The following is a 113,407-nucleotide window of genomic DNA, read 5'->3' as shown; positions in this document are numbered from 1 at the left end:
TGATTAACTGTTCTGTGTTTATATTGTCCACCATGCTCCCAAAAGTCCTTCTGCTCAAAACCTCTGCAGCAATGACTGGTGTCCTGATTTGGCTGCTGGTGAGATGGGGAAAATTTTCCCCAGGAAGAGGAATGACCTGCAGGAACATAAGAAATGCTAAAATCAGTCATTCACCTAAGCTAGTACTCAGTCTTTGAAAGTGGAAATGGGCAAAGCTATTTAGGAATAGCAATATTTATATCCTTTTGCCCCCAGTCACCAGCATCTCTGATTCCTTGGATTCGGGATGTTGTGGACACATCCCAGGCTGTAGTATCCATTTATGACCCTCCTGTTTCTGGCATTGCCCAATCCCTTCACTTCACATTGTCAGCTTCCATAACATCCTGTGATGATGAATTCCAAAATTTCCTGACTCACCACATAAAAACGTTCTCTCTCTTTTCTCTTTCAAGCCGATCTGTTAATTTCATTGTGTCTGCTAATTTTCATTATGGTGTTGCAGGATTTTCTGACTCACTGTTCTGCATTCATCTTTATGATTTTTTGTATCTTCCTTGGCTTCCTCTCCAAATTGAAAAGTCTTGTCAGCCTCCTCATGGAGCAGCTGTTCCATCCTCTCCAGCTGCCGTTCTCTGTGTATTTCTCACATCCCCAGGTCTTCCCTGAGACCAGACTGCACAACCTGTTCAAGATGTCAACACAGCCAGGTTTGTATGGCTGCAAAGCCCTGCCATCCTGCTGACAGTGCATTTCCCTGGGTCTTGGCCTCTGCTGCACCTCAGGCTGATGATTTTGGAAGGACATGGAGCTGCTGGAGAGAGCCCAGGAGAGGCTCCAGGATGAGCAGAGGGATGGAGTAGCTCTGCTGGCAGGAAAGGCTGGCACAGCTGGCATTGTTCACCTGCACAGGAGAAGCTTTGGGCTGAGCTCAGTGTGGCCTTGCAGGGCCTGGAGGAGCCCCAGGAAAGCTGGAGAGAGACAATTTCCAGGGAGTGCAGGGACAGGACCCAGGGAGTGGCTTCCAACTGACAGAGAGTAGGGTTAGATGGGATATTGAGAAGAAATTCTTTATTGTGAGAGGCCCTGGCACAGGTTGTCCAGAGAAGTTGTGGCTGCCCCATCCCTGGAACTGTCCAAGGCCAGGTTGGATGGAGCTCTGAGCAACCTCAGATAGTGGAAACTGGATGATCTTTAAGGTCCCTTCCAACCCAAACCATTCCATGATTCTGTGATTCCATGACTTTGTAGAGCCCACAACCCTAAGGATGGAGAAAACATCTGCACACAGAGTTAAGTTAATGCTTTTGCAGACAAAGAGCAGATACGACAGAAAACACATTTATTTAAACTGCTGCACAATGGGAACCTCAATCATTTTCAAATGCCAGCTGAGGGAGAAGTGACTCACATGGCTTGTGTACAGGAAGCCTCTTTGCAGTTTTCAGTGCTGAATTTCTTTTCCTCTGTCAGTGGTGTGAGTGCAGTCAGCTGCTGAGTGGCAGCAGCGTGCTTGGCAGTGTTTGGACATGGAGAGAGACATGGTTCCTGCCCTGGAGAGCTCACAATCTAAATGTGACATGGACAAAACTATCCCAACACATAACAATTGACTGAAATACCATCTATCAGACATGAGATCCATTTTAACAAGCAACTGGAATACGAAATATATATATAAAGGTTACAGGTGGGACAGAGTGGTGTCTGTGTTCTGTCTGTGTTTTTATGTTCATACAGGCACAAAAGGTAGTGGTGCTTTGCTTGAGAAAGGGATTTTCTTTTCTTTGGTGGGGTGGCTCCAGCTGGTGCTTCCTGAACAAAAACAAAGAAAATTCAATTAGAACTCAGCACTTCTTTGATGTTACAGATCTGAACTCTGGACAATGCTGTGATGAATTAATTCCCATGCAACAGATGAACCCAGATTTGGGAGAGGCAGCATGAAAGAAGTGATGGATTTCCTGCCCTGTCGAGGTGCTGGGAAATCCCACCTGCACCTGGTTGGTGAAACTTTTGCCAGCTACCTCAGAGTCTGAGTCAGCTGGGAATCCAGGCCAGGACAGGTTGGATGGGGCTTGGAGAAACCTGGGATAGTGGAACTCATGGCAGGGGCTTGGAACTGGATCATCTTCAGGGTCCTTTCCAACCCAAACCATTCCATGAGTCTATGGCTCCCAGAAACAGCACTTTGTATCTGTGATCAGGAGGAAGTCCCATCACCCAAAGGAAAATCTGCTGGAAATTCCAACTCTCTTGTAATTTTGAGCTTCTCCCCAGTAAATGATTGTCTGATCTGTATTTCAGTGCAGGGGAGAAGGAACAGAGGAAGGAGAAAAACTGAACATTAAAATTTGAAATACAAGCTGACAGAACTTGAGCAGTGCTGGTGTGCTCACACACCTGTACAGGACAAACTCTGCCTTCCGGGTGCTTCCTCTTTTATGGTGTTAAATTTGGCCTATTTTCAGTAATTTTATACTGAGTCATATTTCTCATCAGGCTCCTCTTTCATACCAGTATTTTAAATTTTCAACTATATTTGAGAGCAGAATTCATGTAAGATATGGAGCTCCTAAAAGCTGCAGTGGAATCAGTAGCTGAGTAAGAGTGGAGAGGGAATAATTCTTATTCCATGTGAAAGACAAGCTACAACAGTTAAATTTACTTTTGAGTCATCAGCTGGGTACCTTGTGCATGGACACTTCATCCATCCACAACAGTAGTTACAAAAATTGCAAGTTTATGTTACTTTAAGGGTATTTAGAAACTGTGCTTGATGTCTCAATATTTACCTGAAAACCTGTTCAAGAAATATTGTGTCATAGGGAACTGTACTAAGACTCTTCCTGCTCCTCCACCTCTTCCTTTTCTTCTCCCTCTCCCTGCTTTTCTTCTTCTTCCTTCTTTTTTAAAAAAGAAAATATTTGTAGTTACCATACAGGAATTGAAAGAAAAAATAAACCATCTTGAAATGCAAAGCTCTGCTTTTACAACTGTTCTAGTTCTAGTAAATGCAATATTCTTTGGGATTCAAAAACAGAATTAATGTATAGAGATTTTAATCTCAACATTGCAGGGCTTTATTTTGTGGAGTTTATAGGCACGTGCTGGAATATAAGAACCCTCTTCTTGGGGAGGTTAGAATATGTGGTTAAGCTGCAAATAGGTGCTCAAAATCAAAATGAGAATATGAAATATGTGTGAATATGACAAAAAGTTTAGTATTTTTAATTATACACTTTCCTGAAGCAGTAAACAACTAAAGATTCATGGCACAGGAACTAGACTCCTGAATGATCTAAAAATCACCTGGAATCAGATAATAGAGCCTTGTTTCTATCTCTGAAGTTCTTATTTCTCTCTTTTATGCAGGAGAAATGCCACAATTGAAAGACAACAGTGCTTTGCTTCAATCAACAGTTATCTGAAAGCTTGAATTTGTGTGACACAGACAACAATCTCTGCTTATTCTCTTTCTAAAGTAAATGAAGCTCTACTCTGAAAAACAGCTGGAAATTGCTTTGTGGGCTCCTCTGCTGCTCTTCCAGCCATCTCTTGTCCAAAGGCACTCCCATGTGTATAAATCAGCTTTATCTCAATCTGCCACCCCTTCACAAACTGCTTGGACTTGCTAAAGTGACGTGAATTTCTTCCTGGCATAATCAAATAACCAATCAAAGAATCAATAATGAGCCTTCAGTCAGGATGCAGGTCATGCATGAGCAGCACAGATCTTTTTTTTTTTTCCCCAGGCACCTCCTGTCTGTGCAGGAGTCACACCTGAGTTGCTGAAGTGAAATCCTGCTTAAATATCTGCTCGGGAATGGAGCTGTTGGAATCAGATTCCTGGTTTCAAGAGTTTTTCAGGGAAAAACATTGCACTAAAGAATCATTCTGCAAAGTCAGAAATGTAATACAAACATCTGTGGATTAGAAGTTCTTATGCCAAAGGAATATTGCCTCTCTGGGTATTTTCCCCCAGGAAAGATGCCTTTTTTATTCCATGAGAGCTCTGACACAGGACCAGGAGAGCACTCGGACAAGCCACATCTTTCATGTATTACCAACTTCCATCCAAAATTCAAGTCAATTAACTTTTACGGGAAGGAAAAAATATTCTTTCTCTTGCTTGAAGCATTAGTTGGTAGTGCCAGGGTAAAACTAACCAGGCTTGGTGGCCCTCACCAACCTCTCCAGGAACCTCTGCACTTTGTTCATGGGTCCAGGAGCTTTTGGGTCAGGCAAACACATCCTGGGAGAAGCAGCTGAGGGAGCTGGGGAGGTTCAGGCTGGACAAGAGGAGGCTTAGGGGGGACCTCATTGCTCTGCACAACTCCTGACAGGAGGGGCAGTGAGGGGGGCATTGGGTTCTGCTGCCAATGCAAGGACAAAGGAAATGGCCTTAAATTGCATCAGAAGAGGTTCAGATTGGAGATGAGAAAATTTCCCTGGCAGAGTGGTCAGGCTTTGGGATGAGCTGCCCAGGGAGGTTTGGAGTCACTGGAATTGTCCCAGAGGAGTCTGGATGTGGCCCTCGGGGACAGGGTTTGGGGTGATGCTGGTGGGGCTGGGGTGGCACTGGATCATCCTGAAGGTTTGGGCAAAGCAGAAAAGTCTTTGAGGATTTGCACCTGGGTGTTACAAATTCTCATGAGGGAAATATCTCCTTTATGGGCAGAACTGCCTAAATTGTCAGAAGGAGTCTTTCACACTGAAAATGCAATCACAGCATGGTGTCAGTCAGTGATTATCAAAGATGGACTTGGCATGGGAGCCCTTGGCAAATTTTACTGAAGACTCTGTGACAGACAATTTCCCTTCCATTTACAGCTTTTAATTATTAAAGGCCCATCTTTGTTCCCAGTCAATAACACTGATAGGACCAATCATTATCTCTAGCAGAATACAACTGTGGTGTGTTTACTTTCATGAATAAGAATTTACCAGCTTTTGAGTGAAGCAAAAGGACTGAAAAGGAATTAAACACACACAAACAAAAGATGATAATAAAATATCCAGGTGTACTATACCCCTGTTGCTGCATGTTCTTCCTCGCCTTCCTACCAAAGAGATACGAAAGAAAAGGTTACAAAGATAAATTAAAGAAAGAGTAACAGAAATGAGACAGGGTAAACACAGCAGAAGTTGAACACTGAATTTAGGAAAATTCTGTGGAATTCACTGGATTCATTTGGAGAGAATGTCCTCCAAATTAACTCACAAAGCACATTCAAGCTTAACTTTTATGTTGGAAAAGGAATATAAAATCATTAAGTTGAGCTCCCTTTTCCTCAGTTACTTCCAATCAAAACTGCTTCATTGGCAAGCAAAGATTTGGAGCTGGGTTTTGTTTCCTTGTTCAGGTGGAATTTTTGAGGGTTTTTTTTGTAAATAGCTGGTCTACAAAATGAAAGTATAATCAGAATTATAGAGAGTCTTATCTATGCTATATATCATCATTCAGAATCTGGCTTGTGATTCTGTTAAGTGTTGTAGGCTGCAACAGATGCCTTGGCTCAACAGGGAATAAAAAATAATACAAGCTGGTTTTAGACTGTAGATTGAGCAAAAGTGATGAGAGAGATAAAAAAGAAAAAAAAATGTACAAAGTGAATCGAATTTAATGTTAGAATTTAATGTTAGATCCTAATCTGACTACTGGGGGAAAGAGCTGATCCTACACAAAATCCCAGAGACAAGAGGCAAATGTCACAGTGCCACACAGAAGGCAGAGGGGTTGATTTGAGTTCTCATGGAATGACTTAAGGTGGTGAGTTGCAGTGCCAGGGTTTAAATATGGCTTGGGGAATTGCTGAGACAGGATACAGACTTACATTATAATATGATTTTTGAACATGTTTCTAAAATAATTTTGCCCTGAAGGGAGCCTAATCTGTACTGAAAACTGATTTAACTGGGGCAACACTTAAAAAATACTTGAACCTCCAAGCTTAAATCTGAAGTTAAAATCAAGACAGTGAAACTACAGAAAATGTATTACCAGCACATGGAGTGACCAGCAGGGCCCATGTGAGCTGGAGCTCAGTCTTCTCTTCAATAAACTCAAAACCAAAGCGACAGACAAAGCAGGGAGGGGAGGCACTGCACGATGCAGACAAAAACTTGGAGCTTCTGGATTTCTGCATCTCCCAGCAAGAGCAGAAGTTGGAGAGAGCTGCAACCTGCACACTGAACATCCTGAAACCTGGACCCTCCCTGCAGCCCCGGGGCTGAGACAGCCCCAGTTTGTTCTGGTTTCTGTCCTGTGCTCACTGGCAAAGGCTGAGGCATCTTTCAGAATTTTCCACAGTGCTGACGTTTCTCCTGCAAAGTCACTGGGGAAAAAGCTGGCTTGGTTACACCCCACAAATGGGAGTCATTTTGGAGGTGGTTTGGAGCAGTGCTAAATAAGGCCAAAATTCCAGTACTAAATTCCCACTGGCATATTAATTCAGCCATGGAACATAAAACTGCCATCTTTCAAATGTTTGTGTTGAAAATACCTCTATCCTTTAGGGCTTAACATCCAGTGGAGATACTCTGATGGCAACCTGGCAGTCTTTGAGTGTATTTACTTTCATCAAACCCTGCTCAGGTAAGGAAATGGTATTTTTACTTTCTTTTATAAGCAAAAAATGAGATACAGACACAAAAGGTGGAATTCATCTCGCTGTAGCTGCCTCAGAGTTGCTCTTCTCATCTACCCTGTCCTCTGTGTGCTGTCTGTAGTGAGTGAGAATAGCAGAATTCCTACAGATTGATTGATGCCATGCCAACAGAAGTGATAATTGGGATGAACTATAGCAAGGCAGGCAGATGCCACAGCACTGAAGAGACTTGTCCTGGGGGACATGGGAAGTGGGTGGTGGAACAGGGCAAAAAGTGTTTTCTGTGCTCTCTCCTCTGCCTCTCCCCTCCGCGAAAAACTGCAAAGAAATCTCTTTTCCACTTTTAACTCCAATCCTTTCTGTGAGAAGTGGAGCAAGGTGCTGGCTGTATAGGAGTGGTGCTGCATGATGTCAGTGCAAAACCTCTCCTACACAGCTGCCCGACACATTTGCAGACAAATTCCAGCATTCTGCACTCATCTGAAAAACATTAAAGCAGAATGCCAGCCAGAAGGGCAAGGCACCCAAGCCAGGCAGCAGTTTTGGCTCCTCTTATGAGCCAAAGAAAAAGGAGTTTAATGGCACTCACCTGCCAGCTGAAATTCATAGCAACATGAAAAGTGCTTGGATATAATTTTCCTTAAGGAGGAATTCAGTTCCCACTGAGGACTGTCTCTCCTCATCACTGTTTTGAAATTATGAGTGGGACTTCCCAGTGGCTGAGATGTGCCTGAGGGTGTGTAAAAGGGGCTTTTCCAGCCCAACAGTGACCAGATCAGTCACTATTAAAAGGGCAGTGGGGAAAGGCCTACAGAGAGGTGTTTCCTCTGGAGAAATATTGCAGCTAGATGAAAAAAAAAAAAAAAAAAAAAAAAAAAAAAAAAAAAAAAAAAGAAGAAGAAACTCCATTTGTTCTGATCTTTGATGGAAGAGATGATGCATTTGGGCTGGATATTCCCCAGAGACCATCTGATCTCCAAAACCAGAAGAACCTGACAAGCAGGCCTGACTCCCTGGGAAGAGTCAGCATCCAAATAAACCCATCCTTAAAGGACAACCTGACCTGCATCTTGAGATCTGTAGTACCAGAGCAGGAGCAGACAGGAAGGAAAACACTGACCTCCCTTTCTGCACTGCCCAGGAGATTCTGCAAGGCCTGGAGAAGTCCAATCTGTCAGATCTGCAGCAAACATTTACAGGCAGATTTATGAGCACTGCACATGCTGGCAATTGAGAGCAGCAATTTGTTTCTTCACCCAGGCAGGACTCAGATGTCTAGTCCTAAATTACCCTCCATAACTAGACTCTGGTTCCCAATGAGCATCAAGATAAAATAAAAAGCTTGGGTAACAAGGGGCAAAAGGCAGCTGCTGTTATTCAAGAATCAGAACAAAGTTCCCTGGAGTTTTATCCAGGTTTGATACCATCCTGATATCAAAAAAACCACATCCAAAAGACACTCTGCAATCAGTCACCCTGGGGCACACCAGGAGGGCTTGTGGGTTTATGTTCCATGTGCTTAGCACAGGTAAAACCCTCAGATCACAAAGAGAAAGGAAAAATTACCTGTTGACCTTCTGGTGGTGTCTGGCCAGACTGAGCCTCTTCAGGAGCCCCTTCATCTGCCTTGTCTTCTGTGTGTGCCTCAGTTTCATTCGTGGCATCAGATTTTTCATCCTTGGAATCAGATTTATCTTCTGCAGCTTCTGGTTTCTCCTCTGTGGCATCAGACTTCTCCCCTGTGGCGTCAGACTTTTCAGTCTCCTGGCAGCACAGGGGAAGTCATGGTAAGCTTCAGGACACATAATCAACAACTCATTTCTATCAAGTTCTCGAGTTTCTTATTTTGGGAAAGTGATTTTCTATTTTTGCTTCAGCTCTCAGATGAAAATACCCCCTTTTAGGGTGTATTTCCCCTGTGAAAAGAACACTTGCTGGCACGCTGACCAGGTGGGATTTGTGTGGGGAAAACATGAATTCAAGCACTTCTCAGCATAGCAGATTCCCTAACCTTCCTCTGAAAGTTCAATAGAAACCAAAGTTCACCCTGATGGCACATTTGAGTTTCAGGGAAAAAAAAACAAAAAAACCTTATTCTACCAGGTTCCAATTAAACATCATCCAGAATTCCAATTAAACATCATCCAGAAGCTCCAGGAAAACAGAAGCAATAAAGGATTTCACATTTAGTCTCTTAACTTTCTTGCTTAAAACCATCAGCAAACTCTCCCCACATCAGTCACTCAAGTCCATTTATTCCAGCACCATAACCAAGCACCTCCTGGGAAGTTCTTTATTTGACAAATATCCTGGTGTCCTTTCAGCCAGGCGGCTCTGAAAGCTCACAGTGGCTCCCACACTGTGTCAGATAAAAGGAGGCCTCGAGTGGCACAGCAGAAATATGATGGAATGCAAGAGCATGAAATGCAAAGTCACCTTATTTGGGACAAGCAGTTCTGGGTCAGACATTAGAAAGTGACTTTTCTATTGCACATTAGGAGCTTGTTAGCTAATGATCATCAAGGAAGAAAAAGATGGATGTATTTAAATTAGCATGGGGTAACTGAGCCGTGAGAGTGAAAGAGGTAAAAAATGTGATCCTCGGATGCATGAGGTGAGGCAAAGGCTCCTGTTGGATTGCTCTGTGCCATCCCAGTCACTCGGGCTCAAGAAGGAGAAACTCAGAGTGGAGCAGGTGCAGAGAGGGCTCCAGGAACATCTGAGGGAGTGGAGAGCCTGTCTTATGAAAGGGGGACAAAAAAAGCTTCATTGCTTTAATCGACTGAAAGTGATGCTGAGAGGGGATATGATGGCACTCCCAACATAGATCAGAGTAAACATCAGACAGGGATAGGACAAGGAGGAGTGCTGAGGGAGATGCAAGATGAGTACAAATTGGCTGTGAAAAAAAATTCTAATCACCATCAGTGGGAGATTTCGGAAGTGATCTGTAGTAGAGAAGCTGAGGTAAAGGACCCTACTCATTAAAAGGAAATTTGACCCCCTCTGAGAGGTGTTATGTGGGGTGGGTTCCTCTGGCACTCAGGGGAGGTCCTGTCCTGTGTCATCCTGAGTCCCACACGCTTTGGGAACAGCAGCACATCCCTGAGAGGAGACAAACTGCTTCCTCATCCCTGGGACCAAGCCCTTACAACTCAGCCACCTGGTTGCTTTGGGGTTTGCTGCTTTTCCATCATTTCATTTGTCTCTACAGTTAAACAGAAGCCCTCAGTCATGTTCCCCTGTCCTTTAAACTTGACAAGTCCTCCTCCAGTGTCCCCATGATGATTTCCTCAGCCAGTGCTCTTATTCTGCAGAACAGGGCATGTCTGGCTGGCTTTTATCCCCAGAGCTGACTGGCTGAGTGCTGGCTTAGGGATCTTTGTCCCAGGATGTGCTGTGGGACATAAGAGATGTCCTCCTGCTGACAAGCTCTGCTGGATGGGGACAGAAATGACAGAAAGGAGCTTAGAAATGTTAGGAAGCAGCTATCACAGCAGTTTGATGTTTTTGTTGAAACTTGACTGCATTGGTGCTCTTTTGGCAATTTTCTCCTGAGTTGTGGAAAGTCAGTTTTACATCCAAGTTACTTGCAGTGAAAAGAGAGTGGGCACAAAGGTCCCTAAGTTCTCCTTTCTCTGGAAGTGAAGCAGGAGCTGATCAAGATGAAAAGCTTTAAAAAGCAAAATGTTCCTACCTCACAGCACTTTCACACTCTGTCACACAGCTGCACAAGTGTTTGTGCCAGCACGTGGGGGATGCTCAGGGAGAGGAATGAGCAGCTGGGAGGGAGCAGAAGGAGCCAGAGGAAGGAGGAGGGAGAAAAGACAATTTCTTTTTCTGGTAATATCTTCTCATTTCAAGTGCACATAAAATTGTGGGTTCACTGCACTCTGATGCTGGTGGCATTGTTATTAAAAACAGGTCTACAGAGACATTTGTTTGGCTTGGTTTATTGTTTACTTTTCTCCCAGAAGCCAAAAAATATTTGAAGATTGAAATATGTAGTAACACAAACATACATTGAAATTCTCTTGTGCAACATTGTGTTAATACATTATTTTCTCAAGGAAATGGAAACTTCTTACAGATACTTTCTTTGCAGAAGTTCCTCAAATGAAAAGGACAGTGTTAATGAAAATTAAATTAACAGAATCACTGACCATGATTTGGGTTGGAAGGGACATTAAAGATCATCTCATTCCAACCTCCTTGCCATGGGCAGGGACACCCTCCAATAGACCTGGTTGCTCAGAGCCCCATCCAGCCTGGTCTTGAAATTGGTTAAATATTTACTTTCAGCACTAATATTAACATTTCATTAAAATCCATACACTCAGTATTTTTAACTGGGACATAAAATGCATAAGAACCACAGAAAGCATCCTAATTAAAATGACCCAACTGTGTGAATCCCTCTCAGATGAATCACATACTTAGATCATAAGGCACAAAAAAGAGTTTTGGTGAAAGAACTAAACTCTAGAAGCAGCATATCAGCCAGAACACACACACACACACACACACACACACACACACACACACATACACAGAGTTCTTGTTAATTATATGGAGAACTCTGACATTCAGAATATCATTGCCACACTGGCTCTCCATAGAAACACAGAATTCAATTTTCAACAAATTCAAAATGAAGTACCATTTCTAAAGATTGGCTGACAGGTCATTTTCTCTTTAAATAAAGTGCACATAGCACAAATTTGTAATTCAAAGCAGATACAGGAGAAGCCTTCTTCCACTAACTTAAGCTTGAGTATCTCCAGGTTTGGGGATATCAAGATTCTGGATATTAGGATCAAAAATAGTGGGATTAAGGCTTCAAGTATGCACAATATTTGAAAACAGACCCCCAAATCACATAAATCACTGAGTTCACTGAGTCAGACTAAGCATAAAAGTGGTGCCAGCTTTAAAAAAATGTACCCAACTTTTGGGGCAGCTGAGACTGACACACCTGACCCCAAACATATTATACACCAATTATAGCTCCGATCCACACGTGTATCCTATTGGGACATCACCACTCAGGCCACTAATCCAAGATTAAACAGGACCTCTCAGAAACCTGTCACAAATGTGAGTGTTCTTTGGGTCAGGCACAGCTGTCCTTAAATCCCAGCCCGCCCTGAACTGTGTTTGGGACTAATCTAGACCAGGTATTCCTTCAGGTGAGGAGGAATTTGGTATTAATACATTAAATTCCTTATTAACACAAGGACTACTGCTTCCCTCAGGCACAGAAAACTGCTCTGCTCAGCCCTGCTAAATGATGCTTTAGAAAACACAAAAACCATTGAGCTCAGGAGGGAACAGGAGAGAGCATGATGGGAGCTAACAGACCCTAGCTGAAGCACCACAAATATGGATTTGTTTCCTGTAAAGTCACTGAATTTTATGGGTACATTGCATTCTTTAAGGCGATAGATGTACTTGGCATGATAAAATCAGAGAATCACTGAATTATTTGGGTTGAAAGGGACCATAAAGATCATCCAGTTCCAGCCTGGGCAGGGACACCTTCCACTGTCCCAGGTTGCCCAGAGCTCCATCCAACCTGGCCTTGGACATTTCCAGGGATCCAGGGGCAGCCACAGCTTCTCTGGGAGACCTTTTCTAGCACATCACTACCCATCACTTCCACTATTAGGAAGGAATTCCTTCCTGATATCTAATCTAATCTTCTTCTCTTCAGTTGGAAGCCATTCCCTGTGTCCTGTCCCTCCATGCCCTGGAAATTGGCTCTCTCCAGCTTTCCTGGGGCTCCTCCAGGCCCTGCAAGGCCACACTGAGCTCAGCCCAAAGCTTCTCCTGTGCAGGTGAACAATGCCAGCTGTGCCAGCCTTTCCTGCCAGCAGAGCTGCTCCATCCCTCTGCTCATCCTGGAGCCTCCTCTGGGCTCTCTGCAGCAGCTCCAGCTCCTCCCTGGGCTGGCGAAGCACTCTGATATTCAGAATATACTGATATATAGAAACAAGAGAATCTGCAGAATTGAACATGCATTTTGCACTCAGCAATGGCAATGAATTGGCAATAAATTTAACTACAAGTATTTTGTTGTGAAGTTGTAATTTGTTGAGGGAGCCCCAAAAGATTCATCTGCTTCCTCAGATGGAAGGAAATAAGCTCAAAACAGTCCTGGTCAGGATGCTGTAGGATTGTGCTGTGAAACAGGCTCATGGCCAGTAAAGAACTTCTCTAGTCTTGGTGCAGTATGAGACAAAAGATGGATGGATGGAAAAAGAAATAGAATATTTTAAGACAAGAGTATCAAACAGGTATCAGCTTCATATCAATCTTTGTCATGTCTCAGCATGGTAAAAATCTCTAGAAAGAAAACACTTGCTGCCTTGTGGTGATTCCATGCTTTATCATTTGCTTCTTCATTCCAGAAAAGAAAAAACTCAAAAGCCACACAATTTTCTTAAGAAGGGATTAATAGGAAACCTTGTCATATGTGCCACCATCACCATCTCTTCCACACCTGACTTATAATTCCAGATTTACGATGCTGGGAATCAGCATCACGAGCATCCATTGTGCTTATCTAAGGTGGAGTTGGCAGAGAATGAGGGGGAAGCAGAAGCAGAGGCAGAGCAGGAGAGTTCTTTGCTTGATAAAGCACAGGCAGTGAAGATGCTGAGAAACACCTCTGCAAGAAGCGTGTCTGTCTCTCACAAACAGGAATAGACTCTGAAAGGGAGACTGACAGAATTCCACATTTAACAGGGACTTTACAAACACTCTCACTTATTTGCACTCTCTGGCCTGAAGCCACCACCAAGGCAGCAGTTAATCACTGTAAACAAGATTTGCCTGCTACCAATGGCACTGACAAACAAATCTGCCTAGCAGAATGTACCAAACGTATTATTTTCAACATTTCCAAGGCTGTCACAAAGCAGAGACTGTAATAGCCTCTGCTGACAGCCGGGAACGAATGAATTCTAAAAAATCGTTACTTTGCTTCACAGATATGGAATCCACCAGGACCATGCATGAAGAAGCAGATAATCTGTGGAGTGGGAAGGTGGAAAAATGCAATTTTCTTTATCTCACTGATTCTCCACATATCTTTTATAATGACTATAATATGTAATACCTGCAGTCCTTTAAGCCTTTCATGGCTTTGTGGATGTTAATTAAATGAATTCTCACAAGACCCTTGTGAGGCAGGCAAGTCATTTTTATTTCCCTGGGTGGGAGATGGCACAGCTAAAGCAGAAAGTTTAAATCACTCTCCTTATCATGCAGGGACTCAGTGGCAAAGACATTTATAACAACTGGGACATTTAAAACACACCCCTGAGTGTGTTGAGTGTGTTTTCAGCTGTGGCTCTCAAAGCACTTAGCAAAGGCTCCTTTATTTTCCCCCTCTCCTTTTACAGAAGAGGATAAAGAAATATTTCCAATAATGTTTCACTCAAAGCTGCTGTAGAGCTGGACAAAAGGCAGATCTCCTGCTCCAAGGCACTTCCTCAGCCAGGTCACCACAATGCAGCTGAGTTCTCCTGTCACTCTGGCTCATCACTCTCTTGATTAATTTCTTTTGTTGGCTCACCCACATTAAAGATGGCAACATTTTATGAGCACAGGATAGCAGAGCTGTAACAGTCTCAGTTAGAAAACTTCTAATTAGAAGAAGATTCTAATAAAGAAAAAACACACTGGTTTCTGTAAAAACAACACGAGGTAAAAACGGGGGGAAAAACCAGAAATAAAATGTTTTTCTTTTGCCAGAAATGTATTAGAGCATTGTCAAAATGCGACAGAGAACCACAGGCAGACTTGCCAAAGGGACTTGGTGAAGGGCTGGGTGAGCCTTTTTCTCCTCCAGGCAGAGGGAGAGTGTTCCATGGTGCCAGTGAAGGATGGGATGGGTCTGATCCCAGCCCCGTGTTGGGGGCCAGGACTAGCCCTGTCCATTGTGGTCGGGAGCAAGGGAAGGCTTCTTGTAACCAACACCACCTAGAAATTGTGTGAGGGAGTCTGCATGGTTTAAAAGCTGAACATAATAAAACACTGCTTTGTGTCAACAACAACAAACCCATCAGCTGGAGCCATGGTAACAGGCCTGCAGTAAAAGAAGGCAAGAAAGAAGTGTTTTCTAGTATTTACTGAACCAGCCACTTTTCTTCTCCCTAAGACCACTTTGCTGCTCCAACATCTAACAATTTGCTTGCCTCTGCCTCTTATGTGACATGCTGAGTCACTGCCTATGTTCATCTTTTATTAAAATCAAATAAATGATCCCCATGGAAGGACAGAAGTGCATACCTTTGTGCCTGGAGGAGGAGCAAGGCCCAGGAACGAATAAATAATATTTTCTTCCTTAGCAGAGAAAAAGGATTCAAAATCCTAAGAAAGGAACAAACAAACAACAGAGAATTGGTATCAAAAATCAAACAAAAAGCACAGAAGGAAGAAATCAGCCCCAGCAAATCCTACATAGGTGAGAATGACCACGCATTTGTACAATTGTCTGCATTATCTGAGTCCCAGGAAGAAAACACAGATAAAGGGAGCTTCACACAGGGCAGCAAAATGAATAAATGAACAAATCTCTCCAGAGACTTACACTTAATTATATCCCATCCATGGCAGAATCAGATAAAATTGTCTCATTTTAACGTGCCTTAGCTATACACTCTGAGGCAAAGCTATTCCCTTTAAATGTTAAAATAAAACTTGCTGTGAGTAAGGGCACAAAATAGGCCCTCAAAACCCTGGAACTTCTTTATGGTAAATAAAAGACAACAGTCAACATGACAGCTTGAGTGAAATGGTAACAAGGAAACTTCATTTCAGAGAAAGGCAGTCTGGTTAGAAAATGATGTTATTTTCAGACTAACTTAGGAAAGGGTTGTGCTGCTGTCTGATATCCATGTACCAGCTGAAGTGTCTTGTGCACTGGTGAAATGAAATTATAAATCATTCCACTAAATGCCTGTTTTCAGTGGAAATGGAACTGAGAAGACCAGGGATGCCTCCCATCCTGCCAGCTACAGTTTACGTGCCCTTTACTGCTTTCACCTGTACAACATTCCTACCAATTAAGGAAGTTTTGCAATCACTATTGTTGTCACTGGGAACTTCACAGCTCACATCTTACACTGGTAAAAAGCAACAAATATTTAAGTTCCAGCAGAATCTCCAGTCAGAAGTGACTGGCCCAGAATCACAGCCAGCTCTGACACAGAGACTGAGCATGTCCTGCTGAGTCCTACACTACTGCCTTGATCATGTTATCATCCTTCCTCTAATCCCAAATAACTCCAAGAATAGAAGCCTGTAAATAATAAGGTGCTGAATCATCCCTGAGGCTTGTTTGTAAAGCTGGGTTAGGACCTGAGTTGTTTTATTGACCTGTTTTAGTATTTCCAGAGCACAAATTATCAGAAAGGCTGGAGTGGATGGTTTTGAAGTCACCTTAATGCCAACAAGAGTGGAATTGATGACATTTCAGTGCAGTTTGGAAGAACTTTAGAGACGGGACAAATGACAGCCCATTTCTCTGATTTATCTGAGGGACAGATTGGCTTTCACACAGTCACACCCTGTGGGAACTGCTCCGTCTAAGAGAAGCCCTGGAGCACATTTTGCTGCTGCTCCAGGCCATTTCTCAGACCATCTTCTCATCCAAGCCAGGCGACGTCTGCATCTGGCTCATGGATTTAGGATTTTAGGATCACGGATTTTTTTTCAGCAAACAAGAAAATGAGGATTTTATGCAGTTGGAAGGGCTGGAATTTGACATGGCCATGCAAACACAGGAAACTTGTGCCCTCCTGCAGACCACATAGTCAGAGCAGCCTGAGCAAACCATGGCAATGACATGGCAAGAGCTGGGGAACAAAGAGGAGACAACAGCAAGGAAAGGCCATGAGGTGGACTTGATATTTGATGTCTTTTTGAGGAAAAGTAGCCCATGGCAAGTGCACTAAAATTCTCCAGAAATGCAAAGCCTTCTAGGTAACCAGACCTGAGGACAAAATAAAACATGTGAATGACCAGACAACTCCTTATCAGAAGTGGGTATGATCTTCTACAATAGCAGGGACTCCTTGGCAACAGGGAGTGTGCAATCCTACAGGAAATGGAAGGTCACTTATTTCCTCACGCCGAGGAGGAAGCTATCGTGTATTAAATAAGAGATAAAGGAATGCCTACAGTGATCATGGAATAGTTTTTTAAGGTGTATTTGCACCCATGCTTTACTAACAGTGACTTGTTCACATCTCCATTTGCTGAATGACTAAAGATAACTGCTCCCAAGGCAGGCAGTAAGAAAAATAAGCAGGACCAATTTACTTCAGGTAAGCAATTATATTTTATCTGTAAGAAAAGACATAAATGGTCTAAGTGGTGCAATTTGTCAACTGGACATCAGCAGAAAATTCTTCCCCGAGTGCTAGGTACAGCACCAGGTCAGAGCACACAAAGAGGGCATGGAAACACTATCCTTGGGGTCTTTTGGAATTCAGATGATCAAAGCCCCAGGCAGCATAAGCTAACTTTAAAGCTACCCTGCTCTGAGCAGCAGGCTGGACTACAAACCTCCAGAAGTCCCTATATTTCCACAAATTTGACTTTAGCTGTTACATAAATGACAGAATCCTAAAATGGCCCGAGTTGGAACAGGACCATAAAGATCATCTCATTCCACCTGGGCAGGGACACCTTCCATTGTCCCAGGTTTCTCCAAGCCCTAATGACCAACCTGGCCTTAGACATTTCCAGGGATGGGGCAGCCAAAACTTCTCTGGACAACCTCTGCCAGGGCCTCAGCATCCTCACAGGGAAGAATTTCTTCTTAATATCTAATCTAACCCTGCCCTCTGGCAGTGGGAGCCATTCCCTGGGTCCTGTCCTTGCATCCCCTGGAAATTGTCTCTCTCCAGGTTTCCTGGGGCTCCTCCAGGCCCTGCAAGGCCACACTGAGCTCAGCCCAAAGCTTCTCCTGTGCAGGTGAACAATGCCAGCTGTGCCAGCCTTTCCTGCCAGCAGAGCTGCTCCATCCCTCTGCTCATCCTGGAGCCTCCTCTGGGCTCTCTGCAGCAGCTCCAGCTCCTCCCTGGGCTGGGACAGGGCTGGGGCAGCTCTGCAGGTGGGCTCTCACCTGAGCACAGGGACAAAATCCCTCTCTCACCTCTGCCCACGCAGCTTTGGATGCAGATCAGGACACAGTTGGTTTCTGGGCTGCAAATGCACATTCCAACATCAAACAAAAGTATTACCTAATAATTCAGAGATGTTTTTTAAAGTACATACAAGGGTACTTTATTTTACGGATTTCAGTTTACAGAAGAAAGCAGAGGTTTCTGCTTACAAAGAAAAATAGAAGTTTACATTTCCTTTCTTTCCAAGTTTTCTAAGGGGTTTTGTCAAGCAAAAGAAAAGAGCAACAGAGTGCTCAATATATTTAGCAAGTGACAGAGATGCAGACATCTGTCTAGACATGAGCAAAGAAGCAGCTTAAGAAAAAGATCAAATAAGGACGTAATTGCCAGCACTGATGGATTAGAATGGATACTTGAAATTGGTGCTGTAGTCAGGCATACAAAATGAATCAACTTCTGATCTATTTGTTCAAGTGGCAATACCAAAAATCTGGGAGAAAAATAAGATCTGAGCTATTTTATCAGCTATTTTATAGTTTTAGGCTTCTCTGACCTCGTGGAAATGCCGCTCCCAGGCAGTGTATCTTTATAAAAATCCACCTATAAGAAACCTCCACTTTACAGTACAAGCTGTGGAGTAGAGCAGCTCCTCATGATCACCCAGAAAATGAACATACAGAAAATGTATCATCAGAAAAGCAGATGTGCAGAGGGACTGGCTTAGCTTTTTTATTATGTCATTATGTTCTAGCACAAACAGAAGACTCCTCACTTGTCCCCCTTTCCTTTCCACCACTCCAAAAATTTCACTGAACTGCAGAAGAGGACATTGGACAAGGGCCCAAAGGACCATTCCTCCAAGGCAGGAATCATTGCATCACGCTGATCCACTGGTTCTGACCCACCTTTAATGAGATAATGAGGTGATCTCCTGAAAATTAGCTATTTTCTGATGTCTGACTTGAACTTTCTTTGCTGCATTTTCTTCTCATACAGCTCATCCCACCTCTAGTGGATGCAGAGCAGAACATATTTTACAAAATCCTAGATAATTCAGGAGGGAAGAAACCTCAGGAGACCACCTAGACCAACCTCCAGCTCAAAGCAGGGTCAGTCAGTACTGAATTCAGACCAATAATTTACTTTTTGCCACAGCCCTTAAAATAGTTGAAGGTTGTCATGTCTCTTTCCAAACCCCTCTTTCTCAGATTAAGAAAGGAAATATTTAATCTTGACTGTTTATCTCCCAAAGCCAGATCTCCCAGGCCATCATGATGTAATGTGTACACACGTGCACATGTGTGAATTATGGGAACCAAACAATGATAAGAACAAGTGATAAGACCATTGATAAGAAGGGAAATGTGGGAAAAGAGTGATCCCAGAAAGAAGAATGGGAGAAAATGAAATGTAACAGATTTGATATAAAAAAAAAAATAAAAATTACTAACTGTGAACGAAGAAAATAAAATTTAGCAGGAAGGAGAAAGGGAAAATATCTTACAAAAAATAAAAGAGGTGAAAAGAGCTTGACTTGTTTAGCTCAGCAAAATGCAGATTAACAGAGGATACAATTCCCATTTATAAATATACTGGGTCGGGGCTGTTGAAGCTAAAGGGTGATTTGGGCATAGTAAGAAATGGGTATGAACTGCCTGCATTTAGCCAGGCTACAGATTCAAAGGTTTTTTGGTGCCACAAGAGTGAGACCCTTAAAAACTGATGAGAGCAAAATATTTTAAAAGGACTTTCATGAATTCAAGATACTGCACAGGAGTCACACAGACCCTTGCAATACTCAGGGATAATTTTAATAAAATGGCTGAGGCCAAAGGAGTGGGACACAGGGGAAGATGTATCAGATAAACATTAACCAGCCTAAAACAAGTCAGCATTTTGGAGCAATGGCTGTGCAGGGAAGCAGAATGCAAATCCCCAGGGTTTTATTGTAGGATATGTCACTTGGGAGGATTTTGCAGCAGTCTGGCAGCCCCTGGCCATGTTCTCAGCCCACATCACACTCCCTGTGCAGCTCCCTCGAGGCACCTTCCCCTGGGGAGAAGGGTAAGGCTCATGCACTGATATGAATCTCATTACCTTATTTATTTGGAAATAATGGTGCCATAAATTAGTCTTTGTTATGCACCCACTGGGATCATTAGCTCTGAGCTTTGAGAGCTGGGGACATTAGAATTCTGGAGACTTTTAGACTAATTGTAAATTTGATTCAGTTTTCAAATCAGTAGCTGTAACTCCTTTCCCCATGGAGGTGTTTTTGGAAAGGACTATTTCTTCACTTGAATGTATTTCAAGATGTAGTCTATTTGGCTTCCTGAAATAGCTTCAGACATGCAGTAATAACTGTGTATTTATCATTTACTGTCAAGACTGACCAGTTGCAACACTTTAAAAGGCAATTATTCTTTAATTCCTTATATAATTTCTCCAAGTAACATCAGAAATATTTATTGCAGCACTGGCTGCCACAAAACCTAGAGTAAGATATATCAAATTATACTTTTTATTGGTGCAGATTGGATGCTGAAATGCACATGAACTCCAACACACCAACTTCTCTTGTAGGAATTCTATGAGAGAATGAGGAAACAGCTGCACTCCAATATTCATATTATGAACTTTTGCTCTGAGAGCACTGAAGTTAATTCTGAAAACTCAGAGGCATGAAAATAGCTGTTCCCCCAGCATACCCTTGCAGGTGTTCACACTGGATTTGTGCAGTAACTCCAAACCAGGCTCACTGTGTGCCCTGCGTTCCAGAGCATTTTGCAGGTTCATTCCAGCCATCAGATCCCAGCACTTTCTAGACTGGGCATTTCCACCCAGACTATGAGAAAATACAAGGTCTCAGATTATCTTTTTTGATTCACAGTCCTAATATTCATGCTGGCACGTTATTATCTTTCTCTGCTTTGAACAAACTGTCTCAAGAGAAAGAACCTGTTATAAGCACATATGAAAATATAAAAACATCTGATGAGTGCTGCAGTTGCTGTTATGAAGAGTTGGATATTTATTACATAAGCAATATAATGCCAATAATTCAAACCACATTCTAGAACTATTCTAGTAAACAAACACTCCGATTTATTTGTATAATATAATGGAAAAAGAAGATTCCTATTCCCAGGCTCTAGTACCTCAGATATCTACTTGATGTCCTTGAAGCCTAGATAAGTCCAAACAAACAAAGTATCAACACTCTCCATCAAAATCACCTGAAACTTCAAGAACTTTCTCTAGCCAGTTTTCCCTCCGTGCTTATTTTGCTCTCAAAAATAAAAAAAATCTTCTGTTTTGTCCCTTTTCTGTGCTTCAAAACTGTTTCCTGAGAATTGCTCTTTCACAGTGAATCTCAAATTGTTTTAAGGAGTTTGTTTGACGCTTCCTATTAATGGAAAAGAGTCCTTTTCTGTGAGAAACCACTCTCTGAAGATATTTAAATTTCCAAACAGCTTCTTACCCCACAGTACCGCTCCTCGTTGAAGATCTGTGGAGGGAGGGGAATTCCATTCTGAGGCTTTTTTTCACCCGGGACATTCTCTCTCATCCATTTCCTGTTGTCCTCATCTCCTGCTATGTCCATCTGCTGAAAGTCAATCTTGTTGGCCTCTAAAAAGCCCACGACTTCTTGCTGTTTCTTTTTTATCTGGGTGGGAAAGAGGGAGAACAACAGTCCTTCTTTGAAATGAAAATGGTTTTCTAAAAGTGGCTGCTATTACAAGAACTCAGGCAAGTTTGTCAAGTTTACAGAATCTTTTAGGTTGAAAAGGACTCCAAGATCATCGAGTCCAACCTTAGGCCGATCCCCACCTTGTCACCAGCCCAGAGTGCTGAGTACCACATCCAGTTATTCCTTGGACACCTCCAGGGATGGGGACTCCAAACCTCTCTGGCAGCCTATTCCAATTCTTTTTCCATGAAAAAAATTCTTCCTGAAAGTTGGAAGTTCCTGAAGTGGGATTCACTTCTCCAGTAGCCCTCAAACTTTCTGGAGCTGAGATTCAACACTTTCTGTCAGCACCCAGAGTGCTGCCACTACATCCCTCCCACCACACACCCACCCCACAGCTTCTTTCTTTCCTCCCTGGATGCAGTGACAACTCCAGCTAAGAAATGAGGCTCAGCAGGAAGCCTCCTCCTGTGTTCCCAGATCTGGGAATGTGGTGTACAGATACCTATGGTGATCCTGCCTGAAGTGAGCAAAGGTCAGAAAATGCACAAACTTTCCTCAGCATGTTACAGCCTCCTCCTTCCTCCCGATCACAAGTGGCATTCAGCTTTCTGTGAGCCACGTTTCTCTTGTCTCTGTTCTTTAATGTTAGGTATAAATACATTTCACAGACTCAGAATCACACAGTGGTTGGGATTGGAAGGGATCTTCCAGTCCAACCTCCCTGCTGAGGCAGGGTCACCTGGAGCAGGCGACACAGGAAAGTGTCCAGGTGGGTTTGGAATGTCTCCAGAGAAGGAGACTCCACACCCTCCCTGGACAGCTGTTCCAGGGTTCTGCCACCCTCAGTGTAAGAAAGTTCTTCCTCTCATGTGGAGGTGGAACTTCTTGTGTTTTAGTTTATGGCCACTGCTCCCTGAGATATAATATATAAATATGAGTTAAGGCTCAAGAAAATCCAGCACAGCTGAGCTCCTGTGCTTAAATAAATCCCCAATTACAGAATGACATTCCAGCTGGACTACGAAGAACATGTTGTGTACAAATAAAGCTTGTTGCACACAGCTTCTGTGACACCTAAAATTCACTCATGGCCCTTTTATTCTCTATGATGCTGGTTCTGTGCAGGCATTGAGCTTATAAATCATCCCCTTTACTCTGAAAATGTAACACTCACTGTATTTCCCTACTAAAGGAATGCTGCTCCTGAGCAGCTTTTAAAGAACTTGCCACCAGACATAGCTGGAATGAGGCATCAAGGTAATTTTTATATCCTGTGATTTTAAACCATGTCCTCCATTTGTAGACATCTGAACACCTGAAATTAAAGTGACACCACGCTAGTGTCACAAATCAGAGGGACAGGCAATGAGATGAGAAGTAAATCAGGGATTATGTATTTCCATAATCTAATAAAACAGAAGAGCTGAAGTAGAGTGATAGCCTATTATCCTGGAAGGATGAATTCTCATGAGCAGGGATAAAATTTATTTTCCTTGTACAAAGAAGCATCTATCTACACATATGCTTGTTTATAAAAAATAACGAACATAAAATTCTGTACATTTTTGTGACAACAACAGAGGTTTGCAGTGAGCTAAAGAAAGGGCATCACTTTGAATGAAAACACTAATCCAAAGTGGTCAAAAGCCATGCAGTTGACAGAGTTCAAAGCTGCTTATTTCTATTCATATTTTCTCTTTTTAAACAGAAATAATCTCATTACTGCCTATTTAGCTGCAGAGTTATTTGCATGACACATTCAGGCAGCAGAAAGGATTGCTCAAAGGACATTTCACTGAAGAAAGTGGCAGGATAATGTTTGTATAAATGGTTAATAAAGTCTGCACGAGCCAGCAGCAGGAGTAACATCACATGCTCTGAGAGCCAGGGCACTCAAGTGCTGCCAGCTGCAATTCCAGGGTCAGCCAGTCCCTTTGGACACAGGCACTGCAGGAGATAAGGCTCCTGGAATAACTGCTGCTCCAGACAGACACTGCCTCTGAGGAGATAATGGAAATGGAGCCAGAGATTCTGTGCTCCCCTGCTTATGAGAGCTGTCACTTTTAAACCTGGATTAATAATTTCGCTTCAGCTTGAGGTTCACAATGCACAGGAGGCTCCGGCAGCACCAGGCCCAGAAGCAAAAAATTGTGTGAAAAAATTAATGCTGATGTAAAGCAGTAAAGTTTCATGGATTTATGCTGCTTAAGGAAAAGGCAAGGAGCTTCTGACTATGACAATGAGATAAACAGAGCAGAAGATGTGCTGTGTCTTAGGGCTCACCATTACTGGGGTTTAGGCAGAGCAAAAGACTTGGGACACAACCAAGTGTGAAACCACAAAGCAAACCTTTGCTGTGCGTGGCACTAAGTGGGCAACCAAAAAAATCCCTCCAGGAAACAGCACTTACAGAGGGAAATTTAGGGTGTAACAACACAAAGGACATGCAAAGCCTTTCCCAGAATGGATGAGACTGCAAGAGCTTGCTTGTGCCCTCCCTTGTCTGGTGGTATGGGAAAAATTCAAATTGCTTAGGTATAGATTAATTGGAAAGTGGTGATGAGCAGGATATTATTTCAGCAATGCCAGTTTTTCTTTCAGCAAAGCTTGAGTTGCACCATCCCTAGCTACTAATAATAATTTTTAAAAATTGTTTTAAATAAATGTTATCTAGCTACTGTGTAAGAATTGCCAGATAGGTTGTGGACTTGGCGTCCCTGGAGGTGTTCAGGGCCAGGCTGGATGATAGAATCACAGACTGGTTTGGGTTGGAAGGGACCTTAAAGATCATCTCACTGCAACACCCTGCATGGGCAGGGTCACCTTCCACTGTCCCAGGCTGCTCCCAGCCCCATCCAGCCTTCCACTTCTAGGGATCCAGGGGCAGCCACAGATTCCCTGGGAAACCTGTGCCAGGGCCTTACCACACTCACAAGAATTTCATCTTAATATCTAATCTAACCCTTTATTCCTTCATTTTAAAGCCATTCCCCTTGTCCTGTCCCTGCATCCCCTGGAAATTGTCTCTCTCCAGGTTTCCTGGGGCTCCTCCAGGCCCTGCAAGGCCACACTGAGCTCAGCCCAAAGCTTCTCCTGTGCAGGTGAACAATGCCAGCTGTGCCAGCCTTTCCTGCCAGCAGAGCTGCTCCATCCCTCTGCTCATCCTGGAGCCTCCTCTGGGCTCTCTGCAGCAGCTCCAGCTCCTCCCTGGGCTGGGACAGGGCTGGGGCAGCTCTGCAGGTGGGCTCTCACCTGAGCAGGGCACGGGGCACAATCCCCTCCCTTGCCCTGCTGGTTTTGCTGCTTTTGATGCCAGTTTGAAGGGGAGCAAGTTCATAAAATGTCACCAAAACCACAGGAAATAGAAGTATTTTAGAGGTGTCATAACCATAAGCAGCAGTCCTCTGTGAGACATGAATCCTCTTTCTCCCACAATTCAGCATCTTGCAGGATATTATCAAATTCTAAACAACCCTGTGACTAGCAACAACATTATTTTATTTTTTTATTGTTTGCTCCAAGCCAAGCATTTAGTGCTTTTTAGTGCTATAAATAAGTGTCTCCACTTCTGCCTGACTTAATGAATAGTTCAATATCAGCTGTGTCTGGAGCAGAAAGATAATAAAGCTGGAGATATTTAAAATAAATTTCTGAAGCATCGAGGGGAAAAATACAGACTGCAGATTTGCTCCAGAGCCACAGTGAATTATAACATTCCAGCATCTGATGCAGAGCACCAGAATGTCACTGGGTTCACTGGATTCACTGGATTCACTGGATCCACTTGCACAAAGTATTTATTAACATGAAAACCACTTGCAGTGACTAGGGTGACCATGTAGTACATTAAATAGAGACTTTTTCTTTCTTTGCCAATGATCCTCTGCTGATTTACACCAGAGGCTGGCCCCATCTTATACTGACTTCAAAATCAACACCCAGCATTTGCTGGGACCAGCCACCAAATTTGAAGAGTTCACCAGTGCTAATAGGACAATTTCAACTTCCAATTTAAACTGTTTAGGGATTAAATTAATTCCTCTCAGGAAAATCTGTACATGCTTGATACAAAATCTCTGTTTAATAGGATTTCAGTGATATATTGAGATTTGTGCTTACTCCCTGCGTGAGTGAATTTTATTTTATATATACCAGAACTCATTAAAGGTTCATTGAAAGGATACCTTCCATCCATGTTCATCAGAAAATGTGGAAAACTACTCCAGGTGCACTCGGCATTGCAATTCAGAATCAGTGATCTGAACACATGCTGGTATTGCTACAGATATACACACAGCCAGCACACCAGAAAGGAGCAAATACAGAGGAATACTGCCCTGTGAAGATTACATAATTTTCTTTTGGAGTCTCCAGATCAAAACAGGTCAAACAGGAGCAAGAAGAGTGCACATGGCAATTTATAAAGCTACTTGAGCAGTGAATGTTTTATTACAAATTGCGAACTACCAGACTTGGAGTTCCCAACTCCCCCTTCTTCTTTTTGCCCTTGTATCTGAGGTTTGTTATTAAAAAAAAATAAAAAACAATGCTAAATATCAATAATAATTTTAGAATGTAAGGCTTAGGAGCAGGCTGGTGAGAGAACTACAAACTTCCCCAGCAGCATTCCAACTGGAACTTTAGTGAAGGGACCCTTGGCTCATTCCCCACAGATGACGGTCCCATAAATGGGGGGTGTTTTTTGGAGCTTTTCCACTCTGGAATCTTCTTAAAGAAATGCAGCTGGTGTCAGGGAGATAGAGATGTAGTTAGAGCTCTGTGCAAGCACCAGCCAGTTTGTTTAGCCGTGCCACTGGGAGGGAGGGAGTGCCAAAAGAAAACTGCAATCTGAGCTCATCTGGGAACTGGATATAAAAGGAAACAGTCCTTTCCCGGTTCCCACCTCCCACGGACTTCCAGCCTCCCTACTATTCACATGCCCTTCCCTTCAGCTGATATTCTCTGCTGACAGCTACAGCAGGAGATCTCAATGCTAAAAATCATCAGTGTAGCATTTCAACAGACACACACACCAAAAAAAAAAAAAAAGCCAGCAAAAAACCCAGCCAAACACCAACAAACAAACAAACCCCAAAAGCCCAAACAAACAAACAAACAAAACCAAACCAAAAAGAAAATACCAAGTAAACAAAAAACCTCCCAAAACCCAGGAAAATGAAGGGGCTTGGGAAAGAAGTTTTTCTGTCTAACTTTATCCAGCTCTAGGTTCTTTCTTAGACAGAGTTCCCCCTTTGCAGGAGCAGTGCCCTAAAGTCTCTTTTAAAAACAAACACTTTATTTTCTCCTGTAAACAGTCCACCGTCGCTTCTGCACAAATACAGTACCCACTGTTTCCTTCTTCAGTGTATATATATTGCAGAAACTTTCCCAAACAGCAGTAAATCTATGCAATGACAGGTCATTTAGATGTAAATGTAACTGTGGTAAAAGCTCGCAGGCAAGCCAGCCCGCACTGACAGGAATTCTCTACAACTTGAGCAACTTTCAAGAATAAGGTGGCCAGGTCAGAATAAAACTGAGGTTTATTCCTACTAAGAATTCCAGTGGGCTTTTTGTACGTGCAAGCTCTTTCCTGGCATCTCCTGGGCTAATTCCCCGCCCTGACCCCAGCGGTAAGAGGAGGATGTTAAAGGAGTCACCTACCGCTGTAGACCCCGAAGATGTGGCGACAAAGACTTTGATCACCATGCTGGCAGCGCTGGAAGCGAATCAGCAGAGCAGCCCTGCTATCCACGAGTCACCACGATCCCCGCAGGAATCCAAATGTTCCGCAGCTCCTGGGCTAAGCCGGGTGCTAAATGGATGCCCCCTCCCCCCAGCAATCCGGCAGCTTTGCCCTCTCTCTCCCTCTCCCGGGGTCCCGGGTTTTCCCACTCCATTGGCTCTTGGGTATTTTGGGACGAGGATTGGTCAGTAAGAGGAGCCAGAGCAAGAGGTTTGCACCTGCCCCTGGCCTTATTGCATTAGATTGACAGGGTGGCAGCCCAAAAAAGGCAAGGGACACTAGTGCACCAATGAGACAGGGCTGGAGAAATATTTGGGAGAGGGGGAAGGGACGACTGAGAAGGGAGAAGGGACGGGGAGCTGGCAGCTTGGTGCTGGGGGCAATCCCAAAGCTGTCGGGTTGCAGGGGAAAGAGCTTCCCCAGACCGGTACGAGGTTGTGGAGTTGTAGCTGGAAATTTGAGGGGAAGAGGAAAGCAAGGGGAGCAAAGATGCAGCAGTAATTATAGCAGAGATCATATTGAAATAAGCCTTGGTTACAAACGCTCTCAGCTTTAAAGAATTCAGATCATCATCTACACTGCAGGGCTCAGGGACTTTCCTGACATAAATGGGTGTCGGATACTGCCTGATACTGATTTGCCTGACTCGATGTACCCAGAACCGACTTCTCCTCCTTTTCTCCTCCTTTTTTGCATCAAAGAAGATGCAAGAAGAGGTCCAGAATGCTCGGAAAAAAAATATTCCCGTTCTCCTATATTATCCAGAATGCTCTTTATTTTCCATCTGGTTGTCAGCTTCTACCCCAGAAATCGCCACAATTCAGTGCCTGCCTGCACATCCTTGCTAAAGGAGGTGTCTGGGCATGAGAGGTATTTGAAAAATGCTAAATGGTCACAGATTATTTTCAAATTTTAAGGGCCAAGTCTGTTTGTGCTGTGAGCAACATGAGCCTGTGCCAGAGGTGAAACTGGACTAGGTTTTAGAAAAACATACTTCATATGTTAAGATTGAATATAGTAATGTCTGGTCCTGAAAACGCTTAAAATGGATTATAATACTTTATTTCCAGAATTTATTAGACAGGACTTAAAACACTGTTACATAGCTATAAAGAGTAAAAATGCTGTTGAGTTTTTAAAAGAGTAAAAATTTTACTCCTTATAGTTATAAAGAGTAAAAGTGCTGTTGAAAAGAAGTTTTTTGTCTGTGTTAACCAGTATGCGAAGCTGAAAATGCAGTACTCCATGCATGGAACCAGGATCCTGAAAAACTGCACTGAAAACTAAAAATAACAGTATGGGTAGTTTACTGTGGCTCACCATCTGTCATTTCTTTTTACTTCTGAGGGGTAACAGGAGGTCAAGCAACAAGCCTATTAGAAGTAGATATTTTCAGAGTATTTTCCTGAAAAAGCACAACAACCACGGGAAAAAAACCCAGTGAGAAAACACTAATTGTTGCCTGAAGTTATTACACATGCTTGTTTCCCAGGAGATTTTATACGTGAGTATAGCCTGGAAATGACTGGCCATTTGGAATAGAATGTTTCCAAATTATTTGGTTTTCTGTGCCCTAAAGAAGTACAACCAAAGGATGAAATGGCCCTGGGCTTCACGGCATACTGATCAGCCTTGTGATAATGATGTTAATAATTTATCAGAAAATGACAGAATAAGCTGAGTTGGAAGGGATCTACAAGGATCTTCAAGTCCAACTGCTGGCCCTGCACAGCACGATCTACAAGAGTCACAAAAGTCAAAGTCAAAGCAGTAAATATTTGTACCACCAAACATCCGTGGTCAAATCTGGGACAGAATTGCCAATGAACTCTCACTCCCGCTTGGCTTCATACCCGAAACCCTCGCTGAGCTGCACATGGAAATGCCATTCCCGAAGGCTCTGGGGCATGACTCCCATTGTGTGCAGCCTCCAAGGAAAACATTACTTCATTCAGAAGGGATTTTTTTTCCCCTTTTTCAACTTAAGAGTGTTGAGTTTAACCCCGAGTTTGGAGCCTGCTGGGTCCGGCCTGTGCGCTCTGAGGGCGCGTCCAGGCCCTGAGGCACCTCCATGGCCAGGGCACAGCAGGACCCACATTGCCAAATTCCCATTAAAACCCTGGAATGGTACTGAAATGTGAGGGTGGAAATACACACACAGGCTCCTCTGCTGGGTCTGGGGTGAGGGAAGAGGGAGGGAAGAGGGAGGAAAAGGGTGACACCCCGCTGCCAGGGTGCTGCCGCCATTTCCCACAGCAACAGGGATGGAGGCCGGTGACGGCAGCGGGTGAGGCCATGAGGGGACAGCACACACGGGGGTGGAAGAAGGGGTAGATTCCCAGGGAGGACACGGGACAAGGTGGCATCCTTCACCTGTGGGTGCCTGGGGACAGGGAGAACAGAGAGGAGTTAGGGGAGGACATGGGGATGGGTGTGGGATTGTGTGTCCAGGTGGACACTGTGGGGACTGCCAGGACATGGCACTGGGTGTGGGTTTTGGGACACTGAGGGGACTGCCAGGACATGGCACTGGGTGTGGGTTTTGGGACACTGAGGGGACTGCCAGGACATGGCACTGGGTGTGGGTTTTGGGACACTGAGGGGACTGCCAGGACATGGGGCACTGGGTGTGGGGTTGCGGGACACTGAGGAGATTGCCAGGACATGGCAGGGTGAGAGTTTTGGGACACTGAGGGGACTGCCACGACATGGTGTGGGGTTTTGGGACACTGAGGAGATTGCCAGGACATGGCACTGGGTGTGGGTTTTGGGACACTGAGGGGACTGCCAGGACATGGCACTGGGTTTGGGGTTGTGTGTCCAGGTGGGACATTGAGGGAGCTGCCAGGACATGGGGTTGGATGTGGGATTTTGGGACACTGAGGGGTTTGCCAGGACACGGAGCTTGGTGTAGGGTTGTGGGACACTGAGGGGGTTCCAGGACATGAGGCTGGGTGTGGGGTTTTAGGACACTGAGGGGACTGCCAGGACATGGGGCTGGTTTCGGGTTGTGTGTCCAGGTAGGACGTTGAGAAGGTGCCAGGACATAGGGTTGGATATGGGATTTTGGGACACTGAGGGGATTGTCAGGACTTGGAGCTCGGTGTGGGGCTCTGGGACATTGAGGAGGTTCTAGGACATGGGGCACTGGGTGTGGGGTTTTGGACACTGAGGGGACTGCCAGGACATGGGGCACTGGGTGTGAGGTTTTGGACACTGAGGGGACTGCCAGGACATGGCACTGGGTGTGGGTTTTGGGACACTGAGGGGACTGCCAGGACATGGCACTGGGTGTGGTGTTTTGGGACACTGAGGGGACTGCCAGGACATGGCACTGGGTGTGGGTTTTGGGACACTGAGGGGACTGCCAGGACATGGCACTGGGTGTGGTGTTTTGGGACACTGAGGGGACTGCCAGGACATGGCACTGGGTGTGGGTTTTGGGACACTGAGGGGACTGCCAGGACATGGGGCACTGGGTGTGGGGTTGCGGGACACTGAGGAGATTGCCAGGACATGGCAGGGTGAGAGTTTTGGGACACTGAGGGGACTGCCAGGACATGGTGTGGGGTTTTGGGACACTGAGGAGATTGCCAGGACATGGCACTGGGTGTGGGTTTTGGGACACTGAGGGGACTGCCAGGACATGGCACTGGGTTTGGGGTTGTGTGTCCAGGTGGGACATTGAGGGAGCTGCCAGGACATGGGGTTGGATGTGGGATTTTGGGACACTGAGGGGTTTGCCAGGACACGGAGCTTGGTGTAGGGTTGTGGGACACTGAGGGGGTTCCAGGACATGAGGCTGGATGTGGGGTTTTAGGACACTGAGGGGACTGCCAGGACATGGGGCTGGTTTTGGGTTGTGTGTCCAGGTAGGACGTTGAGAAGGTGCCAGGACATAGGGTTGGATATGGGATTTTGGGACACTGAGGGGATTGTCAGGACTTGGAGCTTGGTGTGGGGCTCTGGGACATTGAGGAGGTTCTAGGACATGGGGCTGGGTGTGGGGTTTTGGACACTGAGGGGACTGCCAGGACATGGCACTGGGTGTGAGGTTTTGGGACACTGAGGGGACTGCCAGGACATGGGTGTGGGGTTTTGGGACACTGAGGGGACTACAAGGACATGGCACTGGGTGTGGGTTTTGGGACACTGAGGGGACTGCCAGGACATGGCACTTGGTGTGGGTTTTGGGACACTGAGGAGATTGCCAGGACATGGCACTGGGTGTGGGTTTTGGGATACTGAGGGGACTGCCAGGACATGGGTGTGGGGTTTTGGGACACTGAGGGGACTACGAGGACATGGCACTGGGTGTGGGTTTTGGGACACTGAGGGGACTGCCAGGACGTGGAGCTCGGCATTGGGTTGTGGGACATTGAGGAGGTGCCAGGACATGGCGCTGGGTGTGGGGTTGTGTGTCCAGGTGGACAGGACACTTTCATCTTCAGCACAGGAATTTGGCAATAGTTTTTATTCCTGCACTTTTTCAACATAAATTCTCCTGGAGTTTGTCCATTCCAGCCCCTGCCTCGTTAATTCTATTGCAGTATCTTTCATTTCATATCTCTGTTTCTTCTTCTTTGGTTTTCCCATCTTCTTTTCTATTTTATTTACTTCTCAACAGCTGCACTGGATGAGCAGATTCAGGCCCCACTACTCATCAAAACAAATTAAAGCAATAGTTTTAAGTTTCATTTTAGGTAATTTGCTTTAAAGACAATTTGCCTAGAAAGTGTTGGCAGTGCCAAATCAAATTTTGACACAAATACAGATCTGTGAATCAACCTGGGCTTTGCCTAATGCTCAAAATATGATTTCTCATCTCTTGTGGGTTATTGCACTGCCTCAGATTTAGCAGGACTGTGGCATTCCTCAGTATTCCACAAGGAAAAACTGTTCATGCAAAGGAATTAAGAGTAATGAAACTGTTTTGATTCAGCCTAAAATGTTCTGTGCAATCCTGAATTACGTTTTTTAATTTTCTTTGGGAGCTATGCGATTCCCTTCTCCCATTTCAGAAATTTAATTTAAAATGGAATGCCAGCACAAAGCAAAAAAGGCAACAAAGGAGTTAGAAGGTACTAAGAAAATAGTTTCATATTTTGTTAGTGAAGGGGACGTGTTAAAACCCATGTGAACTAAAACACCATTTTAACCCCCCTCAAATTTCCTTTCCACAGTTGCCATGCTCCTTTTAGACCCCCAAAATATACAACCTATCCTTCTACTGTGTAAGATTCTTTGTTTATAAATGAATTTTAAGGGAACAAAGATGAATTCTCTATGGCCCTGTTGTTGCTATGAAATGAATGTGACATTGTCACTCTCAAAACCTCCTATTAGCAAATATTTTCCTACTTTTCTATTTTTTTCCTCTTTTATGCAAAAAATAAAAGTTGAATTATCACTTAGGGTCCCAACATTTAACCTCTTTTGTGTTTTCATCTCACTTTCAGGTATGTTAAGAATCTAATGCCTTTCCACAACTGTGGCTCAAGGCAAAACTTGCCTCTCCTCACCTGAAGTGGATTGGAGCATGATAATAAGAAAATGGAATGGGTATCAAGCCATATCCCAAGAAATAATTTTTACCTGAACTACAGTGTTTAAATAATTCTGCCAGGAGAATAAACTGAATAAAATTATCTGTTCTTGCACTTTCCAGTAGCCTTGGCAAGGGGAAAAAAAAAGAAAAAAAAATGGGGAAAAAAAGGAAAAAATAAAAAAGCATAACAGCTGTTCAGAAACAACTTAGAAAATTACTTAGAATGATTTATTTTATGCTAAATAAAATAAATCATTAATATGCTTAATATGCTTAATATGCTTTTTACAAGCATATTAAAATAGTTTTAGGTTCTTCTCTATCTTCTGCTTAGAGTGTTAATCTGACAGCTAAGGTGGTTTTTGTGCTGTTTCAAGGGATTAGTTAATTTTGTGATCTGATTTGCTGTCTAATTCTTGAAAAATGTGATTAATTATATTTTTATGACATGAAATACTATTGAAATCCCAGGTAAGGTGGAGGAGACACAAGTGAACATTCTCCCAGGGATGATTCCAAGAGCTTTCTCAGTGACTGACCCTGGAGGCAAACCTTTAGAAACACCAGGAACTGAAGAGAAGGAAACACAAAAAAAGGCCAAGACAAGAAAGGAAAGAAAGAAATGTGGACAGTGTCTCTATGCCCAGGGTGGTAAAAAAGGTAAATTTGTTTTCTGGTAGTAGGAGATATTTCTGGAAGCATGAGACTCTCTTAAGAAATATCATTGTTCCCTTTATTTGGCTTTTTTTTCTGATAATTAGCAAGAGAAGGACAACAGTTTTTCAGTGAAAGGAGGATTTATAATATAATAAATATAATATAATATAATATAATATAATATAATATAATATAATGCAATGTAATGTAATGTAATGTAATAAATAAATATAATATAATATAATATAATATAATATAATATAATATAATATAATATTATATTATATTATATTATATTATATTATATTATATTATATTATATTATTTTTATATTTATAATTAATATAATGTATATTGCATATAATGTATATAATCTATAATAAATATACATGTTGTATTATGTATAATATTATGTATAATATTATACAAAGTATAGACTATATAATATATATTTTAGCATATTTTATCTATTATACATATATATAAAATAAATTCTGTTTCAAACACCAGTAAGGGGAGGGAAGGCAAAGAGAGAGAGATTCCCTGCTGTGTTATCTCACAATAGTCAGTGATCCAAAGGGAGATCACCTGGGATGTGGGAGCCCCTTGGCAATCCTCATTCCTCAGCTTTAACCCAAGGACCTGAAAATGGCTCTGCCACATTTTGCTGCCTGACCTGGCAAGTCTGGTGTCACCTGGCAAGTCTGAAAAAGCCTTTCTTCAGGAAAATGGGTAAAAATAATGCACAAAAGTGTCAGTTTTGACCAGAAAATTGCCATTTTGTGGCCAGCTGGGTCATGGTGTATCCTGTGAAATGAATTTGTGCCTCCATGGAATGAGCATAGAGAAGGAAGATGTAAATGTACATGGAATTTATGCCACTGTTAACAGTGAGGAATCTCTCCATGTCTGCATCTTTTCCCATCTAGACCCATTCCTTTCTTAAATCCTTAAATCCTACCAGGCCACATCACAAAAATGCATGGAAAACCAGCAAGCCTTTTCCTGCTGAGCTTCTAAATTTCATCTTGATTTACCAAAGCTACAAAATGGAAATCAATCCAAAAAAACAGAAGACCACTAATTGTCTCTCTTATAATCTCTGTTATTATTTGCTGCTGTCAAGAAGTTATACTGGCATAAAAGTAGCAGGCCAGAAAAAATAATTACTTTTTTTATATCTAGTTAGCAAAAAACCTGTGGTGGGTGATTTATTGTATATATTTGTAGATTTTATATGTCATTTCAATAAAGTGTTTATTTTTGCTTGTCCGACACTACTGGAAATGAAATACATTTTACAGAAATTCTGACAGCTTTTGCAGAAAGGTATTTGCCCTTTTTTTTCTATCCTCTCAGTCCTTTCTGGCAAAATAGAATAGTAAGATAATGTAATTTAATAAAATTTTAATGTAATGTAATAAAATAGTAAGGGAATGTAATTTGCAAATACTTGTGTGACATTATTTGTGGTCTTCTTGTAGTTTTCCTGCAGTGGAATTGTCCTGCAAAAAATACTGGATTCAACATAAATTCTTGTAAAGATCTGTCCTTTTATTCTGGTGTTTTTTTAAGTCAGGACCTTGCCTGTTTTACCCATAAAATATGAGGCGATCTATAAATTATAATAAACTTTTTAGCAAAATACTTCTTGAAATGTCGTGAGAGCTGTAGTAAAGATGAATATGTGCCTGAAAAAGGGGAACACACTCAGATTTATAGTCTTTAATAGTTTTAAATTCTAATCCTGCTTCAGGAAAAGCAAATGAGAGTAATTCAGCCAGAATCCTGGCCATAAGGAGAGGCAAATGGCAGCAGCACACCGAGAAGTAGCCCATTAATATATTTTTAATTGCTGTTTAGAAACCTCGTAGACAACTGCACACCTGTTGGATGCAATGAGCATTTAAGGTTTATTTAAAAATGTAATTTAATTCAAAGCTGACTGGAAAGCTGTAGAAAACTGGTTAGAAATCCCAGCTGCAGGGATTTCAACCATGTGCTGTTGGGAGCACGTTGGTTTTTGAGTCCTTGCAGACCTCTAAATTACTCTACTGTTTTTTGTTGGTGTTTTGTTTTGGTTTGGTTTTTAATCATGCACCTATTCAAGGTGTAGATTCTGATGGGTTGAATTGGGTTAATCAGATTGTGTCTTTGTTAGTGAAATGCAAGATTTAAAGGAAGAAAACTGATTTCCACAGATTGAAAATCGATTTCCATTGATTTATTTCCATTTTTTTCCATTGGCTGCTAGCTGTGGTCTGCTGCAGCCACAGAAAGACACAGATAAAAAATATGTAATGCATTTATCAGTGAATCATTTGAATCACACAATCCTAGAATGGTTTGGGTTGGAAGGGACCTTAAAGATCATCTTGTCCCACTCCCTGCCATGGGCAGGGAACCTTCCCCTAGACAAGGCTGCTCATTGAACAGAAGAGTTTTGGGCATTTTGTGAAGAAACCACAATTCTGTAGTTGGATGAGCAGTTTAGGAGTAGGAGTTAATTAGTAGTAGGACTTTATGTGAGCAGAGAAAGCACACAGTGATTGATTTGTCTCAAATAATTTCTGTCTCTGAATGCCAACTCGCTCTGCTCTCAATGCAGAAGGGAAGAAATGGCCAGCTGCAAAAACCTTCAATCTGAACGCCTCCTTTCTGACCCTGCAGAGCGGGGTGGTTTACCAGGACAAAACCGCCACGGCCCAGCGAATCTCCTCAGCCAGGATCCACAAAATCAAAGAGCTGAAGAACGAAATATTCGACTTGCAAAGGAAAATCGAGACCTCGAGCTTCGAGAACCTGGCTTTGAAAGAGTTGAACCAGCGGCACGCCAGGGCCATCGACAGGTACAGCAACGCAGAGAGCCACCTGCAGGAGCTGCTGGCAGGGCATAGGAATGAGCTGGCGGACCTCAGGAACCTCCTGAAAATGTCCCAGGAGGCCGAGAAAAACACAGCCCGCGAGCTGAAAAAAGTTGAAGCGGAGCTGAGGAGAACTAAAGGTGACCTGAAGACTTTGGTTGTGCTGTCAGAAGACAAAGCTCTGGCAGAGAGGGAGGAACTTAATCGCAGGTTGTCAGTCCTCAACAAAACATTGGAAGCAAAGGATGAGAGGATACAGGTAATGCCTGCAAATTATTGTATTTGTGGAATGTAGAGTCGTAGAATATCCTAAATTGGGAGGGAATCACAAGGGTCATCGAGCAGGAGAGATTTCAGTGCAGGAATAGAGGAAAATTTTAGGCTGCTTCTTATCAGACAAATGATTGTGATATAACCCTGTAACACTGGATGCTGCTTAATGCAGTGGCCTCCTGCGTCTAGGGAAGTTCAAGAGGAGATAATTAATCTCCTTTTAATATCTCATGTTTCTTTACTCTCACCGACTCCAGCACAAAAAGTTAGGAACACAATTTTTACTACAAAACTGGAAGAGGGAAATTTCCATGGTCCTCCAGGAATTCATTTCTATTTCCTATGGGGTTTATTATGCATAGAATTAAATAAAGAGCCAGGAAATCTTAAGAGAAACTGTAAATATGAACAGCTGAATTCAGAGTCTCTTTTAAAAACTTTCTGTTTCTGGGAGTGAGGAGCTATAAAATCACACTGGGTTTGGTGTCCACCCAATACTTTTAGGAACTGGAATTTCAGTGCATGGCCCTGGGTTCTGAAGATAAAAACCCAATTAATCACCAGATTTTCATTTACACTAAGCCTCCTTATTCTGCTACAGTTCATAGGTCTCTGTGAACAGAAAGCCTTAATATTTCTCAAAGATGGTTGTATTAATTAATCTATCAGAAAGATAACATATGGCCTTATTTTTATGATAGAATGCCAAAACCTTTTGTTTAGTGGAAATAGGCTGAAAACCATTTTTTCTTACTTTGAAATTAACTTATCCGATTCTTCAGTATACTTCAATATATTGTTTACAATGTACTTTATAATATTATTTATATTACTATCATTAGAATATAATATCTATAATTAGAAGATAATAATTATTATCTATAATTATGAGCTTACATTTCCTTATATTAGCACACTTATATTTTAAATCAGTCAAGAACTGAAGTTTTCCAAGTGTCACACTGAGAATGGTAAAATCTGTTAATTTTTTAAGAGTCTGGAATTGCAGCTGAAGCTGAACAGCAGCGCCTTTAGTCATCAGCTGGCAAGCAAGAATAAAAAACTCCTGGAAGCTACAATGACCACAAAGAACTTGCTAATGGAAATTAAGATCGTTCACCAAAAAATTAAGGTATTTCAGATTTTATCCAGGTTTCTATCTCTACCGGAAAATTCAAGTATTTAATGTTACCTATTCCTTTTGCTTCTTTTACAGTGTTTACTAATGGAATTTGGATTCCTTCTTGTGTCTATAATCGACTAAAAAAGCCAGAAATGTCAAATTCTGGCATTATTGGGGAGTTTATTTGTTAGAAGCAGTTCTATAATGAATTGAAACAGAGATTAATGCATCATAAATTGACCCAAAATCCACACCAATGTGTTACCATTTTGCCAGATTGGGGTCAGATATATTCATCTACTCACTTTAAATGATCTCCCTCAGAGAAACAAGTCAAAATGAGCCAAATATCAAAACCTGCAAAACTAGAATTTAAGAAAAGAAACCTGTAGAAATGTTCCAAGACTTTGCTTAAATTCCAGTTTCATTTTTAGACAAATGTTTTTGGGATAAATAGGTCCAGTTCAGCACCTTTTGTAATGCTTGTAAATCAAACATACAGGAAAACTAAATGGATTTAAAGCTAAAACTGCCAGGAATGGGATCTATTATGAGTTGTAATGAAGAAAACCTTTACACATTCCAGAAAACCTGGAATCCCTTGTGGCTTTTTCATAACTGTGTTTGTAACACAGTTAAAATACACTTATTTCTATATTTCTGTGTCAAGGTGATCCCACTGGGGAGCTTTCTCTTCCTAAATGGAATCAAATACCTGTGGAAGATGTTAAGGGGAGTTTTCCCAGACACTGTGAAGGGCAGGACAGGCAGTTCCTGAGGGTTCCTGGAGGCTGGGATTGCTGCACAGGGGTGTTGTTTATCCCTCTTCCCTGTGTAGCAGGTGCAGAAGTTCCCTCCTGGTACTTGGCAGAGCTTTTTTCCCTGTCAGAGTTTGATCTCCTCCTGGACATGCAGATCTGAGAGATGGGAACAATTATAATCTCAGGAGCACTAATATAAAACTGTCCCAAAATGCAAATTATTCCAAATCATTCTCACCTTAACTCTTCTCTAAAATAGTTCTGTTTCATCTCTTTTCCACACAGTTTTCTGTGTGTTCAGGTCTCTGAATTTTCTATTTGGATCCACAAAATCTTCTCTTGATTTACCACAAAGAAGACCAGACATACTTATCAACCTTATTTCTGTGCCAGAACAGAGTTTATCCTTACAAATTCATAGTTTTAGGCACCTGTCTTATTTCAGGCCATTCCACTTGCACAATAACTTGTAATTTTCCCAAATAAATGAAGCTCCTAATTTTTTCCCCACTGAAGGCTGGAGTGGTGAGAGTGTTGCTGAGATCTCTCCTCTGTGTTTAAGAAAGATTTCCTTAAGGAAAGAGGAATCTTGCTAAATAAATGTCAAAATGTGCCTCTGGGTTTCATGTCACAACAGGTTGTGAACCAACTGAGCATATGACAAGGGCACTGAGTAAATGAATCTTTTAAAAAATCAACAAAAAAGAGGAAGTAAAGTCAACAAATATTTATTCTGGAAAAATGTAAATGACAAAGACCACGTGGGTCTGGCAAAAGGCAAAATCCCTGATGGGTTTCAACCAGCATGGGCAAATTAAGCAGGTAAAAAGTAATTTTTAATGCATATCAGAAGCTTAACAATGTTTATTTCTTCTTAGGAAAAGGATCGGCAACTTTACGTACGGAATATTTATGCAAATCGGATGCCAAAAGCCCTGAGGGACAGAAGTGATTGGGTTCCTAATGACCTAAGTATGTCTGTGACCATCTTCTTCTCTTGTTTAGTTAAGTGACACTTCCACTGTTTTAGAACTGGGAGGTTTATTCCAAATTAAATGCCAAAGTAGTGCTTTTTTGTGGGCTGAAAACGTGAAAAGGTTCAGGGAGTTTAAAGGCTTGAATGATAGAAAAGAACAACATAAATTAAGTTCTACCCAGGAAGAAAGAGCTTTTTAGTAAAGAATATTTCTTTCACATGGATGCTCATAGATATTGGGGAGAAATATCTGTTCCATGCAGTCTTGGCTACCCAACATTCCAAGGGCAGCTGCCTGGAGGGGGATTACAGCTGATTAAAACCAAGCAGCACTGTTTGAGATGCCCCAGTTTGCCCCCACTACACCCAGAATTTGGGATGGAATGATCTAAACATGGACGTCCCTGGCTGAGGCACCTCTTGAAAACACTGATCAGATATTGCTGCTCCTAAAGTTAAGCAGCAATCAGGACTTTGTTCATGTGGGTACCAAAGAGCCCTTAGCAAACTTATCTGCTGGAAATGCTTCTCACAGAATTCCTCGAATCATGGCAGCAATACAAAATCTTACCACATTCAGTTGCTGATTTCTTTTCTCTTCATTGCCTTTGCAAACCCATTAACTCTGCCCAAATCCCCAGTGAACCACAGGGAAAAGATTGGTAATTCAAGGTGTAAAATTAAGAAAAACACATATTCCTGGTTCTCATACCAAGTCGGACGCATTTTTAATGAAACTCTGAATTCCTGTTTTAGTTACACCACAGAACTACCATTTTTAAAAATTTTACTCACATATGGCCTTACATTCAACAGAATATTGAATATTGCTATTCAATTATGGTACTTGAGACACTGTTATTATTTAAATTCTTCTTTCCTTTAAACGAGATAAGGGAGCTTAGTTGGAGAGAGACATGATATTTTGTATGAAAAGCTTCCAAGCAAAGTTGCCCAATCCTCTGGAATTTTTAGAAAAATGTTTCATTCTCTGCCAGTTAATGGATTTGGAAACCCAGAGCTGGAATTGCTGACAATTTGTTTTCCTTTTCACTACTGACTTGAATTTTCCTTTAGCAGATTTCCGAAGAGTTGCCTCTTCAGGTCATTATTTCCTAGTGGACGTTCACAAAATAGTTTTTAGCCAGCAGGAAATTTGGAGCTGGGTTTTTTAGCGATGCTGATAAATGTCTGGAGGGAGGCTTCCTTAGGTGTCCCGAAAGCTCTGTGCGCGTACCTGGGCTGGATTTTTTGGCTGGAGCCGTGGGTTGCCCAGCTGCGGCCGGGAGCGGAGCGCGGGCAGGTGGCGGCGGCTCACCTGGGGCGGCAGCGCCCCCTAGCCCCGGTCCCGGGGAACGCCCCGCTGATCCCGGCTGGGAAAGCTCCCGGAGCGACTGGGAGCACAATTCCTCCATGCCAGGCCGGCCACCAGCATCCCTTTCACCGCCCAGCTGCCAACACCCCGGGGCACCATTGTTGTGCGTTTTATCCTTTGATTTCTGAGCCCAAAACTGGGGAAGATGGTGACTGTGCATGTGGGTGAGATCCCGTTCTTGCTGCTCTGGTGGTAGCAGCTTTCTCAGCTGCTGTACTTGTGTCAAAATTATTCCAAAAATATACTCATCTTCTCTACCTCATATCCATATTTCTCTGAACATCTCATTCAGTCACTCCCTTGGAATCTCTTCCAAAGACCACTGATATTTCAAACAGTGTTAAGCATTTTCCATGAGCTGGGTTCCATAAAGATCCAAATTTAGGAAACTGAACTCTGAGGCTTCATAGCAGACCTCTCAAATTTACACTAGAATGGAACCAAGAATTAAGCCCATGTGGTTTCTGGGGCATAGACACACTTGTCTGACTTTACCTGTTCTAACTGAAAATATATTTAGTAGCATATTTTATATAGATATTTATGTATATACATATGTTTAGGATGCACTGATGTACAGATGAAAAGGTTCAGAAATCCAGGTTTGTGCCCAGTTTCAGCATTTATAGATTCAGCAGAACAAATTATTTCTTTTTTAAAGGGCATTAAGATATGAATTAAAGAAGGAGACGTTAAAATTCTTGGTCACATACCAGTATTGTCAGTTGTCAGAGATATATTTTATTTATATCAACAACCTAATTCCAGAAATTACTGTATTGCTAATGTCTGTCCTATTCAACAGGTCTGAGAGTAGACAGATCAGTACAAGTAGATAAAGAGAGTTTCAGAGAACTGCTGCTGTCCCAGCTCCAGGAAACAGTAAAAAACCCAGTCCAGCTAAAAAAGGTGGGAAAGATCTGGATTAAATGCAATCCCCTGTTTAAACTCTCAGCTAAGGTGTGTTTTATTCCCTAAGTTGCAGAAATATGCCTGGATAGCCTGATCCGTCATCTAGGATGTGGATTTTGCGTGAGTGTGATTACAGTACAGAAATAATGCTGTGATGGAAAAAACAATGCAGCAGCGATAGAAATGACCCATCTTTTTATAAGTATTGCACTGATTGTGTCCTTTTAAAAGTCACTAAACAAGCATTCCCTCATTATTTTTACCTTTAATTGCCAATTGTAGGAGAAAAGAGGAGAAAAGGGTGGAGAAGGTAAAGCAAAGGAGGTGTGCTCAGATGGCCAGGGTAAAAAAGAAAAGCAAGCAACCAAGGAAGTGCCAGAAACTTCAAACAGGACACACAGAGGTAGGTTTAATGTTTCTCTCAGAAATTCACCTGATCTTTGCAAATTACCAGAAGTCCTGGTAATTTGTGTGGTTCTGACAGCCCTTCACTGGCACCTGGCTGACAGGAACTCGTTCCAAATGATGAGTGAGGTGTCACTGAAATCACAGAATCGTCTGGGTTGGAAAATGCAGCTGCTGGTGGTGCTGCACTGAGAGCAGAGCTGCTCTGCAGGATGTGGCATCTCCACCCTGCTGTTCTTTCCCAAAGCTCAGGGTGGTAAAAATTCAGTGTTCTGTCTGTAACAGGATAATTAACACTTGTTAGTCCACACTAATCAAACACTGATCTCAAAATGGTAGCTGGGAATCTTCATCACCGATGTGAACATATTTCCATGGCTGGAAAAGGAAAAGGACTGTGAGGGCTGGGAGCAGTTCCTCATTAGTGATCCCTGGAAAGAGGTTTTATGGAAATCTCAGCCACTGTGTTCTCATGGAAAAGTTATATGCAAGGGACTCATCTATAATCATCTTTATTCTGAACAAATTCCATAGAACAGAGGAAAGAAAAAGCCACTGCTGTTCCCTCATTCATATTTTTCTTTCTAGAAGCATTCCTTGTATTTCATTTAAGGCTTTTAGGAAAAGAAAATGTCTGAGTGCCACCATTCTAGATGTGTCACAAATGGCAGGAGACCTCCAGGTCACATATTTGCCCAGGTGGAACAGGTGATGCCAGGTCACATCCCTGTAACCTGGCATGTGTTAACTCCTGAGGTTTGTACTCTGCCTTTTCAGCCTGCAGCCTTTCCAGAGCCTCCCAGACAACCAAAGTCATTTGTCTTTAAAATGCCCTTTTAAAACTGACAGAATGTAGAGAATACAATGCTCCCTCTGAAAAATCTGTGAAATCTTGAGTTTCTCTCACTGATAGTAGACTTTTATTGAAGACTGACATGGTTTCTTTAGTTCCTGCAACTTCTTATTTCTCCTTTAAGCTTGGATTAGGTCTCATTTTGGGGGTACTCTGTGAGTCTCTGCAGAGCACAGGATCCATTAGAAGCTGTCCCCTGCACTGATAAATGGCATTTCTGCATACATGTTCCTTTTCCTGCTGAAAAGTGGAGCCCCCTCATTCCCAGGTGAGAGAGTTGCTGTATATTCTGCTTGACACAAGCAACTCTGTTGTGAATTTAGAGAAAGAAAATCCAATTAAGAGTTCAGATCTCACCTGGTTTCTCTGCTGCATTGTAGATGACTTTTCTGGCACTGTATTAACCATTGCTGTACACAATGGCTGCTAAATCCATTTAACTAAATTCAACACCATGAAAAAAAGTAAAAATAAAGATATGAACCTGGATTCAGTGGTAGAATTATGTTGTTTAAATCTTGCCCCATGCTGTGGTATTTATTAGAGATGGTATTTGAAATACCATCAATAATAAGAACTGAAGCAGTGAAATAAGGATGTGATACTTGCTCTTTTTAAAGCTTCGTAACTCTTCATGTTCTTAAAGCCTACAATATTTCAGGGGGCAAACTACTGATGGAAGAATGCAAATTATCAGAATTTATTAAAGAAATGGAAAAAGAGACAGAAGTTCTTAAAAAGGAGTTGAAAGCTCTGATGAAATCTGAACAAAATCCTCAAAGAGTAGAAGAGAACAATCAAGAGGGAGAGGCAGTGGAAGAAGTTGAAAAAGAAGAGAAAAACCACTATGAGCAGCAAAAAAAGAAAGCCAGGAGCGAAGGTGCAAGGCCAAGCAAAGACCCCACTAGGCTGAAAAAAAAATACATCTCAGAAGCTGTTGAGAATTTGCATCAGGGGCTCCACACTTCAGGTGCCAAATGCAAAGCAACAGAGCTGCAGTGACGCTGCTGTGCCCGGCGGAGAAATCTCCTTTGGGCCTTATGAGCCCTCTTTCGGGCAAACCCCCCTGGGCTGGCAGGACAGCGCCTCTGGAGTGGAAGAAACACCTGATGAAGGAGCTCTTTGGGGAGGAATGTCTGCAAGGAGACAACTCCTGCAGTTCCACCAGCACAAGGGTGAAGGCAGACAAGTGAGGGGGGCAAGGCAAATCCCAAACTCCATGCCAGGGTCCAACTCTCCTCGTTAAAACCAGCTCCTGAGAACACACAATTGTTTCTGATAGTTAAGTACATCAGCTTACCTTTGGATAGTTTAAACATTCAGACTGTTACAAACCAAATGTTTTACTTTAATTAAATGTTTATTAAATCTTACAAGCACTGGCAATTGCTTTCCTTGATTTTTTCCAAAGCAATCAAATCAGTTGTCACAAAAATCCCATTCTGTGCTTGGTGTGTTTCCACAAAAATGTGTTGTATTAAGAATTCCTTATCATTTTTACCTGTTACCAGGCAAAAGTTAGTCCCTGCTTAGGAACTTCCAGGTTTTTTGCATTCCCAAGGAGCTGGAACTTGGAAGCTGGGTGGTTGCCAGCTTGCTGAGATGAGCACCCAGCTTTCATAAGGTTCGCTGCTGGGTGAGGACCAACAATGCAATAAAACAAAACACTTTTTTAGTTCCTTCACTCCCCAGCCAGCTTCCAGAATTCACAGATAATAGAAATAATTTGCTCCTACATTGTTTTCACGAGCATTAGAAACCTCTAAAGCCTCGTTCTTCCCCACTGTTAGAACTTATCAAAGCAGTTTGCCTGGTAACTTCCCCAGCTGACATCCAGAGATGAATGTGCAAGAGGAAAGCATTGTTTTGGACAAGTCAGGCATAGCCAGTCCCCAAAAAGCCTCTAAAAATCCTTGTTTAAGGTTATGTAAGTGAGGGGAGGAGGATTGTGCTTCGTTCCTCGCACTAATTTATTAAATACTTGCTAAATTCATGTGAAGTTTGGAAAAATTAGGGGCATTCTGTTAATTTTTAAAGGCAATAGCACTTTAAAAAATGTCAAAATAACACTACAAAAGTTTTTAAAGATGACAAAAGCATTCAGAGCTGAACCTGTTGCAGCAACACTTCAAAGGTTTAGAAAAAAAATTTTAAACATAAATTAGTTGAGTTAATTAAACGGTATTTCCTTATGCACAAACATGGGGGTGAGGGTGTTGTCTTGGTGAGTTTGGGATTTGTTTTGTCATTTTGGGTTTGTTTGTTTGGGGTTTTTGTGGGTTGTTCATGAAAACTGCAGTTAACATTAAAAAAGAGATGAAAAAACCTAAGATGGGTTGAAAAGCTTTATTTCTTTAATAAAATCACAATTATACATAACATTCAATCACAGCATTTTTTCCTTGATATTTATTTTCATGTTGGCTAAATGCAATTCCTAATATAAAATCCCAATTTTTAAATTACCATTAAAAAAAAAAACCCACCAAAAATATTTAATCCATATATATATACACATAACATAACCTGACTTTTAGAACTGCTTTTTAAAGGCGGTGCCAATTTTGGAGGGGTCCTGGTCCCTTCCTTCCTGCAGGGAGGAAAAGGCCCTGGAATAGCAGAAGAATCATTCCTCTGGGAATTCCAGAGTGGGAAGCTAAATCAGCATCCCCTCTGCAGGAACAGCACTGTCTCCTACTTCATTGACAGCAGCCTGTGCTTGGCAGCTGAAGAAACCTCTTAAGAGATAAAATCTTCATTAAACTCATCTGGTTTTTTAGGAGAGCTCAAGAATATTCCAGTTTTAGGGTAAAAAAATCACAAGGAAACTTTCTTTTGCCCCTAGCCAAGCAAACAACCTCCCTCTACCCACTGCACCACCCAACATGGTCCCACCTCAGGGTGAAGCTACCACATTTTACAGCAAAAAACCAGCCAAGCTCCCAAATTAATTCCTAAAGCCAGCACATTTCCGATTTAAAACCACAAATCCAACACTTTTAGATGTTGGTGACAACAGGCCATGACAAAACCTTATGGTTCTGCCACGACTAAAACCAAATTGAGGTTTTACAACCAGCAATGCTGCTCTTTCCAAAATGAAAGACAAACTCTGGGAAGCAAAATCAAAAGGACTGACAGATATCCAAATGGAACAACAGGGATTGTCTCAGACCTTGTCTCATGAAAGATAACTGTCCCTTTTTTTTAAATTAATTTGAAACAGTGATTATGTAAATGCAGCTGGGGAGTCCATGGATTGCTGGGATTCCTTCAGCTGAAGGGGTGCAGCATGATAGCTACAACTTTATTGCAGACCACCAGCCAGCAGGTAATTCCCACACCTCCTGGAAAAGAGGGAGAAATCACGATTGAAGTTGTTGGATCAATAACCCTGAGGAACCTGTGCAGCTGCAAACAACCTTGGAAGTGTAAGAAATGAAACTCAGAACTCATGAGGTCAACAGGAACTAAACTCTTTATATACAAAAGGGAGATACAAGAGATGGGAGATAAATCAATACTGGTCCCAAAGAAATTCGGGATTGTCATGGGAAAAGAGCACCAAATACACAAATATGAGCTGAAGTGTGGCGAGTGCATCCCAGAGCTAAAACCATCTGCTACAGACCCAAGAGAAAATATCTAAGTTTAACGCCTGGCAGAATGCTTTGCTTGAACTTAAATTCAGGATTTGAGAGATGTAAAAAGTAAATTTCCTCTGAAGTTGCAATCAGTTGTTTTGTAAGTACATAGCTATTCATAGCACACCTGTGAAGAAAACTCCCTTTTGGGTGATTTTCTGATTTAAATCTTCCCCAGGGTCTATTCAATACAGAGAAGGGCAATGCTCTGTTTGGGTGGAAATAACAATGACAGAATTCCGTGATCACTTGAAGAAACCCGAACTGAGCACACACGGAAGAGCTGCTCAAACACTTGAACCCTGTGCTCTGGGAGTCAGAGAAGCAGCTGCTGTTAATCCCTGGATGCTCTGGGGCTTGGGAATGTCCTTTTCCTCACCTGCCACTCCTGTGGGGAAGGCCACCAGGCGCTCCAGGGGAGCCAACCATTTGCTTGGAAGCACGGTGACGGGCTCGGAGTAGTACTTCCAGATCAGAGAGATCATCAGGGCAGCCTGGAATGGGGATTTTTATTCGTTTGGATAATAACACACATCCAAGTACATTCCCAGTGCTATCTGGAAACAGCAAATAATAAATTCTAATGGAAGGGAATTGTTTCTTTGTTATTTTATCGTCTTCAAAATATTTTTAGATTTGGTATGAGCTTAAATTTATACCCAATATTACGAGGTTGCAGGGAGAACTTGTTTTCTTTCAAGACCCTCTTTCCAATCCAACAGAGTCTAAGAAAGTCACAGCATTTGTTAAAATTCTGATGATCCTTTTTAGCCTGAATTTTTGCCTACAAGAAGTCCAACTCACTTTAATAGGCCCCTAAGGAAATCTTCAGGCTGACCACTGCCATCCTCGTTAGCAAATTCTTTGGCATCACGTCAGAACTACTCAGACAATCTGATGAGGCACCGTGGGGAAATGTGTGGCAGCTGTAGGTGGAGATTTGCATCCTCAGCAGAAGTATATTTTGGTTTCAAAGCCAGAATTTTATTTACATCTAGCAGAACTTTCCTGGATTTGGGGTCATATATAAAAAAAACCCAGTGATCTGCTCCAAGCCCCAGTGTCCAACCTGGCCTTGGGCACTGCCAGGGATCCAGGGGCAGCCCCAGCTGCTCTGGGCACCCTGTGCCAGGGCCTGCCCCCTTTCCCAGGGAGGAATTTCTTCCTAATATTTGACCTGAACCTGTAATTTTTCAGTTTGAAGCCATTGCCTGTGTCCTGTCACACTGAGCTCAGCCCAAAGCTTCTCCTGTGCAGGTGAACAATGCCAGCTGTGCCAGCCTTTCCTGCCAGCAGAGCTGCTCCATCCCTCTGCTCATCCTGGAGCCTCCTCTGGGCTCTCTGCAGCAGCTCCAGCTCCTCCCTGGGCTGGGGGAAGCCCTGAGTGACCAGCTATGGGCCAATAAACCAGGAGAGAATTGTAACACTACTGAGCATTTGGGTTAAGTTGTACCCATAACAAAATATTTACTTACCTGCAATATGTAGAATACAATATTTATGACCCACTTTATTTTGGCTAATTGGGCAGTTCGTGCTTTCACTGTTAAAGAAAAAAAAATATTAGTTTCCATTGCTTATAATAATGAATTATAATTGCATTTAATTAGTATTTTTTTAATATTTTACTCTTCAAGGCTGGACATTACCCTGTTTAAAAATCTCTTTCTAAAAGACTTATAGCCATATTAAAACACCCTTCTACAACAAACTGCCAGTTCTGTATCGCACTGTAATTTCTATCTTGACTTACTCAAAACAGGATGCAGTGATGAGCATCACTGAGAAAGAATAAATAATTACACAGAGAATCCCAGGAAATTCCTGGAAAGACACAAGTAAACTCTTCAAATAGGAAAAAAATAAGGAGAGGGAAAGGGAAAGGGAAAGGGAAAGGAAGGGAAGGGAAGGGAAGGGAAGGGAAGGGAAGGGAAGGGAAGGGAAGGGAAGGGAAGGGAAGGGAAGGGAAGGGAAGGGAAGGGAAGGGAAGGGAAGGGAAGGGAAGGGAAGGGAAGGGAAGGGAAGGGAAGGGAAGGGAAGGGAAGGGAAGGAAGGAAGGAAGGAAGGAAGGAAGGAAGGAAACTGAAAATGGGTGAGATGGGGAAGGCAAGTTTGAAGGATAAAAATACTTAAAGCTGAAAACACTCCTGACAGCTTTTCAGGAACAGAAAATGTTTTTCCTTTTGGAACAGGGAGCAGACATGGAACTGTACCGTGGGTTTTGAGTTTGTCAGTCATTTTGTTAATCTTCCTCTCCAGCCGGGCATATCTGGCAAACTCATCCATCATACTGATGGTGGCAAGCTCCTGCTTCATGGCCTGGATCTCAGCTCTCATCTGGGATTCCTGCTCTGCATCCTTCTGTAACAGCCTGGATATCTAAGAAGTGAAGGAAATGATCCATTACTGATCCAGAATTCCACTGATTTGCTTTAGTGTGTATAAAGTATGATGTCAAAAGCCTCCCATAAAAAGGCCCTTTCACTGAGGTGCAGGAAATCCTTAGGTAACAAGAGAACAAGTGACAGATGAGAGGAAACAGCCTCAAGCTGGACTCAATGATCTTAAAGGTTTTTTCCAATTTAAATGATTCTGTGATCATTCCCATTTCCAGCTCCAACTGTCAAGTATTCTAACATTTTCTCCCTTCCTTTTACTCTCCTAATTTCTTTTCTTGAGGCACCACCTGCTTGTCGGCTCTTGAACTCTGTTTGCCATGGAAATGCAGGCACAAAGGACACAGAATCTTTTTCTTGCTGTTCCTTAGCAAATTTTCCAGGTTCCCCAAGACACATGTAATTTATTTCCCCATGGATGCTGTTCTCAGGCCTGCAGACAGTGAGAGCCTTCTTCAGCCTCAAACCACAGCAGAAAGCTGAGCACAGATCTTCAGAGAATCTTAGAATATCCTCAGTTGGAAGGGACCCACAAGGGATTGAATCCCACCCCTGCCCTGCCCAGACCCCCAGCAATCCCACCCTGGGCATCCCTGGCCCAAAGGCTCCTGGAGCTCTGGCAGCCTCAGGGCCGTGCCCATTCCCTGGGGAGCCTGGGCAGTGCCAGCACCCTCTGGGGGAGAACCTGTAGGAATGTGCCCCCTCTTGACAGAGTAAACAAGTTCCCCTTTGTCTCCTTAAAAAGGACAAAAGCCCAGAAGTTTCTCTCCTCAATTTGGTTTAAAGACACCTCATAGGACCTTGGAGACTTCGCCTCAAACTTAAGGATAGCCAATTGGACAGAAGGCAAAAAGTCCCGCCTAAGCAATTACCTAGAAAAAGTAGAGAACAAAAGAAGTAAATCGCTTTTGTGAAGTGTTTTAGCAGGAGCAAGAACCTCTTGCCCTGGCTTGGTTTTTCTCCATAAAGAGCTTTTTACTTTGCCTTTTATAAAAACTTTTTTGCTTCCAACACTGTCACAGGAGCCATCCTGCTACTTTTATGCCACCTGAGGTAGCTGAGCTATCACGGGTATAACGCTTGTCTCTGAGAGCTTAAGACCTGGCTCGAAGAGACAAAGCATTAAGAACCGTTCCCTAAAATCCAAGCGAAATCCCTCCTGGCGCAGCTGCAGCTGCTCCCTGGGTGCTGTCCCTGTGCCAGAGCAGAGATCAGAGCTGTCCCTCGGGAGGAGCTGCAGATCCCAGTCTCAGCCTCCTCCAGACTGAACGAACCAAATGCCCTCAGCCTCTCCTCATATGGCTGTTCCATCACTCATCTCTAGCAACAATGAGTTCAGCTTCCCAAATTGCTGAGGGTGATTTAAGGTTTAAAGGATTGTTGTCCATTTTTGAACAGTGCACGCTGATCTCTGTGCCAGTGAAGTTATTTCCGTGGTAGAGCAGAGCGACAGGGATTTCAGCATCTTTGTACACATGTGAGTTTATCTGGCAGCCATAGAGTTTATCTGTCCTCAATTCCATTATCCGCGCTTCCACAGGAATGCTTCAGATCACCACAGGGGCACCCTGATCAGTGGTTAAGATTATTAAGATTTATTCCTACACTGACTAAACTCCTTAACCTCCATACCCACTGATCTCCCATCTCAACAATGGGCACGTCCCTCTGTTGAAAACATGCAAGACTGAGCAAAGCTGTCCCTCCCATCCCGAAAACTGGGAAGCTGTGGATGCCCCATCCCTGGAGGAGTCCAAGAGCAGACTGGACGGGGCTCCGGGCAGCCAAGCCCGCTGGAAGGATCCCTTCCCACGGCACGGCGGTTGGAAGCGGATCATCCTTAAGGTTCCTTCCAGCCCAAACCATTCCGTGATTCCGTCATGCATCCCCAGGGCTGGAGGCTCAGGAGCATCACTGAACTCACGGGTAACTCATTTTCCCCGATGGAACCGGGGCTGCGGGAGCCACCCAGCCACGGGGCTGTGCTCCAGCATCTCCAGCATCAGCTTCTCCTCTCCAAGGCCAGCAGCAGGACCAGACCCTGCCCGTCCCAGCCGGGGGAGGGCACCGGGAGCGCTCCCGCCCCGGCGCCGCTCCGGGAGCGCTCCCGCCCCGGCGCCGCTCCCCCATGTGCTGCGAGAACCCCCTCGACGCCCCGCCGGCTTCGCGGGGTCCCCTCCCAGCCATCCCCGGCCTTCTGCCCCCCGCTCCCCCACCAGCGGCATCACTCACGAGGGAGGAGCAGGAGGGCAGGAGGATCTTGAGCGCGTTGCAGAGGAACACGGCGCTGAGCACCAGCAGCCAGGCGCCGCTCTCCGCCATGGGCCCGCGCCGCCACAGCCGCCGGCCGCCCGAGGGCAGGCGGGGACGCGCGCGGCACGTGAGGCGGGCGGGCCAATGGGGCGGCGGTGCGCGCGGGGCGGGGCGCGCCCCGATCCGGCTGGATCCTGTTGCGGCGCCGCTGGCGCTGCTGGGATGGGGAGGGGGGCGGCTCCGCTGCGCAGCCGGGCTGGGGCTCGCAGGCGGCCGCAGCAGCGCTCGCAGCAGCCGCGCCACACGGGCAGCCGCAGCGGTCGCGGCCGGGAGCGTCGAGATGCCGAAGAGGAAGGTGAAGGCGGGCGGCAGCGAGCGGAGCCGACGGGCGGGGGCGTGAGGGGAGCGGGCTCGGCGGGAGGCGGCCGCGCCGCGGGCTCCGGTGCGGCGGGCGGTACCGGCGGCCGGCGCCTTTCCCCTTGTGCCGGGTGGCTCGGCGGGCCGGGGAGGGGGCAGGGGGTGTGAGAGGCTCGGGGGGGCTCGGCGAGACCCGCGGTCCGGGAGCGCGGCGGGAAGGGGCGGCCGGAGGCCGGTGCCGCCCCGCCCCGCTGACGCGCCGTGTGTGTTGCAGGTGACGGTGGCGGACGGGGACGCCCCCGAGGAGGTAAGGAGCGGGCAGGGCGGCGGGGCAGGCGGGGCTGCCCCGGCCCGCCCGCCCCTCACGCCCTTCTCTCTCTCTCTCCCTGTGTCTGTGTGTGTCTCCCCCCCGCAGCCCAAGCGGCGATCGGCGCGGCTCTCCGCGGTAAGTGCCGAGCGGCGGGGCCCTGCCCGGGATGGGCGGGAGCCGTGCCCGGGACGGGTCCCCGAGGGCTGGGTCCCCGCCTGACTTGTTCTCTCTCCTCAGAAACCCGCGCCTGCCAAAGCAGAGCCGAAATCCAAAAAGTTACCGGCAAAGGTGAGAGTGAATTGGAAGAGGGAAGGGAGAGGAGGTGGTGCCTGGGCGCATCCCGCGTGGTGTCCTCGGTGCACCGTGCTGCATGGTTTTGTTCCTTGTGGGAACACTCACTTGGCTGAAGTGTTGTTTTGATGTGCTTTTGCCAGTATTTACAGGTACATTCCATCACTGTGCCTTTAGATCCTTGTTAAGCCCCAGGCATTGCATGGAAGCGTGGGCACGGATCCATGCGTGTTACATTGTGGTTTGGTTTTGGGTGGAACTACCTGACTGTCAGAGCGACTGTGCGTTAGGACATCAGGAGGAATTTCTTCACAGAAAGGCTGGTCAGGCATTGGAGAAGCTGCCCAGGGATGTGGTGCAGTCACCATCCCTAAAGGTGTCCAAGGATAGGCCGGGATGTTGTTTGCTCCGCTCTGGTTGGCAGGGCGGTGCTCTGTTAAAGTTGGACTGGAGTATCTTGGAGAACTTCTCCAAAATGAATGATTCTGTGCACAGCGTTATATTTCATTTGTCTAACAAGGGGGGATAAAATACACCTACTGATGTTTTAAAGCAGTGTGTTAGCACAGGGAAAAAATGGTATTAGCCACTTAAAAAACACATGAACTTCCATTCATGTGGTCAAGCTTTCAGGTGTTTGTGTGTTAGAAAGTGGGTTTGTGTGATCTTTGAATTCTTCAGCACAGCTTTCACAGAGAAAATAAGGGAGGTGTAAAATTCTTTGTTTTTTGGGAGAATTAAAAATGGCCTTGTGTCTGTTGGCTTGCTGCTGATTGTGTTAAGTGTTCCTTTGTCACCATAAGCTTTTCTTTGTGATGTGTTGATGAAAAGCTTTGGGGTGACCTCATTGTCACCTTTCAGTACCTCCAGGGAGTTGATCAGAAAGATAGAGACAATTTCCAAGGGCTGGAGGGAAAGGACCCAGGGAATGGCTCCCACTGCCAGAGGGCAGGGCTGGATGGGAGATTGGGAATTGGGAATTGTTCCCTGGCAGGGTGGGCAGGGGCTGGGATGGAATTCCCAGAGCAGCTGGGGCTGCCCCTGGATCCCTGGCAGTGCCCAAGGCCAGGCTGGACACTGGGGCTTGGAGCAGCCTGGGACAGTGGGAGGTGTTGGGCGTTGGATGAGATGATCTTTAAGATCCCTCTCAACCCAAATTGTTCTGTGATTCTCTAATTTCAGATAAACTCATAATCTTTGCAGACTTCCTGATGTTTTCATTGCATTAATCCTATTGAGCAGTTACTGATCAGAAATCCACCTTCATTCGGGTGGTTTGAGTATCAGTGTGTTCCCACTCTCAGGGCTGTAAGCCTAAAGAATCTGGGGAAGCTTTCCAATGCTACTGAGTTGCAATTTCCTTTTTTTTTATTTTTTGCAAGTGTCTGTGATGCATCTGCACTTACTGCTTATTGATGTGTGATATGGATTTTCTGCTTAAAACTACTTCAAGCTATTAATTAACAGTCAAAATTTTTTTATTTGATTCATCAAAAAACACCTTTTTTCACCGACTTTATCAGTTTTTAAAACTTTCCTCGCAGTATTTTTTCCAGTTGTGAGAAATTTGCTCATTGTGGAGTTACTCAGTGGGCTTTTTAAATAAATACTAACGAAGAAAAATATATTATGGCATTCAAAGTACAGAAGTCAGTGTGTTGCAATTATGTAATTCTGAAATATTTGTAAGTGGGTGATCAGGGGTTGTTGGTAGCTTAGCAAATCCATCTTGGTATTTTGTGTTTTTTATTGTTTTCAAGATTTACCTGGAAGGTGATAACAATTGACTTACTGGAAATATGTTTAATTTTAGGATAAATCTGAGGACAAGAAAGCTCCATCAAAGGGGAAGAAGGGGCCTAAAGGAAAACAGACAGAAGAGACAAACCAAGAGCAGACAAAGGACAACCTGCCTGCAGAAAATGGGGAAGCTAAAACTGAGGAGGTGAAGTTCGGAGGGCTGGGTTTGGGTTTTGCTGTTACTGAGAAGTTGGGGAGTTGTTCCCTACAAAAGTTTCTTGACAAATGAAATATTCTTTTTCTCGGGTCTAGAAAGAGCCTTGAGTGAAAGCCCAGAGCTGATTTGGGCAAAGCTGAGGTGATATTGACAGACCCTGCTGGGAGAAGGGACAGGTTGGTGTAGGGACAAAGTACAGCAATTAATGAGTTGTTGTTGCTGGAGAAGTGAGTGTGCCAGGTGAGTCTTGGCTGCACCTCAGTGCCAGAGTGGCTGAACTTTCTGGAATCGTTGATCAGGTCACACACAGCATCTTCCACTCTGTATTATATTCCTGGAATGCAGACATAGTCAGTTACAAATCTAGGCCAAAATCTGCAGGGAATAAACACAAGTGTGGTAACGGGCCTGGAGCTGGTGTCAGGTTTCTGTGACAGAAACATTCTGAGGAGTTCAGTGGAATATTTTGGTTTTAGGTAGATGCTGGGGTTTGGTGGGCAAGGAAGGACAGGATGGTACTTGAGTGAGCAGGAGGATTTACTCTGGGGTAGCAGTTTGTCATTTGCAAGCTTGCAGTGTGAGAAAGTTGTGCTGTGAGTTCTTCAGCTGACTCGGTTTTTGGCATTATTGCAGTCTTTCAATTTGTGCTTGTAATATTTCAGCAGTGGAACCAAATTTGGCAGCATTCCCATCTGGAGTCCCTTTAGTTCACTGGTGCAGAGATGATGTAAATTTACAAGGAATGGCTGATGACTTGGTCACACCACCCAAAATCCAGGTGTAATTTTATACCAAAGTCTGGAAGAGGCAGAGGCAGTCTGTTCTGCTGGATGTTATTGTTTGCCAAGAATTAAAACATGCTTAAGATTTGAAGAATATTTTAAGTGTGGCACTGAAATTTAAAGGCATGAAGTGTTGCCTCATGGATTTTCTAAACACCTCATATGTAATTGTAGCTGTGTAAAAGCTAAAGTTTCTTCTGTCATAAAAGCAGTAATCCAATTAAAATTAAAATCCCTTGCAGTTTTGTTTAGTAACAAATCAACATCCTGAAATCCATCCTGGTGGATCCAAGGAGCCTTTTTGTCACTCCTTGGTTTAGCAGGTCATGATCCAAGAGAAATCTGCAAGAACAAGTCAGGGTTATTCTGTGTAGGGTTCAATGTGCATTAAAACCACTCCAAACTAATCAGAGCCATTAAAAACTTCCTGCACTGAAGTGTTCTGTTTTTTTTTTCTTTTCCAGACCCCAGCACCTGATGCAGCTGCAGAGAAGGAAGTGAAGTCTGAGTGACACCTGCTCCCACATCCATAACTGGTGGTCCTTAAACCTTACTTCTTGTACAATTCAGAGGAATATTTTTATCAACTATTTTGTAAATGCAAGTTTTTTAGTAGTTCTAGAAAACACATTTTTAAGAAGGAGAGAATCCCGACTCAACCCATTTTTTTACATATTTAGATAAGTGTAAATGCTTTTTTAAGTGGTAAAATCATGTACTGGTTGTCTGTTTTCTATGAAACCAGAAATTAACGGTGTGTTAATTAAAGGAGAGGGCTTTGAGGCCTTGATTAAGCCTCACGTTCCACAGACTCCAAGGGACAGTTTTCTATCCTATAAATGAAGCATAACACAGATCAGACTTTGGAATTCATAATGATGTGTTGAGAGTGTCTTAACATTTTAGTTATTTATCTTTCTCTGTGGTTGTACCATCAGTAGAATTGCTTATCTAATAAAACTGCTCCCTAGTGGTGGATTTCTTGCTGAGTGATGTATATCAGTGACAAAGTTATTTTTGGTAGTTGCAGCTTTATTTTTTTCCAACAACTTTGTAGCTGTGATGCAAAAGATTGGAAACTTTTATTTTATATCTTTAAATACTGTCTTAAGTAAAAGTTTCTGCTTGGCAGATGGAACTTATGTCAATATTTGAGATACTAGAACTTCACATCTAGTTTTCAAGGACAACTTGTCTACAAAGATTGAGTGAAAATATTTGAAATAGTGCTAGGAAGAAAAACAAAATTAGTTTTTAGATTTAAAAAAGCTTTGTGAATAAAAACAATTGTAAAATTGTTGATAGTGTTTGTGATCACCAAACAAAAGCCAAATAAATCTTGATTATGAAAAGATGTTTCCATAGCTCCTGCATTGACTGAGGACTCACAATCTGAGTGCTGTGGTTTGGATGTTTAACTGCGTCCTTCTGAGTGTTAAACTGTACTTTTGAAGAGATGGGTGGCAGTTCAGGGAGTGGAGAACTGCAGTGCTAGTCTAAACTTGCAGTTTGAAAGCAGTTTGTCACTGCTGTTTGCTTTTACAAAAGTCAATAATTAGTAAGTCTCAGATGCCAGCCAGACAACTGTCACCTTGTCCTGGGAGGAGCCAAGCTCAAACAGTAATGTTTGCTCTTTGTTGTTTTTTTTTTCTCCTCTTACCCCAGAACTTGTTTATGCTCGTAAGTAACACCTGCAAGCCCGCTACATGCTTCCTGTACATTTTTAGTGTCTTTTTCAAATTGTTGCAGTTATTTCTAAAAAAAGCCACTTTAGTTTCCCCACTAACTTGGTTTCTTAATCAATACTCTCATTTCAGGAAGAATTTTACCATTTTTACCTCTTCAATACTTTAGCAATCTTTAACTTTTCTGTAGGAATCTCCCAACCTTGGACAACAACCTGCTCCTGTTCCCTTCCATCACAGGTGTGTTCCTCAGAGCACACCTGGCTTTGGCTTCAAGTTCTTGGATATTTCAAAACTGGAAATTGATGCCACTTTTCTAACTCGCCTTCCCCAACATCCCCTTCCAGATACCGTATTTCTTGGTTTAATTTAATAGTAACACAGTCTAGCTCCATTATATTATTTATTCTCTGGTTTTGACAAGCTCAATCCACCAGTTAAAGAAGTAATAAACTCACAGGTTAATCCCCCAAAATAACCACTCATCCCTGTTTTTACAGAATGTCTATTTCACGTGTTTTGGGTCTCTGGTGCTGTGATCCTGTGGACTTTCAGCATCTCCCTCACATCTATTTCCCACTGCTTAATTTATTGTAACTTCTCAATATTACTGTGTCCTGTGAGGTACCAGATTTATTTGCTCTTCAGCTAAGGACTGGAGTGAGAGCTGATGCAGATTTGCATCCAATGGAGCACAATCTGATCCAAAATACAACAGCAGGAGAACAAAACTTGTTTCTTGGAAGATAACCTATTGTCTTTGCATACTGCTAGTAGTTTTTCGGGTTAGGGAATGAGACATAAAAGTAATTTACTTCAAGGTTCTGAAAATGCATTTTAAGGTACCAGAGGTGGGGAATGAAATAGGCAAAGAGTTTGGATTTAAAATGTAACATAAGTACAGCCATTGCTGTTTTTATCAGCGTTCATGCTGGGCATAGCTGGGAAACAACTGTGGGAAAGAAAAATCATAAAGAATGGTTTGGGTTGGAAAGGACCTGAAAGCTCATCCAGTTCCACCCCTGCCATGGCAGGGACACCTCCCACTGTCCCAGGCTGCTCCAGCCCCAGTGTCCAGCCTGGCCTTGGGCACTGCCAGGGATCCAGGGGCAGCCCCAGCTGCTCTGGGAATTCCATCCCAGCCCCTGCCCACCCTGCCAGGGAACAATTCCTAATTCCCAATCTCCCATGTAACCCTATTCTCTGTCAGTTTGAAGCCATTTCCCCTTGTCCTGTCACTCCAGGCCTTTCTTGTCAGCATCTCCAGGCCCTGCAAGGCCACACTGAGCTCAGTCCAAAGCTTTTCCTGTGCAGGTGAACAATGCAAGCTGTGCCAGCCTTTCCTGCCAGCAGAGCTGCTCCATCCCTCTGCTCATCCTCATACCTCCTCACAGGTTGATGTCCTGGCTCCCAAAATCCTGTCTCCAGGAGCCAGGCTCGAGGTGGCATAGGCATGGGGGCAGAGCTGCTTTTTTTTTCTGGCTTAGTGATGCCAGGGAAGCAGTGCTGCTGGAGTGGTGTGGGAAATACCCCTCGCCAGGCTGGTGTTTGGGGCAGCTCAGGTGCCCCCGGGCATCCCCCATGGAGCTCTGCTGTCACAGCAGGAGGCTGGGCCATCCCGAAGCTCCCAACAGCACTGATGCTCCCAAACCTCTGCAGCATGGCACACCCTGGGCACCACGCGGGGCAGTGCACTTTGAATCACAGTATCACAAAATCATTTAGCTTGGGAAACACCGCTGAGATCATCGAGTGCAACCTTTGATTGATCAACACCTTGTTAACGACCAGAGCACGTCCAGTTGTTCATTGAACTCCTCAATGGGGACTTCAACACCTCCCTGGGCAGCGCATTCCAATGTTTAATCCCCTTTCAGCGAAAACATTCTCCCGCTGTCCCACCTGAGCCTGCCCTGGCCCAGCCTGAGGCCGTTCCCTCTCCTCCTGTCCCTGTTCCCTGGAGCAGAGCCCGATCCCCCCCGGCTGTCCCCTCCTGGCAGGAGCTGTGCAGAGCCACAAGGTCCCCCCTGAGCCTCCTTTTCTCCAGGTGAGCCCCTTCCCAGCTCCCTCAGGAATTCTCCAGCCCCTTCTCTGGATAAGCTGCAACCCCTCGATATCCTCCTCGCAGTGAGGGGCCCAGAGCCGGACACGGCACTCGCGGCAAAGGCCCTGGCCCGGCGGCACACGGCGTCCGCTCCGTCACCGCATCGCCCCCTGGAACCGGCTCTCGGTGCCTCGCTGCAGGTCCCGGGAGGCCTGTCCCGGGCTAGGAAGGCCGAGGCAGCGGCGGCAGCCCCGCTGTTCCCGGGGCCGATCGGAGCAGCGCCGCCGCTTCTCCCCCGCCACCCCTCAGCGCTGCCGCCTCGCCGCGCTCAGCCCCGCCCCCGGTGCGCGTCACCGCCGCCTTCCTCGCGCGATCCTTCCGCGCCTCCGCCTCCCCTTCTCCTCACCCGGCGCCTTCCCCGCCATCCCCCCCGCCACCCGCCCCGCGGGTGTATATTCCCTTCGTGTATATTCCCCGCGGCCACACGCCTTCACCGCTGTTCCCTCGGCGCGCCCACAGCGCCCGGTACTGCGCGAACTATTTTACGCCGCCCCCCCGCAGGCGCTCCCGGCGGAGGTGTCGACGGCGGCTCCGTGGCGGGTGGTGCGGCGGCGATGGCGGCGGCGCCGCCGAGGCTGCGCTGAGGGGGGAGAGGGAGGGAGCGAGCGCTGAGGGGAGCGGGGGGGCGGCCGTGAGGGGAGGGAGGGAGGAGGGGAGGCGCTGACAGCGCCGTGCCGAGCCGGGCCCGCCGCCCTCAGCCCGCCATGGCCGAGCCTGCGGCCTCTTCCAGCTCCGGCGCGTCGCTGCCGCTCATTGAATCAGGTAACACCGCGGGCCGGGGTGAGGAGGTGCCGCCGGTGCCGCCATCTTCCTGCCACCCCCTCAGGATGGGTCACGGCCGCCCCCCGGCTCATCTCCCGTGTCTCTTGCCGTGTCTCTTACAGAGCTTTACTTCCTCATCGCCCGGTTCCTGAGCACCGGGCCCTGCAGGAGAGCGCTGAAGGTGAGTCCGGGGCTCACCGGGGCGCGGGCACCCCGCGCCGCCCGCAGAGGGTCGGGGGGAGGTGGGAGCAGCCGCGCCCCCCGCTCTGGAGGAGCCAAATCGTGGCTTGTCCCTGACTCTGTGTTTTTCCCCTTCCCTCCGCAGGTGCTGGTGCAGGAGCTGGAGCAGCACCAGGTCTGTGTGGGCTCTGATGAAATCTTGCTGTAGTCAAAAGTTTCCTTTGCAAGTCATTCAAGTTTCTGCCACTGTCTCAACTTTTCCCCCCCTCAACACACATTGTTTTGGATGTGGTCTGTCGTCCCTCCTTTCCCCTTTAACCGCTCACGGTTTTTCTGTTTGTTTTTCCTTTATTTAGTTGCTTCCCAAAAGGTTGGATTGGCAAGGAAATGAGCATTATAGAAGTTATGAAGAATTGGTGAGACTTTTCTCTTTAAAAAAAAAAAAAAACCTTTTATTTACGGTGATGACATTGATGTTAGACCCTCTACCTTTAAGAGTAGGCCCAAATCTTCACCTTCCTGTACCGTCCTGCCTCTGAACACTGGAGTTACTTTAGAAAGGGCCTTTAATTTCTTTACATCAGACTAACAAAAACACAAGCGGTGGTTTAAATTGAGGATATTGTTTACATAGCAGAGGTGGAGCTTGGCGTTGTGCAGTGGTACATGCCACTACCTACATGCAGGCAGGAGCCAATCTACAGCGAGGTTTCATTTCGCAGTTTCAGGGACCAGGTTGTGAGGCACGTTGTGATTTGTCGGTATTTATTTTCTGGTTGGTTTCTTTCAGCCCCCTCCAACAGATTAGGAAATGAAATCGCTGTTCAGAAACCGAGGGTTGGCACTTGCGGTGACTGTGAATGTGCTCATGTCGCCGGCTCCTCGCTGGTCATGGCTTTGTTTCTAAAGTGCTGATAAGAGAGAGATGATCTCTCCACAAAATGTTCTTTCTGCTCTTCCACGGCTGGTGTGGTGTGTTCTGAATTGTTTTTACAGAAAGGCAGAGGTGTGTTTTGGGGCTTAATTTTGCTGCTTCTTAAATGACAAAGAGTTTGAATGCCAGTGGGTGATGGCCTGGTGGTGCCTGCCCTGCCCAGTGTGGTTTTTATCCTGCTTTATTGTATCTGATAGTGTTTCCTTTAAAGAGTTGTTTATCCTTGCTTTTTCCCACCTAAGGTTCAGGCATTCTGCGTTAATTGACTGATTGTTGCAGTGAACTCCATCTTGCCAAGCACTTAAAGATCTCAGGATCATATTTGCATAGAGAAGGAGTGAAATGTTGTTTAAAACACTTTCTTAATTATTTAAGTATTGCTTGAAATGATAAGTGAGATTCCATTTCCTCTATTTGTTGTTGTGGCCAGTTGAGCAAGGAAGGTTTTAGATCAGTTTTTGTAAGTCACTAAGAAGCCTGGCCTTGCTAAACAGGAATATTTTCAAGCTCTGACTTGAATTTAAGCAAGATGAAAGTAGCATTAAGCTTAGAAAGAATTGTTGGGAGGTTTTTTTGTGGCTTCATTGTTGGTTCTTACCCCATTTCTTCTGGCAAAAAGCAGGGTGTTGGGAGATCCCATGTGTGTGTTTTTCTGATTTCAGGGCTGCTTTTTAACTGGGATTATTCTGCATTTACAATTGTCAAACTAATTCTTTCACATGTGCTGCTTCTACCTCTTTTTTCCTGCACAATTTAAAGGAAATCTCTGCACAGGGCAGTACTGTTTCAGAATATCTAAATTAATCTTCTTAGCGTTTTAGTTTCTGTTTTTTGAAGGGCTCTGGGAACCTCTTGTCCCACTGGTCTCACTCTGAATTTGCAGAGACCACAGACAAATCTGTCATGTGCTGTAATTATTTCTATTCCACTTTGCTCAGCATGGAATTGCAAATCTTTAAAATAACTGTTCCTTCCAAAATCTCAGCAAAACTGCTTCAAAAAGAAAAGAATTGCAAGGTTTTGTATGCAAGGGTTGCATTTAGAAAATATAGTAGAAAATATACATGTTGCTGATGGCATGAAAACAAAAAGGGTTTTAGTGTTTGGCAGAAACTGACCTTTCTGTCCTGGATGTTGTGGCTGGTACTGCTCTATACCAATTCAAGAGTCAAAATTGACAAAGAAATTATGTCAAACTGCATTTTGTAGTCTTTGGGCTACCAGATATGTTTCTTATAATCAACCTTAAGCATCTGATGGGCTGATTTGCTTGGACAGATTTGCCTGTGGGGTAATGGGAGCTATTTTACTGATGTTATCACCTCCCACCCTGCCAGGAATACAACCTGTGCCCCACAAGCTTTATACCTGGATTTTATTATTAAAAACAAGTGCAGGGCTGTGACTTAAATTGTACCTTTGAATGCTCAGTGTGTATTTGGGCAACTTTCTGGCAGCATGTGGTATTTTTATTTTTATTCCCACTGTTGTGATGAGCAGATCAGCCCTGTTGGGACACTTTGCTCATCTGAGCTCAGCTGTTCAAGGGAACAGCATCAGCAGCACGAGCTTGTTCTGCCTGTGTTCTCAGCCACCTGGGCAGGAGGCCACATACCTGAGCTGGTGTGGCCCTGAGCCTCTCCTGCATGGATTGGCTGGGAATTGTCTGGCTGCTGCAGGAGCAGTGTGGCTGCTGGGGCTGACTGGGCTGTTCATGGCTAGGTCACACTGGAGGAAATGTGGGGCTGTCGATCCCAGCTGCTTCAGACCTCCCCAACAGCTTCAATTTTTGATTCTGATGGTTTGCTCTACTCAAGGCTGTTTAAACTCCTCCTCTGTGTCTTTATCTTCTGCATTATTGTGGCTGTCCTGATGAGAATAAGGATTTCTTAGATTGAACTCCTCCCAGAAAGAGAAAGGGGAAAAATAATCAAAACCCGTACACATCTGTTCTTGTCTGAGACATCTGAGTGTGTGTGGGGGTGTATTTTTTTTAGGTTGCTTGATGCAGATAGTGTGGGATCATTCCTGAATGTAGGGATGAGTGGTTTGACCCTGGTTTAAGGAAGTAGGGCAGACTTAGGTTATGTGGTACTGGTTCTTCAAGGAAACTGTTTCTAGAGAGATTGTACTCAAACCTGCTGGTTTGCAGTTCACTGAGCAAGTACAGGTAGTAGCTGTGTAAATTCTTGTGCTTGATTGCAACCACATTCTCCATGATCTTGAGTTCTGAGGGTTTATATTTTATTTCTTATTTTTAGTACAAATCACTGGGGGAATTGGGCACAGACACTCAGTTTAGGGTGTCTCACAAGTGGGTGCCACAGGGGTGATTCCTGCAAACTTCCAGTAATAAAATACTGATCTGCAGGAGTAACTTTACTCCAGTTATTTTTACTACAGTTCTCCCTAGCTTGCAGAGTACCCACTGAATTTACTAGATCAGAGCTTAAGAGAATTGATTTTCTCTCTAGGTTGAACTTAAAAAAAATCAAATGCACATGTGCGTATTGATGCTTTTAGATCCATCTGTTCTGGGAGTACCAACCTAATTTTTAAACCTTGAATTTCTGTCAGGTGCTGTCCAACAAACATGTGGCTCCAGATCATTTATTACAAATTTGCAAGCGTATTGGCCCTATCCTGGATAAGGAGATCCCACCCAGCATTTCCAGAGTTAATTCCTTACTTGGGGCAGGGAGACAGTCCTTGCTACGGACAGCAAAAGGTAGGATCTGTTCTTTGTTTGAAGTGGGGGTGATTCGTTGTTGTGTGCACAGAGTTAGATTTGGGGAATAGTGTGAGAAAGGCAGAACTGACACTTGGGAAGTGACCTCTTGGAATCCCAGAATGGTTTGGGTTGGAAGGGACCTGGAAGCTCATCCAGTGCCACCCCTGCCATGGCAGGGACACCTTCCACTGTGCCAGGCTGCTCCAAGCCCCAGTGTCCAACCTGGCCTTGGGCACTGCCAGGGATCCAGGGGCAGCCCCAGCTGCTCTGGGCACCCTGTGCCAGGGCCTGCCCACCCTCCCAGGGAAAAAAATTTTCCCAACATCCCACCTAAACCTGTCATCCTTCAACTTGAGGCAATTCCCCCTTGTCCTTTTACTCCAAGCCTTTGTGAAAAATTCCTCTCCAGCTTTCTTGTAAGTCCCCTTTAGTTACTGAAAAGTTCTTGAGATCATCTAATGAAATAACTTCATATTATTAACTACTCATTACATTCCTGTATAAATATTCAGGAAAATGTTAAAGATCAGTTGGAATTTTAGTTTTGTGTCATGTGAACTGCAGGGGTACCATCATTTAGGAGTAATTTCAAAGTTTGCTGATTGGTTGTGTTGGTTTTTTCTCCTTCTGTTACTATTAAATGGATTTTTCTCTTTAGCTCTTCACTGTTTGTGAGAAGTTTTGGGGCAGTTGGTGCCTGGTTTTTGGTGGGTTCGGTCCTGTGTTTGAGACCAGACTAGATGGGTCTTTGCTGTGTTTTGGAACTGCAGCTCTCTCGGCATTTTTAGCAAGTGTTTATGATGAACTTCAACTGTTTCTGCAGATTGCAGGAACACTGTTTGGAAGGGCTCTGCATTTGCTGCTCTGCATCGAGGCAGACCCCCTGAAATGCCTGTGAACTATGGCACCCCACCAAATCTTGGTAAGCTCCTCTCACCTCTCCCCACTGCTGCTGAGCACTTCTAAAATACTGGTTTTACACACAGAAAAAATTGCAGGTACCACAAAACCTGACTTTATGAAATCTGAAAGTAATTTCTAATAGCTTTTTAGTATTAATGGTAATTGAATAAACCCAGGTTTTAGAACAGACATGTTTGAAACATGATGTGATTCCTCTGTGTTCTAGTGGAGGTGCATCGAGCAAAGCAATTAACTGGATATGCCAAGTTCAGCACTTCATTCCCAGGAAGTATGTACCAGCATGTCAAGATGCACAGGAGGATCCTTGGCCATCTCTCTTCTGTGTATTGTGTTGCATTTGACAGGACTGGACACAGAATCTTTACTGTAAGTTGCTGAAAATACATCCAACTCTGAATATAGTTTTGGATGATGCAAACTTGTGGAGATAAATATCAATGCTGGTAAAATGTAGCTCCCTTGCTGTGCTTAAGTGGAACAATTTGCTATAATTAAAGGTCAGAAGCATGTCAGAAGTTGTCCTTAATGAGTATTTCTCTTCAGGGCTCAGATGACTGTCTGGTGAAGATCTGGTCCACTCACAATGGCAGATTATTTGCCACCTTACGAGGACATTCAGCAGAGATCTCTGACATGGCTGTGAACTATGAGAACACCATGATTGCAGCTGGGAGCTGTGACAAGATGATCCGAGTGTGGTGTCTGAGGACTTGTGCACCAGTTGCTGTCCTCCATGGGCACACAGGGTCCATTACCTCATTGCAGGTATGGGGCTTTTGAAGTGTTTCTGCATATTAAAAACTGAAATTATTTCTCTTTGCCTGCCTATGGGAGTGATGAAATCTGAATGTGTAAATATTTATGTCAAAACTAAGTCAAATCACAGGATAAACCTGCTTAAAAACAAGTAAATTCCTTGTCTCTTTGGAATTCCTAAGTATTTAACTGAAGATAATGACAGGAATTCTTTTTCACTTAAAGATCACTGCATATAATACTTGACTTGTTGGAACAAAAGGGAGTTTCTGGGAAATATCCTGTCCTCCTGTTGTCTCTTAGTGGAGACATGATTTGCTATTCTGTGTGAATGTGTTCTGATGCAGTATATTATTCCTACAACTTTTGGGATATGAGTATTTGTTTTAATCTCAAAAATAGGAGTTATTTCAGAAGGCAGAGGTGTAAGGTCTGTATTTAAATTTGGAGGTGGTTTGATACATGATGTGCACTTGGTGATCCTTTGGATTCAGTCTGGTTTTGGCCTTTAATGCCTTAATTGACACAGAAATCAGTAGCTCAATATCCAGGTTTGGGGTGTTTTCCAGTGAGACCAACGGCTTGTCTTGAGGGGTGAGGAGTGGCTTGTGGAGTTCAGTACAAACAAATAATTTTGAATTTTTCTCAAAAATGCTGCCTCAGAGAGTAATCTTCATACCTGCCCTTTGTGTGGCATTCACTGCATTTTTTTAGTTTGGTTGGTTTTTAGTGTCTAAATACTTGTGATGCTTCTTCTGTTGCAGTGCGTGGATTTTTTAATTTAAGATTTCTTAATAATGCCATAATTGCACTGTGTGGAATTTATATGACTTTACAATTAATGGTGGACTGTGTGGAATTTATATGACTTTACAATTAATGGTAATTGATGAACAGTTTTAACAAGCTGTGTCTGTAAAGTTTTCTGAAGGGTAACTCTGTGCAAAGCAATAAATCCATGTCTTAAAGAACTATTTCTGAGGAATTCCCATACAATTCCTATAAAATTATGTATGATACTAAATTACACATTCAAACTATCTCATATCTCGTGCTCTCCTTAATTATTTTTAACCTACCCCTGTCTATTCAAACTTCCCTTTTTTCAGTCTGCTGTGCTCATTATTTTATTCACTGACAGGATTTTCAGTGAATGATTGTGGTCAGTGAAAACATCAAACCCAAACCACTGATGGAATTGGGTTTTTTTAATGCAGTAATTGAAACACAGACCACAAACTTACCTTAAATTAGGGGAGGTATTACCTTGCAAACACTAAAAATGAGTTACCAACAACTGCTCCAGCAGTTTGAGATGAAAAATCCAAAATAAATCGAGCTTTTACATTAACTTCTTGAGAAGTTCATGAACAATTCTTAAATCTCTGTTCCTGTGTGTGATTTTGCTTTCCTCCCTGCAGTTCAGTCCCATGGTGAAAGGCTCCCTGCGATACATGGTCTCCACTGGGGCAGATGGAACTGTTTGCTTTTGGCAGTGGGATACAGATTCCATGAAATTCAAGTATGTGAATGGTTTGCTGGTTAACCTTTATGACATTCTGGGCTTGAGTAAAAGAAGTCAGGTGGTTTTCACTCTGCTGGGTTTTTGTGGTTATAAAAATACTGTGCAAATCATGTATTCAATATTTATTTTAAAGCACCATCACCAACTATATCCTTTACAAATCAATGTTCATCCATTGACTTGGGAGATTAGTTGGGAAATATATTCATTTCTTTCTTCACTAAAAGTTCAAATGTAGGACAGCAGGACTGACTGGAAATGTAAATATGTTGGAAAATACAATAAAACTTGGTGGTGGTGTTGGTTTTCCAGCAGTCCTGTATTTTTAGAGTGTTTCTTACAGAACTTGTATGCAGGATATGTATGTTCAGGATAGTTTGAAATGTTCAATATGTGATTACTCTTTGTTTGTACCCAAAAAATTAATTACTACCAAAAAGAGCTCTAGAATGATCAGTGTGTGTCAGGTGTTGTGCCACGTCATACATGGTAGTTGGTATAAAATGATCTATGTTTAAAGAAACATCCCTTTATGCTTTGAAATGTTGCTAAAAGCCAAGTTTAGGGTAGTGTGGCCTATTTCAAACATCTTTTCTTTTTAAGCACCAAGCCAGTGAAGTTCACAGAGAAGCCCAGGCCAGGAGTTCAGATGCTTTGTTCTTCCTTCAGTGTGGGTAAGTCAGGTGGTGTTCATCCTTGTGATTTCTTCTTTCCTCTCTTGTAACACTTGCTTGTGACAGCTTTTAAATGGAGAAAACCTGCAGTTGTGAGTAAATAATTGCACAGATGTGCCCTGTTAGCTGTGACATAATTAAATCATGGGGCTTTCCTTAGCTAGCACTGAAAGACTGTTAAAGACATTGGTGATTTCACAGAGGTAAAAGCCACATAATGCCTGTTTGCTTCTATCCGTCTTTAGTGGAGTTTTTATTTTTGTTTAATCCCCTTGTGCAATGTCAAGGGTTGGCACAGTGGGTTCTCTGACATCCCACAGTCACCAGCAGTGGAAGTGGGTCCTGCCAGCAGGAGCTCCTGACCCAGTGCCAGGGGTGCTCATAAAGATCTTCCTCTTAAGGACCCAGAAAGGGATCTTTAATGTGCTTCACTCCCGCCTTGTTTCCTTTCACTCAGTTCATGTGAATTTCAGAAATAAAAAGCTAGTCAAAGTGTAGTTTGTTGACATTGTCAGGATAGGACCCTGGCTTGTGTCGAGAGGGTGTTTTTGACATTTTGCTTGTTCAGGTTTTTGGTTTTTTTTGACAGCACTTAGAGGCAGATCTTGGAATTTCTGCCACCTCAGCTAAATACTGGTGTGCTTACCCTGGGGTACTTCACTTGACTGGTTTACTCACATTTCAGCCTAATTTTGATGCAGTTCACTGGCACAAATGAGGCACAGACTACAGTGAGGGTCATCTACATAATTCTGATTATCCAGAGCCGTATGCCCCACCAGTGAAGGCTTCTCTGTGCAATTTAATGTTAAAAGTTCCACTATTGCCCTAAAGATATATTTAAAAATCTTTGTAACACCAATTTATTTTTTACTATGGCTGAGAACACTTTCTGGGGCAAGAAAGGGATTTCCTTCCACATATGTGTGTCAGTGGAAGAGCATAAAAAAATGTGCCATTCTCCAAATAGGCGTGGAGTTTTTTTATTTAAACCAGGCCTCTGAAAAATAGTGGTGACCTGTTTTAATTTCTTCCACAGCAGGTTAATTATTGCTTGATTTTTACAGGTGGGATGTTTTTAGCAACTGGCAGCACTGACCACGTCATCAGGATGTATTTTTTTGGCTCGGAAACACCTGAGAAAATAGCTGAATTGGAAAGTCATGCTGTAAGTAATTAGTTAATTAGTAAATTGAAGCAGCATTGAAGTCACAAGATGATTTTAATAGTGGATTTTTAGCAAGGCTCTTAATTAATTTTCTTTGCATTAATGTTTCCTGTACTACAAATTCTGACTTTATTTTGGTTGCATTGATAAGGCTTAATCAGTACTTAGTTTTTTTATGTAGAGGAGACTTTTCTGCTCTAAGTGTGGTATCTACTTTTCCTGCAGTTTATATTGTGATAAAACTGAATAATTGTTTATTTTTTTAAGGAAAGTGTAAGTAGGAGTAGGAACAACAGATTTCTCACTATAGTAGTTGACTTACGGTATTGGAAATATATTTAAATATGATTCAGTTGTCAACCAGGTTATTTAATTTGTTAATCCTTCATGTTGAATTCGGGCAGTTTTTACAATACCCATTTTAGATACATTAATGATTAGTGAATTCTAGGAAGTGTTTGGACTTGGTTTGTCATGCAGTTGAAACTCTTAGAAATTAACAGCATTTTATTTTTTCATTATTTCAGATTTTACTAGACTCAGAATTGTCAAATAATGTATTTCCTGTTTAAAAAACAAAACTTGAACAAACTTTACTTTTTTCTTACAGGATAAAGTTGACAGCATTCAGTTTTCTAATGGTGGGGACAGGTATGTTGAAAAATGCTGAAATATGGCCAAAAATACATCATTTTGGAATTAAGAATCTATTACTGGATGATCCCAGTAAAGAAAAGTCTACTTATTTAGAACTCAGAAGGGAAATTTTGGACTGATGCAGGAGCATAATTAATCTTCAGCTGTTCCAGGTTTTTTTGATCTGTGTTAGGTAATTTTTTTGGCCTGGCTGGGGTTTTATTTACCTGGAGGAATTTTACCGCTTTTTAATGTACCCAATGTGTTTGTAGCTTCATGAATCTGCTTTTCCTCCTCCCTTCCTTTCAGTTTCACTGAGTATTGTATAGGAAATAGGAGAAATGCAGTGAAAGTGGTCAAAAATAAATTAGAACCTTTTCGTCTGATTTGTTCTTGCCTCTACTTCAGCATCTGAAACTTTGTAATTACGTAAAATACACTGAAATCCTGTACTGAGGAGGAGTCGAGGATGAATTTGTGAATTGAGTCAAACTTTGGAACTTGCTTCTCTGTTCTTCATATTTTTGACAACTTTATTCAGTTTTCCAGTTCAGAAAAACTCTTTCCTGCTTTTCTGGAAAGAAAGTTAATGGAAAGAATTCTCTTGAACACAAATTGAAGATTTCACTTCTGTCAGTCTTCCACTGCAAAATCTATATTGTGGTGGTGTCTAACTCTAAACATACTTTAAAGCAAATTTTTGGGAAAATAAATGAATGAATTTTTAATACTTGTTCAGGTTCATAAGTGGCAGCAGAGATGGAACAGCTCGGATCTGGCGTTTCGAGCAAGCAGAGTGGAGGAACATTTTGTTGGATATGTCTGATCGACTGCTGGGGTAGGTGAAGTGTTCATTTGCTGGTTTCCTTTGTGTAAATTCAGAAAGATTGAAAAACTCAGTTACTCAGTATGAGAGTGAGAGCAGCATTCTGGTCAAGTTCTGTGGTCTTGGGATGGGGTGAATTGAGGGTTCTGGTGATGCAATAGTTGCTGAGTTTGATTCTGTGCTTTCATAAATACCTAAGTGTTGAGAAAGCTCTCAAATGTGCTCTGTACCAAGTTAATTTTACTGCATCTTTTCAGGGAAAAAAGTGAACAGAAAGAATCTACCTTCTTTATCTGGGTTTTAGGCTATCATACCTGGTGTGTCACAGGAGAAATATATTTAGATGAGTAAAAATAAAGTAGTTGGTGACCTATTTGCAGGAGAGGTTATGACATGGAATAGGTGGCTTTCCTCAAGGACTGATCTTGCTGACTATTCCCATTTTCTGCTTTTAAAAAGGTGAATTAATGAAATGCTGGTGGCAGCCAGTCTGAATAATGTTATTAGAGATAAAAATCAGGATATTACGTGGTGTTGGGTAAACGTGAAGGGGGAGTGACTTACAGGAGTACCCAAGCTCAGTAGGCTTCCACAGACACTGAACAGAAATTCATTTGTAGTTGAATAAATGAGATTTTGATTAAATGATTTGTAGGTGATGAAATAAAAAGCAAAACCTTGGGTACACCATTTGATTGGAGGGTGATTTCAGGCTTTTTCTGTGATGAAAAAGACCATGAAAGAAACCTGATTTTAGAAAGGAGGAGTTGTTAATGTTTGAGATTTGACTGTGGCTGTGTAGTTGAGAGTATTTTTTAGAGTGGCCTCTGCTTGAAGTGGAATAAAGATAATCCCATGTGAAGGTGTTTCAAGGAAAACTTACTCCTTGGCTTGTCTAGAAGAAGGCTGAGGGGCAGTGTTACAGCATCCTGTAAATGTATTTTGGGGAGAGAATAAGGAAATAGATTGAGGTTAAAACAAAATGTTATCTTTACTGTATTTCTGTTGGGACTCATTAAAAAATGCTTAGCTAATGTAGAGATTGGCTTGGGAATCAGTTAGTTGGAAAAGCTGACTGTAAAAAGTCCAAAATTTTGCAGGATTTATATTAGGACTCTAATTGTGAAGGAGCCAAGATTCCATGAAAAAGGAAAGCCTTTTTGCCTTGCATCTCAAATGGGAAAGAGCTTATCAAGTCTTTCAAAATTTAAAAATCCAGATTTGCTTTAAATGAAGAATTTTGTGGACAAAAGTTTCAACCCAGATTTAATTCTTTGCTTCCTTTCCGTTGTCTGATTATTAACACAGGAAAAGCGATTACTGTATTTTGATAGAGAAATGGGTTAATTAAAATATCAAATACATCTCTGACCTGTTTGACTTTTTTCAAATAGTGACACTTGTGCAGAAGAAGACAAATTCATGAAGCCTAAAGTAACCATGATAGCTTGGAACCAAAATGACAACTATGTTGTTACAGCTGTGAATAATCACCTGCTCAAAGTTTGGAATTCCATTACAGGGCAGTTGCTCCATGACTTGGTGGTATGGAATTTTCCTTGCTTTTGGAAGATTTTCCTGGAATTGCAGTGACCATGTGCATGCTGAATTTATAATTAGAGCTGATAAGTCTTGAAAGCTCTGTATGGATGGTACAGCAAGTGTGGTGTTCCTTGGAATTCTTCTAACCAAAATTTGCTGCTTCCTCCAGCTTTGGACTTTCCCTGTAAATAAAAGAACAAATAAATGTGGAATAAATAAAATTCTTGTGCAGTAATATGCCCATTGAATATTTCACCATCATTTGGCAAAAGCTTCATATTTCTACAGCTCTTGCTTGAATCTAGAAAATTTTTACCTTTGCAGTGTTCAAGTCTTTGTGGCTGCCTGGAGTTTAATTTTCCAGAGAGGACAGCACAGGCTTTGGGCTCTGTTGTGAATATCCTGCTGATGTGGATTTCCCTGGTTTCCCTGTGATGTGCAATTTTCAATTGCAGGGCCATGCAGATGAAGTGTTTGTCTTGGAGACCCATCCCTTTGATTGCAGGATAATGCTGTCTGCAGGCCACGATGGCAACATCTTCATCTGGGACATCACCAAAGGCACCAAAACAAAGCATTATTTTAACATGGTGAGAGCTTCTGTAAACACCATTTGTTCTCAGCACACAGCAGTGTGTTCACTACCAGCTTAAGGAATTGCCACCAACACTCACACCCTTGCATCTTTAGGGGGGAAAAAACCCAACCAAACAGGAAAACCTTAACCAGCAAAATGTATTAATTTTATTTCCTTAGAGCTTTTTACTGTAGAATTTGCTGATTATTGCAGATTTTGCACTCTTTTTTACTGAAGATCATTGTGCACTCCATTCGTATTAATTGTTTTCCTCAGCTGAGGGGAGGGGCCATCTAAAAGGCTCTGTTTTGTGCCATTGTTTCAAGATACTTGTGGACAGACATTTGTATTTTCAACAGGCTTACAAATTATATTCTTAATATTGATTACCACGGTGCTGGAGGGCTCCATTTGACAGCTCATTGTTAATACTTTAAATTAGGTTATTTTCTCTGAGACTTAGGTTCTAAACTAATGTACATATAAATTTTTCATCCTTTTTCCCCGGTCAGTCAACAGCAAAGAGCTTTTTTTTATTTTTAAGTTCTTAAATTCTCTGGCTTTTTCTCAAAAGTTGTTTAACAAAAACAATCTATATTAGCTCCAGTTTATTTCAAGCAGTGTGCTGACAGCTAAAAAACCTCAGAAAAACATGTTTATTTGTTTATTTTATTCATTGAACAGTAACTTTTTATACCTTCTAATGCATCTTTTAGAATTGGTTCAGGGCTGAAATTCAAGTGTAAAAGAAATATACTGTAGTAACAAAATGATTTGTGCCTTAATTGGAGGTATTTAGGGAAATGCATGATGGTTTTTGATAGAGTAATTAATTTTGGGTGCTTATGGTTTGCTCTGAAAAAATGGTGAAATTATCTTGAATTTTTTTTCCTTCAATCCAGATTGAAGGCCAGGGACATGGAGCTGTTTTTGACTGTAAATTTTCACCAGATGGGCAGCATTTTGCATGCACGGATTCTCATGGACATCTGCTGATATTTGGCTTTGGCTGTAGCAGACCTTATGAAAAGGTAAGTTCAGCTTTTTATCAGATCTCTGTATGGAGTTTCTAACTAAAATTGCATTATTACGTTAATTAATTTAAAAGTTCATATGTAAAAATAATTTGTGTGGTTAAATCTAAATATAATGGATTCCTTGATGTCTGTAAATTGTCTTGCTTATATGATCCTGGCACAGCAGAAAAAAAACCAATGTCTTAACATTCCCATGACAGTAGCTCCCAAGAATGTTCCTGGAATACATTGTCTTGGAGACAGCTAATTCACCTTCATTGTTCAACCTCAAAAATGCTTCTGTTTGTAATTTCTGCTGGTTTATCTTGCAGTTCTTTAGGACTTTCCTCACTCAAGCCCAAATTCACTGCAGTTGATTAAATTAAGCAAAATTGAATTATTGACTCAATGATTTATCCTATCCTATATTTTTGAATTTATCAGCCAGCTTCCTTTTTGTTTTGATAAATACACATTTCTTCTTTTCTTCACTTCTCCTCCATTTTTTCAGGTTTCATTGCTAGTTCCATGTATGTAATTTTAAAGAATTATTTTCTCCTTGCTCTACATTCTCAGCTGAAATTGAAACTTGTTCCCTTCATCTTTGCCATCACTTCTGGAAGCAAACATTCTGACTGTGATCTAGTAGTTATGTAACCATTTTCCTTCAGCCTCATGGACTTTCAGTTGTAGAAAAAAAAAACTTCCGGTGGATATAGATTAAGAAAGTAATCATGATTAAGAAAACTTTTCTTTGAGCTGATGTTGAGCTTTAGCCAAAGATTTCCTTGCAAGGAAACTTTGGGGCCACTCACTCACAAGTTGGACTTGGTGACCCTTGTGGGACCCTTGCAACTCTGAATATCCTGTGATTCTGATAATTCTAGGGGGAAAATGCAGAATGCATATTTTTTAATGTGAAACAGTACTTTTGCATGAGGTTACCTCAGGTTTTTTGTTTTCTGAAAGAATTCTGTTGCTTGCAAAAGCACTATTGAAAGTTGCAGTACTGCAAAACCCATCCAGGTTAACTGAAGTTACATAGGAATCTTCTTTCTAATTGGGATCTTGCCTTTTCTTTTACCTTTAAGAAGACTTTAGGGACTTCAGTGCTTGTTCTTTGTTCTTTAGCATATTCTTTCTTCCAAACTGCTAACATAAAAACAAAATTTCCTTTTAGATTCCTGATCAGATGTTCTTCCACACTGACTATCGGCCGCTGATCCGAGACTCAAACAACTACGTGCTGGATGAGCAGACTCAGCAGGCCCCTCACCTCATGCCCCCTCCCTTCTTAGTGGATGTGGATGGAAACCCTCATCCAACAAAATATCAAAGATTGGTGCCAGGAAGAGAGAATTGTGCAGATGAACATTTGATTCCTCAACTTGGATATGTAGCAACAAGTAAGACTATCACTAAAGTTCTACATTCAGAAGTAGGTTATTTACTAGTTCCTAAGGGGACATCAGCAATTTAGAAATACCTTTTTTTTTCACTTGGTATTTTGTATTTGTTCACTAAAGATGCTGTAAGGTCCTATAGTGAATACAATTTAAACAAGCGGAAAACAAATCAGTTGTTCAAATGGATGTTGCAGTTCTTTTCTGTGGGCAGTGATGTTCACAAATGGCTTGACTGTACATTCCAGAAATGTCTTACTTGGAATTAATAATTGGAATAACTTCATTCATTTGATCTGTTTTACACTTGCAAGGTGATGGAGAAGTTGTTGAGCAGGTGATTGGCCAGCAGACGGTTGACCAGGATGAGCCAGGCTTGGAGCCCAGCATTTTGGATGGGATGATCAGACAGCTACAGCTGGAGCAGGATCAGAGGACTGGAGCTGATCAAGAATCTGCTCCAAGTGGCCCCCAAAACGGGGAGGGAACACCCAGGAGAGGTTAGGACTGCTGATAAATTCTTCAGGAATTGTTCTGTCTCCTTTTTTCTTGTGCTGTGTGAAATACTGAAACAGGTTTTAACTTCAGTGTAATTCTGGGGACTGAGATTGCTTTAACATTGTGATACAGGGTTGTTCTTATTCATTAAAACACTGCTGCTCCTGTGATTAAATTACAGAGCCTTTCCCTTTAAAAAGAGAAGGTCATTAATAACATGCAAAATATATACATTATAATTTTTTGCAAATGTTTGCCAATATAAATTATTTTTGCATTCCTTACTTTTTGCAGAGTATTTGTGCCATTATTCAAACTGGTTTCCCCTGTCCCTTCTTTACAGATTTAAACAAGACACTTTGCTAAGCTGTGTCTTTGTAGTTTTAATTACGTAGCTGTATAATATAGATGAAAATTTTTTTTTTCTTACATAATTATATTTTTAATTACATGCACTCAGCTCTATGAAAAGTGCTTTTTAGAGCCTCAGTGGCCTCAGAGCTGTCTGAATAGTTCAGAAGAGCCCTTCTGTCATACCACAATTCCTTCCACTGGGAAGCGTTTAGGAAACCACTGGAATGTGGCACTCAGTGCTCTGGTCTGGTTGACAAGGTCACTGGTCAAATGCTTGGAAGTCTTTGGATCTTGGAGGTCTTTTTCAGCCTAAATGACTCTGTGATTCTGATTCTGTGAAAACAGTAGCAGAAATAACCATTTTAAAAGTTCTTTGTATAAACTCTCTGTGTTTTCTACAAGACACATAATCCTCCAGAACTGATGCCCTGTGAAGGCTGCCCTAGAGCAGAGGCTGGACAGAGCTAAAGAACAAAACAGGGATTTATGAAAAGAATCTCCTCCATGGATCCACCTTGGGCAGCACCAGAGCCCAGCCAGGGCTGCACCCAAGATGAACCCAAATGGTCCCAAAATGCACGAGCGCTCCCGGGGGCTCTCACTGTGATCAGCTCTGCTCCATTGGCACACTGGAGTTCATTGTCCCATTCCAGCTTTAGCCCATGCAGTCCCATCCTGCTTGTTTTCCTCTCTCCAGCCCACGTTGTTTGTGCTCTTGGGCTGAGATTTGGATCATTTGTCCTTGGTCCCCAGCTGGAGAAGGAATTGTTTTGTCTCCCTGCTCTGTGCAGAGAGCTCACCATCCCTAACATGAAGCTCAGAAGTACTCAGTAAAGCAGCACAGAATCTGAAACATAGAAAAGCTCAAAATTAAGGCATCACTGAAGGCTCCAAGTGACATTCTCAGAGATAAAAATACAGCCATTATTTTTTTTCTTTTAATCTTTTAGCAAGAATCTTCCAGTTCCCTGCAGCACGGCAAAAACGTTTTGATTTGTGTGTTCCAGCTTTCAGAAGGCCGAGTTTGGACATCCAGTCCCCGCCCAACATCGGGCTGCGGCGCAGCGGGCAGGTGGAGGGCGTGCGGCAGATGCACCAGAACGCCCCGCGCAGCCAGATGGCCACCGAGAGAGACCTGCAGGCCTGGAGGCGCAGGGTGGTGGTGCCAGAGATCCCCCCCAGCTTGCTCAGGTGTGTCTGCAGCCTGCAGGAGATGGCTGGAGAGGCTGCCTAGAGCAGAGGCTAGGCAGAGTGCAGGAGCCCGGCAGTGCAAGGGCCTGGCTGAGGCTACGTCCACGATGGACAATGGTCATGAGTTTTTTGGTCAGATAAAAGTTTGCTCTATTTGTATATCTGAGGTTAATTGTCTAATTACAGCTTCAGTTAATGAAGTCATATCTCCCTGGTTTGCTTCTCCCCCCAGTTCACTTTTGTTTATACTTTTGTTCCACCCCCCGCTGCTCTTGGGCAGTGCAAGGGCCTGGCTGAGGCTACGTCCACGATGGACGGTGGTCATGAGTTTTTTGGGCAGATAAAAGTTTGGTCTATTTGTATATCTGAGGTTAATTGTCTAATTACAGCTTCAGGTAATGAAGTCATATCCTCCTGCTTTGCTTCTCCCCCCAGTTCACTTTTGTTTATACTTTTGTTCCACCCCCAGCTACTCTTGGGCAGTACAAGGGCCTGGCTGAGGCTACGTCCACGATGGACAGTGGTCATGAGTTTTTTGGGCAGATAAAAGTTTGCTCTATTTGTATATCTGAGGTTAATTGTCTAATTACAGCTTCAGTTAATGAAGTCATATCTCCCTGGTTTGCTTCTCCCCCCAGTTCACTTTTGTTTATACTTTCCAGGGCCTGAGGCTGCTGGTGTGACCTTGGTTTCCAGGCCCAGAAAGGATTGTTTAGTCTGACCAAAAAGTGAAGAGAAATAACTAGCATTCTGTATAGAGTTCAGAGTGGTGCATTAATGTAGTACACAATCTGAAAAATATAAAAGCTACAACTTAAGGCAGCACTAGGCACAGCACAGCAGCTTGGTTTGTCTAAATTAAGTGTGGTTACACCAAATGTAGAAGGGATGCTGTTGGAATAGTTCAGCGTTGTGGGCAGATGTGCTAAAAACTCGTAAGGTCCATTCAGTGAGAAGAAAAATTTCTCCAGTTGAATGATTCTCCCCTATTTCAATATTTTAAGTCATCTCCAGGCTAGCTAGATCACCTAGATTCTTGCTTTCTCCAAAATAAATACAGATTGAATTCATTTCCATGGAAGAGCTGGGTGAGATTGTGCTCTCTGTGAGACTTTTGGAGGAGATGAATTATAACCCCTTGAAATGCTAAACCAGTTGCTTTCAAAAGTACAGCCAGTATTGATCTGTGAAAAGGAGAATTAGTAGCTAAACATCTCTGTTTAAAGCCACAACCATAGGTGCTACCACATCTCTGAGGGTTTTAAGAAGCATTCCCAGTGTTGGGAGGTAGAGTGATTGCAAATGGAAAAAGGTGAATTAAAAATGAGGTTGAAAACGTAGATTATATTTTGATGTTTGGAAGGAAGACTTTCTTAGCATCCATATTTTTTACTCTTAACCTGGAAATGATAGAATGGTTTACAGTTAATTGAGCAATAACAACATCTAAAATTAAAAATGGAATGGAATTGGGTGTGAGAGAGATCCCTTAAAGCGACCAGGATTGTCAAAACAGGTGTGGAATTAGATTTTCATGGCTTTCTTGTAGGAAACTGGAAGAATATCGGATTGCAAAAGGTGAAGAAGAGAGAGATCTTTATGCAACAGAGAATAAAAAGTCATTTGAGTCACTGGAAAAGGTACGTGGCAGCTTCTGGAGAAGTGAGCATTCTGTGCCTGAGGACAAGTGGTGGTGTAGAAAATGAAAGCAGAGGTTTCCAGTATGATCTTCCAAGGACCCTGATGATTCAGCTCCCAATTATTGCAGGACAAGGCTTGATTTATTTTTATGGATACCTGGAATTCTTTTTGCTTTCAGTCTTGCCTGCTTCTGTGTGAGGTATTTGGGAGTAATTTTTAGAGGCAGGATGGCTTTCAGGCCATTCTGGTTTGACTGCAGTTACACAGTTACTGCAAGTCCTGAGAGCATTCAGGGTCCTGTACTTGAGGAATCACAGGTTATGTTGCTGTTCCTTGTCATTTTACTTTAGATAACAGTATTTTGTCTGTGGGGAAACTTGTTCAGACTTCCCTCCTTTCAAGTGCTTTTTTCATCACCCGTTTTGTGGGGGAGATTGGCAAGAAGGAAACACTGATTATTGTGCTGTTTTTATAAGCTTGTTGCCAGATTTGCTTTGTCTTAGAGTACAAAATAATTTGACACAAGAATTCTACTGCACGATCCCTTTACTGAGGGGAGTTGGGGGTTGAAACCAGGTGATCTTTAGCGTCCCTTCCAACCCAAAGCATTCTCTGATTCTATGATTGCACATTGTAGGCAGTTAGTGTCTTGATTCTGTAAATACATTTATCAGGTGATGTGAATGGAGCTGTCACAGCAGTTTCTAAAGAACAATTTCTTAGAACCACTAATAAATGTTAAATTTGGAACAGCAAATTTTAAACTTTGCACTTACATGAAAATTATTTCTTGTGACAGGGAGTTTTAATTTAAACAAGCTGTTTCAATTTTTGCATTCAGCAGTGCTTTTAGCCACCCTTTCCCCCTCATAAAAATTTGCCAGATAAATATTTTTATTTAACTCCTGTTCTTTCCCCTCTTTATAAATTAGAGTGACTCTGAGTCTTCATTAATCCAGTTGAAGCGTCGACTGCACAGACGGAAATATTCCAACTACAGAACACGGAATAACATTGAGCAGCTGGAGTCTTCTGAGGAGGAGAGGGACAACTGCTTTGGCTTGATAGAGCACGTGAGTTCTCCTCTGAGTTTGGATTTTGAACTTGAGCTGCTCAATAAATGAAATTTCATGTAGATGTGCCTTTTCTCTGTTAAACAAGCAAACAAAAAAGCCCCACCCCTTCTCTTTACAGGGAAAGTATTTCTGTAAGCATCATTGTTGTTGGCACTTGTCAAACCCGTTGTGTTGCTTTAATAAGGACAATATTTCCTATTAGTTTATAAATGGCTCAGCTGGTTTTGCTGAGAATCTTCTAAATCAAATCCACAGCCCATGTCAAAAATCTGATGGACAATTGGTTGGCTTCAGGTGACATTTGGAGTTTAGATGTGTTTTAATGTTTTTCTGTGGAAATTCTGAAGGTTCTTGCTAATGTGATTCTTCCACAGGATCTGTTCCTCTGGCCTGGAGTGACACAGGACTTTGTGGGTAGCAGGAGCTTTTTGTTTGTGTCTGATGTATTAGCAGACTGTAAATGGGTGATAGGACTGCCCTTGTTTTTCCTTGCCACAAGGAAATAGTTTTAAACTGGGAAAAGGAGAAGTGGAAGGAGCAGAGAAGCTCAGACTTGTTGGAGCAGTCACTTTGTTAAGGAAGAACAGTGAACAAAAGGGAGCATGTTCAGGAGATTAGGAAATCTTGCAAGTAAGATGAGGACTGGTATTCCTTGTGAATGGACTCTGCTTTCCTTACCTCTTAATAAAGAATTTCATTGTATAAAAACAGTAAATCATTTAAATTGAATGTAAAGTTCAGTGAGGACTGAACTTTGATATTGTATCATCTACACAGTTAATGAGCAGATTTTAGTGAGAGGACTCCCAGCTTTGTTACTCTGAAAATGACAGTCAGTTGGACTAATTCAAACATTTGAAGCTACAATTGAAACCTCATGGGATTTTCTCCTATTTTTAATTTTTTTGCTTGACAAAATACAGCTTCACACATGAGCCATGCATTGTACTAACTCAGTTATGAAAAAGACATTTAAAACATTATATTAATGCAAATAGTTGATGAGCAACAATCAGGAAATTAGTAAAGTCATAATGTATTTTGGTGTATCTCTCCTGTTTAGTGTTGCATTTAAATACATGCATGAGTACTCTAATTAGTACTTGGTCATTCATTTGATACTAAAAGGAGGGGGGCAAAAAAAGCCCTCAACTTGCATAATTAATGAAAAAAAAATCATAGCAATAACAGAACATCCCCTTGTTGTGTTGGGAGAGAGGATGTGATTGTTTTTCTTGATCTGTTCCTTTTGTGATGTAAATTCTTCCCAGTCAGATTTTATTGTACACTTTACATGGTCTGATTACTTTTATTTCCATTTTAACAACTTTTTACCAAACTTATTAAAATTTGATCATATGGACAACATGTTTTTGAGTTTCAGACCCTTAAAACATGGGTTTGGCTTGAGTTTGTATTTTTACATTTAGGAAGCTGAAGAAAGTGAGGGCTCTGGTTCATCTGATGAAGAGGAAGAGTGGAGAAGTGACAAGAAAAGCAACAGTAATAGTTCTAGGTAAAGTGGCTGAGTTTTACTTGAATTTTGACAAATTAAGAGTTGTATGAAAGCTCGGTTGTGCTTCAGATGTGATCATATGATAATAATAATAATAATAATGTAAATAATCATATAAGGTAAAATCCATATACTCCACTGACACATTGTATTGTTATTTACTGTTCCATTTCGCCAAAACATTTATATTTTTTAATGTAACTCCTAGTCCCTTTGCTTTTTTTTTAGTCAGATGGCAAAGAGATGAAGGTCTGGAATATTTCTGTAGTATGTTTTGGTCTGGTTTTGGAGGGATGAAAGATTTAGTTTGGGAAATTTTTTCCCACATTCGTTTGGGGAATTTTTTTTTCCTTGCTCTTAAAAAAAAATTTTGACAAATCTGAATTTCTAGAAGTTTCCGGCTTTATGTAGCAGTGTTATAATTAAGTTTTTAATTACTTCCTTGTGGCTATTTTAGATACTCTCTTAGAATTCTTTAGTACTAGAGATAAAAAAACACTCAGAGAATGATGGTACTCAGAGATCCACTCAGAGTGAATGTATAGCTGAGATTTGGGTAAGTGTAAAGAATTTAAGCAGCAGTGTGTTCCTTAGGGGAGGGCTCCTAATAAGTCCAGAATTCCATTGCACAAATTTCTTGAATAAAATTACTGATTTTAGAATTCACCAGACTTTATTTGTTTTAAAGAAATGTGCTTTCAAATACTGGATTCTCCCAAAACCTCATGTTAAGCTCAGAGTGGAGCAATGGTTACAAGGGGACAAACTTGTTTTCAACAACACTTGCTATGTGGCATTTTTCTGAGGGAGCTGAGTGTTCTGAAGCACTGAGAGCTGCGTTGTGTTTGTGTTCCCCTGCCCTGTGTGGACAGTGACTCCTCGAGCAGATATTCCGACTGGATCGCGGACGCCGGGATCAACCTGCAGCCGCCGGTGCGCACCTCGCGCAGGAAAGCGCTGCGCTACTGCAGCACCTCCGAGGACGAGGTGTCAGCTGAGAAATCCTCTCCTCCCAGGAGGAGAAGGAGGAAGAGGAGGAAAAAACCCAAACCTAAAAAGCAGGAGGAGGTACCGTTTTCATTTTTTTTCTACACAGTCTTCATTTCTCTCTTAGGGTCTTCATTAGAAACTACTAAAATGATTGTTACTGCCATCAGCCAAGGATCTTTCTGTCAGCACACACAGGGAGCATGGGATTGATCTGAGATCATTCCCAGTGTGAGGGATCTGCTGATTTGTAGGGAAGAATCTGCATACCAAGTGAAGGTGCTTTCATTTTCCAAATGAAGAGGGTTCTCAAGGTTGATGGTGTTAAAGGGGAAATGTGTTCAATAAATATCAGTACAGAATATCAGCATTTTCCCAAGGGATAGAACAAGAGGGAAGGCTTTAAACTGAAGGGGAGCAGGGTTAGATTAGATTAGATTAGGGAGGAATTCTTGACTCTGAGGATGGTGAGGCACTGGGACATGTTGTTCCCAGAAACTGTGGCTTCCCTGTCCCTGGAAATGTCCAAAGGCAGCTTCATCGGGGCTTGGAGGAGCCTGGGGTAGTGGAAGGTGTCCATGCTGTGGCAGGGCATGGAACAAAATGATTTTGAGGTGTCTTCCAATCCAAACCATTCTGTGACTCTATAACTTAACTGTCTAGTTTTTTGCCTTTTTTAATGCATAGGAGACACAGTCACTGCATTGCTGGTAGCAATTTATACTTAGGTTAAATATTTAATATTTTTGTAAGTTAAAATAATTCTTCTCTTTTAAGCTACTCATTTTTTAAGTTAATTTAAGTAATTACCTTAAGTCACAATAACTACTGTTAGTTGTTTTCTCTCATAAAGGAACAAACAAATTCTCTTTTTTAAGCCTGGGATAACTTCGATAAGTTTGGTCTGTTTTTCTCACTATCCTTTCACTTCCTTCTAAGTAGAATCAGTTTCTTGCAGCTTGAATAATTTTTAATTGGGTACTGAGACTGTCATCTAAATTAAAAAACTTTCTGCTAAGGCCTGCATAATAACGACGTGCTCACTCAAATCTCCAGATAGGAAAGGAATGTTTAGTATTAGAATTACAAATACAGTTACAACTCAAGCAAAGCCTTGGAGGAATTCTGTTGATACTGTTTGGAAATGCTGTGGATTAGTCCTTTATAAGATAAGGTGTTGTCTGTCAAACTAAAATGTAATGATTTGTTTAGAATTCATGTCCATTATGTCTGGTTTTTGTGAAGGCTGATGCTGCAGCACAACCACTGAACTTGGAGCTGTCCTATGACTGGCACCCTCCAGTTTGGATCACAGACACGGCTCTCCGAAGGTCCCCGTTTGTCCCTCAGATGGGGGATGAGGTAGGAACAAGGATTAAAACCTTCCAATGCTTGTGATTATCATAATTGCTAAACACAGGAAAACATTCACTGTTTGGGCTTGTTGGGGTGTTTTTTAGGTGATATATTTCCGACAAGGGCACGAAGCTTACATTGAAGCAGTGAGAAGAAATAACATTTATGAACTGAATCCACACAAGGAGCCTTGGAGAAAAGTGGTGCTTAGGGTAGGTCTGCACTCAAGGTTCTGTGGGTTTCTAGCAGAGTCTGAGACTGAAGAGTTTTATTATTCTGTTTGCAAAACGTGGGTTTGTGAGGTTACTAATGTTTCCCCATGGGGAAAGCGTGTGAAATTACCAGATTGTCTTCAGAATTTTCTGTGGGAAGCCAAATGTTAAAATCCTAAGGCTGACAGACTGCCTTCCATTGAAATCTCAAATCTCATTTCACTATTTTGCATGTGGGTACAGTTGGTTAATTCATGTTAAACCAGCAGTTCTGTACATGCTCCCTAAGACAAAATTTGCTGAAGCTGTTTGTTGTTACCTGTAGGATCAGGAATTGGTAAAAATTGTTGGAATTAGGTACGAAGTTGGCCCTCCCACGTTGTGTTGCCTCAAACTTGCCTTTATAGATCACGCCACTGGGAAACACACAGACAAATCATTTTCCATCAGGTATGTGCAGTTTTAGTTTCCTGAAAAGTGTTTAAGAATATGTTTCTCTTCTTCCTAAAGCCCTGAGGCACTCATGAGTGATGATTTTTTTTTTATCCAGATACCACGACATGCCAGATGTTATCGACTTCCTTATCTTACGTCAGTTCTACGACGAAGCCCGGCAGAGGAACTGGCAGGCCTGTGAGTGTTTGCTGAGTGTTGGACTGAACAGCTTTGAAATCACAGATGTGTCCTCGGCTAATTGCTGCATGTGCTGTTTGTAGAGTCAGAGGGTTCTCTGGTAGGCAAGAGTCAGAAAATTGAACCTCGGAGGGACTGCCAGTAGATGTAAATACAGTCACCAAAACACATATCCAGACTGTTCTGTTCCCTTTTTTATTTTAAAGCTTAACAACAGACTTACATGCCAGTGAGTCTAGAACTTTAATTATGGGGAGAAATCAAGCAGTACAGTTATGAAAAGTTCTTCTGATTGCCTGTGGCAGCCACAGAGTTAAGTCCTTCTCTCAGCAGAATGTCTGTGTTTGCTGCAGCCGACAGGTTCCGCTCCATTATTGACGATGCCTGGTGGTTTGGGACAGTGCTGGGTCAGGAGCCTTATCAGCCTCAGTATCCAGACAGTCACTTCCAGTGTTACAGTGTCAAGTGAGTACACAGAGATTTGATTTCCAATGTTATTAGAGTGCCCTTGCTTTCACACAACTGCCTCGTTGCTATGAGAATGTATAAATTGTTCACTTAAATTATTTTACTCCTGGTATTGTCACTTCTTAATGGTTTTAAATTGTTGCTGTAGCACAGTGTGGATATGTAATAACTTGTGGCAACTTGTTAATGAGTAGTAATTTGGTAAAAGCAGTTGTTGACCTCTTCACATTTCCTGTACTGAGTAATTCTGGGTCCTTCCACAAAGCAAGCAATGCAGTTTTCTGTGGACATTAATTACTGGTCTGCACTGATAGTTTGTTTGGGAGTCCTGAATCTCCTCTGTGATTGCTGACATCAAGGTCCTTATGCCTCAAGTCCTCACACTTTGTCTTTCACATTGTGCATCCTTTTCCATATCAACAAACAGACCTTCACACAAAGGAGAACGGTAAATAAAGATATCTCTGGACTTCAGTGTTCAGACTCAGGTGATTGACCTTATCCTGCCCTGTCCAAGCTGTCTGGAATAGAATCACAGCATGGTTTGGGTTGGAAGGGACCTTAAAGATTGTCTTGTTCCACCCCCTTGCCATGAGCAGGGACACCTTCTGCTATCCCAGGTTACTCAGAGCTCCAGACAGCCTGGCCTTGGACACTTCCAGGGATGAGGTAGCCACAACTTCTTTGGGCAACTTGTGTCAGGGCCTCACCACCCTCAGAGTCAAGAATTCCTTACTGGTATCTAATCTAACCCTTCCCTCCTACAGCTTAAGGCCATTCCCCCTTGTCCTTCATTCCATGCCCTCGTGAAGGTCCCTCTCCAGCCTTCTTGTCACCTCCTTTAGGCACTGAAGGGATAATTCTGGGAGTTTGCTTGGTTTGGTTTCCCCCAGCAAGGGAGGACTGTAAGGAGAATAAACAGTGAATATTGAATATTCCTACTTCCATCAAGCCCAGATATACTTCCCATGTCTTGTACAGTACATTGAATAGTCACAGTTTCATTGTTGGAGGACTTCTTAATTGCTTTTTCACTCAATGGCTTTTGAACCTGTTGCTTACCAGAAAGAAGGGGAATTTTATAGCTAATAGTCAATCCAGTGAGACTGCCAAGGCTGTGTTACATGTTTTGGTTCCTTGTCTCATCTACTTGTCTTCTGTCTCAATGATTTTCCTTGGAGGGAAGGTGGAAGTAACTCCCAGACTGAAATATTTGCCTGTTACCTTCCCTTCCATATTCCATCCATTCCATGTGTTTTGTTGTGTACCACAGATGTTCTTTAGGAGCAAGTTCAGGTGGGCTTTGGATTTTTCTTGGCCAATTCCAAATCAAGTTTCCAATTATGAACAAAAGCCTGGTGCCAATTTCCTGGGCTCCTTTCTCCTGTGAGACCTAAAGGATATTTCAGTATTTTAATGCATCAGCCTTTACCAAAAAAGTTTAGAGCTGCTTTGAAGGAAGGAATGCTGTGTTCCTTAAGATCTTTTTCCAAAAGTACTTTATTCTTCCTGGCCTCACAAACAGCTTTTCCAGAGCAGAATCCTAAGATAGGTGGATGAAAATATCTGGAGTGTTTGACAGCTCTGTTTAGGTTTTGTGACTTGGCTGGGTCTGTTGCTCTTTTTGTCACACTTACTTCAGTTTATCACTGTTACTGTTGTATGGAAAATGAATGAATTTAAGATAATTTTCAATTTTTTTTTGTTATTTTATTGTCAAGACAACAATAGGTGTTTGTGTAGAAGCAACTTGATTTATTATGAAGTTGCATTACCTGGATGAGTGAACTTAAGCAGAACTAAGTGGGGCTTAAGCTGTACTAAACCCTTGATAAGGAGTTGACATGCAAAATTATGAATTAATATATCCATTTGTAAATATCAGGAGCTTGTGAAGTATTGTACAATAACTGGGGAGGAGAACTGAACAGATCAGCCTTTAGGACTCTCAGTTCATAAAAATCAAACAGACTGAGTGATCCAAGTTTTCCAAGGCATTGGGAAATCCAAAACAGTGGAGAGCTGCTCTGGCCAGAGCAGGGGTTTAGTTATAAAATACTCTGAGCGTGATCATTGCAGTTTCCAGTTGGTTTGAAATAAATACACAGGAGGCATTAGACCAAATATCTGAGTTTTTTAAGGCATCAGAAGTGGACCTAGGAATTTGGAGAACACTGACAGGAAACTGCTGGCAAAGCTCTGGAGGGAAATGGGTGAACTGCAGTCTGATCTATTGGTTTCTGGTATGTGCTTGTAATAAAAAATAAAAATGGGAACATAAGGATTAACCCAGCTGTAGGAAAGATCCAGCACTCCATCTTACAGGGTACTTCTGCCTGTCTGCAGCAGTGAGGTGTGAAGCTGATCCAGTCAGACATTTCTTACCTTGGAAATAGCAAAATTCATTGGTATTTTATGTATTTTTAAAAACATGTAAAGATCTGCCCAAATATGGTGGGATTTGGAGAGATCTCAGAATGATGGTTACACCTCATAGTTCAGTATCAGAGTGAATACCCAGATCTATCAAGAGCACTTGTGTTGCTTTTGCTTTGTCTTGGACCTTAATTAACTTCAGTTTCTTCATTTTATATTTATTCTTTTCTTTCTCTTAATGCCCTCTGCCTCATAAATTGAAGTGCTGATGTATGAAATGTCTCACTTCCTGTTCTTCCGTAATGCACAGAATTGCACAACTCCTGTTGTGATCAGCAAAACAAATCTCCTGTTTTTTCTCAAATCTTCCCCTTGATGTTATCTCACTTTTCCAAATGTTCAGCTTATTTTTCTTCATCTTCTTGATACAGGCTTTGTAAAATTGATTTATGTATTGGGTAAGTTGCATGCAGCCAAAATCAGGAGCACAATTTTAATCTGAAATTCATCAGGCAGAATGTTTCCTGTTTGCTGATTGCCTTTGTTTCTGTACATGTTTATACAGTGTATTTTGTCAATACCTACAAAGAGCTGTAATTTAAATGTGCTTATAGCTGAGATTTAAAAATGCTTGGAGGGAACACTTCCAAGTCAAGGTAACTTAAAATATTTTTTGGTTGTTTTTTTACTTGGTGAATCAGATGGGACAATGGTGAAATTGAAAAGCTGAGCCCGTGGGACATGGAACCAGTCCCTGATAATGGTAGGTAGAAACCCTTTATTTTATTAAAGCTTGATGTGCTTCTCCCCCTTTCCAGTTCCTTTGTTTCATGCAGGAAAAATGTGGACCTGAGGTGATTCCTGTCTTAAAGACAGTCTTGATTCAGATTTATTGAAGTAATTTGAATATACCTTTTTTTTTTTTTTTTCCTTTTGCATCTTCCAGAGCAATTTTGAAAAAAAATACTTTGAATGTGTAGCTGTGACTTATGGAATAAAACCTGCTACTTCCAAATGGCCGGTTTCAAAAAACATCTCAAGTTTCAAACTATGAATTTGTTGTGGTATACTGTAATACAAGGGGGTATAAGAAGAATATAAATTAAATAATTTCCAGTCAGCAAACTCATACTGCACATAGTTTAAAACCAACAATTTATAAGGTTTGCTGGTCAAATCTAGATTATCTGTAAATAAAAGAGTGGAATTTGTTGTTCGTCTTAATATTTCACTTTTCCAGTACTTGTTAGTATCAGCTGGGAGGGGGGAGAAAAGTTTGGGAGATATTGAGGAAGTAGTTACTGAATAAGCTGTCAAAAAGGTAATAAACTTAATTCAAAACTGCAGAAAAACAGAATTTTAAATGTTTTGCTGTTAGTATCCATTTTGTATAATTTTTTTCCCCACAGCCTTAGCATTAAACTCTATTTCAAGGCAAGAATATTTTTGTCAGTTGCAAGCATACAATTATTTAATAACTGTGAGTGCTCAACAATTTATCGTGTTCTCACTCCTTCCCCAATTTGCTCTCTGTAGTTGATCAGCCTGAAGAATTAGGAGCAAGTGTCTCTGTGACACTGGAAGAGGTGGAGAAGCTCCTGTACAAACCCCAGGAGGGGGAGTGGGGGATGAAGTCCCGTGATGAGGCCTGTGAACGGATTATCCGTGGGATTGATCAGCTCATGACTCTTGGTGAGTGTGAGCTGAGCTTCAGGTGCTTTTCTCCTGATGGTACTTTTAGAAACAGCCTGGAAAATCCATGGCATCCTTTAAAAAATCCCTGTGGTAAAGTACTTTAAGGAGCAGATGTTCTTCTGTGCAGTTCTTTGTGTTTGTACTGAGACCTCTATGATTTTATACACCATAGGTTTTATAGCACCCAGCTCAGTTGTCATGGACCTGCCAGCTTTGAAATAGAATCCCAGAATGGTTTCAGTTGGGAGGGACCTGGAAACCAGTCCAGTTCTGCCATGGGCAGGGGCACCTTCCACTGTCCCAGGCTGCTCCATGCTCCTGGCCTTGGACACGGCCAGGGATCCAGGGGCAGCCCCAGCTGCTCTGGGAATTCCATCCCAGCCCCTGCCCACCCTGCCAGGGAACAATTCCCAATCTCCCACCCAGCCCTGCCCTCTGGCAGTGGGAGCCATTCCCTGGGTCCTGTCCCTCCAGCCCTTGGAAATTGTCTCTCTCTGCCTTTCCTATCACCTCCCTCGGGCACTGGAAGGCCAAAAATGAGGTGTCACAGTTAAATTTTGCTGTTCTTGCTGTTTTTAACCAGACATCTCAGCAGCTTTTGCTGGCCCAGTGGACCTGTGCACGTACCCCAAGTACTGCACGGTGATCGCGTACCCCACGGACCTCAACACCATCCGTACCCGCCTGGCCAACAGGTTCTACAGGTCAGTGCTGCAGGGGGAAGCTCACCTGGGGCCTCTCTTCAGAGTTAAAATAAACCCTGACATCCTTTCTCTGAGAAATTCACTGTTTGAAATCACCAAATATTATAAAACTCTCCCTGAAGTTACTTCAGTGGTGATGACAGTTCAGATTCTGAAGTGCTGTCATTGAGTTGCTTGGACCTTCAAGAAAGTTAAGCTCTTGCTATTTTCAGAAATGAGCTTAAACACAAAAATTGAAAGGGTAAACATTAACAACAGCATTTTAAATAATAAAAACTTACAGAAGACATAGAGGGAAAAGTGTAGTGATGACAGAGCTCTGGTTTGCTGGATGTGCTGGTCAGCCATAGCTTGAAAATAAATTGAAATGTATTCTTCATCTGAAGCTGCATTCAGTGTGTCTGTAAATACAGTGAAGAGACATTAACAGTGATTTTCCTCCTGTATGAGATGGAAAAAATGTTTTAGAGAATAATTGGATGTTCTGTAGGTGAAAACTGCAGACTTGGGGTATCTCTGCTTCACAGGTATAAGGAATTGGGGAATGAGTTGTAAAAATGAATTGAAATTACAGATTTGTGGCAGCTCATTTCTATCAAGTTATAATTTCAATTTGTAGCAGTTTCTCAAATCTGTCATTTTACAAGGAGTTCAGTTGACCTCAAAGCAAGGTCTTGAAGGGAAAACAGAAAGGGACATCATAGCTGGGATTCTTTAAAAATGTAATTGAACAACGCTCTTGTCACTCCTTTTTAACTGCTTGTGCTTTGTATTTATTAATTAAAAGTTCCTCAGGTATGACTCAACTTGTGCTTCATTTCTCAGGGCTTTTTAACAAGCAGCTTCTGATATTTCCAGAAGAAATGTGATAATTTAGAGTAGTGATTAAATTATACTCTTTCCCCTCCTTTTGAATAAGTCAAATGTAAGCTTTTTTAAAACGCTTGTGTTTTTAAAGATTCCAGGAAATCCCCAGTCCTTGGGATGATTTCAGTGATGTTTTATGATTTAGGGATAACAAATGCTAGTGCTTACTTGGCCAGCTGAACTGATTGAGTTTATATCACAAACTAAGGATGAATTGGCAATAATGAGTTGGGAAATGAGTGGTGAAAGATCTACATTGCTGGTTTTGCTTCCTTGGGTTTTCTATGTGAAGGAAAAGTTTGAGACTGCCCTAAAGAAACATAAAACAGAGGACATCTAAATCTAATATAAAGAGAAAATTACAGAGATATAAGTTTTGCTGGTTTTAAGCTTTTCTTAAGTATTTAAGATGCAATGTTTTCTAATTTGAAGGAGAATTTCAGCACTGGTTTGGGAAGTCAGATACATTGAAAGCAATGCCAGAACCTTCAATGAGCCTGGGAGTGCTATTGCCAGAGCTGCAAAAAAAATCACCACCCAGCTCCTAAAGTTCATCAAGTAAGTGGCATTTTAATGTAAGTAATGCTTGAATCCTGGTGCTTTTGAACAGTGGAATGTGAAAACTGCTCAGTATCCCTTTGTGGTGAGCCCTGCTTTGACTCTTTCAGTGCACTGGAAGGACAGCTGTCTAATTCTGAGTGTTACCTTAAATACTGAAAGGTTTAGCTTAGAGGCATTTTACCTTTTCCTCTGGTGTTACAGTCCCAGAATGTCACTTGAGATTGAGTATGTTAAGTAGCTCAGCCTGTAAAATGTGACTTCTTTGCTGTCCTGTGTAGAAGTTCCTGTTGTAGCTTGTCTGACTTAATTGAAAGGTTAAAATAAACTGAGAGGTTTATTTTGGAATGAGGGTGGGCAGCCTTCCTACAGCTGGACAGGCCCTTTTCAAATCCCTAATCCTGATTTTTATATTCCATTTAATACTCAGTTACTGTCTTCCCTTTTATATGGAGCACTTGGTTGTGGCTGAGTTTAATTTAGGAAACAACAGCAGCTCTGCTTTTGCTAATCCAGTAACAGAGATTTAATTGCATTGCAGTGACCAGGACTGTACAAATATTTTTGAATTGTGTAGCACAACAGATGATGAACAAGATCGTCATGATGCTGATCTGGTAAGTTGGGTTTTTTTGTGGAAAATTCCAGTAATTTATGGTGGTAAGAAAATACCAGCAACCACCAAGTATTGTTGGTAAAATTGCTGAGTTATTTACATAGGTAATACAAACATGGACTACATTAGGAATTTTTATGAATGTTGCATGTCATTTATTATCAGTGAATTGCATTACTGGTAATATTTAGTCACTGCAGTTCAAAGCTGTTGAGTAACTTCTAATTGCAATTTCTGATGGTGGTTTTTCCTTTTCTCAAACCACTGCAGATTCCAGACTCCAGCTCTTGTCCTTATCTAGGATATTGCTTTCCAAGTCTCCCAGATGCTGTGTTGTATTTTTTTATGCTCATCTTTTGTTTTACGGAAAGAATTAAGAAAATTTAATTTTACCACGGTCTGAAATCTAATGACACTTGTAGCCTCCATCACCTATTTTTTTCCTACATCACTTTTAAGATAATTGATTTTATTTTGTGCAGGATGATGAAAAATGTGTTCCAAGAACATCATACAGAAGACGAAAAGTGAGTTGGCCAGTCTTTACCTTATAACCCAAATCAGGTTGAATTTTTTCTTGCTGTATTCCAGTAATGCTCTTCCTAACTTTTTTTTTTTTTTCTTCTCTCAAGGGACGGGGCTTAAAAAAGGGGAAAAACCTGAAAAGTGGCTATGATGAAAACTGTTGGAAGAAGCAGTGCATGGAACTGGTGAATTTAATTTTCCAGTGTGAGGATTCTGAACCTTTTAGGCAGCCAGTTGATTTGGATCAATATCCTGTAAGTTGTACTTGATAACCTTAATTGATTCTTTCTTTCTTGCTGTCTTACTGTACCTTGTAAGGGAATTATTTTAGAAAAATCTGTATTTTCTTAATTAAAACAAGTTTCTTGAAGGTGTAAAATGTGTTTACTGAGCCTGAGCTATGAATTTGATTTTTTCCCTCTCTTTTAGCTGTTCATGGTACTCTTACTACCCTCTTAGTCTCTTTTTTTTCTCTAAAAACCCAATAAACTTAATTTAAAGGAAAAAAAAAACTTCTTTACATCACATAACTTCTTCTGGTGACTCCACATTTTGAGTTTGAGTCTCACTTCAGGGTTTAAAAACATCTTGAGGTTCTCTAAAAAAACAAGAACAGGAGAGAAAGAAAGATTGAGGTGTTTTGATGGGGTTTGATTTGGGGTTTTTTTGTGTGGTTGTTGTGCTCTGGAGCTTTTTTTTTGGCTGGTTTTTTGTACCAGATCTGTTGTTTCTCACAGTAAAATTCATGAGACAATGAAAAAGGAGATTTTAAATCAAACTGTCTCAGCCAAAGTGTTGCTTTCTGCTGTGGTGCTTCTCTTTCCACTGCTGCTGAAGAAAATTTGTGTAATTTTAGCTACTCCTAAATGAGAGAAATAAAATGGAAAAGTGGTTGGCTTTTTTTTTTTTTCCCTTATACTTTCACAGAAATCTTTTTTTCCTATGTTTTTTATAGGATTACAGACATATTATAGACACTCCAATGGATTTTGGTACAGTGAAGGAAACTCTGGAAGCTGGGAATTATGACACTCCAATGGAACTGTGCAAAGATATCAGACTGATATTCAGTAATGCAAAATCTTATACTCCAAACAAAAAGTCAAAGGTAGCTGTTGCTTTCTGGGGGTTTGTCAATGTCTTAATGAAATAAATCTTATTTGTTTATCAGTACTTTTGATAAAGCTGCTGGTTGGCTAGATAGTAAAAAATATTTAATATGTTCATTTCCTGTTGATTTGGTGTTACACAGGACTGCCTGTGCTTTTCCTATTGCTTTTCTGTGCAGTTTTTGATATTACAAATACTAGTTTAAGAACAAAGGCTCTGTTTTTAATAGAAACCACTCCCTTACCTAGATTTACAGCATGACCTTGAGATTGTCAGCACTGTTTGAAGAGAAAATCCGAAGAATTGTTTCAGATTTCAAAAATGGGCAGAAACAGAATGAGAAGCTACGGAGAAACCAGAGGTACACGAGAAGGTTTAATAATCAAAGCTCAGTGCAGCAGCCCACCAAAATGCTCAGGTAATCAAACTGTGGAGGTATAAAGATCTGTCTCAGCTGACTGATATTTATATTCACTCTCACATTTAGTCTGTGAAGAGGGGAACATCAGGTTCTTTAAATTATTTGTAACCCTAGTGAGATTTTTCATGCAGTAGGAAAAATGTGTTTAAAAACAGGGGCTTTTTTATAGTACAAAACTGAGAAATACAGGGAGACAAAAGAGTAGAAAAGGTTGGGGTTTTCTTCAATATTTGAATCAGAAAATCAATGTTTAACTAAAATAATGAGGAACGAAACAAAGATTTACTTGTGCTGGATGTATTACAAAGATGAAAATCTGCATAAATTATCTATTTTGTTACATACAGAATACAGGCAGTCCTATGGAATTTCTAGAAATTGTCACTTGCTGTAGCATTCAGTTGGGAGACAGATTGGCCTTTTGTCTTTTGAATGCAAACAGTACAATTGCTGTTTGACGTGATTAAAACTCATTTTCCTAATTTGCATGTGGGACAAAATACAAAAGCTAAATGTGGTAAATTACTGAAACTGAGCTTTTCCCTTCTGCTGTTGTCCAGTGTTCCTTCTCTGGCAGGGAAAGGGTAGGAAAAGAACAAAAACTAATTTCAGGGGATTACTTTAAAATAACCACTCACCAGGATAGGCAGAAATTGTCTTGTGAATCTCATCTGTGCTCAAATCTGGAGAATTGTGTGTGAGTGTTCAGTGGGGCACAGTAGAAGTGAGGTTTGGGATAACAGAAATTACACACTTTGTGCACCTGGATGAATGAATGAAAACCTGCACTGTAAGGAAAAAACTGACAAAACAGTTTTGTAGGTGAAAATAATGGATGGAGCAGGATGGCAGGTAGCACTCAGGCATGCGGAGTTAAAGAAAACTTGACTTAATTTGATCCTTCCTTATTTTAAACAGTGAACTGAAAGGTTCCATCTTCTCTGTGTGTTGGAACTCAGTTTATTGTGGAATAATGGTTGCCTGTATAGCATTTAGTTGGAGGCTGATGTGCAACCAACCAGAGGTTGGGAATCCAACAGGAATTGAGGCTGCAGTGAAAACAAGAGAACATGAATTGTCTGGAGGACATGCACCATTAAATTCTGTTTCTCTGAGCAGAGAAAGATTCTCTCCTCTTGTATGACTGCCCTAGGAGTGCAGACTGTTATTTAAATGAAAGTACTTCATGTTTATTCTCGCCAAGTTAAAATTGTCCCACACCACATTAGCTCATAAAACCCTCCCAGAAATACAAAATCATATTAAATGTTGTTAAAATACATCATTGCCTTCTCTCTCCTAGTTTTACAACCTCTGTTGCTTTTACTGCTTTCACTCTCACTAGAAATCTGAAGCAGAAACCACTAAAGTCTCAGGCCAAACTCGAATCTGAGCAGGAAGATGCTTTTCCTCAGCCTACCTCAAGCAGAGCCGCCTGTGTCACAAGCCATAAACCCAGCACTGGCTCCTACAACCAGAGTTCCTCGGGAGAATCCTCAGATTCTGCCTGCCTGGCATCCTTTGAGAGGAATGGGAAGGCCAGATCCACACCACTGACTAATTGTTCTGCTTTATCATCAGGTCAGAATTCAGAATTGCTGCAATTTGCACTCTTGAGTTGTTAAACAAGCTTTGTGTTTTTAATACAGATTTTTTTTTTTTTAACATAATGTGTTAGGGGTTTTGTGTGATGCACAGTTTTGTTTTTTACTGGATTTTGGACACTTACATTATTTACAGTGAATGTTACCAAAATATTTGTGTACTTCATATAATTCTTTGCTTTAAAATAGTGTAGAATACAGTAAATTTACCTTCATAAATGAAGAAATTTGTCAGTGGGAAAGCAGAGAGTATTTGATAATTTTGTGTGATGCACAGTTTTGTTTTTTACTGGATTTTGGACACTTACATTATTTACAGTGAATGTTACCAAAATATTTGTGTACTTCATATAATTCTTTGCTTTAAAATAGTGTAGAATACAGTAAATTTACCTTCATAAATGAAGAAATTTGTCAGTGGGAAAGCAGAGAGTATTTGATAATTGATACTATATAAAATACAGATTGTATGCCCTTATATGTATATATGTATATGTTATATAAAACTTCTTATCCACAATTAACAAATGACAGAAGTTCCCTGAGACTTTAGACCTTTCCTGTCTTTTCTCCTACACCTCACCTTGACAAAAATTCAGCTTATTTCAAAGAATAAGAATGCAAGTTCTGGTAAAATCCGTTTGAAAATATTCTGTGTTTTGGGGGTTTTTTTAAACATGCTTTTCACTTAAATCTGGTGTTTGAAAAGAGCCATTTTATTTTAATTGAGACTTAAATACAGGTTAAAGAAGCTTCCTGTCACTGAACACCATGAGTACGGATTTTGTTGAGGTATCAGTTTGATTCCTGTAAGACGTTCAGGCATGAGAATGCATTTTAAGATAATGTGAGAAAATTCTGAAGATTCCAGGATCAGCAAAATGTAACTCTTAACTGGAAGCTCTTTACAATTCTAACTGCCAATTGCTTATTTTTTTTTTTTAACAGAGAGTGAAATAGAAGGTTCTGGGGTTTCTTCATCTACTTCTTCTTCATCTTCATCCTCCTCAAGCAGCTCAGAAGACAGCAAAGGCTGTTCTGGGGCTCCTGTGTCCTCCTCTCCCCTGCACAACGGGGTGTGCAGGAGGAACAGCAGTCGCAGGCTGACTCGGAACCGAGCTGCTCAGAGGAAACAGACAGGTGGGGTGCCAGGAGTCCCTTGTGAACAGCAAGAAAAGTCCAAATTTTTATATTTATATATTTATATTTATAAAAAATAACTGTGTGGAGTTAGTATTTTTTTAAATCGTTGTATGTGTAAGATACTAACTTTTTTATTGGTGCTAATTTTGAAGCTCTCAAATACTACATTCAACTTCTTAAAAGATTTTTTCACAACTAGGGGAAGAGGGCAGAAACCAAGAGCTTGGTGAGAGGGAATGACTTGCAACATACATTAAGAAAAAAAGCAGCAGTCCATATAAAGAAGTTCTAATTGTCACAAACCAGAATTAATCTGAAATTTATGACAGCAAAAGCACCTGACTGTCAGTGGGAATATATTTCATGCACGTGTGTGGGTTGAACCTGTCCCAATTTTGACAAGACTTCGCAGCTGCTATTTCATATTTAAGATACTAATCCCTGCTTTCCTTTACAGGAACACTTCTTCAGGAGAACGGGAATACAAGGAAAACAGTCAGGAAGAAGTTATACGGAAGTGACTCGGAAAATACTTCAGCAGTGACATCCGAGTCCCTCAGCAGCAGCAAGGGCAGGCACAGGAAAACCCCACGCAGGAGTGCTGCTGTGGCTGCCAACAAACTGAGGCTGATGAGTGACGTGGAGGAAGAGGTGTCGAGCTCGGAAAGCATCGGGATCTGCAGGAACAGGAAGCTGCCGCACCGGAACGCCTCGGCCGCCGCCAGGAGAATGCTGCTGGAGGGGTCTGAGGATGAGGCAGGCCTGAAGTCTGAGAGTGAGAAAGAAATAGAAGAGCAGCTCACCAAGAGGAAAACTCTGTCTCAGACTGGCTGCTCTGCTCCACGAAGGAAATTCGTCAGCGAGTCTGAGAATGGGAGCTCGGATTCTGAGCCCGACACGCAGAGCAAGCAGAAGAGCTGGCAGAGCAACGGGCACAAACAGTTCCGGGGCCCTGTCTGCTCTGTGTCTCCCAAAGTGAAAAGTCCCACCTTTGACTTCTCAGAGGAGGACTCCAAAAGCCATAATTCTGAGGATGGGAGCAGCCAAAAGGTTTCTGACCAGTCAACACCTGCACATCACAAACCTGCAGTGAGTAATTCTGAGGATGAGGCGGACTCTGAGTTGGACAGATGGAATGGTAGGAAAGCCTCTGGGCTGCAGCTTTCTCCTCCTTTAAAAAAAGCTAAAGTCTTGAGTGATTTAGAGGATACAGCAGAATCTGAAGCAGAAGCCAGAGAGGAGGAGAAGAGTCTTGTATGGGAGAGCTTGGTGCCCACTAGGATTGTCAGGAGTTCCAAATGTGGAGCTGCCTCCAGCTTCCATCGCTCTTCTGATTCGGACTCGGAGAGTGATTCCAATAACAGCAATTACTGTGAAACTTCAGCAAAAGCCAAGATGAGGAAGAGGAAAGGAAAAACAAAAATAGTTAGAAAAGGTAACATTTTTAAGTTAATTTCTCTATTTCTCAATACTGAGTAGATGACAGAGGAAATCTCCAAGAGAGCAGAGTGTTCTCTCTTTGCCCAGCTCCTTGTTTTGAGGATTTCTGTAACCCAAACCCTCTGGTTTGCAGTTCTGTTACCTTGCCTTAATTTCCTGTTGAGATTTTCTGTGCTACAGCAGATTTACAGCTGTTAGTTTCAGTTTGAAGTAACTTTATTGATAGTTTTCCAAAATGAATTTGATGGAAAGGTGTTTAAATTATTCTCACATCCATGGTGTGCACCAGAACCTGAAACTTGAGTTGACGTTGAGTTTTTATTTTGTCAATGATGCGTAGAGTCCTTAACACAGACAGACGCTTGGCAGAACTAAGATTTATATTCCACTTGTTTCAGAAAGTGAACTTTCATTTTTAGGTTTTATTCTGTAATTTTATCATCACCCAGATCTTTGTGTGGTGGCTGATCATGATTTAGAGAGTTGGTTTGGTTTGGGGTTTTTTTTTTAAGCTTATGAGAATGATGCTGATGTTTATTAAACCAGGTCATGTACATTGTGCCTTCATATAAGCAGGGAATTGGTCCTGGTTTGGAATTTAAAGACTGTTCAGAGGTTGGTGTTTGGTGCAATCCTTCCAATCCTGTCAATATGCTTTAAGAATCTTAAGAAAATGATTGTTTTTTTAAATAATTACTTTGTCTGTTACGATGACTCTGTCTTGACAGTTTTCCACAAGGAATATTTGCTTGATTTGTCCCAAGATCTTATATTTCATACATATATAGGGGCATACTTGTAGAGTTCCTATTTTTCAAATAAATATTTATTTTATATTTATATATAAATGTAACTATTTATATGTGTATACACTCAACCAGCTAAACAATTTATGTGGAAGCTTTGCTTTGGATATTTTTAATATATATATATATATATATATAATATAAATATCACATAATCTATTTTGATATGTAAGACAGTCTGTATGTAGTTCTATAATGTAGATTATGTTATATATAATATATATTATAGGTATGTAGTGTTTAGCATGGGATTTTATATTTGAGGAAAGACTGAAAGCAAAGTTTTCAGATAAATTGTGCCAATACCTTGTGGGCTCTAGTGCCCCCTGCAGCTGAGCTGGTTGGAGCTAAGGCTGGATTTTCCTGCCCACTATTCCAGGTTTGGAGTTTGACCTGAACTCCAGGACACCCCGATGAGCCAAACTTTCACGTCTTTGTGGCTTTTAAAAGCTCTTCCAGTTTCTGAGGGAATTTGGTTGAATGCTCCCTCTTTCTGCCTCTGCCACCTGGTTGTAGCTTTGCAGCTTTTACCTCTGGATGTTCAGTGGGGAATTTCAATACATTTTATTATAGATTTGTTCCAAATTTAAGATGTTGTATACAAAGTATAATTTTAATCTTCTGGCAGTGTTGCAGGAAGGCTGGAATTCTTTATTCTTGTATTCCAGCTACTTAATAATATTGGAGGACTGTAATATTTTTATACAACAATAATTGCATGATATCTTATACAATAATATTGTATAATATAAGATCTAACTCTTCTTTTTAGTCTGTGGATCAATTCACCTTTCATACAGCATTTTGCAGTGTGCAGCAGAAATATGTTGTGCTTTGGCCATAAAAATCACACAATACAACTACAACAAGTAGTAATATGATAAAATGATACATAATAGTCATGTGTCATTTCTGGAAGCTCATAACAAAGAAAGGAAATTAATTTTCCTTTGAAAACTTAAAAATAGGAATATACTGGACTAGTACATAAAAGTATCTACATTTAAATAGGGATCAGATTTTGTATGTTTGAAGAGATTGTTAGTATTGGTACCTCAAGCTGGACATTTGAATTTATGCCTCATAATATTTTTCCCTCTGTTTATATTTTTTAATTTACTTCAAGAACTTTTGATTTTTTTTATTCATATGTATGAATTGTCTTATTTAGAATGGAAACACTGATCTTCACAGTATATGATTCACATACGGAATATTTGTTTTAAAACACAACATAAGTTCTATATTAATTTTAAAAACACTGAATGGAAGATTCACTGTTAGCAGCAATCTGAGTGTTAAACTCACTAAGAAGCTGAAGGGTTTCAGTGTTCTCCACCTGAAACCATCTAAAATTGAAATTTGAAATCCACATGAAATATTATTGTTACTTTTTTAGGATAAAAGGTCTAAAACATGTAATTAACACTGCAAGTTTTATTCTAGTAAGAAAAATACAACTTTTAGTTATACAAGTATTTCTAATATGACAGCATTTGTTTGGTAAGTGAGGGAATTTGTAATTTCTCAGCTAAATAGCAGAGTGATGCTAAAGAAAGCTCCGCTGAGACCATGAAAAGGTTTGAAAGTGACCATCTCAAGAGTTAAAAGTATCCCTAGGATACTGCTGGTATTTTTAGTAAAGACTTGAGATAAATTTTACTTAACAGTTGAAACCAAAATAAAATTCAATATTCGTGTATTTCATTAAAGGTGGCAGCGTTTGGGCATAATAAACTATTAATTTCAGGAATGTAAGACATTCAAAAGAGCTTTTTCATCTTCCTTTTGTAGAGCAAACATCAGAGGAGGCCGGCCAAAGTGGCAAAGTGCTGCGGAGCAGGACGTGCATCATCAACTACAAGAAACACATCAGGGTGTCCAGCGTGGGGGAGAAGAAGAACCCCCGCAGGTGTGCCACGCTGGCAGCCAGCAAGATCAAGATAATGAGCGATGCAAAGGAGGAATTATCCAGCTCAGAAAGTGTTTACCCGGTCAGGAAGAACCGCAAGCAGCTCCAGGGCAGCGTGTCCTCAGCCTGCAGGAAGAAGCTGTTCAACAGCTCGGAGGTGGAGGCTTGTTCCAAGTCTGAAAATGAGAGTGAGCAGGTTTCTGGCAGGAAAAAACCTTCCTGCCCTGAGTCTTCTGTTTCTAAAAGGAAATATATTATTGAGTCTGAGAATGAGAGGACTGACTCGGAGACAGAGACTCAGAAGCGGAGTGATAACCACACGCAACCACACAAACCCCTCTGTGCTGCAGCTCTGAATAATTTTGACTATGACTCCTCCGAGGAGAATTCCACAAACCACAGGGTAGAAAACGGGGGAAACTGGGGAATTTCTAGGCAGGCAGCTTCAGCCCACAACCATTGTACGAGTAACTCTGAAGAGGAGGTTGATTCTGACTTAGCTAAACTTGAAACTAAAAACACCAGAGTAGCAGCAAATAAAAAACCCAGAGCTTCTTTCAAGAGATTAAAACGGGTGGATGACTTCAAGGAAACAACAGAATCCAAAATGGGGGGGAAACAAGAGGAGAAAAGCTCTGAGGATGCAGAAGCACCCGGGACTGCAGGAAGCTCCAAAGCCAACGTCACCTGTTTCTCCTCGGACTCTGGAACTGACACCACCATCTGCAGCGACGCCACGGAAACCAGGAAGCGCAAGAGGAAATCAAAACCCGGCAGGAAAGAAAGCCTCACCCAGGACTCCCTGAAGCCTTCCAGGAGGCCGCAGCGCAGGAAACGGCGGAAAGGCAGCCAGGAGCAGGACTCGGAGGAGGTGGAGTTCGGCGAGTGCCGGCGGGCGCAGCGGCGCTCCAAGATCCGCACGCGCAACGGCGGCCGGCGCACCGTGCGCTACAACGACGGCGACGACGACGACGACAGAGCCCTCGAGGACGCCGGCTGCGAAACGTAACCTTAACAAAAGGATAGCCAGCCCATCTCTCTTTTTTCTTTTTTCTTTTTTCTTTTTTTTTTTTTTTTTTTTAACGGTAATAGCACTAGAACTCCTGATGGGCGCTGGCTGTTCTTTGTCCTACATTTCAGGGAATATATTTATATTTTTCTATGAAAAAGTTATGAATGTGATTAGATGATGACTTTCTCCTTTTTCATATTTTGACTTGCACTTGCCTGCCCATGTAGCAGCATTTAGCACAGATGCCAAAATGTGCCTCATTATAGGGGCAATTTTTTGTCTTTACTGGTATTTTATTACATATAAACAAGAGTTAAAGAAATGTTAAAAACACTGCAAACAGGTTAAATAGCAGTATGTTGAGTATTATTGTTATGGGTGCTGCAATGAAATACTACCTAGGTCATGCAACATTCAAGAACAGATTTCAAACATCTCTAATGCTGTATGAAATCATCTGCCATAGTAACAGGCTTCTAAATAATAGTACACTCGAAAAACCTGGTGGATGCAAGCATTGCTTCCAAAGAGGAATGAAAAGGCTGATAACTTCCCAGCTTGATTCAGTGCTGGAGTTCAGTGTTCTGTGCTTGCATTGCTGAGAAGCAGTTACCAGCGAAGACGTTCCAGAGGCTTTGGTGAACAGAGGGTTCTGCTGACAGGTAGTACATCATTAATGTGACTTCTATACTGTAAACTTTTAAGATTATGAAATGCAGGTGAACTCTTGGGCCTAAAGGGTTTTTGTGTGTTTTCTTTATAAAATAGAAAAACAAACAAAACGCTTGTTCTTGTGTTCTTTATGCGTGGAAAGCTTGAGGTGCAGGATTCTGACATTCCAGACCTTTTTTTTGCTACTTTTCTGTTGTCCCTCCATATTTAAAGTGTTTGAATGTTGGATCTCCCATTGATTAAACCTTACCAGTTTCTGAGCATTGCAGTAGATCTCCTGTTTTCACAATGTTTGAGGTGGCTCTCGTTGACAAGAAAGAGAATTTCTCCAGGAAACTACGTGGAAGTCCCTGGTTGAAGACATATCAACAACAAAAACACACAGCAGCTCTGATTCCTGAGTTTTCCCTGGAACTGTTCTGGTGGGAGCCCCACGATAGCTGCCCCCAGCCCAACACCAGGGAATCTCTGCTCCTTCCCCACTCCAGGGTTCCTCCTCTTCTCTGCAGCTTCCCTTTCTCTCACTATGGAAAACTTGGTCCTCCCTGATTTCATCATTCAATAGAAGATGTGACAGAGTATCAGATTTATCCAAACCTAGCTCTTGGGAACTGAAATAGCAAGTTAGGGAATTGAGTTGGACTGGTAGGGGGATACAGAAGGGTTTGGGGGTTAAAAAAAATTAGTGCAGCTGCACAATCCTGGTGAATAATGACAGAACTCCTTGTACGATTGGAAATGCATCATGGAAAAGGGAGCTGGCATCAGTGAGAACAACTTCTCCAACACCCTCACTGACATTGTCTGCTTTTACCATCACTTTTGCTATCCCAGATGTTACCTCAGCACAGAGAAATACTCTTTTTTTTTCTTCCTTAAAACTTCCATGTGAAGTCCAAAAATAATTTAAATGGTTCTTGCCCCAGGAAGTTTTATTTAGAGCATAGTCTTTAATAGGATGCAGCAGAATTTTGTAAATGCAAGAGAAATGTTTATCTGGATTCTTTATTTGGTTTCTGAAATACAAACACAGTTGTGTTTAGTGATAAAACTTGAAGGTGGCTTTGTGTTTTCTTTGAGGAGCAAACTTTGTTACAAGGTAGTAAGTCCACTGTTTTTTTCTATTTTCTGTGAACTTTATTGTTTAGCAGGTGCTTCTTCTCAGTGTTCTCTGGAGTACAACTACTCAAATTCGGGAATAACCAAATCGAACATCAGAGTTTTTATTAATTTTCAGTTTGAACAGCTAAAATTGGGCTGGTAGGTTTGAATTTCTAATGTAGGTTTAGATTTACCAAGCTGGCTTTCTTTCAGGGGCTGTATTCTATCACTGCACACACAGGTTCATGATCCCTGAAAGCTGGGGAAGGTTCTGGCTTTTGGAGCTGCAGATCCCAGAGGGAGTCACTGCCTTAGGGACCCTGACACTTTTATTTTCTAGGCAAAGCATGTGCTGATCTGTATTTCCTAATTTTATACACATAGTGGGAAGAAAAATTATCAAGCTGGAAAGGTATTTTGAGTCTTCCACCCTCTAAGAGTTTATTTATTTTTAATTTATTAAAGGAGCATGGTGGCTCTTATAGAACTGGCAGTCCTTTCACCTTCCTTTAAGTGAGCATTTTTGGTTTGGTCTAGCTGTACTCAGGGATGTGAAGTAGTAGACCTTTAAAAGTAGGATCTTTATTTAATGTGAGTTTTGGAAGTTGTTTGGTTTGTTTCCAAGCAGGACCTCAGTCTGTGATGGTGATCAGGCAACACGAACAGAGGGAAACGTTAAAGTGCAGGACAGAATCATAAAGGAATCAAATTCTTTCATGTTAGAGGCTTTGATGATGTACGTGTGTTAGTGGTCCAAAGTAAAGCTGTACATACATCTGGAATGTCACTGTGCTCTTCTTTGGTTCAACCAGGCCAAGGGACAACAACCCCGTGGGGCTGGAAAGCTGGAAAAGGCCCTGGGGGTGCTGGTGACAGGGGCTGGACACGAGCCCAGGGGTGCCCAGGTAGCCAAGGAGGCCACTGGCAGCTGGGCTGGGTGAGGAATTGTGTGTCCAGCAGGAGCAGGGCAGGGATTGTCCCTCTGGGCTGGCTCTGAGAGGCCCCTCGAGGGCTGTGTCCAGTTCTGGTCCTGCAGGAGAGACCTGGAGGGGCTGGAGCGTGTCCAGGGCAGGGAACGGAGCTGGGAAGGGGCTGGAGAATTCCTGAGGGAGCTGGGAAGGGGCTGAGCCTGGAGCAAAGGAGGCTCAGGGGGACCTTGTGGCTCTGCACAGCTCCTGCCAGGAGGAGACAGCCGGGGGGTCGGGCTCTGCTCCAGGGAACAGGGACAGGACAAAACGGCATCGAGGTCAGGCAGGGGGGGGTTAAATGGGATATGTGGACGATTTCCTTCACTGAAAGGATGGTTAATCCTTGAAGGAGTCGCCATCTCTGCGAGCGCTCCGGGGCCGCTGAGGGCACTCGGCGCCGCCGCCCCGCGCCCGGAGCCTCCCGCGCCTGTGCCCGCGCTGAGGGCGGGGCCGCGCAGGCGCGCGGGGCGGCCATGGCGACCTTCTTCGGGGAGGTGGTGGTGGCCCCGTCCCGGGCCGGCCTGGACGAGGAGGAGGAGGCGCGGGAGGAGACGCCCGAGGACCGGGAGATCCGCAGGGAGATCGAGAAGAAAAGGTACCGGCGGCGCAGGCTGGAGAGCAGGGAGAGGTTCTTCCCTCAGAGGGTGCTGGCACTGCCCAGGCTCCCCAGGGAATGGGCACGGCCCCGAGGCTGCCAGAGCTCCAGGAGCCTTTGGACAGCGCTGCCAGGGATGCCCAGGGTGGGGTTGTGGGGGTCTGGGCAGGGCCGGGAGCTGGGTGTGGATGGTCCTTGTGGGTCCCTCCCAGCTCGGGCTGTTCTGTGGTTCTTTCCCAGGGAGATCCAAGTCCTGTGGACCTGTGCCGAGCAGCCCCTGGTGTGCTCCAGGTTCATCGTGGCCATCGGCAGGAACGCTGCGGGTGCGTGCAGAACCAGAACTGCTGGGGTTTGGGGAATAAATTCGAGGAGGCAGAAGGTGGGAGGGAGGTGTAAATGTGCCAGGGCATTCCCTGCTCCAGCCCCAGTGTCCAGCCTGGCCTTGGGCACTGCCAGGGATCCAGGGACAGCCCCAGCTGCTCTGGGCACCCAGGGCCTGCCCACCCTGCCAGGGGACAATCCCTCCCAAAACCCCATTTGCCCTCTTTGAGTTGAACTCATTCTCCCTTGTCCTGTCATCCATCCCATTCGAGTTTGAAAACTCCAGCTTCTTTGATTAAGCCCCTCTATTTACTGACTATGCAGCTCCTCATTTAGCAGCAGAGGTTAAACCTGGAGGCAGCTGAGTTGTCCAGGGAAAGCTGCAGTCCCTCTGCAGCATGTAAAACACAGTTACTGTTACAGCTGTTTACTCCTCGTGAAAATTGATGTAGTTTCAGTTGAACAGGAGAAGCAAAGTATGATTTAGTTTGGGATTTTAGTTAGGCAATCCCCTTTTCCTTCACCTGGATTTTATTTGGTAAATTCTCTGGGATTGTTTATTAATTGGGAAAAGTTTTGACCCAATAGTACCCAGAAGTCTTGCTTGCATTTAAGTGACATTTACGTGACATTTAGATTTTATCAAAGTTAGCTTTGCTAATTTGTTAGGGTTTCATCCAGGTTTTTCCTTGAAAAATGGTAATTGATATTTTGCATCTGTCTTCTGTAGCTTTTGACAGGAATCTGATTTATTAATGTTTTTGCCACACTCTTGCCTCTGTTTTCTCGAATCGGTATAATAGTTCTGCCTTGCTGCTTCAGTGATTTTTGGTTTTAATCTATGTTAGTAAGTATCAGAGACTTAATGTTTCACATCCTTAATTAAAACCAAAGAAATTGAAGTTGATTGTAATGCTATAATTCCTAAGAGCAAGTGATTTTTACGTTAGGGATCTGTATATGTTGAACAGCTCATCATCTTTTTAAATTTGAGTATAGTGGGGCTAATCACATTGCTGCTGTTTCTTAGATTTTGTCAGTAAATCTAAGTTGATAAAAATGAGTTATTCTTCCTCCAGGTTGCAAAGGAATAATCCGATTTAGTCCAGCTATTTATTTGTAAATCAGAGGTTTTATTCTTTATAAATTAACAGTATATTTCATGGCTTTTGCAGCTTTCCTGTCATCTTTTATCCTGGATTCTGTGTGCTGGGAAGTGGTTGGAGTTGTGAAGCTGTGGAATGAGTGGTGCAGAACATCTAGCACCACAAATGTTCTCCCCACAGACTCTTTCTGTTTGTTCTACAGATTGATTTCAGATCCCACAGTAAGTGACTTGAGCATTAATTCCTCTGTGGTTTGACTTTCTGAAAAAGAGAGCTTTCATCCAGCCCCAAACTAGGCACTGCAGGATCATGGATTGGTCTCATAAATGATCTGAAGGGTTAATTCTCACTCAAACTGTGTGAAGTTCTGTGTGGAGCTCAGCACAGAGATGTCACAGCCTCTTGGCTTCACTGCATTTGTGAGCAAAAAATCCTCATTGAAACAGAGTTAAAGAAACCCAGAGTAACTGAACAAGTTATTGTCTGCAGCCACATCATCCTTACAGGTGATGATGTGCTGCTGATGTGCCCTTTAAACCGCTTAAATACACAAGTTTTTACTTTTTTTTTTAGGTTTTATTGTGCCAGTGTAGTTGCTACGTGGCTGAGGATCAACAGTTCCAGTGGCTTGAGAAGGTAAAACTGGCAGGAAAATAAATGAAGTGGTAAAATCCTAAGGGTGGGGATCTTCCTCTCTGATACTTTAGACATGACGGTGTTAAATAAGTTTTTCCTGTGAGTTTCTTTTATTAAATATTCCAAAATTTATTCTCTGCAGGGTGTGTGAAATCCCTTTCTAGATGCTGCCAGCTGTACCTGCTGTAACGTCCCAGCTGAGTGCAGTCACTCCTTTTGGACAGTTTCAGTTTTGTTGGCCCTTAACCACTTCCCAAACCTTTTTCCTCCTCGCTTTTCATTTCCCATGGCTTATTTCAGCTGCATTTCACCTCTGGGAGAGTTTTTCCTTAAAAAAACCAACAGCAATTTGTACAGCTGCCAAAGGATCAGCAGTTGTGGAGCTCCTGGTGGATGGTGTCAGCTGCTGGGTGTGTTCTGTGCCTTTCCCAAGGGGGAGCTGGAGGGGAAGGTGCCTCCAAAGCAGCATTTGTTCCCAAATTTAACATTCCCAGGGCCTCACCCCAGCATCACCCAGGTACAGGAGCACTGCTGGCTCACTGAAGTCTCTCCAAATATCATCATTTTGATTTTAATAAGATAAGGCCAGGGGCTAATGTTCCTCCTCTTGATTTTCCTGATGGATTTGGGTCACTGCTTTGCCTGGAGGAAGTGTGGCTTATCATTTTGTCTTGCTGTCTGTCTGCTCCCTCCCTGCCTGCCTTTAAATCTCCGCTGAGCTGATGGACCAGCAGGGATTCCAAAGCTGGGCTTAGAGATAAGTACAGCTTTGCTGGGGGCTCACGGCTCATTTGGAAGTTTAAAAACCCTGAGACCTCAAATGTTTTGCTTTTGCTGTATTCCACACGTTCCTGCACTTCATTTAAAGTGGGATTGCAGAAGTAGGATGGCTGGGGGGTTGTTGTCTTCCCCAGTTGTTTGTGGATATGTGTGATTTCCAGTGTGGGTGTTCCTGAACAGAAGGAGTGTGGTTGTACCAAATCAATGTTCCTGAGTATTTTTAGATTTTGTGGTTATTGGTATTTTTAAATGTGCAGCAGAAACAACGTGCTGGCAATCTTTTTGCTTTTAATGTGAGTTGCAGCCCTGTTCTATGTGTAAATCCTCATTTACTGAGCATCTGCCATCTCCACAAGTCAGATCTTTACATCTGGGTGTGTTTTCTCTGTAAAGATCACTGACAAACACACAGGTTGGAGTTTTGCTGACATTAATTCCAGCCACTGTTCCCAACAAAGCAAGTGGAAAATATGTGAGCTTCTGAATATTTCTATTAGATTTCTAGCACAGTGGTGACACAGTGGTGACACAGTGATGGCACAGGCAGCTTCCCTCCTGGGATTGGTACACAGACAGAAACAGGCAAGCTTCTGTCACGGTTTCCAGATTCTCTGTTTTCATTTCTCCTGTTGGTATTTTGTGATGGCCAGAAGGTTTTGTACTTTGAAACTCTGTTCTTTGAATCTGAGAAAGAGAACCCTACATTTTCTTTCTCAATTCAACTTGAATAGAATTAAATAAAACCTGTGCATTTAAAATAAAGTCTCTTACAATATTGTAGGACATCCAGGGAGTACAATTTTCATTTAAAATGTTATGCAGCTCAGTGAACTGCTTGTTTCTATTTGGAATCCTTCTTCTTTCTACAATCACCATTAATTAAAGCAGTAAATCTTAATATATTGAATAGAAAGTGCTGAAAACTTCTCCAGAAGATCACTAGACTTGGTAAATATGTCAGCTGTTACTTTGGGGTTTTTATCTCCATCCCAGGAGCAATGCCTGACAAATTTCTACCTGAAGGCTGTGATTCAGACAGGTTTTTGTCCTGCAAACCTGAGTTCAATTGCCCTTCGCACTGAAATTGAAATGAATCCTTGAGGTTCTTCTGCTTTTATTGTGAGAAGAGAACTTTTGCTGATGGATTTTTTTTAATTTCAGGTTTTTGGCTGCATGCAGAAGAAAGACTTGCAAGTAACCATCCTTTCCACGTGTCCTGTAGCTGATTATAAAACTCAGGAATCCACTCTGACACTTGTATCTCCATTCTTGAAAGCCTTGAAGACCAAAGAATTCCAGGAGCAGGTCTGCTGCCCGCTGCTGGAGCAGCCCAACATTGTGAGGGACCTTCCTGCTGCTGGTACTTTGCAATTTCAATTTTTTACAGGGCTGCTGGTGGCAACACAAAATTCCCCCTGAGGAGCATCCCACTGCAATCAGAATTTCTGCCTAATTGTGGGAATTGGCTGACAAGTCAGCTTTTTAAAAATTAATTACTGACAGATTCACATCTTACGCATTGCCCTGGAAAATAGGGACAGTTTTCCAAACCAGCCACAAATCATGCTACCAGTTACGTGTGGGACAGAAGTACTGGAAAATTCTTCAGTATAGCCTTACAAAGCCTATTGTACAGTGGGATTTTTTTGGGGAATTTTACTTAGTAATTAAGTAAGTTTTATTAGGAATTATTTTCATCTGAGCATCCAAAGTAAAAGCTCATAAAGTCCTTTCTGTAACAGGTGTAAGGAAGCTTGCACAGGTCTGTGCATCAGCCTCATGGAAAAGTTAGGTTCAGTTTTATGATGTAATTTAATAAAAACCTTGAGTTTTTCATTCTAGAATCCCTAATGGTAGCAGCATGAGGAAAAGCTTGTCTGGCAGGATTTATGGTGTGGGTTTTTTGTGGTTTTTTTTGTTTGTTTTGTTTGTTTTTTTTGTTTTTTTGGTTTTTTTTTTGAGGGGGGGGTTGTTTGGATTTTTGCAGCTGTTGCTATTATTTTTAATAAATATTTAATTAAATATTTTATTATTTCTGTTTATTATTTTTAATTTTTTTTATTTTAGTGGGTTTTTTTTTTTATGTGCAGTTTCCAGGTAAGGTATGTCCCAGGAAGAAACACCTTCATTTAACTAATTTTTGGTTTTAACTAATTTTCCTTGTGTAGCTGGGGGATAAGGAATGGCTGCTCCAGCAGTCGGGATCCTGAGCTGGTAATTAAACTCCCATGGGTTTAAAGTTCTGATTTTCATAGACAGAACAGAGATTCCTTTTCTGCTGAGTTTAACAGAGCTTTTCTTTTGACCTGTGTTCAGTTCTGAGTTACTGCCAGGTGTGGCAGATCCCTGCAGTGCTGTACCAGTGCTACACTGATGTCATCAAGCTGGACACGGTTACCATTGAAGCCTTCAAGCCTCTGCTCTCTTCTAAACTCCTGAAGAGTTTAGCCAAGGTAAAAAAATCCATATTTCAAATTAATGGGAGCTTTTGTCTGTTTTCATCTCGTGCATTGTGCTGGTTTTGTTCCCCTGTGAGGATTTCATCTGAAAAGGCAGAAAAATACAGATTTTAATGACAGTGCTTTGAAACCTGCTTTCACATCTGTGTGGCTTAGAAATAATGAATCTACAGCTTCCTTCAAAACTTCATTTTGAATTTCAAGGCTCTTCTAATGGTGTGAATATATCAGGGAGGGATTTCTTGTGCTTGTGTAAGCTGCAGTTTCCTTTGGAGCTGCCTCATTTAAAACTTTTAAGCTTTTTGTTGTGTGGGGTTTTTTTTTGTTTTTACATTTTATATTCATATACCAGATGGCTCTGTTGAAGCTCTGTATCTGCCTCTCTTCTGGCATACAGGAAAGCTTCTTAAAATATTCATTTTGACCTATAACTTCTTTTTGGAGCTGAAAGACCAAGTTTCTGAAGAAATTTTTACACTAATCCAGCCTGGCCTTGAATACTTCCGGGGATGGGGCAGCCACAATTTCTCCATGCCAGGGCCTCACCACCCTCACAGTAAATCCCATTGCTCCCATAAATTCCCATTGCAGCTCCTAAAATGAATGTTTTACTCATTCTGAAATGTTTTTAATGGAATTTTAGTTGGTTGAGAACACTTTGAACCCAGATTTAAATGCCAAAGAAGTCTGTGTGTACTGTGGTGTTTATTTCACTTCTAATATCAGTTTTCAGTGCAGCTCATTCTGTTCTGCTGAATAAGTCTGAGTAAGACATTAATATTTAAACTCTGAAGGAGTACAATGACAAATACAGAGACTCTTCCCCTCATGTCCAAGCAAGGAGGAATGCAAGATAATAAATCCCATTTTCTTGCTGCAGTGCAGATTCCTGTGGATAACTTCATTCAGAAGACCTGAGTTTTGCTCCCAGTTAATATTTTAATAAAAGTGATGCTCAGAGTAATGTAAATGGGACCAGAGGCCAGTGGGGCTCTTGCTTTGTTCCCAGCACTGTGGGTGATGCTGATCCTCTCTTCCTTTCCCCAGGATGCCTCTGAAAGCACAAAGATTTTGAAGAAGTTCCTGACAACCAGTGAAACTCACAATAATATCTACATCTGACAAGGACAGTTATGCTGCACTTTTGTAAACTCCAGTTTCTTCTCTAGTGGACTTCCGGGATTTTTTTTTTCCCCCTTAAAAGTAGAATAAATTCCAGTAAATTTTTACTTTCCCACTCATTTTTGTTCTTTTTAACTTCATCGCTGCAAACACCCTTCTGCATGGCTTGGAATACTTTCTTCTGGAGTGATTTTAGGAAAGATATCTTGGATATGAAAAGCAACTCCTTTTTCTCCTCCTGAAGGGATTGTCTTACCTAAAAGTATTCCTTTTATATTTCAAAGAGGAAAATGCAGATAAGGAATTCTGTCTGAACCTAATGAGACCTCTCCCTTTTTTACTTTATTTTGAGATCTGAAGGTTTTTCAAATATTTTATGTTCTTCAAAGATTGGTCTGTAATCAAATGCGCTCTCTGTCCTTTTCCATCCACAGAGAATTTTGCTTTTGTTTTTTTATGGCTCCACATGCCCTTTTTAATGTATATATTGATACAAAATGCAGTAATTAAAGTATGGTAAATGCCTTTGAAACTTGCTAGTGAAAAATAGCCTCTCCTGGTCAAAGGGGCTGGCAGGATCACAGGCTGCTTCAGCTGGATTTGCCAGGGCAAACTGATTTAATTCACTTTAAAACACCAAAATTTGGGCAGTGGTAGGAGTAATAAAAGATCTCTTAGGCACAGCATGTGATTTTTCGAGGAAAGTAAAAGGTTTTAAAGTGTCTCAGAAAATTCTCTGGAAGTTGGTAACAATTTCAGCAGTGTATTTCAAATATTAACTTGGATTGAGGTGCAGTTCTGAGTTACACTCTGTTTACTTTAATATTTTGTTTAAGAAAATGGTGTTAAAACTATTAATTATCTCCCAGGTAATTCTCTTCTCTGCTATGTGCAACTTTGACTTACTCTGGATGCTCAGTGGATATTTTTGAACAGTGTTTTCCTTCACAGAACTGTCACTGATTTAAATTTTCACTTCAGGTAATTACAGATGAGCACATCTTGCCTAAAGTGTGCTGGATTTTGGAACTGGATTTTGGATCAAATTCTGAAGCTTTGTTGGGGTTTTTCCCCCATTCCTGTCCATCCTTTTAATTCATAAATTGGTTTTATGTGTGATCTGAGCTGAGAATTCTGTTGTTTTGAAAGTTGGCAGCACCATTTTCTTATTTTTATGTGTTTGGGTCATAAATAAAGCAGGTAACAAGAAATATCTTTAATAGTAAATTATGCAGACCCTTAGAGGAATTGTGAATGTATTTCTGGTATTGGTGTGGTCACCCAAGGCAGTTTGCAATGTTTCAAAACATTTACTATATTATATTTAACTCAGTTTTTACTACGTGGCTTTATGCTGAGGTGTGAGAATGCTCCCAAACACCTTGAATAAAAGTGGCAAACAAAACCATGGCAGCTTGGGAGATGAAATCAGACTGAAACCTGGTGTTCTGGCAGAATTCCTCGAGAATTCACTATTCTTGCTTGTAAGCTCTCCATACCAGGAAATGTTTAGGTAGGATGTAGTTGGGAAGTACTGTAGGGCAGTGAAATAAGAGATTCTAATTTCAGATTCTGCCTTTCCCATAATTTGATGTAGGAAGCAACTCGTATTCACCCCTTAAATATTTGGAAGCCTCAGAACTAATGATGAACTGTCATAAGGTGTGAGTGTTGACTGAAGAATTTTTTCCATATTTGAATGTTTCTGCCTTTTTTTTCCCTTCTGTGCTCTCTCTCCAGTATCTACCAAGAGCCTGCAGTGAGGCTTTCTTGTTTCCTAGCAGCTGCTGCGTTTAATCCTTGTAGGAGTTGACAAACTTCAGACTTGTCAGATGTGGCAGATGGCTTCAAAGCTTTGGGGGGAGAAGTTTGAAATGAGATTGTGTAAGACTTGGTTTCCTGGGGTATTTGCTAAATGCAAATTGTGAAACCAGAGTAAACTGTGAGACTGGAAGAGGGGTTTTTCCCCCTCTTTTTAAAGACATTTAAGCCATTTATTACCTTTTTTTAGATAAGACTGATCTGTCTTCTGCTGAATGTCTTCCAAACCAAGGGCTCTTCTCAAGTCCACTCTGCTTTGTCACACTGCAGAATTTATTTGGTGGGCAGAGGTGTTTTCCCATTCCTGAAGGCGCTGACTCCTAAGGTGATGTGCCTGACCTAAAAGTCCTGGATTCAAGGTGCATTTAAATGGAGGCTCCTTTGCTTTTGCCTTGGGAGCTGTTGGAGTCTGTGCAGAGCAGGGCTGTACAAAGGTAAAGTCCAAGCCAGGTTTGGGCTGGAAGGGACCTTGAAAATCATTCATTCCACCCCCTGCCATGGCAGGGACACCTTCCACTGTCCCAGGCTCCTCCATCCCCAGTGTCCAACCTGGCCTGGGGCACTGCCAGGGATCCAGGGGCAGCCCCAGCTGCTCTGGGAGATCTTTTCTAGTGCATCACTAACCTCACAGGGAGGAATTCCTTCCTAATATCTAATCTAATCTTCCTCTCTCCAGTTTGAAGCCATTCCCTGTGTCCTGTCCCTGCATTCCCTGGAAATTGTCTCTCTCCAGGTT

General features: G+C 42.2%; 6 protein-coding genes across 10 annotated transcripts; 4 read left to right on the top strand and 2 right to left on the bottom strand.

The window, feature by feature from the left end:
* Window positions 1–1,325: 1,325 nt before the first annotated feature.
* SH3BGR (SH3 domain binding glutamate rich protein) lies at window positions 1,326–29,264 on the bottom strand. 5 transcript variants are annotated; one of them, XM_068179600.1, is made up of 7 exons: window positions 29,043–29,258; window positions 21,231–21,416; window positions 14,907–14,987; window positions 8,178–8,375; window positions 5,034–5,063; window positions 2,796–2,903; window positions 1,326–1,815 (listed from the first exon to the last, which is right to left on the bottom strand). In XM_068179600.1, exons 1-6 carry the CDS (start codon window positions 29,130–29,132, stop codon window positions 2,838–2,840), a joined length of 651 nt encoding a protein of 216 aa, XP_068035701.1. In that variant the 5' UTR covers window positions 29,133–29,258; the 3' UTR covers window positions 1,326–1,815; window positions 2,796–2,837. The 5 variants fall into 5 exon arrangements, with proteins under 5 accessions (XP_068035701.1, XP_068035700.1, XP_068035704.1 ...); XM_068179599.1 differs by having other exon boundaries at window positions 2,796–2,906; window positions 29,043–29,249; XM_068179603.1 differs by lacking the exon at window positions 29,043–29,258 and adding an exon at window positions 27,108–27,366.
* Window positions 29,265–29,479: 215 nt separating this feature from the next.
* Window positions 29,480–44,671, top strand: LCA5L (lebercilin LCA5 like). The gene is given in 9 exon segments (XM_068179595.1): window positions 29,480–29,564; window positions 33,214–33,397; window positions 36,003–36,517; window positions 37,526–37,663; window positions 39,294–39,387; window positions 41,572–41,675; window positions 41,961–42,081; window positions 43,598–43,922; window positions 43,924–44,671. Coding segments are annotated over 8 exon segments (1,707 nt in total). The 5' UTR covers window positions 29,480–29,564; window positions 33,214–33,246; the 3' UTR covers window positions 44,183–44,671.
* A 597-nt stretch (window positions 44,672–45,268) lies between these two features.
* Window positions 45,269–51,373, bottom strand: GET1 (guided entry of tail-anchored proteins factor 1). Its single transcript, XM_068179605.1, has 5 exons — window positions 51,209–51,373; window positions 48,794–48,959; window positions 48,056–48,123; window positions 46,960–47,074; window positions 45,269–46,283 (listed from the first exon to the last, which is right to left on the bottom strand). Exons 1-5 carry the CDS (start codon window positions 51,296–51,298, stop codon window positions 46,210–46,212), a joined length of 513 nt encoding a protein of 170 aa, XP_068035706.1. The 5' UTR covers window positions 51,299–51,373; the 3' UTR covers window positions 45,269–46,209.
* Window positions 51,374–51,454: 81 nt separating this feature from the next.
* Window positions 51,455–56,280, top strand: HMGN1 (high mobility group nucleosome binding domain 1). Its single transcript, XM_068179604.1, has 6 exons — window positions 51,455–51,584; window positions 51,861–51,893; window positions 52,002–52,031; window positions 52,134–52,184; window positions 54,001–54,132; window positions 55,391–56,280. Exons 1-6 carry the CDS (start codon window positions 51,570–51,572, stop codon window positions 55,436–55,438), a joined length of 309 nt encoding a protein of 102 aa, XP_068035705.1. The 5' UTR covers window positions 51,455–51,569; the 3' UTR covers window positions 55,439–56,280.
* A 3,043-nt stretch (window positions 56,281–59,323) lies between these two features.
* On the top strand, window positions 59,324–103,645 carry BRWD1 (bromodomain and WD repeat domain containing 1). Its single transcript, XM_068179583.1, has 41 exons — window positions 59,324–59,477; window positions 59,600–59,658; window positions 59,803–59,832; window positions 60,014–60,073; window positions 63,169–63,319; window positions 64,146–64,244; window positions 64,452–64,612; window positions 64,790–65,011; window positions 66,424–66,524; window positions 67,131–67,201; window positions 68,269–68,369; window positions 68,980–69,020; window positions 69,745–69,843; window positions 71,226–71,376; window positions 71,829–71,963; window positions 72,853–72,981; window positions 74,147–74,372; window positions 74,684–74,869; window positions 76,229–76,412; window positions 77,962–78,052; window positions 78,986–79,126; window positions 80,560–80,645; window positions 81,518–81,713; window positions 82,878–82,994; window positions 83,093–83,200; window positions 83,526–83,650; window positions 83,751–83,833; window positions 84,187–84,298; window positions 87,379–87,440; window positions 88,214–88,369; window positions 88,956–89,076; window positions 90,376–90,501; window positions 91,043–91,118; window positions 91,600–91,644; window positions 91,750–91,896; window positions 92,598–92,750; window positions 93,001–93,170; window positions 94,519–94,754; window positions 95,726–95,917; window positions 96,378–97,355; window positions 99,961–103,645. The coding sequence occupies exons 1-41, from the start codon at window positions 59,420–59,422 to the stop codon at window positions 101,085–101,087; spliced, it is 6,912 nt and encodes a 2,303-aa protein (XP_068035684.1). The 5' UTR covers window positions 59,324–59,419; the 3' UTR covers window positions 101,088–103,645.
* A 639-nt stretch (window positions 103,646–104,284) lies between these two features.
* On the top strand, window positions 104,285–112,258 carry PSMG1 (proteasome assembly chaperone 1). Its single transcript, XM_068179552.1, has 7 exons — window positions 104,285–104,426; window positions 104,667–104,749; window positions 105,923–106,074; window positions 106,427–106,489; window positions 108,431–108,629; window positions 109,586–109,722; window positions 110,776–112,258. The coding sequence occupies exons 1-7, from the start codon at window positions 104,305–104,307 to the stop codon at window positions 110,848–110,850; spliced, it is 831 nt and encodes a 276-aa protein (XP_068035653.1). The 5' UTR covers window positions 104,285–104,304; the 3' UTR covers window positions 110,851–112,258.
* Window positions 112,259–113,407: the final 1,149 nt, after the last annotated feature.

The sequence above is a fragment of the Anomalospiza imberbis genome, chromosome 2 (assembly GCF_031753505.1).
Source record: "Anomalospiza imberbis isolate Cuckoo-Finch-1a 21T00152 chromosome 2, ASM3175350v1, whole genome shotgun sequence".
NCBI classification, from domain to species: Eukaryota; Metazoa; Chordata; class Aves; order Passeriformes; family Viduidae; genus Anomalospiza; species Anomalospiza imberbis.
This window is presented reverse-complemented; position numbering and strand designations above follow the sequence as displayed.

Excerpts from the sequence above, each read along its gene's own strand:
- SH3BGR (XM_068179599.1), bottom strand. The coding sequence starts at position 29,132 with ATGTTTTCCTTGGAGGCTGCACACAATGGGAGTCATGCCCCAGAGCCT. Across the intron at positions 5,064-8,177 it reads CACCACCAGAAGGTCAACAG|GAAGGCGAGGAAGAACATGC; the intron begins GTAATTTTTCCT and ends TCTCTTTGGTAG. Across the intron at positions 2,907-5,033 it reads AAGAACATGCAGCAACAGGG|AAGGAAGAAGAAGAAAAGCA; the intron begins GTATAGTACACC and ends TTTTTAAAAAAG.
- GET1 (XM_068179605.1), bottom strand. The coding sequence starts at position 51,298 with ATGGCGGAGAGCGGCGCCTGGCTGCTGGTGCTCAGCGCCGTGTTCCTC. Across the intron at positions 48,960-51,208 it reads TGCCCTCCTGCTCCTCCCTC|ATATCCAGGCTGTTACAGAA; the intron begins GTGAGTGATGCC and ends TTCACTTCTTAG. Across the intron at positions 47,075-48,055 it reads TTGTATTCTACATATTGCAG|GCTGCCCTGATGATCTCTCT; the intron begins GTAAGTAAATAT and ends TCCCCATTCCAG.
- HMGN1 (XM_068179604.1), top strand. Across the intron at positions 52,032-52,133 it reads GATCGGCGCGGCTCTCCGCG|AAACCCGCGCCTGCCAAAGC; the intron begins GTAAGTGCCGAG and ends CTCTCTCCTCAG. Across the intron at positions 52,185-54,000 it reads CCAAAAAGTTACCGGCAAAG|GATAAATCTGAGGACAAGAA; the intron begins GTGAGAGTGAAT and ends GTTTAATTTTAG.
- BRWD1 (XM_068179583.1), top strand. The coding sequence starts at position 59,420 with ATGGCCGAGCCTGCGGCCTCTTCCAGCTCCGGCGCGTCGCTGCCGCTC. Across the intron at positions 72,982-74,146 it reads GTAGCAGACCTTATGAAAAG|ATTCCTGATCAGATGTTCTT; the intron begins GTAAGTTCAGCT and ends ATTTCCTTTTAG. Across the intron at positions 88,370-88,955 it reads TGATCAGCTCATGACTCTTG|ACATCTCAGCAGCTTTTGCT; the intron begins GTGAGTGTGAGC and ends GTTTTTAACCAG.
- PSMG1 (XM_068179552.1), top strand. The coding sequence starts at position 104,305 with ATGGCGACCTTCTTCGGGGAGGTGGTGGTGGCCCCGTCCCGGGCCGGC. Across the intron at positions 104,427-104,666 it reads AGGGAGATCGAGAAGAAAAG|GGAGATCCAAGTCCTGTGGA; the intron begins GTACCGGCGGCG and ends GTTCTTTCCCAG. Across the intron at positions 109,723-110,775 it reads TCCTGAAGAGTTTAGCCAAG|GATGCCTCTGAAAGCACAAA; the intron begins GTAAAAAAATCC and ends TCCTTTCCCCAG.